Raw genomic sequence first — 144,179 nt, forward strand, 5'->3', positions numbered from 1 at the left:
AGCTAATTCACATTCAGCTGAGACTTTTTTTTTTTCAGCCGTAAATGGAGTATGGAACTGATAACATGTTAACAAATAACTGATAACAAATAGGAAACTCAACAGAACCCGAAAGCTCTTGAAAATAGTCACAAACCTTGCTTTTGTCTGGCTGATGCTCAAATTGCAGAATTTCAGACACTAACTTGTTAGTCTTGGCTTTGTAAACTGGTCTGGCGACCTAGAACAGTTTAAAAAAAAAGATGCACAAGATTAATTATTTCACTAAATCACAAAAAGCGCTCAGATAGGCTGGACCACCAAAGCCATGCAAAAGAGCTGTAACAAAGGCAGTTCTACAATTCTGCTAGAAAACCTACACAGTAGTAAATGTAAGAAGTAAATATATGAATTAGTGTTTTCAGTTTGAAATTGCCAAGCAAGAGGTTAGAGTCAAATTTGATTTAGTTATAGAGTTAATACATGAAAATAGACCTGTTATTTGAGGTGGGGCTGCTTGTTGAGGGACAAGGAAAGGATTTACATGCATTTTACCTCCACACTGAATTGTATTTTCAAATGTGTGTAATGCTCCTTGATCAATGATCTCTGAAGAACTGACACAAGCACTTACGCTACAAGCCGTATGATAAAAGCTAGTTATGGGTTCATCATGTTCAAAAGCAGGATTAATCCTTACAGCATTTTCCGAATTGCAGCTGTTGAAAGTAGGACTTCTACAATGCAGAACATTTTCGTTTATGTAAGTCTTTAAATTACAAAGAAAAAAAAGAACATTTCAAAATTTGAAGAAAAAGATCATGAGCCGCTTACTCCAAATTAGAGTTTCTTTTGCATTTTCTTCTTAACTTAATAATTAAAATGATGAAAAGAAAAACAAGGCTTAGTAAGCCAAGAATGACAGGTTTAAAAATGAAGGGTTGTATGGGTTCTGGAGCAAATTTTGCACAGCGCTCTCCTTGGTAAAACTTGTGTCTGCGTACAGGGCATCTAAAATATGGAGAGGAAGAGAGAAATATACAGAACTTCAGGGCAGAAAATACGGAGTACCTCAGTTGAAAATAACGGAAAATCTGTAAGTAAATACAACCACAGTATTACCAGTATAATTAATTGTAATGCGACTGTATGAAATGATATGATTGATAATAAAAGAAAGAAATTTTTTTTGGATTCATGAGAGTTACTGCTAAAACAACAGGACCCTAATATGTTCTTTCCCCACCTCCAAATTTTAAGGAAATTAGGTATTTGGAACGACTCTGACTAATTCCTAGCCCCGTAATGAAATTGAAATGATGCTTGTGTTCTAGCACCCTACAAGTTCAGAGGTGTTTTGGATTTATCTGTAAATGTAGTGTCTTTGACAGCTGTTCCGTTTCTGTTTAATCTGAAAAGCAAGGTCTAAAATACGAGTTCTACTAAGGACAGCTCCCCTTAAGGCAAGGGAGGAGATTGCCGTATTATGTATGAGGACAGGGGGTTTCAAATTAGTGAAAGTGAATGCTAGTGTAGTTCTGAACAAATTCACAAACAAAACAAGTGCTTGACTAAAGCAAATGCTTCCACTGCAGTATTTACTATGTGCAGATTGGACAAGTTTGCACAAGCTGTCAGGTTGAGACTGATGCCAAATTATTGTAATTTGGTATAATTCACAAAGTTTCATTTATTATTTTTAACACTTTTATCCTTGCTACGTCCATGGCCTGCCTATAGGATAAACCATTCTATAGGTGGCATTCCGGACGACCCAAATGATGGTCGTACATTGTCTAAGCCAGGCGTCTCTGAAATGGAAAGGTGTTATTTTTCCTTAATGTGTTGATCTTGAAACAGTAGTCTATACCCTTTGCTACACTAGTAACAAAGTTTTTAAAAGGCCCCCTTTTAGATCACAGACTAATTTCTAGCACAAAATACTGCTGCTACGTTACTGTGAGTCTAAAAGAAAAGGCATTCAACAGTAACTTTGGTGAATTCAGTATAATCTTCCAGTATCTTTTCTGTGATGCCTGCAGCAGAAAATGAATTATGGCAGTTATGTTGTTACAGCAAAATTATCATATGCAGAATTTGTTCAGTACTCTTATTTGATATCCCAAATACTTTAAAAGATGTGTTATTAATCTACTAAAGTTGGTATTAAGAGAGAACGAGCAAGTATAAGGACTACGTAACTTGTCTCTTGCTTACACAGGTGGCTGGTCAACTACCGTAGGCCAGTCTGGTATACAGAGTTCCACGTGGGTGGTGTTGTCTTACAGTGAGATGACTCTTGATGCTTTTATGGGAGAAGCAATGTGCTCAGGTACTATGGCAGTACTTATCATTGGCTTAATGTCACTCCATGTAAAAATCCTTATGGAATGTGTTTGCAGTTAGAAGCAGCTGCTAATCCTCAAGTCTTTCCTGGAAAGTTTGAAACCTGCAAGCAGTCTCGGCCTTTATGTGCTTTACTGGTTGGCCTGGAGTCATACAGTGGTATTCATAGCTGTGTTTGTAAGAATATATATTTCCTTTTTAACTGAATGCAGAAAAACTTAATTTCTTATAATTGTACTATTTAAGCAACAGCAAAAATGTGAAGGTGTTATAATTTTCTTTTTCCAAGATGTACTTGGGAATCTGAAAGGAATTAGGAATCTGAAAGGAATGCATAATTGCATGCTTGTCATCTCTACCAACGACACTGAATTTCTAACAGATCTCTAATGAATCTCTAGCAAATGACTAGATCACGATGGTCTATGTTTACTACTAGGCAAAAATTGATTTATCCATAGCAAATCTGCTTGTGCTGAGGCAGGGTATCATGATGTAGCCTAAACTGTCTGATTATAGAGTTCTTGGCTTGTTAGCAGATAGTTTGTGCTGTTTAAAAGTACACACTCAGTACTGCTTCTTCATGCAACAGGCATTTCAGGGGATCCACTAACAGAGTGCGTGTTAAATGATGTGTGTTTACCTGCAGACAGCTCCTCTTCCTGGAACTAACTCACATTTCCCACCATTGATGCAAAGATGCGGTTCCATCTCGCACAGGCTCCGACACGGCAGTCCGTCCCGGCTTGCGTAACCAGGCTTACAAAGGCAGTCCGCCTCTTTTGTCCACTCGTTCATTATGCATTCTGAAAACTCGTCACATGCCATGAATTTGCATGGGTCTGCCTGATCAGCTGTGAAGGATGGGCAAATCATTACTTGATGCATTGATGCATTAGCCCAAAGTATTTGGCAGGCTTTGTGGCAGCTAGAGCGAACAATACAAATTTACTGCCCTGCTACGTGTGCACGCTGATAGGAGCGTGTAGTCCAGCGAAAAAGGGCACGTTTTCCTTTCTCGGCATTACACAGGAAGCAGGAAAGCTCGTATTTTCTTGTACAGTAGTTTCCTCTGTTACTTTTAAGCTATGATTTTATGTCTGTCTCATTGACAAGGACTTTCGCTTTTGGATATTTTGATCCTTTTTTACTGTGAAGTGCTAGCTCTATATTCATTGGTGCTATACTACTCTCTTGCATATGTGTAAGAAATACAGCTCCTGCTGCAATCATCTTAATCTAATTTAGGACGTGACTAGGGAGGAAAGTAGATTATTGACTATTACACAATGCAATGACGACTGCAACCTAGAAATACTGGCACTATCTATAGAAAATAATATTTTCAGGGCTTTTTGGAAGTGATCTGGTAGCACTGGGAAAACTTGCTGATTTTTTTTGTTTTATTTTTTATTTTTTGATTAGTAAGGGGCTTATAGCTTGTTAGAAACAGACTTACTGCTATAAATCTCTTAGTCCCTTCTGTTTCATAAACTCTCTACAAGATTCAGGGAAAATGAATCTGCTGCTGTTCAGAGTAAGGCTAAAGTCAGAGACAGTTTCAAGTCCTATCTTCCCCTCTCAGACAAGTCCACTTTTCCTTTACCATCCCCTGCTTCTTACTAGAAATGAATGAAAGACCCAACAACAGTCATCGTAACACAGCTGCCAGCCCAGGTGCATGCTGAAGAGGCAGAATAAGGTAATACGGAGGAAGGCCGCATCCACCCATCTTGTCTTGTGGAGGCAGTTTCTTGCATGCCATGGGATAAAGCTCGTAGATAGAAGGCAAAGATAAGAACCAGAACAGGGGGTGCAAACTGTATTCTTACGAGCAGCAAACAGTTTGAATCAGATGTGTGAATCTAGAAAGGGGGGAAAAAAAAGAGTGCGCAAAGACGAGAAAGCAGAGCATGGAAAAGGAAATGAGAGCAGATGCACAGATATGAGCAAGGCTACACAGGACACCAAGTCCTGAGCTACCTGAACTGTTCAAGGAAAGTTTGCGCATGCAGTCTTAGCTGAACAGAGGAACTTCGGTTTGGGTCTGGTCTGTAGGAATTAAGGATTTATCAAAATCACTTAAAATATCAGTGTGGAAAAAAAGCAAACCTTTCTAGTTATGGAGGCTTAACATTTCTCTTTAAGAAGATTCATACTGGATATTGCAGCTAGTACCTATTTATCTGTGGCGGAGAATTTTTTTCCAGAGCCATTTCAGGGACCTAGATGCTCAGTTATATTAATTTCAGTGAAAAATGAGCATCACATTCTTTATAGCAGTGCTGGAAATCTCAGCCATGCACCAGGATATGCTAAACTGCTGGAAATGAATCCACCTGAGCTGTTCATTTTGAACTTCTCTATAATTCTATAGCAGATTTCTTTTTTGAATTTAAGACTAGTGCAAGCAATTTTAACATGCTTGTTCTCCCTTTGCTCTACGCCCTGTGCATGTTAATTTGAGATCTGCTTTACTCCTGGGTTATAAATGGATTTACAAATAAACCTTAAAACAATAACTGAGCGCTGCTGAATTACAATAAATTACAAGCTAACTTTACTGTCAGGCAAAGCCTTGCCTATATGTAAAAAAGGTAATTATTCCAAGTACTTCATTCTAGTCATTGAAATTACTGATGGGGAATCACAAAATGTAATTTCTAGTGGAACAAAAATCAGTGGCAAATCAAAAAGGGAACTTAGTTTCTCCACAGTCCTCACTTATCCCACAGAGATCTGCACTCCTAACGAATCCAAAACACTCACAAAAGAAAAATTATTAACAGAAGAGTTTGTACAACTTGATTAAAATATTAGTAGCTGCATTAACTGCACGTCTGCTGTAAGTCTCCCCTCAGTTTCGATGATCACAGTTTTACTTCATACTAGTGGAAATAAAGCTTGGTTGTGCTACCAAAGAAGAACAGGCTCTATCTATGCATGCATGGTCCATGGTTGTGGGCTACAGCTCTGCAGTTTTCAGAAGTTGAAAGGTATCAGTGTTTTTCTATTTGACAAGTAGAGTTAGGTAGGAGCATTTTGCTGAGTTAGAGGGTCGTTTTCTTTGTGATCGTGTTTCATTTTCCTTAACAGAGTTTTGGGCTACGTGCCTGCCCTCTTTTCTTTGCCCTCTTTTCTTTGTTTTCACTTTGTTTAGAGTGAGAAAAACTGCATGTAGATATTTTAAAAAGCCTGCTCCATTATTCTTTATGCCATAATTTACAACCAGTGCAATCAGCCCCTGGCAGCTTCTGCTTATAAAAGGCTAAGTCTTGTAGCAATAAAGTTTGGACCGTCAGTTCCCTTGAACTTTTTAAATGTTTGAATGTGTTGTAGTATAACTTTGTTACCACTAGATGGCTCTTGTTTTCACACTAAGTAGGGATTTGCTTGACTTACCTTAATTTACTTAAGAGATTTTTTTTTTTTTTTTGAAGTAAAAAGACAGTGGGGCTTTGAAACACCTATATGGAAATACGGTGGGTTACTAAACCAAAAAAAAAAAAAATTGACATTTTGCTATTGCTCATGAATCTTGAAAACTATGTTCTGAGAACAATCATCTCATGCAAATTCATTGTGATAGCTCTTTTGTGAATTAACATTGAAATGCCGCATCAATAAAGCAGTAGATATGGAGGCAATTAAAAATTTTTGCATTTTTCTGTATTTGCACTTTAGCAACTTTTTTAATTTTAAACTTTTTTAATTTTTTAAATTTTTTATTTAATGAAATTTACTACCAGAGCAGAGAATGTGTGCTGGCCCAAAGTTCACTCTTCCTCAAACTCATTTATTACTTTATTCAGTAAATATCAATTTATCATGACAATATTTAAAAGTTAAAATACTGCAGTTTTTAAACTTTCTTTACAACGCACCTCCAATTCTTTAATAAAGGAGATACGTAAAATGAAGCTAGATTAGAAAATGTTGTATGAATTTTATATATGTTTTGTTCTGGAGTCGCCCAAGATCTTTACATAAAAAGACACCTTAACCAAAACTGATAAAGGCATCTCAGTCTTAAGGTAATGGCATTTTTCTTCTCCATTTCAATTAAACTAAGTTCACAACAGAAATAAGAGTAAAAACTAAAAACCAAAAACGGATCCAGGCTTCAATTTTGTAAAATAGTATAAAGAAAAGTCATGACTGAAAACTGTAAGCCTCCTACAGTAAAGTAGTGTCCAGATGTAATGTTACTAAGTTCATACTGTTTAACAAAGACTGCAGACATATGATATTTGAACGGTATTAAAGCAGCAGGAATTCTGAAATTAGAAACCTATGGAGTGCAATAATGTTGCCGGTCAGTGAATTTCTGTATAATATAATTATTCCTAGAAATTATCCCTCCTTTCTTGAACTCTATAGCACTTTAATGATAGTGTAATGATGCTATGACTTAATGCAATGCTTACAGCATTGCAAAAAGTAATCAAAACCAATTTTTTATATTCTCAAATGCAAGATTTGGATCAGCCACTAATGTAAACTGCATAAGCACTTTTTACCCTGTCTTCACCCAGCACTTACACTAGAAAGTTTTAATTCCCTCTATTTAGCTCTTCTTTTCAAAAGCACATGTATATGCAGAGACCAACGCTACCACCCATCATTTCCTTATACTGGAATCTCATCCTCTTGAGGTAGTTTCTATTGTTTTTCACCAAAAAAATATTACTTGTATTTCTTTTAATTCCATATCCTTGCTATTTTTATTTCCTGATGATAGCAGGAAAAACTTATGTGCAGAAGTGGAAAAGGGAGCTTTAAACCACAAAAAAAAAAACAAACCTCAGAACGAGCAATAGCCCTTACAATCTTCTCCTGAGTCCCGTTTTCCTGAAAAGAGTTGTCTGTATAGACCAAGACATCATTGCACGTCTCTACCAACGTGCCAGAATGACTGAGAGATTTCTGATCTGAGAGAAGAACAATTCGCATCATGTCTGTTCTGCTTTTGGCTTTGCTGCCTATTAACAAAACAATGATGTAATTTGTTCATGAGATACTACAGTAAGCAAAAATGTCTGCTGATAGCTGAACCTGCGAGATCTTGGTTTTCCATATTTCTCCCGATTGCTGGGAAACTATTGCTAACATCATTCTTTCCAAAAGAGACAGTAATCTTTTTGAAGTTGTAGGTATATAGAAAAGGTTATTTTGTCTGGTTTTGGTTTTGCACATACATCAATAACGTATTCTTACCTGGCTCAATATCCAGGGAATAGCTGTCAATCTCCAAATTGAGGCGTTGGGCTGCAGCCTCACAGAAATCTTCCAAAACACAGTGTACCGCTTCTGTGATATTGTATGGCACTGTTCTGGCAAATTTCATTTTACTATTGACAATTACACTTCCATTCCTGAAGTTAAGTATTTCAAGTTGTTTAAAACCTGTAAGGTTGGACTGAAGGTACGGAAGTAACTGCAAAACAGAAAGTTGTTTTAACTTACTGTTAATGCCTAGCTGCTATTACTTTCTCTTATAGTCACTTTTCATTATCGAGTACAGATACCGTGCACTTATTTCTCTGAATTTAATTTTAAGTGTTAAAACTCCACCACGAAATTCACTTTTCTGTTTATTGCTATATTCCGCTGGACCTTTGCACCTTTCTGAATGATGTATTGAGATGGATGGGCAGTAATTTCCCCAGTAATAAAGTGCACAGCAGTTGGGGAGTTTATTCATCTGGAAGAAAAAAATCACCTCTCTCAAAAGCCAACTTTAATTATTTTCAAATGTTCAATTCAGGTGGGTTAGAGCACAGCGTAGTAGGCGTGTTACTGAAGTGACCTGTTGCCCTACTGTACCCATGGAGAAAATCCATATCTAATCACATTCCCTTTGCTAAGCTATGATATATTTTTAAAGGCTTATTTTTAAATCTAGCATAAAGACAAGAGCCTTAGATGTAATCAGCATTACCATACTGTTGACACGAATATAAGAAAAAATCAAACTACATTACATGTCAGGCATGTATCCAGAGCCTCTTGAATAAGTAAACACTTTCATATGTCTCTTGATACATGAAAGCAACTTCATAAACTGCTTCTTCATACCCTTAGAGCATTCCAGGCTCGTGTGTCCTCCCACCCCTCAAGAAACCATTAAAAACACAGCTTATCAGACTGAACGGTAGTAGGGTCTGATACTACTAACATATTGTGCTTTTCAGTGTTTAGTTAGCTGACTAAGCCAATTGGAATGAAGCATAATTTTCCAGCCAAAATCTCAAGGTACAGTAGTCATAGAAGCTTATTGTTGCCCCTCCTGACTTACGGAGCAAAAATTAATGTAACTTATTGGTGGGGACTATGTATGTTGTTAAACTGTGCCTGACTACTGTGTATAATGTTCAAGTGTTTCAATGTTCAAGGTGTATAATGTTCAAGGATTTTCACCTACCAATTGCATGAACTGTTGTTCTAGTGCTTTGTATTCTGGAGAACTCCTATTGAAGAGGTCATCGGAAAAGTGCATGTTGGTTACCCGCAGGCTGAAGAAAACCACTAGCTCTTTGCCTTTGGCTGCAGTTGTCATAGAGCTGGTAGTTACATACTTCAGTGTAGGAGCTGGGGTGGTTTCTGCAGGCTGAGTTCTTAGCACGGAGAAATAGCCGCTGCCGTGCTCTACTTCATCCAGTGCTGCTGTGCTCATCTCACTGATGCCATCTAGCTCAGCAGCAATATCCTGCACTCCTGTCCCAGTGCCCATAGGAGCAATGCTGCCAGCTGCTCGTACTGAGGAATCTGTTACTTCAAGAGACTGATCGATGATAACAGACTGGCTGTGGGATGGGCTAGTCGCAGCAGGCAGCACTGCTGCTTGGCCTGATGGCAGCGCATCTGCAATAACATCTTCAGGCTGTGTGGCAGAGAGATCACCAATAAAGAAAGGCAACGTTTTTGTTTGAAGGTAAGTGCTGGCTGTAACCAAAATGTCATCGCCTGATGATTCCGGTTGATCCATGATCTTAACTGCTGCAGAAAAACAGGAGAAAAGCAAATAGCTATTTCAAAGAGCAGATCTATCAGACATCACGCAGGGGAACTACAGGTACATTGAATTTCCACTGAAGCATTTTTTTAAAAACAAGTACTAACATATTGAAACATGAACATGTTATTGCCATCACCTAGGAAGAATTACTGGAATAAAAACACCCAATCCATGTGTTTGAGTGACGAGATTTCTGTGGGTGCTATGTTTAAATAATAATTACACTTGGTAAGTATTTCCTGAGCTATTCCTAAATGCACTCTGGTTTTGAAGGTACATAATCACACTGTCAGTTTATATTGACTAAAAGAGTAGATTGCAGCTTTGAGTTGTCTGCTTGGATCAGTACAACGCCTGAATAATTTTGGTTCCTTCCTCCTCTGTGAGAGGTTATAGCTGCTACTAGTGAATAATCATAAAATGTGGTTATGCAACATGGTACAGCACCTTTGGAGGCAAACTGTGTCAATTCACCTAGAAGACAACAAGTGTCAACGAAAAAAAAGTCACACCATAAGAAAACATCGTTGCACTTAAAATTTGTGACATTTGACCCAGAAAGATACCAAACTTTTGTGAGATCCCCATTTGAGCTTGGCAGGTGTCTAGGAGGTATGATAAATGTAGTTGAAATTCCAATCTAGAGCGTGATGATTGAGGCTGTTTGAATTTGGCTGGCAGCTAACTAACTTCAACAGCTTCGCAGAAATGATGGCCTTTAAGTGATATCTGCCCAAACTGAAAACTTTCTACTTTTCCAACTTTCTGCTTTTTCATGTGGTCTCCTCGTGTGGGACTTTTAGCAGTACTTTGCAGGCAAAATCACTAACCCCAGCTAATAAAAAAGGAAAGTTTTTGTCCAATTGACAAACTTTTCTCCATCTCTAAACGTTAATCTCAGCTTAGAGGCAATAAAAGTTCTAAGAGGACCTTCTTTTTTTTTTTTTTTTTTTTTTTTGCATCTGCAATAACCCAGACTGAAAGCAATAACAACTATTCTATCCATTTAATAGGAGTTATCCATTGATGTTCTTCATTTCCCTTTCTGCTTTCTTACTTCTAAAGCAATGTGGTCCAAAGTTCTGCTTATTGTATTACTGTTTTTAGGAACAAACAAACATTTCCAACAAAGAAAAGCTTAATGTAAAATAGCCGTCTACTTTCTTGACACCAGTAATTTAATGAAAGGAACTAGTTCCTGACTTCCTTACTGTGGAAGTGATGCCTTATTCAAAGGATTAATCTGTCTAATGTGGACTTTTTGTCTATATAGCCATTGTAAAAGCACTATTTTCGTGCTTCTGTTCTTTTCCTTATTGATGTGCCATATACTTGCACACACTGGCTAAAGCTAACACGTGTGTACGAATGCATAGTCATGTTCCCCTTCAGTTAAGTTGACCACACCTCTCAAAGCAGATATTTTCTTCCTCAATTGCTCTGAAACACCGCACATAGTTTTACTACAATTAGATCCTTAGAAACATCTTTTTTCCCATCCAGTTACCACTTTGCAAAAAAGTTTGCTAACATGTTACATTTTTCTTCCTTTAGTCATTTGTTTTCTTATATATGTTGATATAGTGATTTAGTGAGAGTAGTCTGTTTAGCTGAAACACATAGTAGACTGGTTAGTGATTAAACTATTGGAGTAGGATATGGGAGTTCTACTTTTTGGTTCTGCTTCAAACTTCCTAATGGATCTTGAGAATACACCTTTATGTGGTACTGATCTTAATTGTAGTAGCCATTTAAAAGTTAGCTGCGTCCTCTAAACCAGTCACCTTTGCTCTCTTTTTAGACAATGGAGAGACATTCACCTCAGATGAAGATAACCATGGTAATTTATGCCGGATCTTTGGAAGTGCCTGTATCGCTCTGTGGACCTCAGAGTGCATACAACTCATTTGTGTAAGATGCCCAATTTTCACCTTACATAGTTTTTGTTATCTAAATTATAATCTCTTCAGCACCTTGTAGCATCTTTGAGCCTCACTAATTTCTTAGTGAGATGGTCAAATTTTAGAGCCATAACGATCATGAGAGTTTCTTGAGAAGCAAAACACCTTACATTGTGTTATAGTTTGACACTACCAGCAGGCCAGTGTAGTTCTTCTGGTATTGTTGAAGGTTAATGAGTTTTGGTCTAGAATACCACTAAAAAGCCATTATATGTCAAGTGTTCCTCTTCCCACTCAGTTCTACGTTATTTCGGTTTGTTATCGATGTTGTATATGCTTTGGGTTAAGGGATGAACTCACTTTTTATGTCTGTTCTGCAGGAAAGTGAACTTCTAGAAACAATTTCCAAAAAAAGAAAAATGGACACTCCGAAGCGGAACTCATCAGATAAGGCAGCCTTGTAAGACCATTATGGCATCTGCTTCCATTTACACACTTGCTACATCAGTAACTAGTGCAAATGTTATTCCACTGCAAAAATACACACCTCAAAGCACAATATATTTTAAAACTTTTAAAATAGGTATTGAGTAAGAGATGCTACTATTGTATTTCAGTAAATTGCTGATAAATACTGGGTAACTTCTTGTTAGAACAGTGTTTATCACAGCAGTAGGGTATTTTCTCATAGCTTAGTGTGAAAAAGCACTCTAGAAACAAGGAACTGCGCATTACTTAGGGGTAAGCAGGGAAAGAACACCTTTCACATTCGCTGCTTTCTCTACGCACAAATTATTACAAGGTTGTAGGCCACTGCCTGCAAGCTGCTCTCCCTCTTTTGAAGACCAGGTTAGTAGCTACTGCTACATGTTCTTTCAGGGTTCCCCTGTTATCCTGTAGCTGAAAGGAGTGCAATCACCAAAGATATTTTTTCCAAACAGTTCCTAAACTGGCCTGTTTGGCTCGATGCATTGGAACAAATCAGCAGATGATGGCTGCTGCAAAAGTTTTCCAGAGACCAGATTTTAGGTACTGCAACTGTAAATTAGTGCAGTGTCAGAGAGGCTGACAATTTTGCCCTTTAACACTACATGGCTTGCAGTAGATTAATCTACAAAATATTAAGTCAAATACCAAGACTGTACAGTTTATGTAAATGTGTGAATAGAAGTGAAAAACCAGCTTAGAAATACCTTATACTGTTTTTTTTTTTTTCCTGAAGTGTTCCCCACCTTATAGATATCAGCAGAAGAATGTTTTACAGACTTTGCTGAGGATCTGTTTCTGAAGTATTCTAACATTTTCTGACTGCATTCAGGGAACAGGATTTGAGGTCCTTATTCTGTTGTATAACCCAAATCCAACTTCATAGGATTTTAGAATCAACATCATTATTATTTCTCTTCTTTCCTCTTTTCCCTTAATTTCTTGTTTCTTAATTCAGCCAGGAAAGAGATTCAGTCTTCCTCTTTCCAAATTTCATCTGCTATACTCAGTTCTTTTGGGTAATTATAGGCTTAACATAAACTGATCCTTAAATTTTCAGTGATTCTGTTGTAGCTGCATACCACAGTGGTGAACTCTCAAAGACTATTTTGCTTACAATGAGTGGAGGGTACTGAAGTTCATTCATCTCTTTCAGTATTTAGTATCCCTCTCCCATATTGGACAAGGCAAACTTTTATAGTAAATTTTGTTGCCTTCATCTGCATGCATGAAGATGTCTCCCCCCGAAGTGCATTATTTCAAGTGGCAGCATATTGGAAACCAGAATGATTTAAATAAGAAAACTTTCCACTGAATAGGAGGCTATTTCACCTATTTTTCGTTTGATATTTAGGGCTGAGTTTTAATCCCATTTATATCAGCAGTGAACTCACTGAAATCAGTGGAACTGTGGTAGCATAAAACCTGAGCAAGTGAGATAAGAATATTTGGATATGCCTTGAGAATCAGGAGTGCTCAATCCTATGGCCCTTGGACAAAAAGCATTTTGCCAGATTATGAAAAAGGTGCTTACTTTTCACATGACGAGCTCCTCCCACCTCCCCTACACATTACTAGTGGCTGTTCCTGGTTGGTGTGCGTACAAAATAAATAATGATGTCGAAGCATTAGTGATTCATTAAAAGACTCTGAAGTGCACTGCTAATAAGCAACGTCCATATCGGATGGAATTTTAGAAAGAGACCAAGTGCTGCATCCTCATTTGTTATAAGGCCAAACTGGGTTCATCTGGAAACACAAAAGGACCATGAAGTGGGTGCAGTAAATTCCCATTTAAACTAGCACAGTTTTGCAGTCTCCTTCTATTTGTTGTGATGTGTAATTTGCACTGATGCCAATATTATACAAGAGCTACAGCGCTAGTCTTACAGTCTGAGACAATGGAGCCAAAGCGAATAGCAGAGTACTGCATGGGACAGGGGTTGTGCACGCAGTGTGTAACAACAAATGCTGCACCACAGCTTGGTGCCCTAACACTACATCAGGACCCTCAGGTGCTTTTCTCTTGTCGCGTCCTCATGTTTGTTGTATTATCAAGGACAAGGCCAGATTAGGAAAGCAAATTAAAATAGCACAAGTGATGTTCTCTGTTTAACAAAACTCTTGCTGTTGTTCGTTACACTGATAAAGAGTAAGACACATTGGTTAAGGGTCTTAAGAAAAGATTTCTTAGAGTTAGTACTTGAGACTTCAGTGCAGGATGATCTACTGGCGGGATGAAGCTGCAGCACCCTGGAGCAACCTTCTGTCAGCATGACAACATACACCTGAATGTTTTGAGGTCTGGCGGATGTACAGTCGTGATGGGGTTTGTTATGTTGATTACATTTTAGAAATAGGCAACTATATGGGAAAGAAGTACTGAAATGGCTTTGAAATTGCAGCAAATATGAAGCAGACTAATCATACATACACCATAGATTTGGAATATAGCTATATAAATAGCCTATATAGGCTATATATAAACTATAAACGCCTTCTGGCATTCTCTTATACATAAGCAAAGTAACCTAGAAGGCCTTGAGGGCACATCAAGATAGTGCACATATCACCTGTTTTAATAAGATGCCAATCCTTATCTATCAGTCACTGCCCCTCCACCTGAGACAGTCACTGACCACAGAGGTGGTGTTTGTCACCTGCAAAGTGAAAGAAAATGGGCTCTCCAAAAGACTGCTGAGTGCTTACTGCAACACAGCACCAGTCCCAAACCTAAGGTTACTGACCCCCTTTTCTTCGTCCCAATTTGGCTAATGTGTGTCATATTACATGCCTACACAAGCCACCCTTTAAAATCAGGACTAAAACGATTTTCAATTTATGTTCAATTTATGTTTCAATTTATGCCAAGTTTTTTCACTGTCTATATGAGGCTCTGTAATCAAATCAGTCCTTATGAACTGAAAACTACGGATGAATTTGGAATCCGAAACACTCCTTCAATTTTGCATTTAAAATGTTGGTTTTATATTACTTTGAAATAACTTGGAATACAAACCGTACTTAAACTACCTACTCATAAAGCAACTATTTGCAACACTTTTCCATGGTTTGCCTTTTAGATAGGATTTTTACAGTAGAAAGATTAAAAAAAAATAGCCAATTATTTTATGAAACCTTTAACTGCATAAACACTGAAGACATTCTTAGACATTCTTAGTTTCCGCATATTTCATTTCAGCATGCAGTTTGATCTACAACACTGCCATTTAAGTGTAGAGAACCTGCAGAGAGCAGGAACAAACAAAAATATGCCCCCAGAGTAACAGTACCAAAGGTTGAACAATGGCATGGGATTAAAAACTGTTGTCAACAATAAACAACTCAACTCTAACTCTCAGCCACCTCTTACCCTCCCACAAAGATGTTCACTGAAATCTCCAGATATTTTTATATACATGGATGAGGTAGGACAGGCTTGTACCGAGGAGAGTTTTATATCTGAAACTAAATTGCTGCAGGCAAATATGTGTAAATACTAAATTAAGAGGCAATTTCCTGTGCACACTGCTATATTAAATCTTCGTAAAAGAAGTGCTACATGCAGGCATTTATTCCCAGCTGAAAGAGTAGAATACATAGGTCTGATTTATCAGAAAAAAATTGCAGTTTCAACAGCTTTATTTTAGGTAGCTAATTGGTTTGTCCTCTTATATTTTTTTAAGTGAGGAAAACCCTTCTAATTCACTGTGAATAAGGAATTACTGTTTGTGAAAGGTCAAATTGACGTGGAATGTTTTTCTAGAGGCTTTACATTTATAAGCAGGCAAAGAAGGTTATACATAAGAGAGCCTGGTATTTCATTTCATTCATGAGCTTAATAAGCACTGACATTTCCTACAGGCAATGAGACAAATTTTCCAGTTCCACTGACACATATTGTTCTCTATATGAAGACTGGCACATTACGCTCTATATGCATGTTTTTGTATATATGACGACCAAAGAAAATAACTAACCAAGGAATAAATATGCGCTTAAAAGACTGGTCCATAAAGAAGGATAAGAAACTCCTTATGTACAGTTCTGTTGACATAAGTCCCAGAAGGAATGGTACAGCAGGTAACTGAATTCAAATTTATATATTTTGTTGGTGTCTGAAATGTCACGTAAATGTTGGATGCCGGACTTTTGTATAAAAACAAATAGATAAAAAGTGGTGAATTTGTGTTTGAGGTCTTCCGTTTTTAACTAGGGTACAAGTAAGATGAGGAGTAAGAGAACGACAGGGAAGAGGACAACTAAACTAACACGTCACAGCAAATGTCTCATCACACTGAATTATTGATTAGGTTTGCCTTTTAACTGTAAGAACAAACCAGAAGAGCCTTACCGCTGGCTGTCATTCTATCGGCCTAAATAAACTCTCCAGAACCTGGGTTTAGTGTCCAGTGAAACCAGAACTCCCTCTCCACTAAATTCAGTGAACCCCTGTTCACTGGAGGCAAACCTTATCCCTTCTTCCTCTTTAGTCCTAAAAAATTTTGTATCTCTTGATGTTCTTCTTTAGAAGCCTGGCTGAAACTTTTTCTGTAGTCTTATTTTTCCTATAACAGCCTGATAGCTGCAGCTCTAGCTCTGACACCGTTTAGTGCTCTACGTAACTTATTTTAAAAGCCTTCAGTTTATTCTGAAAGTCTTCATACCCCACAGTTATGCTTTATCATCATGTCGTGTCACCACCAAAGATGTAAATAAATGTCTTTCTGATTTATGATGTCACAAGATGAGTACTTTGTATCCCAAGAAAATGATACTTAGTAATGATAATCATCTCTCATTATTCTAAGAACATTTCACTTCTACCTTACACTCAGAAAACTAAGAGCATAACATTAAATTTGCAAAATCAAGCTCTGAAATGCTAAAACTGCAGAATTCAGAGTACTGAACCGTAGCGTGCTATTCTTGTGTGCTTTTATGAAAGAACCTTTGATTACATAAGTATATTTCTCCATAAGTACCTCTGCTTCATGGAGGACAGAAGGTGGTGATTCTCCATGAGTGAGCAGCAATGCAGCATATCCTCATTGTTTCATGGGTAGTTATGGTATTTGATGTTTGAAATCTGCCCCTCATTCTAATTTTGGATGTCTCTAGCTAGTTATGCAAGTCTAAACTAGTCACCTGAGGCTTCTTTTATAGTAACTGAAGGCAAAAATGACTCTGACAATTCATTTCACTTCAATTTAAGATGACTGCATCGCTCTCTAGGCTTCTTTCCATTGACAATAAGGGGTCTTAAAGTGGGAACCTCAGACTTCAGTGACTGGCTTTTGCACATTTAAATTATGTGCTCTAAGCAGAGCTTGCATCGCAGATGTGAACACTCAGCATTCCTGCACACTGGCTCCAATATATTAGGTTGTAGAATGAGGAATGCAACATTACCCATGAAATTCAGCTCATGGGATTGCTGAGCATCAGAAAGCAACCAGAGTAAGAGGAACAGCCCTGTTCCCTGCAACAGTTAGATCTGATTTTGATCATCAGATCATTCCCTCTCTTCATGGAAACCTATTCTTTGCTATGTGTTTCCTCGTTTCTGAGTCCTATTTGCAATAGTTTCCTCTGTTTGGACAGAACTGGCATATTCAGAGCAGGTCCATCTTGCAACTGTGGGAAAAAAATGGCATGTGCCCATGTATTTTAAAACTCTGTCAAATTTATACGCACCTGGAAGACGAGTTAGTTTTATATAGGCAACCCTAATACTGGTGGCTGTGGGACCTGGGGCTGCTGACTCTGCTGCACTGAAATCCAGTCTGGTGAAGCACTTCAGGAGCCTCTTCATAAAGCCAAGGCTGAGAGAACTTATTTAGCTGGGCTCTATATTTTGACAGCAAGGCCTACCTTCTGTTTGGAAGCAACTGGACAAGCCTGTTTTACTGCCTTTTTTGCTTAGCTGGATAATTTGATCAAGACAATAGACTGTCCCCTTGGTTTGTGACACATTTGATCCCAATCGCAGTTATGACATGGCCCTCATCTCACTTAGGCATATCAGTAGCAGTATATACTTCTGCAGGGACTGAAAAAATAACTTAAAAGCAAAGAATTGTACATTTGTTCCTTAAAGATGCAAAACATTTAGAGTAAATGATTAAAAACAAAACCAAGTCCAAACCACACATCTATCGTCTGATTACTCTTACCCGCCTGAAGCTTCCCCTCAGTTCAGTTATTTTTGCCTGTGACTGAAAGAAATAGAGTGATCATAGCATTTGTGTTTTCACTAACATAAATTAGCTAGTCTTCTTCAAATCACCCAAAGTCTTCACCACAGAGAAGGAATTCCCTTTAGTGAATCTCTGAGGGTTAATATTCTTTGATCCAGCTCTCCTTGGGAAATGCTAGCTCCCTTAGCCTTTATAGAAGTCAGTTAACTGCGACTATAAGAGAATCATATCCACTTTAGCAATTTCATGTGTTTTGTTGTACCTGTGAGAGTCCACTGAAGTATCAGTTTCCTGTGATCTCTGTTACAAATGCATTTTTACTTTGATTTACATTTCCACATGTGTTGGCCAATGCATGATCTAAAAATACTAATTCAGCTTGTCTTTTTGCGTCTTATTAAGGACCTTATGTACTCCAGTCAGCTAGCTGCTAATAGTTTTCTCATCAAAGGCTTTCTGCATGCTTTGTTGAATAAGCTCATTGCTTTGAAGTTTTGAAATACTGTAATAATTACATTAAATATGTGAATTTTATAATTTTCTCAGCTACAAAACAGTCATTTAACTACAAAAGGTGGGAATAAAATAGATACACATAATCAGGCTAGCTTACTTTATAGACCTGTGTCAAATTCATATACTCAGAGACTTGACAGTCAAATTGTAATGGCTGTCTTTGGCACTGTCACGTTTCCGCAGTTCAAAAGGGTTAATCATTTTGGAAACACAGAAATACTTTGAAAAATACAGGAATAGGTGGTGTTTAAAGTGTCCCAAAACCTCTGAGTAGTCATGTTTGACTTCATTCTGCAATGAATTTCTTCAATAAAAATATCTGTGGGAAAGACAGTGAAGAGCAGAAAATGATAATCTACTAACTCACGGTCTCATGCATCATTCCACTGCAGTCTCTCCATTGACTTCAAGAGCTACTGCAACCGTTTGTGGTGAATATGTTGCCTCTTTAAGCAAAGACTCAGAACAGATGCAGAAACATCCACTTGCCTGAGGACCCTTCTGACTACAGCAACAGAAAAGTCAGTACTTCCGTATTAGTTGCTTTAGGCAGTTAAGAGTATTCACACTCCTAATTAAAGTATGATAAAGAAAGTGGAATGCTGAGTCAATATTTCTGCATTTTGTAAGAATATTAAACAGACAGGAGTATAATTAGACACCTTGTACGGACAGTAGGTCACTGGTAGGTTATGTTCCATGACAAGTCACCTTTATCCTTTACTGAACCCTTACCCCTATCTCTTATCGAGCTTGCCAAATAAAATGACATTCTAGAGTTCAAGTGCTGGAAAAGTCAGTTTTCTGATTAAAGTCCTTGATAAATGATTCAACTGAAATTAGAATAACATTGTGAAATAGAGGAATTAGTAATGTAGTTGTTATTAAATTTGTAAGTAAGTAAATTTCATTTACAATGAAAATATGTTAAAATTGTTAATGGCTGCTGTGACTATCTTCTACCGTAACTTCTTTTGTAGTAAAATGATGCACTATTTACCGCTTGTATTTGACAGTATTAAAATGTATCTTAAAAAGGTAAGGTACCATGTCAAACCAAGATGTCTGGATGTGATCAGTATTCAAATCAATGAATTAAATAGAGACAAAAAATTGAGAAGCAGTGATTTTGCAAATACGAATACACTCTTACAAAGGAATGGCGTCAAAGTTGAATAATAAGCAGCCTGCTGAGAACTACAACTTCAGAGGATTAACAGCTTTTATTCCCATTGCTGACTGGTCTAAAATCAAAACTGAAAAATGTATTCAATGAATTTAAAATAACAACGTCCATATGAAAATAACCTAAAGCTTTATAAACACCTGAAAACACAAAAAAAACATCTATCTATGTATGCCAACATCCTGTATGCTACTGTAATGATTATGGAGCTCCCTAAACAGAGAAACTTGAACCTGGCATATGGCTTTCAGATTTTTTATTTGGAATGATTAGAAATAAATTCTGAGAAGTTACATTACATGTCCTTCAGAATTGAGTGCATGCTCCAAATCCCCGGACGCTTTCTGTGTTTTTCTCTACCAATAGGAAAAATAAAAGCAAATCTTTGTAGGTGATGGGATCATCAGATAGTTTTGTAGCATTGGAGTTTATTAGTTTGTGGAATGATAAAAACAAAATAGAAGTCACTCAGTATATAAATTCAAGTAATATTGTTGATCCAAGGACCTAAAAATAAAAGATAAACATCAAATTAGAAAGATAAAACTCATGAGTATCTTCAAATCTTGTCATCATATGAGCACTTCTAGACTTGCAAAGAAAAATGATAACACTAAATACACAGAAATTTTTCATAGTATATGATCAACTGTGCTTGAAAAATATGGAATTCAGAGAATGAAGATTATTTTATTCTCCTAAACAATGCCTTGGAAATGATGCAAGTAATCTGATTTTTTTCATAGCTGTGAAAGCAAATGAGTGACTATATGTATATGCCAATGTGATAGAGAGAGATGGAAGGAAATACTTAACCATGACGGTCCTGTTGGTTTTATAGTATGTTGTACTGTAAGTATGCATTTCGATGTAAGTGCTACTGATAGCGATTTTGGACCAGATGCCTTAGTGCTGACTTGGCGTGTTAAAATATCACCGTGGTCAGATTCTGAATCTGAGCAGCTCGTAACAGAGCACTGTTATCTGAGTGTTGGCAGTATAAATATTAAGAAGAACAATAACTACATGGTACAGCAAAATGGATCCAAACAGCCTGTAACTGTTTGTTCTGAAATTCCCTGAGACTTTCATATAACACTGGAATGTGGAAGTCCTAAGACCCTTGCTAGTTTCTTTCAAAAATAACATTAAAAAAAAATATTTATGACCTTCCTTGCCTAAAACCTTTGGATTAAATTACATGGATTTCATTTAACTTTTCTTAACTGTTGTTTTGCAGAGGTGATGATGCAAAGAGGAGCCATTACTACAGCTGTTACTGTAACAAGATTGACTGGTCACAGAACTTACTATTACAATGTGAATCCAAAGCAAGGAAAAAATAACCAGCTAGCTGTTTCTAAACTCCATCCACATGAAGGAAATTTTCGGTGTAACTAATACTAACTTTACAATACTTTAAAAAGAACTTGTCAGTAAAAGGGGAACAACTAAACTGCAACAAATGTGAGCGGACAACGAGAAACTATTTGCACACTGGAATTTTTGTATGCCTATTTTTAAAAAATTAGTTCCAACTTCTGTTTGAAGATACTGTACATTTTTATTGGGAAGGTCACTAATGAGGTCACTGATACTATTTGTTTTCGCAGTTAACTCCTTTGCTGGCAGGTTTTGCTATGCCCACAATGCTCTCCAACTCTGCTTGATATCTGCTGTCAGTACAAATTGCATGGCAAAAAGTATGGTTACTAAACGAATGCCTGGCCATATATAAAAAGTAAAATTTTTGACAGTACACTTAGTTATCTGTTATTTGCACCACTATTGTACAATAACAATATTTTTGAATTAAAAAAAACACATTTCCATCAACTGGGGAAGAACTAAAAAGAAACATAAACATATGAATATAATAAAATGAACAAGAACCTAATTCTTTTGCATCCAGGCTTGGTTTAATCAAGTGCTTACTGACACACATAATGATCTTATCACTCTTCAGAATGAAAATGAAACTTCTACCTGCTAAGAAAAAAAAAAAAAACTCTAAACCCCACCATACAGAGTGAATGACCACACCATTAGAAAGCGAAAGCCCTCTTTCCATTTAGACCATGGGTATCCTTGCTTGAAATGCTGTTTAATCTTTTGCCCTATATACCTTTCTACAGAGTTGTATTGAAAAAGCAGTGTTAAGAACTTAATGGAAAAAATGCACGGTAACTTCAAGCAGAAGTCAGAACCAATTTAAAAAAAAAAAAAGCCATACAAAAATTCCAATACGCAAATACATGAAAACTCCTAGAAAACTAGTAGTTTCACACATTCTAGAGTTTCACAGATGCAAAAATCAAGAAACTTAGTATAAATCTTTTCTTAAATTTGGCTTCATTTAGGATTTTTTAAGTTCTTTTTTGTTTCAAATGTTTTGACATATTTCAGACTGAAGAATAAGCAGCTTAACGTTGATATAAGCATCAATGCCATCTGTGATAGGCATCTCAGGTATGGCTGACCAAACCAAAGTTGGAAGCTCAAGCTCTCTCCATAGCTAGTAGATCCAGAGATGTGATTCACAGTACACAAGTTACATGCCTAAAATATTCTAGTACAGATAGCATGAGTTACCCCCTAACAAGGAATTCACTGCTAAAATGCCAGGCTGAGCTTAAAATATACCTTCTTACACTGAAAGGATACTGAATCCTCCAAAGAAACAGCTGTAGTAATTTTAGAAAATCAAAATTTTAGTACCATTTGATCCTAATACATTATTTCTTGAAGCCAGCATTTCTAGCAAAATCAAGGATTTTTATTGAGTGAGGGAACTGTATTATTGAGGGCATGTTAGCCTCAGCAGTGCGACTTGGGCTGATATTTGTTAATATAGGACTATATGATGTGTAAACTTCAGTAGGTTCACATATTTATAACCTGGTAAAGGGTAATTTTACATTCTCAGCCTAAAAGTCTTTATCATTTCCTTGAAAACATTTTTCTTATTTTATTACTGCATTGGTAGCAAGTTTTTAAATAAATTTTTCAGGATGTTAATATCTTGAAGTTATTTGTGATGCTGGCCTTTAAACTTCTGAACTTATTTCTGCCTTTTTCTATATTCCTTTTTTATTAGAGGATTAGAACTAATGCAATCAGTGCCTGAAGAATGTAAACTTCCTCAAAGAAGTTTTTATCCCTTTCCTTTCAAAAAAAAAAAATTCATTAACTGGAACAGAATGCAATCAAAGATTCAGCTACCACAAGCTGAGTCATAGCAGCAGCAGCCACATAGCCCTTCAGGAGGGAAAGCCTCTATGCACACTGTAACAAAGAAGGTAAAGGACTATGGGGGCATTGTAGGTTTGTCAGATTTTTAAAATCATTTTCACGCAGCGGGTACTCCCTCCCTTCTCTCCTCTGACTCTCTGTAGCCTTTGTGGCTGCTGCTGTCAGCTTAGGGAGCAGGTGGGAAAATATTATTATTTTTTTCTGCCTCAAATCTCATGCCTGCATACAGACAGAAAGGTTATCGTATATTGGTTTTAACACAAGACAGGCTCTGAGACTGAGTTTGCCAAAGTCTGCATTACATACAGGACATCTCAGTCATAGCAGAAGGTTACCTGTAATCAGTGAAAACCTTGAGTTTTGGCTAGTGGGATCATTTTTAGGCAACAATATTATGGTGAATTTGGAGGGAAGAAGATTACTTTGGAGTAAAATAGCACTAACATGGAAGGGGGCAGCCAGGAGGGAAATGCTGATTATAGGAGTAATGATAGCATTTGGGGAACAGTAGTACTGAGGTAAGGTTAGTTTTGAGAGACAAAAAGGGCACACGCGAGGTGAATGAAAATTAGCTACGGGAGCTGAGTAATGAGGTTGACTAGTGCTGCACAAGGATGACTGTGTGAGACAGACTCCAACTATGAGCGTGGGAGATGAACAATGTGGTTCAGGTGAGCACATGTGGAAACTGTGAGAGAGCAATGTCTGTGGAAGGAAGTTAGACAAAAAAGTATAAATGAAGATGTGGCAGAGAATGGGGGTGCATCTCCCTGCATGTAGGTGGAGAACAAAGGGTTGTGCTTTTTCATTGTACAAGTGGCTCAGGAATTTTGCCTCTGGACAGGCAAATTTTCTCAACAGATATATAAATTGTTTTCTGTACTTTACACAGTAATGTCACTGAGTTAATGGAATCACCAGTTGTATATAAATTGCATAGTTTCACTTGCTTTTGTTAAAGTGCATTTATACTGCATATTTGGGGGGCATGAATAAGAAATCCTATTTGAAGGAACGAAAGCTTAACCTTAAGTTAAAATAAACATGAACTGGAGAAACTGGATAATTTGGGCAAGTGATGTGTTAAACTGGGAAAATAGCACTCTGTTTCTGTCATCCCTTTTTGCGCAGATTATTCATTTCAATTTAGCATTTTTAAGTATGTTTCGAGGATCTGATGCAAGTTTTGTTCTATTTAGGTTGTTTCTGCCATGTCCAGCATGGAGATGGTTGAACAGGAGGCTATCACGACATTTAGCTGCATGCTATTCACATAGTCTAGTATCTTTAGGACTCCAGGATACATATAGGACTGAATTCTAACTTGAGCACAACAGTGCTCTATGAACTTTTTCTTAAGCCTAATGTATCTTAACATGTGTCTGCTGAAACTTTTGCATTCAACCTCATCTTCAGTTTAAGGATTATTTTTAGGCTAATCAATCTCGTATATCATGCTTGAGAAAATTATGCAGCTAGACCTACCTTTTCACTCTTCCGAGCATCGGACTAAAGCAGCACCTTCACGAAAAGCATTCTTAGCACATCTGAAGCAGCCAGTGACAATCTGGGAGAGTGAAAGGGTACAGAGAGAATCTGATGGGGGAGAATATTGAGAGAAGCTTGTCAGTTTATGGTCAAAGGGAACATAAGGAAACCAGAAAAATGTGCAATGAAAACAGAAGAGTTCTTACCCTGTATAACCAGTGATGCAAAAAAAAAAACACCTGGCTGGCATGTCTGGCACAAAGAATGGGTGAATTCCAGTCCTGGGAACATCTAGAGTAGTTCTTGCAAGAAGTGGTGGGATTTTCTCTTCCATGACAATGCTGGTTATGCCAAATAAAAAGCGCACATGGCCCTCAGGCAGCTGGAGATGAACTAGAGGCAGAAAGAATCCCCCAAACATCCAGAAAATTCAGCTTTTCTAGAGACTGCTAGGAAATAGCAGTGAGTGAAGAGGAGTGTGCAACCGAATTAATTGTCGGGTAGGAGGAGGATGTCAGAGGGCTCCACTCAAAGCAAGACTGTGTCAATGACAGCAATTATGAAAATACAGCTCATGATTGAGGCTTTTACCAGTCACGCATACGGGGATGTGATCACCATCCACTCACCCTTGTTTTTCTTACGGGAAAAACACTGTGATACACTCTGCAGAGGCTTGCCATCTCAAAGAGTTTCTTGAGAGGTTGAGGATGATCCAGGCTGGTGAGATTGAGATGTACGAGTAGAACAGAATAGCAAAAGGCTTTATTTCCTCCTATATTTCTGGCGTGACATCCCTAGAAATATTGCTTCCTCTGTGATGGCGGGAATTTTGGGGTAGATGGAGGGTAACATCAGGAGCTATGGCTCAGAGGCTGCTCTGCCATCCGAGGCTGCTGCCTCACACACACCAGTTACCCCCACATCATAATTCTCTGCAGCGTCCAGCCCAGCTTTCCAGGCTGCTGGTGAAAGTGATGGAGGCAGCAGCCTTACCAATATTTTGCTGCTCCAGGGAAAAGCATGATTTGCTTGTGTCCTAAAGCTAATCTTAATATCTTCCTGCTGACTTTTTTCATCTGCAGGGTCAACACTATTCTGCTAGCTAAGTAAAACATGGCTATCTTTTCACTTCAGATTATACAAACTTTTCTCTACCCAGACTTATGTAGGTAATTGGTTTTTTGACTTATAATGTGCTTTTTCATATACAACTGCATGCCATAAAGCAAAGAACTACAGTATGGATAAATAAACATGGCAAAGAGTATTTTAAAAAAGTTTTTCACATTCATCAGACCTGTAGAATTGTAAATTTTTCTGAGCCATGGTACTTCTTACTTGGAGTAAATTATTGTATGATTCTTTTGTGGACGTTATCCAGACTTGTCTGTAGTATTCAAAGTAATTTACCTCCCATGTTTTAAGTAAGTACCAGAATTATCCTTGTTTGTGCTAGCCTGGGATTTCCTTTATTTTATTTTTTTCTGGTATGTCTTTTTGCTTTGGGTTTGTGAAATTTTACCATAAAACCTTGTACGAATCCTGCCTTATCTTTAGGTATGTGTTCTTTTTTGCTTTGCCAACCTCTAAGTCAATTGCAAAAGGATTTTCTAGAAGTGGGCATCAGAAATGCAAAGTGTATGTTCTACCTTCGATGGTCCAGAAATATTTCTGCGATGACTGAAAGCGAAAACTTGAAGGAATATTTACTGTACTTATCTGTGACTGTGTATGTGTAGTAACAACTGAATCTCTCCTACTTTTCCTAACAGAAACATGTTTTGCATCTTACCTTGTCCAGGCAGGCCATCTTGGCCAGCTTCCTTGAAAGGTGGTTCTATTATACCAGTCAGCTCTTTCTTCCTCTCTGCTTCACTCTTGTCATCATTGGCTTGCAGGAAATTCGGTGGGGTAATGCTACCTGTGGTATAAACTGCCAGCGTGATAGCCTGCTCTGTTGGAGATTCAAAGTCATCAGTGATTAATTCATTGCTGGTAAACTCATCTGCTGGAGGAGGCAAATAGGAGTCCTGTGGTTTTGAAGGACTGTGAGTGCTACCCAGAGTGTTGAAAGGCACTGTGAAACTTTGTTGGTCAGTAGTAGTGTCTTCTGTGTCTGGAGCAAAACTGCCTTGAGATAGTTCTCTGGAGGGTTTGGTAGCGAATGCAGTTTCAGATGAAATAAAATTATTAAAGTCTTCAGGGGCACTGATGTCTCCACTCAGCCGAGGGATTTCAGTTGCAAATTCATTGACCAAGACATCTCCTGTTTGGTCCACTGGTGCTGGGCTGGGATAAGCTAGTGGGAGTTCAACACTCATAGAGTCCTCCTGAAAAAGGGATTCAGAGGGAAAAAGATTTTACAAAGTCATTTGCACCGACTTACATCACTAGAAAGGCCAATAATCTTTAGTCACATTTAGCAACCCATCATGAAGTCAAGTGATGCATAAAATGTTTGATATATGCATGTGAAGCTAATCACATATTGCCTGTTATTTTAAAATCAGTCAGAGAAAGATGACTTTTGCTATTCCTGTCATTTGCTCTTCTTCCCTCATTGACATGTATTATTTTACTGGTGAGACAGGGTTTACCTTGTAATCAGATGCGGCAAAGGTAATCAAGCAGGCCTATTCATGTATAAATACTTTCAATAGTATCTCTTCTTTTGTTGTGGAACACTACAATATTTATCTTTGCAGAATTTATAAAAAGGTAGATATGTATTTTAGCGCTAGAGTATTTTTCTTTATATTTGTATATATCTTAGACTGTTTACATTCATTTCTTGTGGAAAAATGAATAAAAATCTCAACTTCAAATAACTTACCAGCTCAGGGACTGCTAGAGGAATAGTGACCATGGACTGGATATCATTATCAGAATCACTAGGTGGTTTAATAGATTCTGCAAAGAATAATTATATTTTTATATACACACACACACACACACACACACAGAACTGAATAGTTCAGAGATGATGTCACATTGAAAACTGATCAAAACTTATAAACTCAGTAAAAAACAGTATTAAAACAATTATTCTCCATCAAAAAGATGACTTTTAAAAATCAGTGTTAAGAAGAAAGAGGCATAAATTTCAATTTAAGTTGACAATTGTGAGGAAGGTAAGAATTTTATATCTACTACTTTTTGTACTCCTTATATAGTATAAATGGGATAGGTCTGCGGAAAGCCAAACTACACATAGCCGAATGCATGATTAAAATTAGCTGAAGTACAAATCACTCAGTGAAATCCACATGGCCTGTGATGACTCATTACATAGTGTTGTTCATTATGCTAAAACTCTTTTAACTTCTTTCCAGAGCCCACACCACTGTTACTCTCAGTAGTTTTGGCTTTAATGCCCAGTTGCTCCTTTAACCCTCTCTGAGGAGCTCTTTAAAACATACACGCATGGAAGCTGATTTCCTAAAACGAGTTATCAAAAATAGCTAGTGGGAAAAAAGTTGCTTAAAAATAGATATTATTAAAATGATCTGCATCCATTAATTTTTTTCTTGGTACTTTTAATCTCTATTAAATTAAACATTTTAATCATGCCAAAAATATTATCTAATATTATATAAATCTAGTATCTATACATTTTTTGGTAGAAGAAAATGCTACGGTTTGTAAATGAAATATTATAGCTAAAACTTGGTGAGTGTTTTAACATTGTTTTGATAAATATATACATATATATACACACACACACACACACATATATATATATATATATATATAAACCTTTTAAATTGTTTTCCCAATTTTTAACCTAGCTCTCCTAAACTAGGGCTATGCTAGCTTTGAAAAAATAACTGATGGACTAAAAGGAGATATTTATGAGCTGGATTACTTGACATAGTAGAGCCTCTGAACCTTCTGCTGGGGCTCTTCTTACTCATCTTTGGCTGTCGACTCTAAGCTTGTCATCTACACTCCATCTGTGCTTCAGAGAAAGAAATGCCCCCTCACAGTATGAGATTCACAGCACCCATTTTAGCTTGAAACTAAATGCTCTTTAAAGTGCTTGCCTCTCTCCTCTGACTCCATAGGAAGATTAGATAGCTTGCCTACAATGGGAGGCTTAGTTTTTAGATAGCTAAATCTAGGTTAGAGGAAATCCCCAAGTTTTTTCTTATTAAAAATAGGAGACTGTCCATACTGGCAAATCAAAATGATTTTGTAAATGTTCATACTATATTTCTTCTCCTCTTATTTGACTGAATCTACAAAATATCTAGCTTTTCTAAACAAATCACCTTTAAAAATAGATCCTCCAATGTGATTAGAAGTTAGACTCTAAAACTATAAGGTGCAATTTTGCTACTAAATTTAACTTAGATGTGAGCATCCTTTGGGTGCTATGAGAGGTATAGCAGAACGGGCTATGTCAAATGAAGATGATCTGTGAGGGAGGCAAAGACCACCTTACTCAAATTGCACATATTTGCAATGCAAGGTTTAGACCTGTGCCTGTACTGGCCTGCCTACTGACCATCAGTAAACTGAAGTGTTCCAAGGTCCATCGGCAGGGACTTGTCTTCGTGAAGTGCTGTGGCAACTAGTTGCTGAAGATCTGTCACTGTGAGTCTAGCTGCTGTTATCTCCTTCTCTTCCTTTGGAGAAAGTGGAGTTTTTTCATTTTCAACCTTATTAGAGCCAATAGTTGTGATGTCATCTGCTGCGCTTTTGATTTCTGAGCCATCTCTCTCAAAGTTTACCACATATCGTGCTATAGTGCTGCTTGATCTGCAATGGGAAGATACAATAATGCCCAGTGCAACAAAATCAGTTACTGGTTGAGGACTGAATTTAGAAAAAAACCCCAATCTATGCAGCTCAAACATATAAACACCTGTAAAAATAACAAAGATATACTTCTTTCTAGTCACACAGTCACCTCCAAATTACTTTTGCTATACCTAGGCCTTTTTTCTTCTATGCATAATTTTTAATAAAAATTCCAATTTTGAAGAACATCATTATAAAAATGTCCTAAGCTAATCTACTTAAAGGTGACTACTCAGAGACTTGTAGGACTGATAAAACAGCGTGAAGTTACTGGTTATTGGTTCACACAGTCACAAATGCATGCTGGAAGTTTCCAGAAGCCATAATCTCCTATTGATTATGCAGGAACCTATAAAAAGTGGTAAAGCACTCTTCAGTTTATAGAATCACATGTAACTAAAAATTCTATCACGTTTCAGACAATTTTTCACTCTTTTTGAAGAACAGCCGAGAAAATTAACTAATGCAGGAAGCAGATCACTTTCCACAATAGGAGTTAGCTTGTTCAAGTCCAACTGAGTGTATACAGCTTCTGCTTAGATGTACTTGTTTAACAGAAGACTTGGATCTTCTCAATTACTAATACATCACTTTTCATAAATGCTAAATACTCTTAACTAAATTGAAAAAATAACAAACATATTGTGAAACATTTGCATTGTTGCTTTCTACAATATCAAATAACTAGAGAGAGAGCAATTTCATCTTATCTAGTTTATGCTATGCATTTACATTTGTGGCATTACCAAAATCCAGGAAAGGCACTAGACAGCTATTCCTTTTAAAATATGGATAAAAGAGAAATTCTGAGAGTTGCTAGAAAAACTATTCCCCAGGAGCACCTTCAAGCAATAATAACAAAAGGTTCTGCAGTTATATGTAATACCAGTCAAAAGCTCCCTGCATTTTATCAGACTAGCAACCAGTCTCTTTGCTCTTTTATCCGTCCTGGTAATTGAGGTAGCAAATCAAATCCTACATACTTATTGAAGAGAAAGTATATATGGGACACAGCTAAGAAACAGCTGACCAAAAATGAAAATGTAAATATGAGGTTTCCCTATTTTTTTTACTTTAAGTTTATGGCTGACAGAAATCTCTAGTCATCTGAATGTGAATTTTCGTTGTTCAGACAACCGCTTTCCTTTCAGAGAGATTCTGACAAAATTTGATTATGTGAACCTTTCAGAATAAGCCAAATGCTGTCCCTGCCACTTTGTATCAGATCCTGTACCTGGACAGAACACAAATCAATTCACTTTGTCACATCAAGATAAAAAACATTTATGGATGTATCTATCTACATTTATTAGTTTATAAAGAGATTAATCTTATCAATTGCAGACAAATTACCCATCTTTTTCCTTCTTCTGTCTTCATTTCATCAAGAGAAGAAAGGGTGTGATAATGGATTGCAAAAGAAAGAGAAACAGAGATTCATGTATACTGGCAAACCAGGAAGTCGTACATCAAAAACATCATGACATTTTATTTTCTATCTATCCTCTCTAGTCTTTATCTCAGTGTGAAAATTACAGCCTACTCTCCATCATTACACTGTTTGTCTTCCAAACAATGGGAATCTTCAAGAGTAGGAACACGGGAATTTTACTTTTCCTTGATAGCTTGAAAGATTTGCTTTCATATTTCCACTGCAAATGATGCAATTTGAGGTACTGTCATTGCCATTCCATATTTTTACAGTGGTAATGACCACCTGCGATGGCAGTGGCCATTACTGTTACCATACTTGGTGCCTACTCAGATCCTAGTCACAGGGGTAACTTGACCTGCCTCTGGATTACACGCCTGCAGCGACCTTCTGCAATATAATGCTGCATAATACCCTGTTATTTTTATTTCCCTGATGAATTCTCTGGCACATCTCTAATATTGTCCTTCTGCATTGCCTCGTGGCAAATTCTGCTAACAAATGTAGCAAAATGGACAGCAACACATCTACGCCTACTTTTGCTGCTGAGAAGCAATCTTTGTCTTTGCATTGATGAATGTGCTTTCTCATTAGCATCTGAGAGTTAAGACCAAGATACTAAAGAAAAATGGATCCCAGATCTCTTGGAGTCACAACTGAAGGAGATTACTTAGCGTAATTTGTGATTACAAGGTGCCACCACAGACTTTCTCTGCTTGTTCTGTAGTAGGCAGCTTTTGCTTTTCTTCCCTTCACTGTCTTATCAAAATGTTAAACAATTTACTTTCACTTTTTGTTCTTATCTCTCCCTTTTCCTAGTAATTTTACAGAAAGAAAAGCTGGGAAAAGTAAGTTCTTATCTAAAACTATACTGTGATATCATTATTCTTCAATATGTACTGAATATTAATAGAAGAACTAAATCTTCTTCATGCTGTGACATAAGTCCACATGAATTTATGTCTCTTCTTGCTCTTTCTCCCCTTTCAGTTTCTGTTTTCTATTACTATTTGTAATTTTGTTTTCCCTGGACTTTTCACATATCACGCTCTCATCTATGGAATCGTAGCCATACGAAATACTCATTTTCTGAAAAAACTGTAGACTCTCTATTGAAACGATATGTAGTAGCTTGTATTAACAGCAAACATGAGGAAGTTAAAAATATAAGAAGGGCAACACAGAACAGGAATGTATTCAAAAGTAAAGTATCTGAATGTTTTGAAGTACCTGGAAGAAGCCTATTGCAAAAGTTTTGCATGTGCGAATGTATCCTATCATCTTCCTCAAACCTACTCTTGCCAAAGCACCTTCACTGTGCTCTACAAAGGGCACAGGATTCACACACAAAAAAGTACCCACCCAAACCGTTCCTATTCTTACCCCTCTTTGCCTTAAGTCATTTAACAAATGTCTCATTTCAATGCTGCCAGCAAAGAAGTTATTTGAAAACAATAATAAGTCACCTGAAACAGTATTGCTGATTTCTTGGGGGAACCAGAACTACTTCTCCTGCTTAATAATTCAAAGGCTTATAGCCTCACTTGGGATGTGTTTGCACTTCTCTCCATATTTTCTCTGTACTGTTCCCAGAGAACTAATTTCTATTTATAGCAATACACGCTCCACTACTAATAGGTCCCTTGATATTGGAAGAGAGAAGGGAGATGAGAATGCTAGCAGCTAATAGAAAAATGAGTCCCATTTTCTTACTTACTTAAATCCTAATACATGGATTTCTTTGAATCCTGGAAGTTTCTCAAATATTTTTTGCATCTACAAAAAAAATAAGCTCATTAATTCATATAAGTTCTACTACTAAATGATTTATTTCAATGCAAACATCTGCTGCCAAAAAGCAAAAGCACAGGTTAGTTACCCAGACCATATTTTTCATATTTCAGTAAAAGCTTTAGGAAACTGTGTCAACTGCCCTTTTTGTGGTATTATCATTGCTCAACTGAAACACGTTATTTGGCTTTGTATATGCTGTCTATATTACCTGTTAACAGGCAAAATGAAATACAAACTACAGCTTTTTTGGTATTATAATTATTTAAATTAGTGATAATCTAATTCATAATAGAGTAAGTGAAATTGTATTAATTGAATCAAATGTTTTTCTCATTTTCACAAGTTTTGTTCATGAATTACTTTATAATTCACTTTAACTGTAAATTATTAATTATTTAAAAATGTTAACCAAATGCAGATGGATTTAGATTACTTGTGAAATTATTTATGAATTAAACATTTTTTAATTGTCTTGTACAATCACTTCATATATTTTTAATTCTAATGTAAGTAATTGCACAGTTAAAACTTTTAAACAGAAAAGCCAATACAAAGCACAAATAATGAACAGAAAATGTGAATTTTGTATGCATTTTTCAGACTTTGGAGGATAAGTGTTTTTATTAGCATCTCTAGCACTAACAATGTATTGAGATCCAGTGGACTGATAGACACAAACTGATCTTTTCCAATTGTAGTAACATTTATACAGCTAAGTCAAATGAAATATTTTATGCACTTGTACTGTGTCAGAGGAAAGGTGTTTTTTTTTTTTTAAATGTACAGTTCCGCTCTGATTAAATTCCTAGCTAAGTACCAGGCAGCACATCCTCTAGGCCTTTCATCTGCTAGTAAAGTCTGTGGAATAGAGGGAAGTCAGCACTTGAAAAGAACTGAAAAGGCCTTTTGAGGAATCAGGTCCTTTTAATTCAGTATATCACTTAAAAAATATGAACCAATGTGTAGGTCTTTCCTCTTTCTTAGCTGTACGACTCTGTAAAAACGCAGCATAAATTTAAAAATCATTCATAAGTGAGAGTCTGTCAGAACTGGTAGGCAGTCAGAACCAGGATAGCTGTTTCAGTAGTACTGGAAATGGTTTGTAACTCCAAGGAAAGTGAGAAAGGAGTATCTATAAAGCCTTCTAGCGTGCAGAGATTTTTACTTTTTCCATTCCTCCTTTCTTGAGTCATTGAACAAACCAAGGTGCTATGTTTTGCTGGTTGTTGCTTAATGCTTGTTCTTTCCCGGGTTCCACCAATGGTTGAGAGAGCTTCAGATTTATTCTCCCTGTGTTAAAATGGCATCTTAAGGATTGAGTGTTACATACCCCTAAGAACACGGAAGATGTTCTTTGTTAGGTGTTGAAAAGATTGTTAGGTAACTTCCACAGCTTTCTTTGTGTCTCTAATACAAGCTAAGTGAAGTAGCACAGGATCAGTTTATTATCACAGTTCCAGATATCAGCTACACAGCATCTGCCTAGGTGTCTTTTTCTTCAGAGTAAGCAGTAGAGAGGCTAATGTAAAGGGCAGAAAATGGCGTACATCCATACTCCCTTTGCCCATCTCACAAGAGGAAAGTAGGAAAGGAACCAAGGTGATTGCTTCACTTTTGAGCTTGGTTTGAGTGAGTAAAAGTGGGGCAGAATTAATGATTAGACTGCAGGAAGATTTTTAACAGTATTCAGGTGATTAATACTGAAGGTAACAGAGGTTAAGGGCCTTAATATCAGTAAAATTTGTGTCAGTAGGATAAACTTTATTTTCCTGAACATAGGCCAGTAGCAGTATCCTAGATTCCCCAAAGTTTTCTGCTCAGCTGCTGCTCTCATATTTGAAAGTCCTGTGCAGATAGCTGGATACCCTCAGGCACCTAAAACGGCAACAGATGTTGATGGTGATGACACTGAATTTGTTTTTTAGATATATTCTGCCAGATGACTGTTGGTATGGGCTCTGTCAATTCCTGGTTCACTTTATATGATAATAAACAATGCTTTCTTTGAACTGTCTGCATATATGCAGCTTAATATTTCCTACTTTTGCCAAATGAAACTCGATTCACTGAGTTGCATAAGCAACTGAATACGTATTCCATTTTCCACGCGCTTTTAAATAAATCTGTAATATATACATGCCCTTCACTGTAAATGTCTGCTGTAACTCCTCTCTTTTGCCATGTCCTAGAACGAATCAGAAGCTGACAGGAGCTTGGAACCCCACAGTGCCAACCCCCATAAGGAGCTTTTTTTGGAATTTGTGCAGGAGTTCATACAGTTGGAATTTGTGCACGGGTTCATATAGTTGGATGAGTTTTACATTCTGATTCCAACCTCTTCACCCTCACCCCTTCAGTGTGCTTTGCAATGAAGGACACTGGCTGTATTTCATGGTCTTGGGTTACAGTTCATGGGTTACACAATTGGGTTACATCTATTCAAAATTGCATGTCCACAACAGCTTTGGACACTTTAAAGCGGACAGAAAAAATTTCATGAAAATGGAAAATAGTTTAACAGCAAGAAACTTTCCATCCTTTTTCCTCTTATGTTCCTCATATATGCTACGGGAACTTGTTAAAAATAGTGAAATAACTCTAAAGTCAGGTTGCTGAATTACAAAATTATACGTGTAGCAAACAAAGCCTGCAGGCAGTTCTGTGTGTGGATAATCCTGGAAAGCTCCAGGGAACCCACTTTTTATCAATCAATCAGCTCTACCAACACTTACATCATCATTTCTCTATGCACAGCTGAAACTGAACCAGGATAGTAAAATAGCTTGTACTAGGGAGTACCTGTGAAACTGATGAGTAGCTTTAGTAAAACTTACTAAGCAAACCTTTTGGGATCCTTAGCTTATTTACTGCTATCTATTAAATTAATAATTGAACATTCCGTTAACATTATTAATTATATAAAAACACCACTGATGTTAGAGGTCTTGAAGGAACTAGGGTAATGCACAACAAAGTGACTTGGAAATTGTTCTTCATTTTCAGATCTGATGGCTCCTTCCTTTGAAGAACAGTTCAGATAACTGTAGCCAATTTCTTTCATTTGTGTTACATTTCTCATTGGGTTTACTGCAGAAATTAAACAACATCAAAGTATTGTCCATTATCCCTGATTAGGCCCAAATGATGTTTCTAAAGTTACAGGGAGGCTAATACCCTGTTCACCAGTTATCTGAGGCTTTGCTATTGAAAAAGATGTCGGCTTGTTAGCTCGGTAGCTGAACAGATTGCCTAAACATGGGAAAAAGATAGCTATACCTGAAAGAAAACTGGAGATAATAGAATTATCTGGTTTAAATGAGGACAGTTATCTAGATTCTAGTTCTATTTTACGGTGGAAGTCCCAGTGATGGCAGGCACTATGCAATGAAATATGAAAGAGTACCCCAACTTTGTGCTCTTGAACAAAAAATACAAGGCTTTAGTACACATTGCAATAGTTATGTTATTCCTGTGGAACAATGATGATTTATGAACATCCAAAGATACATTCCATTGTGAGTTTATGAAGGTACATCATTTTGACCAGTACCCCTCTGCCCTGTGCTGCTCTGAATAAATAATACTCCTAATGCCTCCTTATGTAGTGTAATGGCTTATACTTTCTACTGCCATCTTGTTTTTAATCATTCTTGTAACCCTTATATCGTACTCGCCTGAAGTTCTAATAACATCTTGAATTAGTGCAGACAGGTAGCAATGTTAGAGAGGCTACTAACTTCTGTCAACGTCCCTCAGTGACCGACAATTCCCTAGAAACCTGCATAATAGCATTTTAAGAGGCCAACACGCTGCAGTGTGATACCCAGTTAAGGACAGTTGCCAAAGTGCCTTCATTACACTGTTGTGAGCATATATCTGTTGTTTCTTATTATGAGTCTGTCAAGGTGTACAAAGCATTTAGTCAGCCTCCTCACCTGTAGCTGAAATTTGGCAGCAAGCTGCCGGTACTGTGGGGAGTTGGGATCGTTGAGCTCAGCTGTATACTCCTGATCAGTGAGAGTAACGCTGAATTCGACCATTTGCTCCACAGGCAGTTCTGGAACTGTATTTGTTCCCAGCTCCTGCAAAAAAAAAAAAAAAAGGAGAAGAAATAAAGGGGAGAAATAAAACTAAAAGTGATTTTTTCCCCCACATTTCAAAACTTAACAGGCAGAAGGGCTCCTTTTTAAGCCCTTCCCCAAAATGACTTCCTGAACTCTATCCTGCAAAGGGCGAGGACTTCTAACCACATCTGTTGACTTAATTCTTCTGCCTTTATAAACAAGTTTTTATTACTGTGACTTGAGAGTTGCCTTTAATATGCATAAATGAGGGTGATAAAGAGAACCAAGCCATTTCTTGTAGAGTAAGTATTGCAATAAGTTCTCTTGTTTCCACCACCATTAAAGTGATACAGCTTTACTTGCTACTTTGGAGGAAGGTTTGTGGCATCAGAGAAGGACAAGAAAATGCTAAAAGCTGGTTGTTATCCTACACTCAGAACACCTTTAGTTGATCAGAGGAGACTGCCAGATTGTCTGATTCTGTTCCATGTTCAGACATTTGCAGTTCTATTTTATTTTGCTTTTTTTCTGGTAAAGTAGAATTGGTGCTACTTGTGTTACCCCTTCCCTGTGCAGTTGAATTTACTGTTATTAAAAGCACTATTCTTTTGTTTACTGCTTCCTAACACTATTTGCAATTTTGGCCTACAATTTCTAAGTTTTTCCCTCAATAATGTTAATCTCCAGAAGACACGTCATTTACAGGCTACTATGTGCTGCTCACAAGAAGGAAAACCGCTTTGGGTCCATTCACAAAGATTTCCTAACTCATCAGAATGTTATGCTTTGTTAGTTGCGAGATCAGGAGAACTCTCCTGCTCCTCATTCACAAGCAAATCTGAGCTTCAGATTTTAAGTCTTGGAATGCAAGTACCTGGAAGGGTGATGCAGAAGGGCTACATAGGAAACTCCTGCCTTCTGTCAAACTCTCAGTCCTTCTTTGTAACTCTTGTTACTAGTGGGAACACATATCATGCCTTCATTTCTTTGCCAAAATATTTTATTACGGAATAAAATCTTTCAGTATTTTCTGAATAAAACCTTTCAGCCTTCTATTATGCTTGCCCGTTAAAAATACAAAGGACTTAGAACAAGCTTTCCTTTACTGCATTCATTGCAGAAATATTGCACATTTATACTTATTAGTAATAATTAAATATTGCACGTTCTTTGAATACTTTTTCAGACATTTTTACTTGCTCAAGGGCAATTCTACTCTCAGCCAGGCTTTTTAACAAACAGCCTGGTTACCAACAAAAGCACCTCAATGGTAAAGAAGAAATTGGCCCAAAAGAGCAGCAAGCTCATCAACTTGAATCCCACACAATTGGGGTTTCCACTTCTGCTGTCAGGTGGGTTGGCGCTATGCTGCTTAGAGTCATCTGTCCCTTACCTAACACCGAGGTTTTGATAGCTTCCAAGAAAAAGCAGAACAAGAAATGTGTCCTATTATGAGACGGGGGATAAGAGATAAAATGTTAATGTAATAAAATAATGAGTAGAACAGGAAAGAATACTTTTTGCATCCATCCTTTCCGCATGCCTCAGCTGTGCTAAATCATTACTTAGGATGCCTCAGTTTTAGACAGATATGTCTTGTGCTGTACATAAAAAAATAACTTTCAGTGGCTCATCAGTCAGAGAAAGGGCGTGCTGTGCTGTTCTACAACAAAAACACGTGATCGAGGTATACATACTCTACATCGAGCTGCTATATGACTTTTGACATTCCTTTAGGAAGCTGACTGCCAAGGACTGGGCCAAGAAAGAACGAGAGGAGGAAAGGAGGAATGAATTAATGCCAGTCTCCTAGTCCATCTCAAACATCTCACAAACAAGAGACCTTAAACCCATTTTTTTCCTCATATTTGTATCTGCTGTTCCCCTCCCACAGCTATGATACAGGTAAATAATGTACAGGCAAGTACATTAAGATGATTCTGTTTCTTTAGATCCTGAGAACATAATTATTTGGGACACTCAATACAATATCTATCTGGAATTGGTCGTGCCAGCCCTGTGCTAGAGCTGAGAGGCTTGTAGAGATGAGATTGTGAAAAGTGGTGGTTTGCCAGTGGCGTGACAGATGCGGTTTTGGCTAGCATTTCCGCCTCTGAAATTCTTGGTGGCGACGGCAAGACCCCGAGTCCACCTGAGCTGGCTTGAAACTCTTGCTTGCGGTAGGTACCCGGACACAACACATGGGCTTCACAAAACCCAGAGGGAGCTTTCTGAGGATCGGCTTGAGCAGGACAAGCTTCGAGAAAGTGAAAAATCTCCGCACAAACGAGAAGGGCAATACAAGGCCTCGGCTCCCCTGCCTGGGGCTCCCCCAGCGGCGGCGGCAGGGCCCGCCGGCTCCCCTCTGCCCTGTCCTGGGGTGCGTGGACGGGGAAGGAGAGCGCGCCCTGGTTTATGCTGACACAGCAGACCACCTTCCAGCCCTTCCTTCAGCTATCCTCTCAGTTTGGAAAACTTTGGGTTGTGGAGGAAGGCGCGTGGCGCCGCGCAGCCAGTGCTGCCCCGAGGGCTTTCTGGAAGCTTCCGCTCTGAGGCGGGGCGAGGCCCCTGGTGCAGCAGCCGGGGCCGGGCAAATAACGGCCCCTTCCTCAAGCACTAACAGACATAACTGATGACACCTGGAAGCAGTAAACCTGCACGGAGAAGGGGTAGCCCCCAGGGCCCTGCTGCCTGAGGAGACTGGTGGAGATCCCACCTTTGGGGCTGGCTGATTAGACAGGAAGGAGGTGAGAAGGTCTGGTCCTCTCCGCTGTGTTGCGGGAAGCTCAAAAGGTATGCGTTTAATGAAGACTAAAGTTACCAGAAACATTACTGATGATTCCAGTGTAGAGCAGATGCTAATTAAAACCCTTGGATCCTATGCGCAGTAACAGAGCGGAGTGCTAATGGCTGTGAGCTGCAGAGTTTGTAAGGCTTCCCCCACCCTCCTCTTTTCCGAGGTCGAAAACCAGAAGTGAGCGACTGGTGGCAGGCCAATATAGGCTGTCCTCACCTTCACAGGAGTCTTTGTGTCGTTGACGATTTCGTTGAGCAGCGTACCATTAGGCACCGGTGCGTATGGAGACAGGGGTGCGCTGGGGGAACCTGGGAGAGTTTAAGATAAAATCAAGTAAGAGTGGGGATGCGCGTCAAAGACAGAGGAAAATCTTCCCTTTTCCTGTTGCTCAGCTGTCAGCTTGCAGGAGAAGCTTTCCTTAAGGAGGGTGTGTTTGGGTGCACGTCTGTGCCATTAGACGACTTATGGCACGAGTAGAGCCGCTACTTCTTATGCGGCCTTCCTTTCATGGTCAAAACATCAGTAGAGTTGCATGTTTGTGACTGAAAGCAAAATGCAACCCTCTCTGTGTGAGTGAAGTTACGTGAATTAAATATTATACATGAGCATTTCCAGTTACTCTGCAGCACATATAACTGAATGTGTCTGTTCGATGTTGCCAGCTGAGATGTTTGTCTCTATGATGGACACCCTTCTTTAGGGCTTCCATTTAAAGTAACAAGGGGCTTTGAGGAAGACGGCAAATTTTCCAGCTGGAGGCAAATACACCATGCTGGAAGTCACTGTCAGTACGGTTCTGTCATGTTCAGCCCTTAAAAATATGTAGGCAGGTTGTTTCCTCATTGAACCAAACTAGTCATATTTACAGGTTCTTATCACTGCATAATTTTATTGCATTATTTTAAAGAACTGTGGAATACAACAGTATTGATATATCTAAACTGAATAATCAACTCAAATTAATGTCTTGGCTTTAGTGTGACTTTCTGGCTATAGGTCATTCATTATTTGCATCTGTTTGCTTATTTGGGCTAACAAAATGCAGCAACTGACAATGAAGCAAAATTAGCTTTACTCAGCACATGAAACAAAGAAAACATAGCTCATAAGATGCATTTAAAGACTGTTAAACAAACCTGAATTGCATTTGTATGGCAGACATGCTATAGAGAAGTTAAAAAGAGCTCTTTATAGATCATTTTGTCAAAGCATTTTTATTTTACTGCACTGAACTTGTCATGCTTCTATCGCATTCATTACATTACAGCCTTCTAAGATCTACAAGTCACTGGCTTTAGCAAGTCTATTTAATGGGCAGACTCAGAGCAAGCAGTTTTGATTTTACCTGTAGAAATGGAAGAAATGTCTTCCAGCTTTTTGCCACCTGTTTTCTCTGTGGATATTTCATCTTTCCTATCAATCAAATAGAAATGAGTGATTTAATGATCAGCACCAATGCTTTACTGGCAATGGCAAAGATGTAACAAAATGTAGAAGTTATTCCTCTTTTAAATGTATTTTAAATGAGAGAACTTACTTCCAATGAAATATTTTGATAATCTGGTTAAATAGGGCAGTGAAACAGTAGATCCTGTTTTATATTATACAGTTTATAAAATACTTGCTTCTTTTCCTTCAGCATGGTACTTGTTCTTTCACTGAGAACAATACTGATTTGATACTGTCCTCCACCAAAGAGTTGTGTGACTATCACTCCTGTCAGTTCATGAGGTTTCGTGAGTGATTTTCTCTGAGCAATCAGACATCTGGGGTCACACAAATGAAATGTAATAGTACTATCAATGCACAGAATATACAGCAGGGCTTGCTTTTTCTCTCTTTCAAGTTAATAAATAGTTGACCACTGGCTAAAATGGGAGCAAGCTTTCTTGTAACTTTCTAAATCCAGTATTCTCTCCTTTGCAGTACCTCATGCTATTAGGATAGTTCAGTAAGGCCTTTGAGCTTCTTATCTTTTAATTTTGGAGCCTCTGGATTCTTCCAGGGCATTTCATGGTTTGATGTGAGGAGATAACAGGGAGACTTATTGTTCAGTTGTCAGTCCTACATGAGAATATTGTAGGGCCGGTTCTGACTAATGATAGTTTCAAATTAGATTTCCGGATCAAGATCATTATGAATTGTAGGAATGTTTAGATTTGGATCTGGATGTAATATTCATGGGCTAATGCCTACCATGGGCCCTATTTGAGAACTCTTATAGAGTATGGTAGGCGTGATACACAGATTTTCTCCCTTATGTCACAACATTAGTTTTTATATTACTATTAATTATTATTTCGGTTGTAAGTTTTACAGACATGTGCTGATGAATGAATTTTGGAAGTGAGAATGTTAACTTGCTGGATAAGCAGAGGTGGTGTATGTATGTATGCACATTTTATAATAAATGTGTTAAAGATTTCCATAAGACTATTGAATAATTTCTGCTGTAAAACCTAACTTTTATTCATTTATAGCTTTTGGAAACATTCAGATTCTTATAACTCAGAAAATCCTTATATATTTTCAGATCTTTCTTTCCTGAAAGTTAAGATGAAGGATTTCAGATGATCTGGATTGTAAGGGGAAAAAAAATTACGGCATAAAAATAAAAAAGCGCCATCACTGAAATAAATGAGGGTAGAATTTATTAAAATTTCTATAGAAATAGCTATTATTAAGGCAATGCATAAGATTGGGCTGTTTGTGAAGACTGATCTAAGTGAAAGAATTCATGGCACCGCAAACGCATAGCGTGGTGTTCTCATTTATCACCATGAAGCTCACGTAATATACACAGCAAAAGAGGGTTAGGCTGCATTTGTATACAGAACCAACCTTGCTGTTTAGTAACATATCTAAAGAATCAGGGCAACACCTGACTTTCCTCCTGCTCTAGATATCTTGTGTGCTTAGAACTAAATTACCATTTGTAATGTTTCCAAAATGTCAAGTAATGATGTGTAGCATCTTTAATTGTGGGACTGACCTCTTTACCTGACATCTACAGAAGATACAGGACAACTTGTTTTCCCAAACAATACAATAGTAATGACAAAGTCCAACAATGCATAATCATGGCTACGTAAATTTCCAGCTAAAATATGAATATAACTTACTTCATCCTCTGAATTGTGCCTAGGGAAAGCTGTACTGTTCACAAAGAGCTTAAAAATTTTGAAAACAATCACTTCGCTTACTGCCTTGCTGCTGCTGCTTGCACTAGACTGAGTGGAAAGACCTCTCTCTGGACTTCAGGGAGAGTTTAATTAGGCCCTACATTATTAAAAATGCATTTCTTAGGAAGAAGAACACTCCAAGCTGTGATCAATAAAGATACATAAGACCTCTGTGATCCTGAGAGAGTAGGTCACAAGAATGGAGAAAGTTGTTTGCTATATCTGAAAATCTAGGAAAATTTGAAGCAAAAATAACACATTAATCTGACATCTGTGGACAATGATCTGTCTGGTCGTACTGTGATCTTTACAAGCAGAAAGATAGAGTTCAGTCTTGTAACTTTCAGACTTTTGAGGACTGGGAGAAGCACAGTTTTGTTCTTGTTTTTTTTTTTTTTTGTTTTTTTTTTTTTTTCAAAGAGAATGTTTACAGAATAAAGCAGCACATTGATTAACACTAGCGTGACCTTTAAAAATACGGGGGAAAGCTGAAACGAAGATCTAGAGTTGTCATATTATTGGTCAGTGCAGCCTCCAAGATTAGCTTTTTCTTCACCTCTCTGACTTTCCTTTTGAGGAGAATTATGGTCTGTGGGTAAGCATTTGTCACACTCAGCATCAAAACTATTCTGCTGGCTAACAAGTGGTGGCTCTGCTGGAGACTCATGCTTACGTTCGTCTAAGAGGACGTTCTCAAAGTAGACAGGCAGCTCAGACATTTGGGCAACCTTCATTATTTGTGATTCAGTTGCTTTGTACTACAATATATGTGCAGTATACGCATCTCTCACGGCACACACCAAATACACCACAGTGCTATCTGTGTATATACTCACATCCACGCACATCTACACATAACTCTTTCAAAAAAGGCGGTAACATCAAGCAGCAAGATTTCTACTTTTGCTTTACTTACCTTTCCTGGAAGGTTCTATGTTTTACTCGCTGCAAAAAGATTAAGAAAAACAGCATTTTACTAGTGGATGTATCCAACAACAGAAGCCTGTTAGCCCTTTGTTTACAGTACTTTTATGTTTTCCTTCTAACACATGCCCCCTCCTCTTCCTGAGCAATACCTTGCCTTTATGTACACAGGCAGGGAGGGGCTTGGAAATCTTCCCGAGTTTCTAAACAAATGTCAGTAGTTCTTACCCGTTGGATTATTTCCAGATGCTCTTGGGAATTGCTGAAGTTTTTGCCAATGTCGAATATGCAGAAAGTTTCCCTCTGGCAGGCGGTAACCCAGTTCTGATACTCAGAAGTATCAGGAATCCGATCCAGAAAAATACGAAAGGCTTCCCATACAGCTTCCTGGCAGACTAAGTGAGAAAAAAGGGGCTAGGGATGGATACTTTGTACCAAAAAGTAAAACTTTAAAGCCATTTTAAAGTGATTTGGCATTTATACATTTTGCTGTAGCTAGTAAACAAATCCAACTTCTTTAAGTCTTTTAGGTATTTTTGAGTTAACAGTCATTTGCCTTTATGTTGAAGGTTTAGTCTTTGAGTTAAGGCTTGCTAACTTCCCTCATCTTAAAAGAGAGATTAATTTGGCTCATCATCGTCATTATTAGTGAGGAGCAAGCACAAGTCATGCTTTCGTCATCTCGAAGACACATTCACTGAACATTCTTGTAATGAGAGCAAACAGGGATGTCAAGAAAATCATCTAGCAGTTTTAATACTTGAATAATCATAATTTTAACTGTATATCAAGGTTTTATACATTAGAAAAGATTAACAAGGCATAGAACAAGCTAAACAGAACATACTTAAGATTTTGATGTTTCCCACTCATATAGCACAACACTTTTAATGGAAAATATTTTTTTAAAATGCAGCAGGCCAAAGTGCTTTGCTAATATTCTGAACTTGAAGTGTATTTAGTCTTTTAAAAGCCTAAAAGATTTTTTGCAGCAGCAGCAATTTGACATATAAAACTACATATTTTTTTCCTATTTCTTTAAGCACCTCTGGAAAAATTGAATGCCTTAGTATAGGTAAAATTGCTTTGGAAAGAACCCAGATTCCTTTCTCCCCTACAAGTGTACACATTCATTTATTCGATATTAAATATCTTCTCCACAGTGATGAGTCGCTCTGCTGAACGCCAGGCTACATCAAGCAAGATTAACAGGTACTGTAGCTACGGAGAGAACAGCAGTATTCTAAATCATTTGAGGCAATGAAAATGAACACATAGAGAGTATGACAGTGGGGGAGATTTGGAAAAGATGGTATTTGTGAATCGTTCTAAGCGATTTTCATTTAGTGGATGCAAACTGGCTCCAGCTGTTAATTACCTGAGATGACGTAAAACATACATACATAAAAGTCTATAATGGTTACTAGTACTCATACATATCCCACTGGCTCACTCCTTATGCAAGAAAGCTGTGAAGTTTAGCTGTAATACATTACAAGCATGTTATAATGCATATTTGGTCTTAGCCTTCATTTTTCTTATCTATTTTGTAGCAATCAGAAGTGTGTCAGGCATTTCAGAGAGAACTTGTAAAGAGTCCTGATGTAAAGAGCCTTGCTTCTACATGGTATGTAAGTGAATTTCATGACATAGATGAGTAAGTGAGGGAGGAGAGAAAGCAGCAGCAGCTAGGTTATAAAACAGCTGTTCAGGCATACTTTACAAGGCTTCTTCTCCTTTAATTTCTCTGAGAACCACAGCTTGTCGGTACCTCTGCAGAAGGGAGTTTTTGAAAGTCACAGAGGGAGATATAGAACAGGGCAGGTAGGGCTCCGCTTCTGAGTGCACTTTTACAAACATCTTGCTGAAGTTTCCTCTTTTTTGTAAATTTAAACCATTTCTAATTCTAAAAGACTCTGGAAGATAAACTGATCTAGGGATCTCCAGCCAGGTACTGCCTATCTGATTAATTATACTGATGTGTGTTCAGATCCATGTCCAGATACCAGCCCTTTCCTGCACCTAAAATGTTTGAGTTTCACATAATTTACTTTGCACAGCCTTATACTAAATGTAGAATGAATCCTGGCTGTACTTGGATTCTGTCTGAAATCACTGACTGCTGCAGAGATCCTCAGGCTAGCACAGACTCAAGCCAGGAAGTGCAGTTCTGTGTGAACTTTCCTGCTTATGCGCAGAAATACACACTTATGTGGCTTGTCCTCTGCAGGACCTGTAACTTTGGATGTTGTAGGATAACAAACGTGGCTCTGTGCCTGTTAGAACCCATCTGTTTTGAACAGAATCAGTTCAGTTTATCTGCAGCTACAAAACAGTTAGTCTTCAAGTCTGATGTGAAAGGATTTGTCTTTGCTAGTGATGGTTGTGACGGTTAAATATTAAAGGCTTCAATATCAGCTCTAATGTTACTTGAAATACAAACTAGTTCTTGGATTTATGAACTCAGCAGTTTGACATTGTTGTTTTTCCTTGCTGAAGTCTCTACCTCCCTGTTAATGGATGACTGCTTCTGCCATTACTTGTTGATTCCTCTGTTTGGTAGTTTTAGCGTCAACAAAGCTAGATGGAACTTAGGCTTTGTTAAAGGATAATCTTCACTCAAGCAAAATGAAAGAACAGACTTCAAACTGTTCTTTCACGTTAAGATACTTTTAGAGAAGGAGATTTTCAAACGTAATAGAAAAATAATTTTAGCAAAAAATTTCCCAGCAATTTAAAGGCTGTTGCCTTTAGAACTTTATTTTGCATAGTTAATTACTGTGAAGTGGAACATTTGTTTTCAGTACTGGATACCTGCTTTGACTTAGGATGATATAATTATCTACGTTATCTAAAATATCACTGCTTGAAATTAATGTAATCAGTGTTTAGGAATGGATATTCTCCAGACTTGCTGTAGGGATATACTCATACAATTGTGTCAGGGCCCCTCAAAACTAACTCAGGAGCCACCTGCCCTCCCAGTAGAGCAGCTCTTTGTGGAACAGAGGTGGCTAGAGTCTTAAAAAGGAACCGGCTGTCTTTTGGGAGAATTTGTTCATAATCAGCTAGCAGTTAGGACTACTTTCTGTCATCTTTCTGTCATTTATTACTTTCCTAGTATCTTGTTTTTCTGAACAGTAGCTACTGAGAAAAGATATAATATCTGATGAAAAGCAATCCAATTATTATGGTTTAGATAAACAAGACACATGGCCAGCTGAGGAGATGCTGTAGCTGACTCTGTACATGCTCTTAGGTTGCCCCACTTGAGAGACTGCCTTTATGGTGATATAAACCATGGTGTATTATTTCAGAGTTGGTATAGGGTCACAGTAGGCTCAGGTCATCCAATAGTAACTGGATAGGCTCATATTTCAGCTGCTTTATGTTGTGTACTCACTCCTGAAAGCATTTTAAGGTATATTAAGAATGGTGGAATATCAAAATTTTTGTGTAACTTCCCTTAGGAAGCAGTAAAATTCTATAGAGGACAAATGTGATCCATGGTGCCATTACAGTTATGAACGTCTGTCTCATGGGACTTGGAAAGGTGGAAGTGGTCTCCTAGCATTTAGATAAGGAAAAGAGAATGGATCTGAAGTTATGTCCATAAAACAAAATGAAGATAAGATTGTGCTACAGATATGCTATCTAGTGTAGGCCATAAGACTCCATCCAGTGTGGCTACCAGATTACCATTTTAATGAAGGTTTGTTTTGTGGTTACAAGGCCAGCTTCAAAGATAATGCTTATGTCGCCAAACTTTCACCTTCACTTTCTTTCTTTTTTTCTTTTTTTTTTTTTTTTTCTCTCATTTGTGAAGTAGTTTAGTGTGCTTAGCTGGGAGGACATAAGTCTTGGGTTCTGATCTTTCCTTGAAGAAAAGATTTTTTTTTTTTTTGAGTTTTTTTCTGAGGACGTTTTAATGAAAAATGTACAGCTATTCAAGGAAGCAGAAACTCTTGTTCCTGAATGAATATACAAATTATTCAGCTACCGTCATCTCTTCTCTTGCTTCCTCTTTGTGAAGTAGCTGAGCTTCAGTTGAAGAACTGGATGACAGCTATACAGAAAAGTCTGCATGTGTAGGTCACTACCGGAAAAGAGAAGCTCTAAGATTAAACCTGCTTGCACTAGAAGGGTTAGAGAACACACTCTCCCACTCTGAACCAATGTATTGCTCTCCAAAAAAGATAGTAGCAGCATCAGTATGAATTTTTTAATGAAAATGTCATAGTTGTGCTTTGATTTCAGGTTACATGGTACCACCCTAGGGGAGCTTGTTTTAGGGGTCTAATTAATGCTTAGGAAAGGCTCCTTTGACAGAATCAAATCAGCTTCTTTGACAGAAGTTTCTGAATTCTATCTAATGCCCAACTTAGTTGGAATTTAGTCCCTAACTGGAATCTGAATATGTTTGTATCCATGGGAATGGTTACAGACATTGGTGTAGTCTGCCTGTACAGGTTGCTTAACCGCCTATAGGAAGTGGCTGCTAGAGCAAACTTTTCCTAGCTTTACACACTGGTTTCATTTTGGAGGGAACTAGTTGGTTCCAATGAAAGAGAGCTCAGGAGCAGCAAAGTAACATAGATGTATGTGACTTGTTGGAGGCTAATACAGAGGAACAAATAGATAAACTACATTATTTAAGGGAGTAGCTGTAGACTACTTGCATCCCAGAAGTCCTGACTAGGTTTTAGAGTTAGCATTGGACTCCCTAGCTGCAGCCTAAAAATATGCAATTTTTTTAATACAAATTGGAACTGCTGCAGCATGATAGGCTGGGAGAAAGAGAGAGAGAAAGAGAAAGAGAGGAAATATGCGAGAGAGGGCTATTGTACTGTGCTCTCTAGGGGTCTAAAATTGCCGTGGCATCTCTTTTGGCTCTCTACAGCTCTGCAGGAGCTACTACAATTATCTCAATGTTTGGAGAGTGCTAACACTGCCACAGACTAAATACAACTGCAGATACACCAAAGGATTTATACAATGACAGCTGAATAGTTTCGTTACCTGACTTAAACTGGTGGGATTACCTCTGAGTAGCAAACATGGTACCCGCTTACACCTTTGGGAAAGGTGGTGCGTCTTTACACAACAGTGCAAACAAAAATTTGGTCTTCACGTTCTGCCATGGTAGCACATTCTGCACATGACATTTTACTGAACTCATTAGTCTCTTGAGTGCATTATTTTATTGTGTTCTGATAATCGCCTGTGTCTCGAACCACGCTGATGTACATGTAGCAATTAATCGGGTAAATAAAAACCAGGAATAAAGCAAATACCGTATCAACTGCCCAAAGTTAAAAACAAGCTTCTGAAAAAAATCTTATGTTTCCTCAATGAAAGGAAAGACCTTCAGGAAGGAAGCACATCTTACCTCGTAATCTATAGTATGCTTGGTGACTGGCTAAAATCTGCTTCACTGATTCTTGTGGGCAGACTTTCACACCGGTTGGGAAGAAGGATGACCTCTTTGTTCGGTGTTTTGCCATGTCAAATATCCGCCTTATGGTTGACACTCTGGATCTCTTTGTTGTTCTGTCTGTTTTTTCTGATCCTGAGTTATCTGCAAGATGTTTGACTTCACCACGATTTATTTTATTGGGGATTTCTGGAAAAGATAAAGTGTAAACATGTACATAAACATGATGGCAGTAGATGTGCACTGCAAGATCATGTCTTGAAAACGGGCATGAACCTGAGAGCTCTTTGTGTTACATTGTGTTGGTGTTGTCAATGTTCTGACTGAATTAATGTGCTGCGGAGAACCGTTCTGTGATCACTGTGGGGAGCTGAGGCTTGAGAGGTGGTATCTAGTTTTTTTCTAGCTCATCATACGACCTCCAGATCATACAGGGTAAAAGTTTTAAAAGCCAAAATCTTATTTTCAAGATTGGACTTTGGGTTAGAGCCACAAAGGACGCTCAGGTGCCTGAAATCAACAGCACTGCGGTAAGTAGCTATATGGAGCTTGGGAAAAGTGAAGGATATCTGTATCACCTGACAGTGTCAATTGGTGCCAGTGCTAGTCAACAGGTAATATGAATGATAGTTGTACCTTACATTAGCACCTTTTTTGGGTGTTCTGATCTTTGCTCTGGGCTTCAGGGTACCTCTCCCTTTGCTTAAGTTTCATAAGCTTCAACCCACCCCGGAAACTAAACGCTAATACTCTTTGAAAAGCTGAACAGGAGTTTGATCATCTTTGGGGAAAGAGTGGACTGTTCCTGGTTGTCCTCTTTTATTCTGCAGTGCACTCCTTTATTCATCCTTCACCCTAGCCTGAAGCGTTAATTAGAGTGACTGGAACACAGGTCTTCTCTTTCTCACTGTTGTGTTTCTTCACCACTGGACGACAGTGTCATGAACACTCTGGTTCTTTATATCTTAACAGATCTTTAACTATGCCTTGCAAAGCGGAACAGCTTCAGTAGAAAAGAATGACATCAGTGAGTGGGAGCTGAGGATCTAGGCTAAGTTTTGTTTATGCAGCTATTCAGTTATAAAAAACGGAAATGCTCCTAGGGTGTCAAAATAGCCTCAAGAACACAACCCCCCTATCTTAAAAAGCACACAAAAATTCAGGACTTGTTTGGTCCTACTTCCTAAATATTTATAATGCAGTAATATATGACATAGCAATTTAATTTCCTGTAAAAATGTTAACCAAAAAAAAGGTAAAGTATACATTTATATGAGCTGAAATATGGCATTTTGCAGGATCATTTGAATAAAGCAATTAGTATATTTTAGCTTATCTTCCAAATTTTTGTATCCGTTGTAATAATGATACTAAAGTTAATTTGTAAGGATCTTTTTGCTGCATTTTTCATAAAATAAATGGCTTATTGGAAAAACTGCTCTCAAAAAAAGGGGTAAAATCTGTATGTACTTGGAAAACTTTCTAAGGTAGAAAATGTGAGGAAGACAGTGTATGTGTAACCTCAGTGCTGATGAACTGACTAAAAAAAATTGCTTTGGAGAATGGTTTAAAAAATTTCTAAAAGGAGAATGGAAAAGAAATGGTATGATTCCAAAGGATCAAGTTTAGAGAGAGTACTAGTATTAGAAAAATTAAAAAAGATTAATTTGCTCAAGAAAGGGAAGAAATGGCGTGCAGTATATATTAAAAAAAAATCAAAAACAAAAAAAAACCCCACACCATAATAATTGGTGGGTTTTCTTAGACAAATCGGAGAAAAAGAAGGTGAAAACATATCATCTTTTGGACAATTTGGAACTGTGTTAATTAAACATTTAAAGAAAAATAGGCAGATAAAAGATAAGAGAAAAGTAATAGAAAAGCATAATGTTGCAAAAAGAAAGCTACTTCTAGTGAAGGATAGGAAAAGCTGTCCCGTGTATGTCAGTATTGTCTCAGTTCTTATTTAAGTTCAGAGTGAATATCCCATGTTTACTGAGTAGAAATGATAATAACAAATCTGTTATGAAATAGGTAGTACTCTGATAGGGAAAGAAGTTGACTGCTTGTTTGTGATAAATTTTTTACGGAAGTTAAGAATTTATACAATGAAGGCAACAGACGACTGTTACTGCTTTGTAAATTATGCTAGAGGCAGCTCAGCAGCAACCTGTAGACCTGGCAAATGGAACTGTCTAATAGTAGCAAGGTAAATGAAAATGATGATGCATGTGGTGTTTGTCATAAAATCCAGTGGAAGTAAATATTTTTCCATTGTAATGCCAGATCATGAACCATAAAGGTAACGCTGCGGAAAAGGAACTTGCACAGTGAAAACATGGCTCCAGGTCCATCAGAAACCACAGGGGGCCAAATACTGGATCATTTGAGACACTGAAAGATTTCAGTGGTACATAGGTAAAGCAGTGCTGTATTTATCACTGAGAAAAAATCCATTGCCTCTGAAATCTCAAAGCAGGCCTCTGAAATCCTCCAGAAGAAAATATGAAAAGTCTACATGGAGGGAAAGAAGCTGGTTGCCAGTCTATTACCATTTACAAGCTATATTAACTGCTATAGCCCAGCTTCCCAGGCAGTCTGACCAACTGCAGCAGAGGGCTTTGACACTAAACTCTCTGATAGTTTGCTTTTGTATGGAGCAGAGGCCTTTCCTGAAGGATTTGCTTCTTCCCCAGGATTTGCCCCCAAGTCATTAACTTGAATTAAGATTTATGCTATTCATAAGAGTGGCAAAGGAGATTCTTCTCAAATGATTGTTCTAATGACTTCACATTCTTTGTGTTAGGGTCAGTAGCTGGGCTTCTCAATCTGAGAAAGTGTCCATACATTATCTACTTTAAGTTATCCTTGTTCTCCTTACCTGTTTAGAGTAGGTGTAAAGTTTTTTTTTCTCGTTCCCTGTGATTCCCATCTTTTGCGGGAAGGAACTGTTGCCTGGGCATGCTTACTGTAATAGGTTTTACTCCACTTGTATCTTGTGGTTAGTTAACTTCCTTTGCTAGAGTAACTTCTATTATCATCAGTTATTGAAATCACTTTTTTTTTTTATATACTTAATTTCAGGAAAATTTGAATTTGGAGAAAGCATCACCACCCTCTCTCCACATGATTTCCCAGTACTTATTTACTAATATTAACCAAATGTGAATGAAAGAAAATCTGCCTTCTGGTACAAACTTTATTTGTTCACGGTTCTTCAAACCTGTGCCTTCCCCTTGTGTCCGTGGAAACTCAGAAATGAGAAATTTTCACCTAAGCCCCCCAGATGAACGTTATTGAAATGTGGATTATCAGAATCTTAGATGCTTTGTTTCAGTGACCTAGACTAAAAAAGAATCTAAAAAGGCCTATGCTGTTATCAAATTATATCCACATAATATAAGCTAAGCCCTCTTCTTCCTCCTGTGCAATGTAGTAATGGAGTAAACTGAAATGGTACAAATTTTATTGCACTTTTTGAATTGTTTGGTTGCTTAAAAAATCTCAATAATGCCAAGCTGTTTTACTATTCTTAAAGGAAGATATTTTTGTAATGCTTTGCATTCTCTTTCTCTTTTCTTCAGCAAACACGCTTAATTAATATATTTAGTGTTCTCCCTGCACAATTAGACATTTTTTGTTTAGTTGTATTAATTCATAAGGATGACAGTCCCAGTTTTACTTTCAGAAGGCATTTCTACACTTTTTAGTTTTCTCTGATGGTTTTAGGACAGCTGAGCAGCTAACGCTGAAATCTGGTAACTATTTACTATGTTTTAGCTTTTATTCTCCAGGTTGGTTTTCACAAAGCTGTAACTCACGTTCTTTATTCTGACATGAAGACTCTATATCATTGCCCCTAGTTTCCAGGTGGTGCATCTGAGGAAGAGTCAAGGTAGTTTTACCACAGTGCTCTACAGAGTTAGTGTTAGTCATTATTAAAATCTGGAGTTCCTAACTTTTAGTCCTGAACTTCGAGAAATATAACAAAGGTTCTCAAAATATGAGGAAGCACTCTTAGTTATATGGGACCTAATCAAAAGTGCGCTAATGTCAGTGCAGGCCTGTAGCACTAGTTCTTCATTTTTGTTTTCAGGCAGATAAACAATATTAAAAGATGATTAAAAATGCATAAAATGCTTTTACTGTTTCTTTTCCCTGTAAGCAACTGCTATAGTTACCACAGGAATGCTCTGTGATTAGTAAAGAAGAATTTCAAGTCAAGAATCTGAAATGCTCTGATTTAGACCAGATGTCCCCCACATCTCTCTTGAGAACTGCATTATCAAATTTATAGCCTCACTAAATAAGCCAGGCAGGTGAAATAGACTGATTTCAAAGGTGCAAGCATGTTTTTTTAATAATCTGCTTGATGGAAAAGGAAGAATACATATTTACTTAACTGGATTCTAGAAAAAAATAGTTGCAGGTCATTTATATAATAGGTTAGTGGCATTTTCTTTTATTCATTTTTATAAACACTGGGACAAAAAATTGGCATTCATACTTGTTTTGGCTGTAGTGGATGCTTTTCTATACAGCTTTATTACAGAATCACAGAATCGTTTAGGTTGGAAGGGACCTCTGGAGATCATCTAGTCCAACCTCCCTGTTCAAGCAGGGTCACCTAGAGTATATTGCCCAGGATCACATCCAGACGGCTTTTGAATATCTCCAGCGAAGGAGACTCCACCACCTCTCTGGGCAACCTGTTCCAATGCTCTGTCACCCTCACAGTGAAGAAGTTTTTTCTCAGGTTCAAATGGAACTTCCTGTGGTTCAGTTTCTGCCCATTGCCTCTTGTCCTGTTGCTGGGCACCATGGAGAAGAGATTGGCCTCATCCTCTTGACACTCCCCCTTCAGATACTTGTACACGTTGATGAGATCCCCTCTCAATCTTCTCTTCTCCAGGCTGAACAGGCCCAGCTCTTGCAATCTTTCTTCATAGGAGAGGTGCTCCAGCCCTCTAATCATCTTGGTAGCCCTCCGCTGGACTCTCTCCAGGAGTGCCATGTCTCTCTTGTACTGGGGAGCCCAGAACTGGACACAGTACTCCAGGTGAGGCCTCACCAGGGCTGAGTAGAGGGGCAGGATCACCTCCCTCGTCCTGCTGGCAACACTCTGCCTAATGCACCCCAGCAGACCGTTGGCCTTCTTGGCCACAAGGGCACACTGCTGGCTCATGCTTAACTTGTTGTCCACCAGCACTCCCAGGTCCTTCTTGGCAGAGCTACTTTCCAACAGGTCAACCCCCAGCCTGTACTGGTGCATGGGATTCTTCCTGCCTAGGTGCAGGACCCTGCACTTGCCTTTGTTGAACTTCATGAGGTTCCTCTCTGCCCAGCTCTCCAGCCTGTCCAGGTCCCTCTGAATGGCAGCATTTATTCATTTCTAGCTGTTAATAGTATCAGTTTTGTAAGGTCTTAATTATTTTTTCAGTACTGTAAGCTGTCTCTGTGTAAGAACATTTTTGGTTATGGCACTAATTCGGAATTAAACATATAGTTTGACTAGACCTTAGCAAATTAAGATGTGATTATGTACAAAGCGAAGAATTTAAAATATGGTAACTAAAGGTTTCAGCAGAAAAATACAATGTGACATCAGGACAAAGCTGTTAAAGGAGAAAAAGAAGGGAATTACTTAAAATCATCTCAAGGTTTGACATGCATGAAAAAGCAAATTAGTCTGAAAACTAGGTGGATGTTCTTCTAGGATAGATAGGAATACTTGGTTGATAAATAACACATTGCCTTCATAGTAAAGCAATTACTAATTAAAAAAGCAAGCCTTACTTAAGGAGATCTGAAATAGCTCAAGAAAAAAAACTTAGCAGAGGATGATTTCAGCAAAGACCCTGTTAATGTGTTTGTGATGCAATTAAGTGTACAGCAGGGCCAACAGCCGTGTTAGTAACACAAAACAAGGATGACTAATGATGCAAAGTAGATCTTGAGATCTCTGAAAGGGCTGGCTAGTGTAAATACCAGAGGGAGCGTGGAAAGGACGCATAAAGATAAGCTCCTGGACCCTTCACTTGGAGTCAGTCTTTTCCTTACATTGGAGTAGTGAGGACCCTAAATTCTAATGGCACTTGCCAGTGACAGATAAGGTGTCCGTGATGTATTCTCCCCTTACATTCCTTTCTATATCCTTATTATACCATACAGTCTGTGTCCCAGTTGCATGGGAAGACTCTGACCAGCTAAAAGGGGCTCAGATGCGGAGCGGCAGATGAAAATATGACATGGCTTTAATAATCAGATGCAGCCTAGGTCCTATATTTGAATATTAGGAGCCAGACTTACACTCCCAGAAAGGCATGCAAGAGCCTCCATCTTGCTATGCAGAAATCAAAGCAGAGGCCCTTACTTTTGCAGAGAAGCAGGAATAACAAGACCCTGTCCTCCTCCGTACTTAATCTGACAATCCAGATTTGTGTGCTGTGGTTGGTGGATGATACCTGTCACACTGTACTTGTTGTATCAGATTCCAACAAGTCCGCTAATGTGCTTTTTTACAAATTTTTCTTCAGAGCAGGGGTTTCGGGCATTGGCACCCAGCTGAGATGTGTAGTGCAATTTATACCTCTTGCTGCTGTTGGAGCTGCTTGCTACCAGTGCTTTGTCAGATACTGTGGCTCTGACTGTATGTGGGTAACATCTCCAAGCTTGTTTTCACAAACATGAGAGCTGATAACTTTAAAAACTTGACAGAATGGAATCCCATGTTACAAAAATTAATACCAAGAGTTCATCTGCTCAAGTGTTGTGTCTGCTAGCAGAGTGCCCTTAAACACAAGATTACTTGTCTTGTTTGTGCTTTTCTTTGGGTCCAATATATCCTTTAACTATTTTTAGTGCAGACAGTGAAAAAAATGGTGAGAGGAATTGCTGAGAGAACTCTGCCCAGCATTCGTTGTATCTTGGTGGGTAGTGCGTCTTATCTGGGAGCTAACTGGGGTAGCTGAGGCACAGGAGGGAACTCAATTTGGATCTCACTCCTCTAGGTTTAGGTTCACTCGGTCAGTGAACTGCTCAGTAAGAGAGCAGTACCCACTACTGCAGGTATGTATTGCTGAGGGATGAAGGTCAGACTTGGATGCCTAGTTTCAGAGGAAGCTGAACACGGACCAGAGAAGAACGCTTGTGTTCTGAAAGAGGGGAAGAGGGCTAAGGCAAATACTTCTCCTCAAAATTAATATTGGCTGTTGTGAGCTCTGCAATTGCTGATTGGCATGTTTGCCATTCTTAAGTGTCACTGAATAGTAACGTTAGCTGTGGAATGAAGCCTCGGTGTCTAATTGTGGCAAGGACCTGTGGGGTCCTGGCCCAGGCCTCCAGCTTGGAAGAGTCTGCATTGAATTGACTGAAGTCCGCTAGTAAACATCATATAGCTGATGTCTGCATCCTCAGCAGCACAGAACCTTTCATGTATCTGTTATTACCTAATCTTATGGTAGATTCAATGTTGCCTTACGTGTCAGGGAATCTCTGCGCCCTTCCTGTGCATGTGTGCAATGCACTGTGTACTGAAAGCACAGTAAATCCGATTCCTGTATCTCTTACTTGGATTCACTATAACAAAGAAGTCACCTGCACATATTCACAAGCTGTACTTATGCCCTCTGACACAAAGGAGAGGAGCCCTGGGCTCCTAGCATGGAGCTGTGATATTAAGTTGCTTAGAAGGTAGGTTCTGTAACGTTCAGCATTTTAAAGCTGAAGCTTTAAAGCATTTTTAAATGCTTTTTTTTTGAGATAGCTCTATATCAAGTGATTTTCATTCTTTACAGTTCAGGAAAGTGGTGGGTTTTCATAAATCATGCTACTTGGCAGGAACAAGTGACAGCGCTCCTCGTGCGTTCATGGAAGATGATCAATTTTTTTCATGGTAGCACAGTACTCGAATGAGACAAGGAAGAGGTGTCCACGAGTCCTTATATGATATATTCCTATTGTTTTCCTTTTGTGAAAGATGCTGTCTGATCATAGAGAAATCTGCACTTCAGAACATATATGGAAATAAATCTGGGGAAAAAATGTGGTAATTTATTCTAAAATACATAGCTTTTAGTAAGGACAGCAATATCATTTTAATTTTTTAAACATTTTCTTTTTGTTATTAATGGTGATGCATCCAAAGCTAGGATATGGAATTAAGTAGTTTATTCTTTTTAGGCACACACCTTTCATTAACCTGGATTGGCATTCCAGTACCAAAGATCACTACTTTCATTTGACTGAGGTGCTTTGGAATTTCATTAATTGTGAAGAAATTAATTTCTGAAAGTAGTTAACACTGAGAAACTAAACCAGATATAATAATCTCTCAGCTGTCCCGCTCCTCACGACCACTCGCACAGATCTGTGGGACGTTAAGTGCTAACTGGAAAAATACAGTTGTTAAATGAATCAGCATCAGAAAGCAAGCTCAGAAGAAGATCATTTGAAACATAATTTTTTTTTCAAAGTTATACTTAGGCCGTATTACAGACCAACAAAATTTCTTCTCACTCTTTAACAGGATAATTTGGTAAAAATTTTTGAATTATGCTAACTGTACAGTTCATGATAAATGAACTGTGGTGAATTATCTACCTATTATACTGGAAAGATAATATGCCACTGGTAATATTCTCTTGCTTTTGTGAATACAGTTGTCATATGCCGATCAATAACAAATCCACATTCATAATGAATGCAGTTGTACCAACCACAAATATCGAACATGTTGAAAACTTTTGTGACTCCATACATGTGATTCTGATCCATGACCTTCCTAGCTGAAAGAGCACTGTAAGAAACTCACGCTTTCCTTGACATCACATATCTCATTTAGCATAGAAATATAGTCTTTCACACGGAGACGTACAAATTCCAATGAAGAAGTCTCATTGATCTTCATCAGCTCTACTAACCACAGCTGCTGAAGTTCATGGAGTAGCTATCAAAGGCTCTTTAGCAGTTCATTACCAACACCTGAATCCTGTCTAGTTAAAAGTCCAGGAACCAGACTAGGAACAGCATTGAAGGATGATGGTTTTTGATGTTGATATGTGAAGCTTGTATTTCTATTTCCTTGGCCATATTAGAAGCATTTGGTCTGAAATGCTGTCCTATTATCGGATAAGGGTTGCATCAAAGTATGCAAGAGAATGTTCTCTTTGAGTGGCTCTTGGACAGAGTCATCCAAATCTGCAGTGTTGAAACACTCATTTGAGCACCTTTACTATTCATTTGCTAACCAGCCTTACTCAAGATGTACAACCATCCTCTAAGAAAGTCAGTGAGACTGCATAGGCTCAAGTGCTGGTCATATTTACCATGTATATCAACATTGCAGCAATTGCGATGTACAGGCCAAAGAGCAGAATTAGTACAGAATGGGCTTATTGAAGTAGCTGAATTCAAATATGGTCATGGTTAGAATGGTTGGTATATGAGAAGGCTTCCAGGAACCAGAAGCCACCATCCCATTCTGGTGCTTGACTGTGTGTAACTGGAACCGGTCAATTTTTCTCAGTTTAGGAGTGCTCATCCTGCAATATAATCTACAGGTTCTGGTTAATTGATTCCATCTCATTCTGACAGAGGGTGACTTGGTCTTAGCTGTACTTAACTAGTATTCCCCAAGTTAGGGTGCAGCAAAGTTTAAGAGTGAAGCTGCATAGAAAAAGTTAAGTTGGAAGGAACACGTGGAGGTCATGTAGTCTCATTGCTTGCTCTAAGCTGGGACAACTTCTAAGCTAGATTAAACTGATCTAGATTTGACGGGGAAGAGGGGAAGGAAAGTGACTCAATTAGAAGAACTGTCTCCATTAGTGCTGTAACAGCTAAGTCATAAAATGAATGGTGAGTACATCACTACTTCCTACCTAAAATTGCTAAGGCTTTCGTGATCTGTGCTGACATGAATACTCATATGTATGAAAGGTATGCCTGGAGCATACCAACTAAAACTGGCATTTCAGGCGACTTAGGTTTATGGATACCAAGGTTATTAATACGTGGTTGTTTGAGAGAGGTACTGAAAGGTTCAGAACGGTCAACAGGGAGCTAATTTTGGCTCTGTAGTGAAGTAGAAATTTAAGAGCCAGTAGAACCTCACTACTGAAAAGGCGGACACGCTGGCCTAAATATGATTGGGTATGTAGGCCCCTAATTTTCCTTTGATTTTTAAATTGAATCTAGGCCCTACTACCTTGCGGTCATCTATGTGATTAGATGGTTGCTTTGAAAATCAACTTGCTAACCTCTACCGTTGTTCTGCTTTATGACCCTAATATCTCTTACAGGTTAGGGCTTCAGTTCCTATGTTGTGCTTCAGGTTCCCTTTTGTGAAATGAGGTTGATGGTGCTGGTCTGTCTGACAGATGTATTGTAAGGTTAAAACTGGTAGTCCACTTGTATACTGTGATAATGAGTGCCAGTTACGTAAGGGAATATAAAAATACCTACTCTGTGGAAGATATCAGGGAACTCTCAGGTGGTTGTCAGTCCTGTGTTTTCCAGATATGCTGCTATTCTGAAGTATCTGCCCAGTAAATAGCAATTGGTAGTGACTAAGTGCCAGTAGAGTATGAAGGGCCCTCTTCACATCTATAGAGAGAGTAGGTCCTTTTTAATAATAATGTTGTTAAATAAGAATATAATAGCTCCTTGTTAAAAGGCAAAGCCAGAATAAACACCTTGCATGTCTGTCATTTGCTGATGTGAGGAACAATTTGAATAGGGAGCACGTGGGTTTTGGACTTGCAGGAAAATACAGGCAATGATCTGTACTTAGGAGGGAAAATTTATTGAGTAATTTAACTGCATTTACAGTTAAACTGCAGTACAACTGCATCCCATTTACAGGGAAAGCAATTTATTGATCAAATAGATCTGTTTTTATATTTTATTTCTATCTCTGTGTATATAGATAGACTGAGAGATATTTCTTTTTAAGAGGTGTATTGTTCAATACTGTACATTCCTAAAGGGAAGAAATTCATTGTTGGAAATGCAGCTAGGCTTGCAAGAGCGTGCAGGGTAGTGCACCTAATTCCTAACAAAGATGGAAGAGTTGTGTGGTAGAGAAGCAGAAGATGATTCTCACTTTAATCCTAGAGGGACTGGGAATGGGAAAGGGGCACCCAGGTAGAGGAGAAAACATGTATTTAAAAGATTTGAAACCCTCAAGATGCAACAGAATGCATATACAGTTTTCTTTCTGGGAAGAAGATAGAGTGTTTGCCACATATGATGAATTTTGGCCATGTCACTTAGTGTGCTACTGAAGCCACAAGGAAACCACAGTTAGCTGAGCAGTGTAGGATAGCATAAACACTAATCTGGATTTCTAGCAGATGAAGACTACCTCCAGGTAAAGTTATTTTGTTGTGGCCTATTAAATCATATCCTATCAAAGGAGAAAACATTTTATTATTAATAATAACCTTGTTTTCCACAGTTGCTTTCAGACAGAAAAGCCACACATCTAACTGTGCAGTTACATATAGTGCACTAATCACGACTGTATGGATGTGAGGAACATCTGGAATTAAAATTTAATATTGTTTATTCAATTTTGGCTCTTAGCCAGGAAATGACTAAGGTTAAAAAGCTATGCTAATCTATACTATCTAAAAATAATATGGCTCTCTTTTTGTTTGAAAAACAAACTTTTACTTTTCATATATTTCTAAGCACAACCAGGACAGCTAGTTTTAAGTTGGTAAATCTTATTTCGTGGGTTAAAGTAGAGAATAATCTTAGTGCAAAAAGCTAATGTCTTTTCTTTCTTTCTTTGAAGTTTTAAGTTCTTTCACTTCCCTCTCCCTTTGGTACAGATTTGTTTAACCCTTTTTTCAAGGGCAATTATAGTAATGAAGATCTGCAACAGTTATTGGTGAATAGGGACAGCTGAACAGCAAGGGGTAAGTCAGAATGAATTAAAATGATTTCACAGAGCACACAGAAAGCCTTTGTGTGTTAAAGAATGACTGAGTAAATAGAAGGTATTTGCTAACACTAAGCAGCCTTGAATGCTCTCTGGCTCCCTTACGTTCTCGGTGACCATCAACCGCTAGGACGTACCCAGCATCAATATACAGTTTTTAAGAGTTCAGAGCTTCTCTACATTTCACTAATTAGCCTGCTTTACAATGTTAACATTTACTCTAACATTATATTTTGCATGTATATCTTTTTGACATCAGAAAGATTTTATCCCCCTCACCTCCTCTTCTCGTTCTTAGAGACAGTTTGTATCAGTACCAGGGCAAATGTCTGAGTTCAGGTCCTGAAGTCAGTTCCTGGATTCTGGCACTATTCGTGGCCAAAGATGAACACCCCATCTCTGAAGGGTCTCTACATTACTCCCCACAGATTTCTGTTTACTTGCTAGGGAACTGGAGGTGCTCCTGGACAGCCTCTAAATGGCTGAGAGGAGGACTCTTTTAGTAAAATAAGGTGGGGAAGGAAGGACCAAAAGACACTACTGAGCCAGCCCCCTCGATATTTGCTCACCCTGCAATACGGATGTGAGTAAAACAGGAACTTAGGTTTAAGCTAGTTTTGTTATTGAGGGAAAAAGCAGCTTGTTAACCTTATACATGTGTGGAGATTGTTAGTTCTGTGTTTTTCTTTTAAGAGAGGAGTATTTTGTATCTTAGCCTCTTATTTCCTAGTCTGTTGTAGTTGACGTGTACTGTAAACTTAAATAGCCTTAAAAGCCTCAGATCATCTATTTTAGGATCGTTAATGAGTGACTAATATAAGCATTCAGACCCCTGGCAATGCCTGTGTACTTCTGCAAATATTTTCCCCAGCTATCTAACTCTAATGCTAAGTTGTAAAACAGCAGTTTTGGAACCATCCCTCCTCTGGTAAAGAAGTTTCTTCAGGCAGACATTAAGTTTCCTTAGAGATTTGTGTGCATATATTTGAGATACAGCAGAGTTATAAAATGTTTCATTTTATGGCATAACTACATGACAGTAAAAACTAATTCTTACCCATTTGTGCCTATCAAATGTACTTTATAAAACTGGTGGGAAGGAGTTTTTCCAATTATCATTCCCCTGAATATGTAGAAAGAATACCTTTGCCTTGAAAGCCATCAAAAATAAAAAAAATTCCAAGACTGCTATATAAACTTGTTACATACTGCAATGGCAAATGAGTTGTGTGTCATATCTGAAAGGTGGGAATACAAGAGAAAAAAAGATCATTTTGCTCTTAATGTAGTCTTTCTTTCCCCTAATGCAAGATGCTATACGGAGTTTATTATTCAGCATTAGTTCCTGAGTATTGATAAACATGCTAAGCGTTGAGTCTTCTACCACTTCTCTTGGGGAAAGGATATGCAGTTCTGTATTCCTCTCTGCCAAGATACTCTCACAGTATTTTACCAAAGTCTTTTATAGGAAATGTACTGTAACATACAAGCACAATTTACAATGGGTGAAAATATTTGACCCCACTTTTCACATTATTGCTTTCTCATTTCCTAATTACAGCTATGAACATAGATGATACCATCAGCCACACATTAATAACCTCAAATGCATTTTATCTCATTCCATCACAGAATATACAACTTCAATGCAGTACATGCTGATAAAACTCCTTTCTTGTCAGAGATGAACTATCTATCACTCATTCTCTCTTTTTTGCCACATGTCCAGGATATTATTAATGATTAAATGAGACTATTTACATGAAATAAGAAAGTAAAATCGTAAAGCACCAGCGTATAAATCTACTGTTAGTTGATGTATTATATTGTACCAAGGAGTTTTTCACTACTGCAGTTGTCCACTAGAGAAGATTTACGTAATTCCAGTGAGATATAAAAACTTTTTGTTCTTCATTTTTTGAAGAAAATCGGTGCAGAGAACAGCAAGACTGAAAAAATGATAAATGTGATGCGTAAACAAAGCTTTCCAAATAATATTGATGGCAGTGATTTGCTGTTTTCTGCTATCTTTTTTAACAAATATTTAAATACCGTTGTGGAGACCATCTCTTTTATCACTTTTAATTTTTTGCATTTAATTAACATGCCTAAGATTGCCAGAAAATAGGTGGTCATTCATGAATAATTTGGGCCAAGCATAGAGTGGTTTTTGATGTAGTTTTTTTATGCAATTATATAAATGTCAAAACATAGGCAGAAGTGATAGTAAGCAACCTACCCAAAAATTAAAGACCTCTCCCAAACCTCTAAATTTATTGAATATGGAAATGAGCAGGAAAAAATCACATCATCATCTTTTGTGTTTTGTTGTTGAAGCTTTAAAATTGCGGTACACTTTTTAATGTGTTTAAAATTAGCAACTGTTAGCTATTAAACTATGTACAGAGGAGTTAGCTGTCTGTATTTCTGTTTCTTTAGAAATAATTTTACAAATCAATGCTTCATTTTCTTTTCATTGAAATCTGTTCATCGTAGTGGATTTGAAAATTATATTACATATCAAAAAAGGTATATATTCTATCAAATTATCGTGATTATAGGGTGCTTTCTTTCTCTGTTTTTACTTCCCCAAATAAGTACTTATGTTGGCAGATGCGTCCTTTTTCATTTTCCTATTGTAAAATGTATATTTTTCTGTTTTTTCTGTTCTGCACAGTCTTTTACCCATATTGCCGTTTTTTGTTTATTTGGCAATATGTTTTATGCCTCCAGAATTTGTATATTGAAAGTATTTGAAGTTCTTTCCAAGAATGGCTAATAAATAGCAAAATATACTTTCTCTTCATTTCGATGATAGCAAACATCTTCAGCAATGACAGCACTTATATTCATTTCAGCTATTTTGCCCCTTTCATATAATTGTTTTAAAATTACGTTTTTCCATCAGGAAACATATGCAGGTATATCAAAACTAAATGGCATCTTTTGCAGAGACTCTAAAGCTCCTTTAAAATTTTACAGTGGAAAGAATGTAAAATGTAAAAATACATGCGATAAATCTGGTCAACTTTTCGTTTATCTAGCCTTTCAGTGGTGACAGCGTCACTAGCTGTAACATAACAACACCAAATTCCAAACAAATTCTATAACTGACAACCTGATCTTTCCAATTTTTTTCAACATATGCAATCTAAATTGTTATAATCTTGTAATATAGAAACTTACCTTTGCTTCCATGAACTTGGAGAGCAAGGCAAATGACCAAAAATATTAATCCAGTTTTCAAATGCATGCTGGCTATTGATCATTCACGATTTTCAAGAACAATCATGCAGGAAATATAAATATTTAGGTCAAGCAGAAAAAACCTTTTTCTTAAAGAACTAAAATCCCTAAACTTCTTCCTATTCCTTCTTTCTATTGTTTTTCAGGTGCTCCACCGCCTTGGACTGCTTTGAGTTGCAGCTAGGTGCAGAGTGCAACAGGTGCCAGAATGCAAGAGCAAGACAAACTCCTCAAATGCACGCACGCACTTAGCCTTGGGACCTGGAGTGCTAAGAGAAGAGTGACGAAGTTCAGGAAAAAAAAAAACCAGTGTCTGTTTCTGGAATAATCTGTTTATCTGCTGCTCAGACATAATCCCTCTTATGGTCCAGCTGGAAGAGCTGTCTTCATCTTATTAACCTTCTGGAACAGCATCTGTCAGCCCCAGAAGCCGTCAGTAGCACCACGATAAACAACGGAAGTCTCTTCTAGTGCCCGTTGCCTTCAAACGTTGGTCATTTGGGCATTCCAGAGGTATGGCATGTGAGCAGAGGTAAAATCATGAGGAGAGCTGATTGTGCAATTTCCAGACTTGTGATCATAAAAATAGGTAACTTGTTTTGAAGAGGAAGACTGCATTTTTCTGCAAGAACATACTATATTCAGCTTTTCCACTGCATTTGACTTGGAAGCCTTTCTCCCTCCTCACGCCAAAAGGTTGCTGTTGCAATACTCCTATCAGAGCAGTGATGATGATTTTCTGTGACAGTGGTGAAACAACGTGACTCAGCAGTAAACTGCAGCAGCGTTCAGGGCTGGCACAATCTAATCCCAAATTGGGTATGGGGGAGGGAGGATGCTGTATGGAGAGAGAATAAGAAACAGAAAGAGAGAAATGCCATTTCAAGCGAACAGCTATAACCAGGCCAAGAATTGTCTATGAGTGAACATGCTTTTCGAATAGATCTTTTGCAGCTTCCTGAATAACTATTCCTGTTACATAACTTTTGGCACATGCAGTTGCCCCAAACTTTTTTTTTTTTTTTATTTTAAAGAATGTTTTGTGGAGTTTCACTGCGCATAAAAAGCTACTAGGTGGGCATTTGTAATGATATGTCCTACTTAGAGATTTCTGTGCAACTGTGCTTCAGGACAGGAGCTATCTGCACTGGCAACAAGAATCTCTTTTCTGGCGCTGTAAGTACAAGTTGCTTTAAGAACAACCTTCATTTGAACCCAATCAGTATTCTATTTTTACCTAGGATTTAAACAATGGCAACCTTGCCCCCTTCCTGAGATTGCCTAATTTAAACTTCTTGGAGCAAATAGTACAGAGACTGAGTTTGGACCAGACATGATCTGCTTTTCTATTTTCCTACTCTTTTTCTTCTTTTGAATGCTCATTTTAATGTGTTATATATACTGCTTTATGTACATTGTTTTTAGAAAACTGTTCCAACAAAACAAATGAAGAGCTTGCCAACAACCCAATACAAGGTAACAGTGGAGGTGGTGAGGATTTCAACTGGAGAAAATTTGACTAGTATGTAAAGAGCATTCTTTAGTACTGCCACTATTTGTCTTATGTAAGTTATATACCATAATCATATGGTTTATAATATAGTCATATAAGGACTACCCCTTTGATCCAGGTAAGCTTTAGCAAGCATTTAGAAGCACATTATAGTTGAAAGATGAAGTTCCCCCAAAATGTCATCATGCTTTTAGTTGCTTCTGCTCTGGACCTGCAAATTTTGGAAACCTGGGAAATTTTTCTGAAATTAGTGGAATCCACTGTCCGTGTTGACATCATATGAAAATACAGGGTTGGTGTTTCAAAAAGGTCCTATGGAATTCAGTAGGAATTTGATCTTTCAGTTCCATTAGAGATCTAATTTAAGCATCAGAGAATGCTTTGAAAATGTGCAATAGACATTTGCTTCATTATTATGCAGAGAGTTGTTAATGAAGCCTGGCCCAAGAATCAAAAATCCTTGTAGCAAACCTTTCTCTGAAAACACTGATGAGTGAGCCCTTCACATGTTGGAGAATAACACTCATTTAATAAAACGTACTCTCTTCTTATCTTTCAAAGGACTTAAAATGTACATGCACAGACACAATCCTAGAGCACAACGGTGTTCTTTAGTGTCAAGGTATGACTTACGGAAAATACAGGGCTCCACAGGTAAAATGTGACTAAAAAATTGTAGGAAGGGAGCATACTTTGAGATGGTGTTTAAATCATGAATATTTCAGGCTGTTTTCTGTCAAGGCAGTTTCTTCTACATATTTCCATTTAATTAACAAATTTGATGAGTAACCTTGATGACTGCCACGATGGAAGCAAACAAGAATGATGAACACTCATTAAAGCTAAAGCAATATTATCTAGGGACCACTCCATCTCTAAGTACTGTTGTGTTTAATTATAGGTCACTGTTAATTAATCGAGAAGTGCTTCTTCTAGATGGCTTGCTGTCAACAATAATTATATATTCTTAAAGAGGCAATTTAAAAAAAATCTACTGAAATTCAATAATGCATTACAAATATACTACCAAGGCATGGGAGGCGCAATACTGCATACTAAAATATCCGTTCATCCAAGATAAGTGCACATAAATCGATAAATCATACCTGTTAATGGTCACCTCAGTGAATCTGAAATAATATAGTGATGTGCTGTTTAAAGGCAACAAAAGCTGTTTCCTTTGCATCCAGAAAGATGACAGTTTGGGCCATCAAGGACTCAGTTTAGAAAGCTTTTTATATAAATGATTGAAAGGTCTGGGATTCAAGGCGTTTGGCAGCGTAAAGATGATCTACAATTAGGTATGTATACTGCTGAATTTTAGGTACCTTACTTAGGTATGTAAGTTGGGATGCCAGCCAACTCAAGTTCTCCATAAAGGAGAAACTGATTTTCTCTTCGAAAGAGCAATCCATACCATATAAGTTAGGATTCTGATTTTAGTTGACCCAAGTCACTTCTCCTACCGGTTTAGCCAACTGTTTTCCGTGCTACATTTACTTCAGAGACCTGTTCCACCCTGAGCAAGGGGAGATCTATGATCAGGAACTACCATTTAGCAATAACCCCGAGTCTTTCTCCAGTGTTCATTACTTACATTAGAGCCAAGTTTGTACCTGGCAGCCAGTGCATGCCAGGCACAGCCTTAGGCCTCTGATTAAAACTGAGGAAACTTGGGGTTTTCTACTCCCTCTTTTGCTGTTGAGTCTGGCCAAGCCAAGTCCTGTCTTTCAGTCTCCCTATCTGCATATGGAAGGGATGACCCTGGAGAACTACAACACCCTCTTTAGGAGCAAACGAAAGAATAGGTATAAGCAAGAAGGGCTGATTTTTTTTTCTTTCTCCTCCTTGAAATTAAAATGATAATGAAATATTTCACAAACAAAATTATTTATTGAAATTAAAAAAAAATAACCTGTGATTTGAATTATTATTTTATTTTCAGATGAATTGTTTTACATAACAAAGTTAGCCATCAGCACTAGTCCTGTAGTAGATTTAATGAATTTGTTGTGAAGACCAAAATTTTTTTTCCTCTTCTTTAAATATTGCCCAGCTGGAAAAGCTTATATTTTGCCCTCTACTGTTGTCTAGTCATCAGGTTTTCTTTTTCTTACTGAAGTAATACAAGCCATAGTTAGTAAGAAAATAAAACAAAAAAGAAGTGTAAAACTTATCCCTCAATACAGTTTAACAGTGCCTATGTTATCTTTACTATCTTTGTTTATATTTCACAGACAACTCCTTTTTCTGATATCTCTCCTTAGTAGCAGGGAGCAAATAAGTCACGTCAAGAAAAACCAAATTTGGGACTAAGCAAAACTATTTTCTCCATGAAAGGACTGATCCATGTCTAGACACTTTGCTTGCAAAAATGCCCTGTTGTTTTTCAGACCAATTGTTCATTAAAACCAATTTCTTCTGAAAAATCCTTAAATTCTCCCTTCAATGCTGAACTTGGGCAGTATATCCTGCAGGGGTGCAACATAACTTTGTTGATGGCTATAGAGAGTGACAGCACTGGGATTATGGACTTAAATTCCCACCTACATTTCTATTGGGGTGTCAATAGAATAATAATAATGCAACAGCTACTATGGAAATGAAATGGAGTGTTAGTCTGAGTAACTGTCTAAAGTGGAGTAATAATTTACTTTAGAAAAAAATGGTAAATTTTATTAGTGATAAATAGCCAAAAGCAGGTATCACTTACCTGGAAGCTCAAAGGAAACTCAGACATTAAAGTTCTGAGTTGATGACCGTGCAACTGACTGTTTAAATCAGCCTCTGTCCCAAAGGAATGGGTTTTCAGAAAGATTTCATTAGAAATCTGGGGAACTACAGTTCAGCAAGTTTAACTTCTGTACTAGGCAAATTGATGGAAGTTATAATAAATGAGTGTGGTAACAAGAAGGATCTGGCTGATACAATGTCCATGGTTATCCAACAGCTTTTGATGAGAAGCTGTCATGGAATAAAAGGAAACATTTTCCTTTATATTAATAACTTGTTAAAAGATGAGAAATCAGGGAAAGAAAAAGGATTTCAACGGCAAGATGTGACCTCTGTGATTTATGCTGGAAGAGGGGGCAAATAATAAGGTGACAAAATTTGCTAATAGCGCAGACTTGTTCAAAAAGTTAAGGTTTAAACTAGCAGTGAAAAAATACAGACCTGTGTCCTGGTGCTGAGCATGGATAATAACGCTGCAGATGAAATATATCCAAAGAAAAAAAAAATCCTAGCAATGAATAGCTAATTATTGGCTCTAAATTAGGTATAGCCACTTGGAAAGCAGAGTTTGATACAGTAATTCTCTGATGATGGCAGCTCAATGTTTAGTCATGGTCAAAAGGACAAATAAAATATTAGTGCTTTATTGGGAAAGGTATAAAAACAAATTAAAAAAAAGTTATAAAACTTTGGTATATCCATATCATGAATATTTAATGATGTTTTGATCCTGCAATACCAATAACACGTGGTAAAACTAAAGATGTTAATGGAAGGGTGGCGAAGATGATCAAAGGAATAGAATGGCTTTCATGTAAGGAAACATTACACAGGCTAGAAGTCTTTGGCCAGAAGGGAGATGATCAGGGAGGTCGAACCTTGTTTTATAAAATTACAAAAGAATGGCAGAAAGGAAATGATTATTTACTTTTTCTTGTTATATGAAAACAGAAAAATGCCAATTTTAGTTTTCAAGCAGCAGATACATTGTCTATTTTCTTCCTGAACCTTCTGTATTTTTGGTCTCCGCAACTGGCTGGGGCAATACGTTCTCCGATATAATTATGCATTTTATGAAAACGTGCTTCCTCTGTATAAGAGTAAGAAGTGATTAGACAAATTAGTGAGGGTTAGGTCCATCAAGGAATGTGGTAAAGTTCCAGCTGCAACCTCTTCAATGTCCTTTAACTGATGATTGTCAAACGTTGTGAGGGAAAGCTAGGAACTCAATGACTTTATTCTTCTCTGTTCTTTCTATTCTTCTCCTGTGCATCTGCTGTGGGCCTTTAATGTAGATAAAATAGTAGATTAACAGGATCTTTGGTCAACATGGCTCCTGTTAGGCACTGAGCTGCGGTCTCTAGCTCAAGCGGACCCAAGCCTTATAACAACTCCTCCTAATATTGAGTGCTGCAACAAACTGGTCTGCTTTCTGTGATACCTCTCCTCCAAAACAAGGAGCCCGAAGTTCTGTTCTGCAGTTGCAGCAAACACAGTGGAATTCTAGTCTGAGCCCAAAACTGAAGTACAGATAATGCTTTAATGCAGTTCTGTGTTTCCGTTCGTGAACAACAGATTTTAAGTCTTTTGCAATCAAAATAATCTCAGAGATTCTCTGGCATCTATAAAAAGCTTTGGTATTTTGATTGCCGGCACAGTTATGTAATACTAGCACCTCTCAAGAAAATGTTGTCATGGTGTGTACATTTACATGAGGATTCCAGATGTGTCCCTGACAATGACTTCTTGACCTGTCATCTGTGTTTTCTTCTGGAACTTTTTATACTGTACATTGTTAAAAGAATTAATGATTTAGGTGCTGTTTAGTGTGACAGAAAGATAAGAGTATGGAAAAAGCATGGTATTAACTGAGCAATTCTGCATCATTGTGGGAAAGATACCTCAGCCTGACTGCTATTTCAGGATGATCACTGATTAAAAAAAAAAAAAAAAAAAAAAAAAAACTAATCTTGACAGTGTTAACGTTGACAGTCTAAATGGGATTAAAATGACTTTTTTCTAGTGGGCAGTGATACAGCAAGCTGGTCATTAGCTTCCAGTCAGTGGAGCTAAAGTCTACAGTACATCTGCCCAAACAGATTATCTTGTACTCTCCTGCTTACCCATACACAACTTTCTGTTATTCCCAGAGCTGCTTAAGCTTATATCATGGGGAGCTGTAATGAGCTGAAACATGTTCCTTCACCTACTTGACAAGTTATTTTCCCCTTGCTTCCCAGAAAGGATTTTTCTAGATTTAGCTGATAGAGTTAGCTGATGTTACTGTCCACAAAAGGGTCTTGGGTAGTGTAGCAAATTATGCTGAACATTGTAGTTATCAGTTATAAAAAAAACTAAAGCTACCAAATGTGTCCTTGTACGTGAGGCAAGGCATGCAAGGATTAGATCTTTTATAATATGTATTGTCTGATCGGAAGCAGAAAATATAGAGGTAGCTGGTAGCTCAATTTCTTTTTATAACGATGGATGAAGATGTTTAGTAGTGAGTGAGAAGAGAAGGGAAACATCTGAAGTGTTAGGTGTGCTTGTATCTTTACACTAGCTTATTTTCCCTCCATGAGGGATTTGGCATGATATAGTAGCTACCCTTTATTGCCAAGTCTAACGCTGTTCGTTTTTTTCCTTCATAGTTTTTCAGTTATTCCTCATTGTGAACAGTAACAGTGTTTTGTCATCATCACTGCTTTATTTTCTGGATTTACCAAATGAGAGTGAAACATGGAATGATCATGTTTCCTGTGCACAAGACTGACCCGGTAGACAAGAGTGTATGGCCCAAGAAATGTTCTTGCAAAAACCCAGGACGTGCACTGGTGTCATGAGATACTGAAGCTACTGAGAGGAGAGAAATTTACCTCATAAAAACCTACCCAGAAAAATAAAAATCTACATAAGATGTAGTTGAAAGTGCACGTCACTGGCAAGCAGTTAGTTGTTCACTAACCTTTCCTCCTCAGCCACAATGAAAACAAAATTACTATCCTTAAGGTTGCAGCTTTGATTTTTCAATACTTAACTGCTTTACTTGAAGTTTCTTTATTGCCCTTTTTTCAGGAAGGGTGCATGTGCCTCTGTGTTCTGGCAAGGGACAGGTGAACCTGGTACTTGCAAAGGCAATCAGCAGGACTCTCTTGGGCCTGACCAGACCTTGGAATTTCCTGATCTTTGCTTACTATAAGCGTGATAGTAACTGTCATTCAGTAACACTTAGTACTAACAAGAGTAAATGTCCAAACTTAACTACCAGAGTTTCTTAACAAACTCCAGGAAAATTGGAAGAGATAGTTTGAGGTTGCATTTAACTATGCCTGGCAGTGCTTGGAGAAGTATTTACACAATTTAAGCACTGCTGTTATCAGTATTATTGATCTTTCTACTTCAGTTCCTTTTAGCAATAAACTTATGGTGTGTGAACTCTGAGAAATTCTATGAAAAAGTCTTCTGTCAAAGATATTTGAAAGGTTGTTTATATACTAACTTTACAAGTACTGTCCTCTCATCTGTGTAGCTTGTTTTATGCTTTTGATTGATTCATATCTCTTTTCTACCCAGCCTACACCGTCACACTTACTGTTTTTTGGATATAGGAGTCTATGTATGTGCAGAAGTTCCTTTTTTACCTTCTGCTGCTGCTGTATCCCTCCATGGAATCTCACAGTTAACTTTTTTATTTTGGTTACCACCAATAAACCCCTCTATGGTTTATTCAGTATAACATTGTCATAGTACAGCTCATGCTCTGTTCCTGGTAATTAATCACTTTATCTTAGTTTGTTAAATCAAATTTTATTATTATTATTTTACTTTTGCATTGTCTCCAAAGGGCTCTATACTGGTTGGTCCCAATTCTGCATCTCATATCTACTTTTTTGGAAAGGGAGCTAATGCAGCCTAGTGACATGGAGATATTTATGCTAGTTCTTTCAAATGATGTGATAGCTATTCATTGTATTGCTCACTTGCCCTTTCTCATTTTGATATTTTGTTACTGATAACCTTTATGAGAAATATGAAGTAGATGAATTGTTATTCTGTGTCCATTCCTAACAGAAAACCTTCTGAACGAATTATGGCTATTTCTTATGAAGACACGTATATTTTTATTGTTTCCAAAAGTTGTAATTTGAAGTCATACTCATGTTTAAGAATTTATTTTTAGCTTTCTTTAAGCAACTTGGAAAGCTGGCGTATGTTATTTAGCAAGGATATTACCTGTGCTTTTCTGTAAAGATGCAGATTGCCTCTCACTTCCATTTATTTTTCTTTTCTGCAGATTTGTATTTCTGAAAGTGTTTGCAGTTTCAGTGTACTGTTCTACAGGGCCAAATGTGTTTTACATGCATTACTCTTCGTGCTGAGTAGAGCTTGGTTTGTTTAGCTTTGAGAAGAGCAGGCTCCAGAGGGATCTATCAATGTGTACAAATATCTGATGGGGAAGTACAGAGGATGGAGCCAGACTCTTCTCAGTGGTGCCAGATAGGAGGCAATGGGAACAAATTGAAATACAGTAAATTCCATTCAAACGCAGAACACTTCTTCACTGTAAGGGTGATTAAACACTTTAAAAGGTTGTCTGGAGAGGTTGTGGAGTCTCCATCGCTGGAGATATTCAGCGCCTGACTGGGCATGGCCCTAAACAACCTGCTCTAGGTGACCCTGCTTTGAGCAGAGGGGTTGGGCTAGATGATCTGCAGACACCCCTTCCTACCTCGACTGTTCTGTGGTACTCTTATAGTGAATGAACAGAAGCAACTCCCCATAAAAAGGCAAACAACTATTTCTCAGATTTCTTTGTGCACCACTTAGGCCTACCATAGCGCCTCCATAAGGCACGTTAAGCTCCGAACTGTGTTTCAATGAGATTCTTTAATGTGGCCGATATAGTTACATGCAAACATTTAAAAGCATAACCCATACAGAAGGTGAGGAATTATTTGATACACAGTTAGGTGGGCATCAAGTGTAGAAAGCTGAAATTACATTTTAAAGAAAGGAGACTTTAGACTGAGTAAAAAGAAAAACTTCTGGAATTTGTTCATGCCTGAAACAGAATTGCAGGGTGTGGCAGAAGTTCTGTTACGTGCATTGTTGGAAATGGTGTTAGTATAATGTTCAGGCTTTTATGTGTTAATCATAATTCATATAGTAATTCAGAAGTAGGTTTCAGCTGTTCAGGCACACTCTACTAATGCTCAGTTAAAGATCATCCATTCCCAACAAAAGAACGTACAGGATTGATCAAAGTTATAGGACAGGAGTTCAGAAATGTTCCACAGTGTAAGTGGGATCAATTGTGGTGAAGTTACTTCCAGTTTGTAATGTGCATCCTTCAGTTAGGGTACAGTTGCCCTCTGCATAGCATTGATGGTGCATATGCATGGCAGGAAGGGAGAAGCTGGATCAGGAAATCTGTTGTGGACAAATCCTCTTGTTCCTTCTTCTTTACTCCAGGATTAACACTAAACCTTCAATCCTTCCCTATTCCCTATATTTCTATTTTTTCTTATCACCTTCCCCACAAAGATATTGTTTACCCAGCCACATCTGATAATCTTCTGCCCTGGTGACCATCTACCCTCCCATCTGATTTTCTTTCCCCAGGTTTACGTCATCCCCATTTCTGCTTTCCCTCCTTTCTGACCTCCCCATTTCAGTCCACCCCCTAATTTCATTCTACTCCTTTCTGCAGTTTTTTCATCTTCTCCATGTCCTTGGCCTGAAGGCGCTTGCCAGCCCACTACTGTATGTTGTTTTGAAAGCTAATAATGGAGTGGAAGATGGTGGTGGGGTCTATTATCTACCCCTGATTGGTGAACCCAAGATAAGAAGGGAAAAGCATTTTTTTTTTTTATTTAATACAATACCACCCTCCTCTGGCAGTTCCTCCTTCCTTCTTTCTACATTTTACTGAAGCCTAGTGCAATGTATAGCAAACTCCTGCTATCAAAATTAACAAGAGACGTAATAACCTGGAAAGGCTGAATATCTTTTTATTAGAAAAAGAAATTCCAGCACTGTTCCGTTCTTCTCATCTCCTGTATTGCAGTGTGTTAGCATGTGAGTTTATTTAGCTCCTTTTTTGTCTGACCTATTTTTCATCCCGACTCCTCTTTCTTAATTGCTATCTTGTGATTTCCCACAGCTTCCCATGAGACACTACAATAAGAGTCCTTTTCCCCCCTCCCAAGGAAACTCCAGAAACTGTTTTCAGCTAGACTTGGTGTTTTGCTCAGTGCGGCTGAAAGAGGATGTTTGGTGTGGCTTACTCTCACCTCAGTCCTGAGGTGGCTGGGGAGCAAAAGAACTCTGGTTTGCTGGGGCTCCTTAGCTCTCTGATCTGGAACAGCAAAGGAAAGATGCCTTCTGGGATCTGTCAAGTTTGCTTTTCACCACATTTCAACTCACCTCAGCCATGCAGAAGCTTCACATGCAGGAACGAGCCACAGGCTGATTTTTGGCACTGAAGAAATTAAAGCAAATAGCATCTTATATACCAGATATTCCCCCGTAAATATGACAAGACACACTGTGTATTTCTCATTCAGGGCTGCCTGCTTGCTACGAACCCCTTAGCAGCAACACAGAATAGCGGCTCTTTTCTTTTACAACTAACAACACACACATGAGGCTGCTTTTTACAACTTTTTTAATGAATACCTCTCCCCACTGCCATACAGCCACCTTCTGCAACCCCTTAAGCTTTCTTCCTTACAGCCTCTTTCAGCTCAGCCTCACTCCAATCACTTTTCACGCTCCTCTCCTCCTTACGTCCTTTGCTCTGGCCATTGCCCTGTCTCTCTCATTCCTCTCTTTAACATCCCCTATCTTCTGTCTTTCTGTTAGCCAGTCCTCTACTAATATAAATTCTGCCCAAAGCACAAATAAACAAAAGTAGCTGAACTAACGTGAAACTTGCAAGCTGCTACCCTCCTTGCGCTGTTTGCATATTTAATCCTTTTCTCTAGCTGTTATCTACTTGTCTATTTAGACAATTAGCTCTTGTGGAGCAGGGATGCTATGCTTATGTTGTGCCAGCCCCACTTTCCTAAGCATTGTGGTAGCAAATATAATAAATGCTAATATCATACGTCATGTGAAGGTCATCAGAGGCCACTGTTGCCCTGTCTTGAGGGTGCTAGTAGCAGCTATTTTACTGCTGTCTTCTTGGGATCTGTTTGGGATCCTGCTTCTGCAAACAGGTCCAGCCTGTGAAACTAATCCACCTTCACTAGTGCCATCTAATCATGCTGGAAGTTTTTTGGGAAATGGATGCCAGGTGCCAGCTTACATGAAGATGTTCCAGGAGTGTTTTTTTAGTATTGCACCCAAAACAAATAGGTCTCTTTGACCCTTTGTGTGTGAGGATGTGGGGAGCTGTGGCACTAGGTGGAGGCTGTACCTTCCTGATTCATGCAAGTTGAATAACCTGGGGTGAAGGAAAGGGAACGCTGTCTCTTGAAGGATGCCACTGCCTTGTATTTCTCCCGTTTACCACAGAGGCCTCCATTTTCAGTTTGAACGTGTAGTGTTGAGACATTCTGCAACTTGGGTAGCGATACGTGAAGTCCGTCCATGTCTTAGGTGCAGCTAGTGATGGAGACGCAGCAGCACATGGCTCAGCATTGTCAATGAAAGTGAGTCAAGAAGAAAAGTATTAAAGCAGTTACCCAGACCAAAGCTCCATGTTGCTTTTCTAGCATGACTGAAGTATATAGTTTAAAACAAGCTTTGTCATTCTTATCTGAGGCACAGAACTTGTGAGATCCTGGGTTAAGGTCTGTGGTAGCACCTCGCATGGGAAATTCATGCAGGGATTTAACACCTGTGTTGTCTTATCCTACAGTCTCCAGCTGGGTGGATGTACTGACCATATGTTGGTGGGCCTTCCTTAGGGGCCACTTACTCAGATACTTTTGGAGTGTTCATTAGTCAAATGGCCCTACTTTATAGGAATTCTGTCTAAAGGGAGTCTGATTTATCCTAGGAAAGTGATAAGCATACTAGAACACAAGGACAAATTGAAAGCAACGTTCTGTCCTACTTTCATGTTGAAGACAATGTCAAATTCCCATTTTTCTTAATTTTTCTGTCCATATATTTTTCTCTGGGTCTCATTTTTACCCAGGGCAAGCATGTCTCCATGCTTGAGTTGAAATTGGCTATCTCTTTTCTAGCTAGAAAAGATTAAATCTTTTAGGAAATCTAACACCTTTTTGGGAACAAAGCAAAGGAATGCCTCACTAAGCCGAAATTCCTGAACTAGCATTGCTATGCCTTGTCAGTAGCAACACAATTGGGACACCTGATTTTAAAACAGAAAACAGTACTTAGTAATAAGCAACTTTTCTTTTTGCCAAGGGCTTTTGTGGAATGTCTGTGGATGATCTGGACTGCAGGCTGGTTATGTGGGGTAGGGTGAAGTACCGATTGTTAAAACTCAAAATTTTCTGGCTGTCAGCTGGGGCAGCTTCCCACAGTGATATCGTCAAGACTGGAGGTTAGTGCTGTTTGAATTTGGGGTTAGACACTGTGTTGTATAATATGGAGAGCTCAGTAGCCACTTCTGAGAAATACTACATGTATTTTTAAACTCTGTGCTATAAAATTACTTAAGTCATCAAAAAGCTACAAATGATTTAGGCAATATGACATACAGACAGCAGAGAAATGAACTTAATTTGCATAGCTTAAAAAAGTGAGTTCTTGGTATTATGGAAACGATTAGCAAAAATCCTGCTGTGATTAGCAAAAATCCCTCATGGTGACCAGAATTTTATCCAGAAGCATAATGCATAGGTGAATGTAAAACCACAACAAACCTACTCAGTAAAAAGAGACTGGAACGAAGCTGTCGTAATGAAATAAAATGGGTCATAATGAAGAAACAGAGAGCGGAAACATGAGACCCAATAACAGCAAACACTTAATAATAATAATGTGAGGAGTAGCAATGATAGAAAGCAATTAAATAATGTGCTATGTATTCATTAAACACTTGGGAAACAGCAGATTGTTTTTGCCCACATATCCTAGAACTTTGCTAAGGCAGGCAAGAAGAAGGGAGAGATGGACTGAGATCCTACCCTAATATCTTACAAATGTGTGAATGGCACCACTGTCAGTATTCCTGTATCAGCTGTGGAAATGAGGTGCAGTGTGCTCTATGTTTGGTCTTAATGCAATTTTTTCAACACAAAAACAGCCCTCTGTTCTGCTACAATATGACAGTCTGATCAAATTTTCATCATTTGTAATAGTCTCTGATATAGCATTCATTTTTGCTAACACAGTCAAAAAGTCTTATCCCATCTATGACACAAAGATTCATACTAACAAATGTAACATAGATTAAATAACATGGTAAAATATTTTCAAATGCATTAGAATCCCCTCAGCAACGCCTTTGACATTGGTTGCCTGGTGTGCCTCAGAAACACTGCTTACCCAGCAAATTCTACAGGAAAACTAAATAAGTAAGCACAACTGATGAGTAAAAACATCTTACTATTCAATTTATAGAAGCTATATTGAACCTATGTGTGTTACGTGTCTCATGGGAACAGTCTAGATAAAAATGGAATTCGCTATGAGGATGAATGCTGATTGCATATACCTGATGTAGAGGTATAAGAAGGGATTTACCTGGCACAACTAACACTTGTCTGTAAAGCGTACTATCAGCTACCTCCATTAGGATCATGAGAATCATAAAACAAAGATACATAGCTGCTCATTCAGTATTACAAAGCCTACCATAAAAGTGTAGAAGGGTTTCTGTAATACATCATCATTATTTCAAAATTGGGTCTTCATTGACAATAGAGGAGAAATGTTTTCAAATTGTATTTTGCTTTACTGCAGAAAAGCAGTTAATGTCACATAAATGTAAATTACCATATATTATTCTACATGCTTACTTGTATTACTTTGGTTAAATTATATTACTTTCTGCAGAGAATTGTGTGCTATAAAATAGTTGTCAGTTTAAGTGCTTTGTAAGAGTAACTGAAAAGTCCCACATGGGACTTAATCATTTGCTTCTAATTCAGATGTGAATGCAGAATGTTCTACTGAAAACTTGCAGAGACTGAAGCTAGGGCTTCTGCTGAACAGGAAGATAGCTTCTTCTTCCAGAAAATTACACAGAGCCAGCAATATCAGATAAGTATCTTATATTTGCATTACTGATTCTTCTTATTGTAACCCTCTTAGTAGACTGGATTTGTGCTTTTTTAGTGAAAGTGCATTGCCTTTCAGCACATAAATTAGCTTTATTCTGATTCCTATTAACGCACGACAGATGGAGAGCTATAATCTGAAACGTCCTGTAACTAAATGTCCCAAGTGTTATCTTAATACAGCACTTGATTCCATCATCTTTTTGACTTGAGTTCTGCAGGAAGGTACATAGTTGATTTAGAGTACATAATTAGTCTCATCAAAAAATTCCTCTCACGTAAGCGGTGTAGCACACAGGTATGTGTTGGTATGATTGTAGCCTTGGATACCAACTTTATTAAGTTATGTTAATAATTTTCTAATTCAATGTAATAAATGTATTAGTCATGTTCCCAGATTGTCAGCTACAATTTACAGAAAGAAAAATCTTAAAAAGATAAATAAGTGGCTAAAACATCTTATAAATAATAAAATAAGCCATATTAGCTATATGTTTTGTAGTGATTGAATTCTAAAAGTAGGCTGTAGTTTCATAGAGATCTTAAAATCTATTACACAAGAAATTAAATGAATCTGGCCTTTACAAAGATTGGTATAAATGCAAGATGGGAATATTTTTTCATGACACTTAACACATTTTATTAGAGCCTCTTTAAAAATACGATTCCTTTGTGCCATTTTATACAGAATGTAAAAATACTGAAGAGAACAATAAGTAAAAGGATCCCTAAAAATCTTTTTACCGAGATGTGTGTTTAGGGCAGGGAAACCTACACAGTCTGCATAACACGTGAATCAGTATAAGGGAAATAAAACAAATATACATCTTTGTTAAATTGCAGAGATAAAATTTCCGTTAAAGAATCATCATCTGAGTGAGACAGGAAAGTAATTAGAATTGTTGCTACAGTAGTTACGTTTGTTACATCTACAGAGACGACATTATAGAGAGAAAATATTTAATATCAGGGTCTTCTGATACTTCTGTATACATTTCCCACTTCATAATATAGAAGAGCTTTGTGAAATTCATAAGATAGCTATTGAAGCATTAAGGGATATGAAAATATTGTGTGGCATTAGTTTGGCTTCCCAAGAGATAGGACAGAAAAGCACTTTTTCTCCCCTTTGCTTTTGCAAGTTATTTCATATCCACCCACACAGAATGGGTATTTTGATACTGATTGTCAGTACTGGGAATTTTACCATTTGTTGAGTGCAATGTGAAAAAGCATTGCTCCAGCTGATGCAGCAGGTAATAATCATTCTTTTGGTATAATACAAACTGGATTATTCTGCTTTAATTGTGCTGTCAGTACTCCTGTTGAAACTGTTTATGGTCTCAGGGGAACTAGTATGAAATATTTGATATTATGCTTGTATTTTATAATTTCATGGGTCACTTTTTTTAGGCTTTGTAACTAATTTGCTGTGAATATAAATTGGAATGGTTATTATATCGGTGAGTCCAAAATTCAATCATCTCATGAAAAACTGCAAGCTTATGGGAAAATCACCAGGTTGTCATCCCCACAGAATCTACTCCATTGTTCAGGCAACTTCTTGTGCATGTTACACAAGAAGTATAGATAGAGAGCGAAAGCCAAAGAGTTGGTGAAAGGCATGGGCTGAAGTGAGGAAGGAAAGAAAAAAAGAAAGATGCGCATCGAAAGTGATCACTGCAAGCCAATGATCTTTAGTTCTCATTGTTTAGTTTTAATCTAACGCTGGAGAAACTAAAGGGACCACCTTGGCAGTTAACAGCATCTTGTCCTACTGAATAAAAGGAGCAATGCTATTTAACTATGAGTAACTGATTAAAGTTTCCAGGTATGTAACCACTTGGATTCTGCAAGGTAATGTACAACAGGCCTTCTTAAAGAGAGGGCACTTATTTAACAAAAGAGTAACAAGTATGAATGCAACAAGCAGACTCCTCAGAACCAGTCTAGTTTGGCTTTATGTTGTTTACCAGGGACTACACCTTGCACAGAATCCTTCACAGTGCGCAGAGACATCTAATGACTGAATCAGAGACTGCAACTAAACACGTTCCTCTGGTTAACTCAGCACACAGGAGATAACAAGTGTGCACAGGAGTGGCTGGGGTGGAGTGGAAACAAAGCAGGTTATTCAGAAAATTACATCACATATATGCAAACATTGCCTTACAAAATACAAATGAGATGATTGAATATTATGACCTCGAATGAGATTGTCAAGTGAATAAGGAACTGAGTAATCCTGACCTATGCAAAATTAAAGCTAATGAAAACAATTTGAAACTAACAACCCCCAGATATTTTGCAACTGAACAATGCATAGCTTTACAATGACAGTATCTATCTACCTTGAAAAGAATTGCTAAGTATTGCTAACATATAAAAACTATCTATCTCAGCAATCTCCTTAAGGCATAGGGATTCAAGGAAGTGTAATTAGGATAATGTTCTGGGAATTTAGAGAGATGGATTGAATTCTCTGTTCTTCTACAGACATCCTGTGTGACCTTCAGAACAGCCCTTCGGTCAGATCCCCAAGGCTGCAGTCTGTGGGAGTTAGGGGCTTAATCGCCTTTGATGATCCTGGGGCTTTGTCTGTCAGTCTAATTCATTTCCATAATACTTTTCTATCTATCTCACGTAATACTGTGAGGTTGAACATGGAAAAAAGGATGGTTTTATGATAGTGAGGGAAGTACCGCACACATTTAGAAATCGGAAGCACTGACTTATGTGCAGTTGCTGACTTTTCCTGTACCTTCAAAAGGCGCATGCTGATGATTTGTTCAGATTTTTGGTTCACAGGTAAGTTATATGCTTGCACAGATATCTTGTTTGTGATATCATAAAAAGGTCTGTCTGTGCAGATTGGATGATTAATTTCTATACATTTTGCTCTCATTCTTGGGGTCATGTTACTCTAATGATTCTATCATGCATCTATGCTATTCCTATATTCCTGCATTTGAAATATAGTCATTAACAGCAGTTGCTATAAAAGTTTTTCTTTAAATGAAGTTATTAGCTATACCTGACTGTTTAAATCGTAATAATACAGCTTTCCTTTTTTGCATTGTAGAAAAAGTTGTCTTGATTTTTTCAAATACTAGACAACTTCAAGTCAAGGTTGATCATCTGAATAAGAGCAGTAGCAAAGAAACTTCTAGCTGGGCAATTCTGTTTTCTTCTGGAGGTGACTCTTCAGTTAGTGGGAACTGTTAAAAAAAAGTCATCGAACTCTGATATTATTAAGGCAAAGATACACTGCCTGTCATTGCCTGCTTAACTTTAATATCTTCCTAGAATTTATTTAACTCCCATTGGCTATCAAAAAAAAAAATCCCTGACAGATTTTCTCCATGTTGGAAATGTCAGTGGACTCTGGGGACACCTTCTCATACTTTATAGGCCTCCGCATCGCTTTTAAATCATTGATATAATGTTTCTTCATACAATTTCTCTTCCCTTATAAAAACCTATTTGAAAATTTCTCTCCTGAGGAATAAAAACAAAATCCTACCTTTGAACATTGTTTCTCAGTTTGTATCTCTCTCTTGTAAGATGGATTTTCAGGTATCATCTTCTCAGCAGTTCTTGGGGCATGAGTGATAGATCATTTGTAGAAAAGATAAGGATTATTAAGTTTCTTTACATAAGACTATAATAGCAACTTTACTTTTGGATTCAGAGAGATTGTTCGAATTTTCCTGCCCTGATGAAATTTGTGCATTTTTTTAGACACCCCGCATATCAGTCTCATATATTTGCCGAAGGCTATAGAAATAATGGAACCTTTGCAAACACAGAGCTGTAGTCACAGGAAATGCTATGAAAATAGTTTTGTGCTCTCTCTCAAAACTATCTATCAGTATGTCTGCAAGTTTAATTATTAAAAGACAAGAATGAATGTAGAAAAACAAAAGGAAGATATCCAATATATTAGTAATGATTCTTGCCTGGTGAGAGGGCATGAATTGATGGCAGCCATGGTGTACTCTTTCCCTGATTAAATTTTCAAAAGCTTAGTTTTACAGAGTTGTAAATCTGTTCATCTTACATTGGAAAAGAATTTGTCCTAATGTATTTATATAAAAGTACATGCAGATATATTCGCTGCTTGAAAGCAATATGATTAGTCAGATCTATTACACTTTTATTGATTCAATAAATAACCTTTAGAGGAACTCCAGAGGGTACTAGGAAATTCAGCAGCATGATGGCAAACAAAATTCATGGCTGATGTATGCAACCTAATCAGCGGTAGAAGAAATAACTGGAACTACTCCTATCTATCACTGAGATCTGAATACAGAGCCACTCAGGTACAAAGACCTAACCATCACTGTTGACACCTCAGTGAAAACTAAGACGTGGTTAGGGAATGCCCAAAATGGAAGACAAATGATCCCGAATTTAACTCAGTGGGATGTACTCACCTGGAATATTGTTTTTGGTTCTGTCATCTTTCCTCTATAACATTTCTTACGTTACCTCCAGCAAGACAGGGAACCATTCTTTGCCTGCTCCCCTTCCTGCAAAATAGCTATGATACTTATGTAACAATTATTTTCGGAGGCTTAATTTAAGGATGCCTTATAACTATCCTGGGACCCCTCGATGAAAGGTAATATAATAGTGCAGAATATTATTATTACATCACATTAGCATTTAAGATGGCAAAGATTTTTAATGCTCAGATACCATGGATATTGATTGATTCAAAATGTTATCACAGTCCAAATATTCCTATAAAACCCCTTTTCTGCTCATCCTACACCTATTGTACCTCCTAAATGAGATAAATCATTCACAAAAACCTAGCATCTCTGATGAGGCACCTGCTGAAAATAAATTCAAGGAAGTACATTTGTCTGTGCATATAAATGCATTTTCATTCCCATTTTTATGTGAGTGATTAGCCTCTTTCATTTCCAAGAGCCAGTAGAGCACTGAAGACTACGGTTATGAAAATTTAGGAGGAAGTCTGATATTGTTATCTTTCCTGGATAAACTTTCTGAGAATTACTTTGAGAGTTTCAGCCCCCTTATTCTTGTGCTTTTTTATACAGCTTGTTCTAGTACCACTTGCAAATAGCATCTATTACTATTACTAATTTATATGTTATGTGAGGGAGACTGTACTGTGTAAGTGGAAGAAACTGGTTAGTCTTGGGTGTTTCTTTTAACTTTTTCTTAAAGAAAGACAGCTCAGTACTTTAAGTCAAATTTCTAAAGAAAAGTTATATCCAAGATTCCGGTTTAAAAGCAGGCATTTGATTAGATTTTAAAACTAACACATTCAAGTTAGAATACTTGGCATATAAATACATTTTCCTCCGTTTTAAATATTTTCTTCATCAAAAAAAACCCAAAAAAACAAGAAAGATAAAGATGGCCATACTGGATCAGGCCAAATATTTGTCCTGATTTGTTTACCTCTCACTACTGTAGCCAGTGGCAAATACCTAGGGAAAAGTGAAATAATTAGTTGTAGTGGTAGCAGAAGTAGTAATAGAAGTAGTAGTAGTAATAGTAATTCTCCACATAAATTTCTGAGCCTCTCATCGTTTATGTTCATAGGCTTCCACTTTTTTTTTTCTTTTTTAGCAAGTAGCTAAGGCTACTCTCATACTTCAGCAAAGGATCCATATTGAGAGTAAGACACCTAAATTCAGGCTTCTGAATGTAGGGATCTGGATCTATGCAGGAGTTAAGTATATATTGTCAGTGTAGATGCAGTCAACGCGGAAAAATTCAGCTAGCGCTTAAGAAACTTCCTAGGACTTGATTCAATGGTCCCCATATGTGTCTTGTGTTATCTGAGGTGCCCAAAGGTGTACAGGGCTGACATATCTAAGAGTGCCTCTGCTAGACCTGTGTCCACCTGGATCAGCACCTGGAGGCCAGATAAGTAATCCTGGGTCATTTCAGGCTTAAGACCTCGAACTGTGAGGTGGCAGAAGTACTCTATATACAAACTCTATTGATTAAGTGCTCCATTCAGTTTCAGAAGAAAGTTCTAGGAATAACTTTTATATATCTTTTCAGAGGCCGACAAGGAGCTATGTTGATGCCCAACACTGCTTATTCAGCACTGGTCCTGGTCAGCATTGAAAAGGGTAGCGTTCATGACAAAAAACTCTTGACTTCAAATAGGTTCAATCCTAAGAAGGTTTTAGAATTCAGGGGCTTATGGGTGTCTCATTCAACTATGTATTGATTTATTATATTTGTTATATAAATCACTTCAGCACCAAGAGCCCAGCTGCAACCACCATATAGCTTTGTGGATTTCCTGCTGCTGTATGTTGGGATACATGTCTTAGAACAATTATGTAGGATATACTGAAGGAAATGCTTGGGTTCTTCTGCAATATGTTTGCATAGGGGTATTTGGGAATTTGGAATCACTTGGTAGCTACCCATTCATACATGGGCCTGGGGACTGCTAAACAGGTTTCAGTTTGTAGCAGTGATGAAATGAGGTTACGGGCCTGAACACTGGTAATTTTACTGTTCATTCCTTAAGAACAGGAACAGCCACTTTTACTTCAGCTATGAGGTTGAAGCATGGATAGTCTACAGGGCAATATGCCCCTTTGGAAGGGTGCACAGTCTGCAGGGCAACATAGCATTACTCTGTAACCTACGCTTGCCATGTACAAGGTTGTTCTGTTGTGACTTCTGTAGTACAGATGCAGCCATGTCCTTTTTCTTGGGTAAAGAAGCTTGAGAAAATAAGGTGGCCCGCTCTAGGTATGTATGAATCATGCTCCTCACTCTGTGTCCAGTAAGACCTGAAATTGGATCTAGGGACCTCAGTATTCCTGTACAGGGTACAACATTACTGTGCACTAGACAGGATTGATGCCTGGAGGCATCTGTATATACAATGGGAATAAAATTGGGAAGTGCTGTTTAATTTCATTTCTTTATTTGCGTCATGCTTCCATTTATGACCAATAGCTTGGGGGCAGGAAAGTCTGCACCAGTAAAGTAAGAAGAAAGCTCTCCTATCTAAAATATTGCTGTTTTACTCTAAATACTGCTAGCCTGTTGGCCTTTGCTGCTACCATCCACACTGGGAGATGCTTCCTAAGAATCCTTTGAACTACTATACATTGGAGAACTCTCATATACTCCTCTGTTACTGTTGGGAATTGTTGCTACCTCCTTTGTTAGAAATATATTCCAAGTTCGCTAGAGGAAATTTTAGTGCTGATATGACTTTAGAGGTGACTGCTTGATTCACTGATGTTTTAGTTTATTGTTTTGAATTTTATGAAATTTCATAAGATTGAACATTATGAAATTTAGTTTATGATAGCTTCTGCTTCTGCTAGCCAGCTTCTGCAAGCACTTATTAAATAAACTACTAGAAACCCTGTTCTTTTTCAGTGAAAGAAGTGCAATCAGTTACAGACATCTTTATCATTTTAAGCTCTTTATGGCTGTCCAAACCATATTAACCTCCCTAGTTAGTCAAATTAGATATGGCTGTAAGGAAAGAGTTATAATACATCACTTGAGCTCTGTTCAAATATTTTTCACAGAATCACAGCATCACGGAATGGTTGAGGTTGGAAGGGACATCTGGAGATCTTCTAGTCCAATCCTTCTGCTCAAGTAGGGTCATCTAGAGCAGATTACTCAGGATTGTGTCCAGACAGCCTTTGAATATCTCCAAGGAAGGAGACTCCACCACCTCTCTGGGCAACCTGTTCCAGTGCTCAGTCACCCTCACAGGAAAAAAGTTTTTCCTCATGTTCAGATGGAATTTCCAGTGTTTCAGTTTGTGCCTGTTGCCTCATGTCACTGGGCACCACTAAGCAGAATCTGGCCCCATCCTCTTGACACCCTCCCTTCAGATATTTCAACACATTGATGAGATCCCCCCTCAGTCTTCTCTTCTCCAGGCTGAACGATCTCAGCTTTCTCAGCCTTTCCTCATAGGAGAAATGCTCCAGGCCCCTCATCATCTTAGCAGCCCTTCACTGGACTCGCTCCAGGAGCTCCATGTCTCTCTTGTATGGAGGAGCCCTGGACACAGTACTGCAGGTGAGGCCTCACCAGGGCTGAGGAGAGGGGCAGGATCACCTCCCTCGTCCTGCTGGCAACACTCTGCCTCATGCACCCCAGCAGACCGTTGGCCTTCTTGGCCACAAGGGCACACTGCTGCCTCATGCTCAACTTGTTGTCCACCAGCACTCCCAGGTCCTTCTCTGCAGAGCTGCTTTCCAGTAGGTCAACCCCCAGCCTGTACTGGTGCATGGGGTTCTTCCTCCCTAGGCGCGGGACCCTGCACTTGCCTTGGTTGAACTTCATGAGGTTCCTCTCCGCCCACCTCTCCAGCCTGTCCAGGTCCCTCTGAAGGGCAGCACAGTCTTCTGGTGTGTTAGCCTCTCCCCCCAGTTTTGTATCATCTGTGAACTTGCTGAGGGGGCACTCTGTCCCTTCCTCCAGGTTAACGAAGATGTTAAAAAATACTGGACCCAGGACTGACCCCTGGGGGACACTGCTAGGTACAGACCTCCAACTAAACTCTGTTGCAGTGACCACAACCCTCTGAGCTCGGCCATCCTGCCAGTTCTCAGTCCACCTCATGGTCCACTCATCCAACCTACACTTCCTGAGCTTACCTAGGAGGATGTGATGGGAGACAGTGTCAGAAGCCTTGCTGAAGTCCAGGTAGACAACCTCCACGGCTCTCCCCTCATCCACCCAGCCAGTCATTCCATCAGAGAAGGCTATCAGATTGGTTAAGTATGATTTCCCCTTTGTGAATGCATGCTGACTACTCCTGATCACCTTCTTGTCCTTCACATGCTTAGAGAGGGCCTCCAGGATGAGCTGTTCCATCCCCTTTCCAGGGATGGAGGTGAGGCTGACTGGCCTACAGTTCCCTGGCTCCTCCTTCTTGCCCTTTTTGAAAACTGGAGTGATGTTTGCTTTCTTCCAGTCCTCAGGCACCTCTCCTGATCTCCAGGACCTTTCCAAGATGATGGAGAGTGGCCTCGCAATAATGTCCGCCAGCTCCCTCAGCACTCGTGGGTGCATCCCGTCAGGGCCCATTGACCTTGTGGGTGTCAGGTTTGCCTAAATGATCTCTAACCCAGTCCTCCTCGACCAAGGGAAAGCCTTTCTCCAGACTTTCTCCCTGGTCTCCAGAATCTGAAATTCCTGAGAGCTGGTCTTAGCAGTAAAGACTGAGGCAAAGAAGGCATTCAGTATCTCTGTCTTCTCTGTATCATTCGTCACCAGGGCCCCTGCCCTATTCAAAGAGTGGCTTTGTAAGTTACTTTTCACGCAAAATTTAAAGCTGTTTTAGATCCTCATAGCAATTATCTTATTGGATATTCCCTTTCTGCAACTTCTGTCTGTTGCCTCTCATCCTTCACTGTTAAATCCTGAGAAAATTCTGACTGTCCTCTCTATACCCTCCTCCTAGGTAGCTGTAGACAGCAACAAGATTACCCTTCAATCTTCTCTTCTCTGTTGAATTAATAGGTACAAGTAATTGCATGAAACTTTTTTTGCAGTAAAATGTGTTCAGTGGATTTTGTTGATGTCACTATTATTGTTTTAAACTGAATCTCTTCTGGTCTAATTGGTCTAGAGATCTTCGTAGTCATATCTAAGATCTGATTCATTGCCTTTGTGCAGGCGCTTGGTAACACAGCGCTATTTTCATTCCACTGTTCGTCTTGTGGATTGGTAACCTCCCTTGAAAATACCTGGGAACAAGCACCACAACACTGTATGTTTTTTGGAGGATTAGTGTTGGTTTAATTAAATTTGTTTGCTCATAGGCCACATCCTGGGAGGCACTAAGTGTCTACTGTGCTTTGTGGCTTCACTTGAATTTCCCAAAGGGCTTTAACCCGCTGGAGCCATATTTCACCTGGGTCATATCTATCGCTTTAAGAAATTACTGGTTTTACGGTCTACAGTAACAGGGAAGTAATTATAGGAAATACTAAAGCTTTGAAGATGTACTTAGACACTGATCTCAGCTGGGATGCTTGTTACCTGCTAGGGAGTGGTTTAGACTGTACTGCTGGAATGTTTAAGCAATAATTTGACTTGAAAGTAATTTTTCTTGGTATGTTGGGTAAACCTCTCATCTGTTAGCTTTTTAAAAAAGCCAGCATATTTTTCTTGTAATTAGAGTTTCTCAATAGTATATAAGCAGATTATACATTAGCCACCATTTTAATGCCATAGATAGAAAATTCGTTGTGCAAATTTTCCTATTCTAGTACAGGTGGATGTGATTTTAATAATTTCTTGAGATTGTTTCCAGCCCTTGCAGAAATCTTGGCTTCAGGCTGTTTATTTTCTTGCATTATATTTTCCCGAGTGATTAAAGGCAAGTGAAGATATCTCCGTGCATGGGAAAACTAGGATTTTGAAGCGCTACTTATCCCCTTTTTTTTGGTTTTAAAATTGTATTTTGCAAACTTTTTTTGATCGTTTTTTCAGTAAATGTCTGTAAGTAAAGTTTCTTCATGCAATTGTTTATGAAAAGTGGAGTTTTGTTTAATGAAATTAGTTTGTTTAACCAAGCAAGTAAATTCTAACCCTCTATGAAGGTTAAAAAAAAGGCACAATTGGAATCATACCTTTTAATATTAAAGATAATGTTATATTGAGGGTCCCTATGAGATGTCGATGACATGGAAAAAATTGGTCAAATTAAGTACATGTTTCTTTTGTGTTCTTGTTTTCCTCTTTCTTGATCTCTGTTCAGGGACAACACTTTTAAAACCTCGGCTACATAACTGAACACTCAAATATCTCCCTTGTTTAGCACTTCTTGCATTGTTCTACTGTGAAAGACTGAGGTGGGCAGACATTCCTCTGGAATGTGGCAAGGACTATCTCTGTGAGATTCCATATTGTTTTAGGTGATCATTTGAAAACTACTGTTCTTTTCCTGAACTGAGTTCATGAGACAGATGAAAAGGACATGGAGACTGTCATATCTAAATGTGACAGACTTTTAGCAGTACGCAGTTGTCTCACAAGAAAAAATCATTTAACTTTAATGCTACTTTTTTTGCTCCACGGACTAAATTTAACATGGGTTTGTAGTTATAGATGGAGCACAAATTATTTTCAAACACATAGAGACACACCTGTAGCAGGCTGTTCAATATAGAGCTTTTTCCCAAAGTTATGGTGGTGCTCAATAGATAGGTTGGGAAAATAAATGAAGGGCTATGGAACTAAAAACTATTGCCCAGTATCTTTCTCAATATACAGGGTCTTTTTTCTGAACAGCATGATCACATAAACATGACCACTTAAAATTTACTTTAAATAACTTGCTACTCTTCAGCCTAAGTTTTAAAACTGTGAGGAATAACCTTTTCTCAGAAGCATTTCCAAGAAATAATGTAATAGGCAGGAGTGAGCTGAATCCAAAACACTGGGTGACTGGCTTGCTGAAACTTCATTAAATGCCAACATCAGTCCAGCTTTGCTGCATTTGTGTTCCTAGCTAGCTATTAAAACTGAATTTTTTCTTTTTTTTTAGTCATTCATCAGCGGCTGACGTTTTATTTTTCACAAGGTCCTTGTCACTCTGCAGTACTGAAATGTATAGGAAATAGTGCAAACACTGGAAAGAAATATTCAACATGGCCCAGTGTTTAAAAATACTGGTTATCTTGCCCAACCTGTCCTTTTTCATTGGCTTTAATTTATGATTATTTGAGTTACTGTTTTAATAAGTTTTTTCTACCCTTAATATTAATTATTAAGTCCTTACAGTTTACTTAATCTTACATATTACATGCAGTGAGCATGTGGCTAACAGGCAGTACAAGAAACATAATATACAGCCTAAGGGTCATTTCCTTAAAAGAAAAAAATATTCATTGGATTTCTAATATTCAATATTCTTGCACCAAAATGGTTTTTAGTTTGAACATGAGTTTTGGGAGACTTCTTATGGCACTAAATCATCCATCTCAAGTCATTCTGTTACAAGGTTAGAATATAAAATTCTGAAGAATGCCTGCAGAACCCATGTAGTAATTCTGCTTTGTTTCCTAAGGATTTATATTAGGCTTTTTTTTTTTCTGCAGCGCTGCAGATTATATATACATAATGTGTGACTCGTTGCATCAGACCCTATGTGTTCTCAGCCATGTTATTTAAATAAATTCTCAAATTTCAATAAACTTGGTAGCTATAGAGATGCCTGTTAGTGCTGATGCAAATGAGAGCAGAATCAGGACCATTATTTGCCTTAAAGACTGCAGAACAGATGTATACATTTATTTCATGATTAATATGTATTAAAAGCTGCAGCAGTTGAACTATGGAACTAGCTCATATTCTCAAATGACAGGAGGGGCAAAGTGCTTTGTTATGTCTACGGAGCTGGAACAGCATTTAGATAAATGCTGAAGTTATTCTTATGCTTTTCAAAAGTTAAAGGTTTTTCATCTTTCTGAATGTGAAATACAAATTTAATGATGTTCTCCCACATACAAAGTACAAACTACTTTAAAGTATGAACAGTGGACATTGTTGCAGTATTTTCAGAGGGGAGATACGATGAGTAGTCTGTAACACATATTACTAATTCAGTGCTTTATTTAAATATTTTAGAATTTAAGTATATAAAGAGCCCTTTTACCTTGGTTTAGATGCAGATACATGAAGTCAAATCTAATAATCTGTATTTTTAAATGCACTATGATGAGCTGTATACATTAAAACACCCGTGAAATTAGGGAATTGAGTGAATGTCAGAGAACCTTGCCTGATCTATTTCATCCTTCCACATGAAAATAAACTATTTAGTACACAATGACAGAGCCAAATGGTTATTAAAATATCTGTATTTACCAGAGTACCTGTAGGAAGATTTTCAAAGTATGATATTTTATATATTACTCAATTGCTGTGAGGAAACATCCAATGTGTTCTTAAAGAACTATTAAATTAGATCAGCAGTACAGTGATTAATAAGGAATTTAGGGCATATGCTATGTGGAACTGTCAAGAGACAGCTTTTTTATTCTTCTAAGCCTAGCATATCTCTGCTAATGTTGAAGGAGGTGCTGGGGGGGTTATTGAATGTTGTATTGTTATTGATGGGCATATCTGAAGACAAAGCACGTAACCTCTTTGATGTTAGAAAACTTCCTTTACGCTTCCTAGGAGGAACATGAACCAAGGTGGTAGGCTAAACTAGGGGAATAGCTGACTGCATCAAATCATCAGCTGAAGAGCTCCATGAGACAAACTGAAAGATCCCACAAGGACTGCAGAATTTCAGCTGCATTGGCTTCTGCACAAGTTGAAATACGTGATAGAGATTGTAGTTTCTTGAAATGTTAATGACTGTTTGCCAGGCTTGCTACCTCCACTTAGCTAAACCAAAATGACAGCAGCAAACTACAACAACAATGTTTGTAGCGGAGTCAGCTGACAATTTATACTGATGTCATTCATACTGTGAAGCCAATTAACATTTTTCTTATGAGATTTTAAATCTCAAATTCAGATATTTTAAAATCAGATTCCCTTAACTGATATGGGAAAGCTTTTGTATTACTCAGGGAGGCCAAATATATGACTGGCATTTCAGAAATCTCCTCTGATATGCATACTCTATTGATTACATTGGAATAACAGTTTAAGCTCTCTAACTGAATCAATGAAGATTTGGCTGACTGATATAAGCTGCAGCTAAAGGATTGAACAGTTTTGCACCTGGACTACAAACCCACTTTAACCTTAAAGTAGAACAATGAGGTTAAAAGTAAGCCCTCTGTGCTTGCAGGAAAACTCTGTGTAATGGCTCAAAATTGTATTTCATTTCTCTCCTCACTTATAATACCTGACAAATGATTTTGTTTTAAACTGTCATTTCATCTCCAGGGTCAATGGCATGTGACTATGGTGCACTACATAAAGGCCCATGTTGTATTTCTAATGCAGCCATAGATAGCAATGTTAACGACAGAGCACACTGTGGGAAAATTTACCCTATTTCCAAGGAATGTTTTTCAGCCTTCACTAAGCTATGTCTGCATTAGCAAAGTAGTACATCACAGGAAGAACTGTTAAGCTCTGAGAAGCGTCTGGCTCTCTGTTCTGTCTATACCCTCTCATTACATAGCTGAAGACAGCAATAAGCTTAGTCTTCTCTTAAGGCTGAATAAGCCCATTTCTCTCAGTCTTTCTCACTTCAGAGCGTCAATGTTTTTCTTGTACCCTGGGAGTCCAGAAATGGACACAGTACTCGGTATGTGGTCACACAAATACTGAATGCAAAAAGAACTTCTGCCACATCTCGTAACAGAATGAGCTTATGTTTGTGTATGCAGGTAAGTAAATATGCTTAGAGATGAACAGATCCTACACTTCACGTTGTTCACCCTATCAAGGCGAAATACTTGATCAGCATTCAGCCTGTATCCATAAGTATATTAACCCCAAGATGTTTTGGAAGATATTCTTAAATGTAATAATTATTTTTCTTTTTCCCTTTGCACTGTATCTGACTTGCACAAACAGAGGGCTCCAGCCAAGTCACCCTCTAGTGAAAGGCCTTTTCTGTAGTTCGTGTGACACAATGATGGTGAAAAGTGTTCCCTGCTTTGCTAAACCAGTCTATGGGCTGGGCCCAACTGCTTATGTAAGGGAGATAACTAGACTAGCTCCAAACAACTCTGTAAAAAAATCTGTAAGACCAATTTAATTTTATCCTCTAAATTGAGACTATTATATGTGATACTGATGGTTGCATTTTTATAGAAACATTATTCATAGAATAAGCTTTACAGTTTTTATCTCATATTTGCATAGCACTATTGACCACTGGATTTCATATGTAAGTGTCCTATAGCTCCCATTTCTTATGTAATTTTGAATTAGTCATTGTATGTCTTCTGACTTAGGCTTCCTGTGGCCATCTTTGCAAAACTAACAGAGAAGCTATACATAGAGGAATTGTTCTGGGATATAGCTACTTCTGAAAGAAATGGGATAGGATGTACCCTGTAAATTTGCCAGCACAAGGACAGTACTGTAGATATCCTGTTTTTCATTAGGATTCGTGTTTTATTACTTGGCAATAATAGTGCTGTACTAGATGCGAAGGAATGATTTTGAAATAGTTAATGAATGGCATAACTATAAAAAATGTTTGACTGATATAAGCATGTAGTTTGTTAGAAGACATTCATGTTGAAATTGCATGCAGTAAGATATGATTGAAGCTACAGTGTAGGTAGCTATCTTTGTATTTGCATAATCACAGAAGCTTTTTGGAACAGAAAATAAATTTATTGCTCTCAGTCACTTAATCATACCCTGGGGATTGGCAGAATCCCACTGTTTTCCTCTCAAGATGTTAAAAACATAGGCAAATTTCTCTACAACAGCTATTTGTATCCAAAGATGTTAAAAGGTTTTAAGAGGCAGGGAGGTTCTTAAAGGATTATTATTAAGCTAGCATTGTGTCATATTTTATTTTCAAGTCCTTACACACAGAATAACTTACAAATTGTGAACGCTAGATAAAAAAAAAAAAAAACCTGAAGTGGTTTTTGCTTTCATGTGTAAACTGTTCTGTGTCAGTGTGCACAGTATAAGCACTGATGTTATTGTCTGCTAGATATAAATGAATTCTGAACTTCAGTGAACCTGCCTGAAAGGAATAGGCATTCCACATGGCATTTGTACAATACTTTTTGAGAGCACTCTCCTGAAGATGTTTAACTTTGTCCAGAAAACACACAAAAGCACGTACCATACTCATCTCATAAAATATCAAACATCTTCTACTTTGTTTATATAAATAGATTGCTTTTAAAGCTTTGTTAAAGTTGTTCAGTGAAGCAATTACTTAGTATGGGTAGTGCAGAGATTGGTAGCTAATTTACATATTTATGTTGAAGGTCAAGTGCTTAACATGCTGTTTAGGATTAGAAACCTTTTTTTGGGTGAAGTTTATCTATAGAAGAAGGAGGACTTTCACTAGAAGAAAAAAGAACTGACAGAAAAAGCAATTAACTTTGTGTTGTGTACCACTTGTGATTACTGAAGAAATGTATACTTGAGTGAGAAATTTCTTCCTCCTAGATACAACTTAATACAACTTCTCATTTTTCTTGCTCTTATTTTAAAGACATAATCTTCTGTTTATGACGTCATGGTCTAATGTTTTGACAAAGATTGTAATTTCTCAAATATACTATTCTTGAAATAACTGGGTACATTGTAGGATTAATTAGAAAAAGATGTTTACTTAATAAGCAAACACCAAAGCCTTGTTCAAAAATTAATGATTAAAGCAAGAACCATAAAAAATCCTAAGAAGTGTGATTCTATAACTTAGAGGTAGGGAGGTAACTGAAGCACTTCGTATGTGAAATACATATGCTAGCTCAGCTGTGGTAAAGGCTAGAAGTCTGAAAACTGCTTCTTAGTGGGCTGAAACCACAGTTTTGCCATCTTGCGCATGCTACAACAGGGTATATGTCGTGTGTTGAATGAAGCTCTGCTCATGCCAGGCACAGAAGAAAAGGAACAATGAAGCATAACAAAGATGATCAGAAGCACGGAATAATTTCCGTACAGGAAGACACTAAACATTATGATCTCACAACTTGTAAAAGAAATACCTGGGAATGCACTATTATGTGTTTATGTAACACAAGCAGGAAAAAGAAGGGCTTCTGGTCAGATATAGCTAAACTGGTATTTATTGCCTTGGATATTACACAGGCCTATAGAGGTTTTCATAGGAGTTAGATGAATTCACCAAGCAGCTATTAAACATGGATACATAGTTGTCTGGATACAACTGCTTGAAGAAGCCTCTCACCTGCTTTTTTTCAAGAAGGTGAAAGAATGCACTAGGGAAAGGATCAATCTTTAGTCATCTTATATCTTGTATTCTTTCCCTAAATATGTTCACTGTCTTCTGGACAAACATAGTCTGTTGGGCTAAACAGCCTTTTCTCAGTTCTGTGTTCAAATATGTGGATCTTTTACCTAACCAGTAACCCTTGTTGCTTTGTTAGCTGATAATAAAATCTATTTAGCATATGCCTTCCATACATTACCTTCTTTCAAACATTTATTCTCTGGAAGATGTCAGCAGAACTGAGGGTTGCAGTATTTCAGTCCTAATTTATTGTGGATTAGAGTTATGTCTAGAAGTAACATTAGTTCATGAGGACGATATAGGAAATAGGACTGTTCTGCATGATAGCTTCTTAGATCTTATGGGTGGAGTTTTTAACGACAATTTTAAAGGCTGTCAACCAGTGAAGAAAAGTTGTATGCCATATCTTGTATAACTGAAAGCAAAAGAAAATCAGAAAAGAAAACTATTACTGGTTTCTATTAAATTTTTCCGTATGTGAAAGTTCCTCTTAAATATTAGAACTTTTGAACTATAATGTATGACTTTGAAGTCATACACAGAACTGATTGTCTCGCTATGGAGAATAAGCAAAGATGATTTGGGATAAGCATTAGAAGGTTTTTCTCCCCCACAATTTTACCTTATCAATGTTAAAAAAAAAAAAAAAAGAAGGAAAAGATCTGAATTTTTTTGCTCAAAGTGTTCTTTGCACATTTTTGGGAATCATTGTCCATTTCTATCAATGCCTGATTAGACAAACAGAAAACAAAGAGAAATAATTTCCAATGAACAAAAGAATTTTGTTTTTTAATATAATAAAGTTTACAGTTTGAACTCTAGCTATTTGTCTAGGTGTTTTTAACATGCCATAACTGCAGAATTTTAGCAACTGCTATATGTACACTTAAGGAGAAGCAAAAATAAAGAACAAAAGTAAGATGCAGAGAGAAAGAGAAAGACTGAAAAATTAGAAGTCAGAGAGGGGGAGTGATTGCATTTAAGGATTCCCTTTAGAATTATTTGAGATGGAGAGGAACAAGTAACCAACACCTCTTGCTATCTCGCAGTCTTAAGATTCAAAAAGAATATCTCTGAGGAGTACAAATTTCAGTACTGCTTCCACCCACTCTTTATAGGACTCATTAGTCAGTACTCTTATCAGAAAGAGTAATCTTCTGGCCCCATTGCACTAAATGTCCTCCTTCAGCAAGATCCTACTAAGAAAATATGCCTTTAGTGACTCCCCTAAGCTCAGATTTTCTGCCCTCTTCATGAGTTAACTCATTGAATTAAATAAGCAAGAGCTATTTTAAGTCAGGTTTATTACATGGATACAATTCCATTGCCTGTGATGCCGCTGACAATGCTCACAGGTTGCCCTTAAACATCTAGTCCCTGCTTCCCTATCTCCTACAGAGATTTGTGATTCACTGAGTTATAATTGGACATATAGATTGTGGTTCTAGAATTTATTATTTGCTAAATGATGACATTCTTTTTAGCACAGTGCAAAACAGGAGGTTCTTCAAGGCTGTGCACAGGATGTCAATGTCTGATTCCATTAACATTCATCTCACTAAATCTCGTCACCTGGGCCCATTGCAGACTGATGACAAACTCCATCCTTAAGTCTAAATAGGACAGATAATGCGGGTTTGCAATAAATGAAGTTTATCTTTTCCTGTCTTCCTAACTCAGTCTTACAAATTGATAGCACAGGTTCAGTATGTACACAGGGTCTCAGGAACCCATTAAATATGTTACTCAGAAGTACTATTGACATAAGTAGGGGTTTCTTTGACATGTGATCCTAGTGGAGCAATGGCATTAATCACAGAATCACAGAATCACAGAATGGTTTAGGTTGGAAGGGACCTCTGGAGATCATCTAGTCCAACCTCCCTGTTCAAGCAGGGTCACCTAGAGTATATTGCCCAGGATCACATCCAGACGGGTTTTGAATATCTCCAGCGAAGGAGACTCCACCACCTCTCTGGGAAACCTGTTCCAATGCTCTGTCACCCTCACAGTGAAGAAGTTTTTTCTCAGGTTCAAATGGAACTTCCTGTGGTTCAGTTTCTGCCCATTGCCTCTTGTCCTGTTGCTGGGCACCACGGAGAAGAGGCTGGCCTCATCCTCTTGACACTCCCCCTTCAGATACTTGTACACGTTGATGAGATCCCCTCTCAGTCTTCTCTTCTCCAGGCTGAACAGGCCCAGCTCTTGCAGTCTTTCTTCCTAGGAGAGGTGCTCCAGCCCTCTAATCATCTTGGTAGCCCTCCGCTGGACTCTCTCCAGGAGTGCCATGTCTCTACTAATCTGTGCTGTTGGAGGGTAGAACATAGTAAAAAGAGCTGAGAACGGAAAGATTCCTCATAGTGCTTTATTGGTAATGCCCACTGCAGTTTATCTGGCCGAAGTTTAGGAAGGAAATTTCTGATGTGCAGAAATATTTTGATACTATGAAATATTTTCTTCACTACAAGGACTTATAGGCTTTTTTTCACTACCGTTTTGTGCAACTTAAATAAAGTCTTTGCACAGAGACTGACAAACACTGTTTTCCTACGGAGAATGTCACAAAGACCTGCCTTTTTTTGTAAATGGGCCTTTATCCATGTTTTTCCTAACAGTCATTTTACAGTGTATTTAGTGCCTGGATGGAGCATCGTTGCCATCGTCACAGTCACTTCACTCCTTTACTATCTGTGCCCCATTCTTGTATTCTCTTCTCTTCTCCTCTATTTTATTTTTCTGTCTTCTGAAGCTTCTTTTTTTTTCATTTATTCTTTCTTTTCATTGATTTACACTCTAACAAAATCCCACACAAAGAAACGGAAGGAAAATCCCCACCAGCATCTATCATCCCTTTCCCAAAAAAGCACCAAAGTGATAACACGATACTTGTAGATTACTGGTGCCTTTAGTGAACCTTTTGTGAGTGTCAATTACTTAAGATATTTCTATTCTGTTCTGTGTGGCAGCCTCCATATGGCTTTTGTAATTTGTATGTGTAAAAAAGATATTTTAATGGGAACACAATCACATGTTATATTCATGAGATATTTGTTTAGACTTTTTCTTGGTTACACAATTAATAATATAAGGTAAATAACGAGTTTATAGATTAAACATATATGTAACTTTTTAAGGTATGTATGTAATTATTTAATTTGTACATGTATGCTTTTATCGTTCCAGTGAAACTATTATAATTAATGCTATTTTAAGAGCAAATGAGTGTAAAATTGCAGATGTCTTTGAAGGAATAGAGACTTATTTAGGCAGGAGGTGGTAATTGAAATAATTGAACCTCACATTGTGGTTAAATTTGCCTCCTGCTTCTTTCATGTAACAGTCACAAAAGAATATGGAATTAAGTCCTTTAAACTTTGAGATGAGATTAATTTCATGTCAGTATATCCTAGGCAAAGACAAAAGATGGAAGAGAGCTTAAAATGATGTTCTTTCTCACAGAACAACTACTTTTAGAACTACTCTTTCTGACAGTATTTTCTTTTTGGATATGTAAAAAAGGGCAGTTGCAGAGCGTCAGAAACTGCCTCCATAGGGGCCTGGCAGGCCCCTACATGTCACAGGTTGGGCTTTTCCAAACAGTTCAAAATGGTTATATCCCTGTAAGGCCTTTTCCTTGGAATAGAAGGGTTGTGGCTGCTCAGAAAGCCAAACATCTCTGCTGTGAACAGCCCATCACAAAACTGAGCTGACATGGCTATGTGTGAGGAGGAGGAAGAGTTTCGAGTCTCCTGCACATGTGTGAAGTTAGGCACCAAGGTGGGAATCTCGTCTTCTCTGATATGCCTGCCCCACTGTCCAGGACAATAGTAAGCAGGTTAAGGATGTAATTAAATTAGTCTCTGGCAGCAAAACTAGTTTAGGAAACTTAGATCTTACCTTTTTTCCTTATTCAATCCCACTCTTGTGCCATAACTCTCAACCCCACTGATTTGGCAATGCAACGGTGCTGTAATAGTCTGTGCTAAAGAAATTGTTTAAAAAAGAGGTGTTTTATTTTCTCTTCATACCATACAGGGCAGACCACAGCTGAGGTGGTTGTGGCCAGGCAATGAAAACAGAAAGGCTGAGGGAGGGTGAGGGGGAGCCTCATGCCTCGCCCGTGGTCTTCTCTGCTGAAGAAAACAAGTTGAAAAAAATTCTCAGGTCAAGAACCTGAAATTATGAGTTTTACAGTCTTATGAGCTTATACCTCTGTAAACCTGGCAGTTTTAGATAATAAAAACAATTCATTCATTTAGACTCACTTCTGTGAGGTTGAGAGGTGTGCAAGAATCTCTTAGTTCAGTACAACTTACCCGCCTTTCCTTTGTGCTGCTCTGGTATCTAATCACTGGGAGGTACCTTTTCTTTAGTTCAATATGTGACTCCTTGATCCCTCAGAACTGTGTTTTCAAATCAGAAGTTCACAAGCTGCTGCAAGGCTGTGGTTTAGAGTCTGCTGATCACAGGCAACAAGATTCTTCCTCCTTGCAGAGGCAAGGTTTTCCTAAACAACAGAGGTAGATTTACCAGGAGGCTCCTTAAGCACACCGGCAGCACTCTTTGCTGACTGGAAACAGTTGATTCAGTGGTTCAGTTTCCTGCCAATGGGCTGCAGGCTGGTAGCGTGTGGTTGTCCTCTCCTGCAGAAGGAACAGAAGAATAAGCAATTTAAGGTCGCTAATGATTGCGCAGTCACAGCAGGCCCTCAGCTGAAAGTGTGTAGCTGACCATGAACTAGTACAGCTGTGGAGTGGAAAGGGGAGCATAGGTAGGCTGTGGGTCCACAAAGGAGGTTAGGAGAAAATGAATTATGGAATGAGATGGGGGTTGTGGAGGTTATAGCAAAAATAGAATGAAAAGTGGAACCATGGGATCTCACATGGGGGTAGGTCCGAGAACCTACAGACTGATTTAGTGAGAATTGTTAACATATTTGTGCTTATTGCACAGATTCTCTTGTAGAATCACAGAATCACAGAATGGTTTAGGTTGGAAGGGACCTCTGGAGATCATCTAGTCCAACCTCCCTGTTCAAGCAGGGTCACCTAGAGCATATTGCCCAGGATCACATCCAGACGGGTTTTGAATATCTCCAGCGAAGGAGACTCCACCACCTCTCTGGGCAACCTGTGCCAGTGCTCTGTCACCCTCACAGTCAAGAAGTTTTTCCTCATGTTCAGACGGAACTTCCTGTGGTTCAGTTTCTGCCCATTGCCTCTTGTCCTGTTGCTGGGCACCACGGAGAAGAGACTGGCCTCATCCTCTTGACACTCCCCCTTCAGATACTTGTACACGTTGATGAGATCCCCTCTCAGTCTTCTCTTCTCCAGGCTGAACAGGCCCAGCTCTTGCAGTCTTTCTTCCTAGGAGAGGTGCTCCAGCCCTCTAATCATCTTTGTAGTCCTCCGCTGGACTCTCTCCAGCAGTGCCATGTCTCCCTTGTCCTGGGGAGCCCAGAACTGGACACAATACTCCAGGTGAGGCCTCACCAGGGCTGAGGAGAGGGGCAGGATCACCTCCCTCCACCTGCTGGTGACACTCTGCCTCATGCACCCCAGGAGACCGTTGGCCTTCTTGGCCACAAGGGCACACTGCTGCCTCATGCTCAACTTGTTGTCCACCAGCACTCCCAGGTCCTTCTCGGCAGAGCTACTTTCCAGCAGGTCAACCCCCAGCCTGTACTGGTGCATGGGATTATTCCTGCCTAGGTGCAGGACCTTGCACTTGCCTTTGTGTTCATGAGGTTCCTCTCTGCCCAGCTCTCCAGCCTGTCCAGGTCCCTCTCCATGGCAGCACAGTCTTCTGGTGTGTCAGCCTCTCCCCCCAGTTTGGTATCATCAGCAAACTTGCTGAGGGTGCACTCTGTCCCTTCCTCCAGGTCATCGATGAATGCATCAAACAAGACTGGACCCAGGACTGACCCCTGGGGGACACCACTAGCCACAGGCCTCCAACTAGACTCTGCACCACTGACCACAACCTTCTGAGCTCGGCCATCCAGCCAGTTCTCAAGCCACCTCACTGTCCACTCATCTAGCCCACACTTCCTGAGCTTACCTAGGAGGATGTGATGGGAGACAGTGTCAAAAGCCTTGCTCAAGTCCAGGTAGACACCATCCACTGCTCTGCCCTCATCTACCCAGCCAGTCATTCCAGCAGAGAAGGCTATCAGATTGGTCAAGCATGATTTCCCTTTGGTGAATCCATGCTGACTACTCCTGATGACCTTCTTGTCCTCCAGATGCTTAGTGAGGACCTTCAGGAGGAGCTGTTCCATCCCCTTTCCCGGGATGGAGGTGAGGCTGACAGGCCTGTAGTTCCCTGGCTCCTCCTTCTTGCCCTTTTGGAAGACTGGCGTGACATAGGCTTTCTTCCAGTCCTCAGGCACCTCTCCTGATCTCCAGGACCTTTCAAAGATGATGGAGAGTGGCCTAGCGATAACATCCGCCAGCTCCCTCAGCCCTCGTGGGTGCATCCCATCGGGGCCCATGGATTTCTGGATGTCAAGTCTGGACAAAAGATCTCTAACCTGATCCTCCTCCACCAAGGGAGAGTCTTCCTTTCTCCAGAATTCCTCTCTTGCCTCCAAGGTCTGGAATTCCTGAGGACTGGCCTTAGCAGTGAGGACGGAAGCAAAGGCGGCATTCAATAACTGCCTTCTCTCTATCCTTTGTCACCAGGGCACCTGCCCCATTCAGCAGCGGGCCCACGTTTTCCCTAGTCTTCCTTTTGCTATTAATGTATTTGAAGAAGGCCTTCTTGTTGTCCTGGACATCCCTTGCCAGATTTAATTCCAAATGGGCCTTAGCCTTCCTTGTTGCATCCCTGCACGCTCTGACAACGTCCCTGTATTCCTCCCAAGTGGCCTGTCCCCTTTTCCACATTCTGTGGACTTCCTTCTTCTGCTGGAGTTTTGCCAGGAGTTCCTTGCTCATCCATGCAGGTCTCCTGCCTGCTTTGCTGGACTTCTTCCTCAGAGGGATGCACTGATCCTGAGCCTGGAGGAAGTGAAGCTTGAATATTAACCAGCTCTCTTGGACCCCTCTTCCTTCTAGGGCCCTACCCCAGGAGATTCCCCTAAGTAGGTCCCTGAAGAGGCCAAAGTTAGCTCTCCTGAAGTCCAGCGTTGCAATCCTACTCATTGCCCTGCTCCCTCCTCGTAGGATCCTGAACTCCACCATCTCATGGTCACTGCAGCCAAGGCTGCCCCCAACCTTCACCTCTCCAACTAGACCTTCTTTGTTCGTTAGTACAAGGTCTAGCATTGCACCTCTCCTCGTTGGCCTCTCCACCACCTGGGTCAAGAAATTACCATGAGTGCTCTGCAGGAACCTCTTTGACTGTTTGTGCCTAGCTGTGCTGTCTTGCCAACAGATGTCAGGGTGGTTGAAGTCTCCCATGAGAACCAGGGCCTGTGATCGTGAGGCTACTTCCAGCTGTCGGTAGAAGGCCTCATCGACGACTTCCTCCTGGTCAGGTGGCCTGTAGTAGACCCCCACAACAGTGTCACCCATGTTAGCCTGCCCTTTAATCCTTACCCATAGGCTCTCCACTTGCTCTTCATCCACCCCGAGGCAGAGCTCCATACATTCGAGTTGCTCCCTCACATAAAGGGCAACTCCACCACCTCGCCTTCCTGGCCTGTCTTTCCTAAAAAGCACATAGCCATCCATGACAGCATCCCAGTCATGTGAACTATCCCACCATGTCTCTGTCACTGCAATGAGATCATGGCCCTGCGACCGCACACAGATCTCTAACTCTTCCTGCTTATTCCCCATGCTGCGCGCATTGGTATACAGGCATTTCAGAGAGCCAGTCAAGCACGCAGGCTTCCCAGAAGAGGTGCAAGAGGATCCTCCATAGCCATGTCCCATGCTGTCTCCCCTGGCTGTATGCACCCGCTGGAGGCATCCTGACTTGAGCGGTGTTTTACTGACTCCCCTGCCACTATACCACTCCCCTTCCCCCATCTTGCCTAGTTTAAAGCCCTCCTCACCAGGCTGGCCAATCTGTTGGCAAAGACACGCGTGCCCCTCTGGCTCTTATGAGAGCATGAATCCATTTTTCTATCCCAAGGCAAGAATGGCTACATACGAATCATCCTTGACAAATATTTGTTGAACCTGGGAAAATAGAGTTTCTAGGTTTAGAATCTAAGATGTAAACATAGTATGAAAAATGTTATAAATCTGAACTAATAAATAATTTAATTTCCACAGAAGCACAGGAGTTAAAAGATACATGAGTTTAGTTGTATAAAACCTTTTACAGTATATCCTTGCAGTATTTGGAGCAATTGCAGAAACTGTTCTGAGCAGGATACCTGTGAGGGTATGTAGCTTTTTAACTCTCACCATCTGGACTGAATTTTTGCATGTTTGAATTTTTTGGAGAAAATTTCAGCCAAAACGATGCTGCCATTTCTTCAGCGGCCTTTTTTAAAATCACTTTCCTTCCCTCCTCACACACACACACATAATACGAGAGGAAAGTTATTTTATTTTGCCTATACTATAATGTTCTGAGGTTATCTCTTTAAAATTCTCTAGTCTTCCTGGACATTTGAAAAAAAGGTTCTCTTTTAGTGAGGGGGAAACTTTTTTGCCATCTCTATGAAAACAGATGGACAAATACTCAATATTTCTTGAATTTCAGCAGTTAAAAAGGCCAAAAAAATTCTATCCTGCTGTTGTGCTCACACTGATTCTCCTCAGACAGAGCTCAAAATGCTGCTCAAACTACATCCATATCATCCCTGTAGAAAAACTGAACATGATCCATTTTCTCCTAGCTCAGAAATGACCATGCTAAATAACCAATATGCCTACAAAATAACGGAGCATTCTGGAGTTTCAGAATCCTTTCCCCTTAATTGATTTCTGGAGAGCCTTGCACACTGAAGGAGAGCAAATAATCTGCTCTTATTATGGGGAATAGGGTAGGCTCAGAAGGAGGAAATGGGATAAATTCAAAGTGTGGTGAGACAGAGATTGGAGGAAGGTTAGGAAAGAAAATGTGAGAAAGAACTAAAGAAAGGAACTGGTAGTAAATTAGAGCAAGGAGACAAGATGCTGGATTTTGGTGTGATAGTTTGGGTGAGGAATTACAGAGGAGATCCTGCAATTAGGAGTGGGAAAGGGGGAAGAAATGGGAAACTAGGAGTCAGCTGTTTGAAAGCAATATGATGAGAACAAGCAACAATTAGAGGGGAAGAGTTGGAGAAGAGCTGAGGTGACAAAATATACTAGGAACCAATTTGTAGAACAGTGTAACTGAGAAGTAAAACAGACCTGTTAGGATCTTTTTATTGAAGCAGGTGAGGCAAACTACCTAGATTGAGCACCTGGGAATGATGTGAGGAAAACTATGACTGGATGAGGAGCCTGGAGGGTGACTGGGGATGAAAGCCAGGGCAGGGGAGGAAAGGAAAATTGAGATGGGTAGAAGGGAACTGAGACTTCATGAAAAAAGAACTTAGGGAGAAGTAATATGAAGAGGAGTTGAATCTATTTCTCAGGGGGTAGCTATGAAGCTGGGACTGATTTACAGCTAAGTAATCACTGATGAACTCAGCTAGAGACCTCTATATAAAGTTTTGTTTAATAGAAAGTAATCTGGAAAATTAGATTCTATGCGTTTCAGATTGGACAATCAAAGTTGGTGAAAGCTCCTACTTCTTTCTCATCAGCTTTAGATTCTGTCAAATAAGGTTGAGCCCCTTTCACAGATGTATTTTGGGAAGATGGTTGAGTGCCTGTGAAGTCTTCCAATGAGTACCACTGAAGGAAAAGCCATAAATAAATTAGTCATTCTGCCTATATAGCAAGGCCTGAAGAATGTGCAGGAGACAGGCCCAAAGGAAAAACTTTGAAAATGAAGAAGATGGCCACCCATTAGCTGAGCACAGATCGTCTTGCACATGGAATAAGACTGCAGTTTTCTGGTTAAAAAAAAAAAAGATGCATGCCTCTATTTCTTTCCTCCCAGTGTACTACTTCCTGTACATTTGGCCATTATAATGGGAAGAGGTTCACAGTGGTAGGTTTCCAGAGCAAGCTTCTCAGTTTCTTAAAGCACTAGGTAGCATGTTCCCCACCAGGCACAACTCCTCTCCCACTGCTTCATCCACAGACTTGCTCACACCATGCAATTGGGGAAGTCTGATGTGAAGTCCCAGGATAACAGCAAGGTCCCGTGTTGTACTGTGAAAGCAAGGGGTATAGGGTTTGCTGTGGGGTAAAATGGGGTGCAAGCCTGTTGTGTGAGTCTGACTCTTGGTCTGTGAAATTTGGTAGGTCTGCACTCAGGGCGTGATTATACAACAAAACATTGCTTTAGGTTACGTATTCCTGGAGTGATCTGAGGTGAATGACATCTGAACAGACAGTTCTGTCATTTCCACAGTCTGAATTCTAGCATTTGAAAGACAACTTTAATAATGTTCTTTTAACATAGACTCTTTTGTGTATCATTAATTTTTGATTTTGTAGTCTAGCTGCAGTCTCAGACAATGTATTTGCTTCGTTTGCTTCAAGGAGATGGGAACCTGCTTGTGATTAATTTGGTGTCTCTTGTCTTATTCATTCAGTGAGCAGTGTAATTTGCCCCAACTCTTTGTTTCTCTCTCCAGTGGTTCTGATACATTGCTGGTTTTCCAGATCTATGTGACATGAGAAGCAGCCCTGTCACAACCCTCCTCCCTGCACCTTCTCATTCAGAGTAGGCTCAGACAATACTCATAGCTAAAATAGCATATTCCTCTCTGTAAAAATACATCAAAGGCTTTGAGGCAGTCCAGGAAAGCATATCTCAGAATCCTTTATGACTCTTTGTGTAACTTGCTCTTTCCTCAAGCATGTGTCCATTAGGTGTGGGAAGGAAATAAGGAAGGAGATTAGGTTACACTTGACCCTGAAAAAAAATTCTGTTAAACTTACAAGTTAGCACTGCATTTTCCAATTCTTCTCTAGACCTGGAGATTCTGAAGGGCAGAAAATGTCAAAATCTCATTAAAAATGTGAAGAAATTGTAAGCAAACAGTTTGAGCCAGTCCAGAATGCTGTCCTCTCCAAAGAGATAAATGTTGAGAACTTCAGTTTCAGAGTAACAACTCTGGATATGAAAATTTCAGACTAAGCCATGGAAGAAATTTCATTAGGTACAATAGAAAAAATAAGATCATGGGATGAGGTGATTCTGTGATTTAATTGTGGATTAAATTCAGATCACAAAGTCACCTTGGATCCAATTTAAGCAGGATATAGTCTCCACACTACAAAGATAAAGGCTTGAACATCCAGTACGTATTTGTTTACATCATAAAACTAACACAGTAGTTAGTATGATTTACAGGCTGCATGCTGCACTGGAGAGGGGATACAGGGAATGCTGAAGTTTAGGAGGGAAGTGTCTTTGTAGCGTCCCATGAAGGAGCTTGTTAAAGACCTGGTTAAAGTAGTATTGTCAGGGACAACTGCTATTCAAGGAAATTCTGATCATTTTTAGTCTCAATTACACAAAGTTGTTCTTTTTACTCTTCATCCTCTTTGTATCACTATACTGAAGAGTCTTGTGCCCTACCCTTGCTGCACATGCAAGCGCTTGTGAGGTTAAGTGAGCATCTGCTGAATTGTCTTTAAATAAATTTTGAGAATCGCTTTCAGTGTGTTGCCAGCCAATGAAGGGTGGGATTTTTAATGAAAGCTTTGGAAAAGAGGTGTTCTCGTCTAATGTTCCTGTCAAACTCTCATATAGTGATTTTGTTGAAGACATCACTGTTTTAGCTAACTTCCTTACTTGGTACCTGATCATAGCCTTTTAAATAGAATTGGCATCACAGGACTCATGTGGCCATTCAGATATGATAACACTGACAAACAGGATTGGTGTTTTACAGTATTTCTGTTTTCTTTTCCTCAGTATTCCTCCTAGAAGCTTAGAAAGCCAAGTGAACCACTGAAATTCTTAAATTACTGCAAAAAACAATGGCTGGTATACATAGTATAGTTCACTATATATCATTGATACTGTGCAGATATGCCATGGAGAGAAAAAGTGTTTGTTGAGGGGCCATGGTCTCACCTCTCATCCATTTTTCCTTTGTAAAAAATTGTGCAAGTCAGTGGCCATGAGCCAATGCTGAGTTTAGGGATTTCATTTTAGAACAATATACCCAGATCATGAGTTCCTACCTTTCATTCACGGCCTCGCCTTCAGCAGTGGCAGTGGCCTTGCCACAGGAAGCAATAGTTTAAATTGTGGCTTGGGAGTTAGTGTAAGAGCTGCTTTTATCGTGGGATTTCTGACTTAAAGCACCCAGTTCCAAGCTATCTCATAATGAGGTTTCAAGCCCTTGGGCTTCCAAGGACTGATCCTGTCCAGTCCAGTGTTTGATTTTGAATTTATAATCTGATCTGCACAGGTGGGCTCCCATATCCCATGCCTGAAAACAGTTATGCAGAGCTGTATGTGGGAATACTGTACAAGGCTTTTCTGTGCAAGAGATGGTATGCTTGAAGGTTCAAGTTTGTTCATATACTGTATCCCTTGAGAAGTATATGATAAACTGGCATTGGCAGCCATTCATGTTTCAGATGCCTGTGCACTCCTAAAATATGGAGTGTAGCTTTGCCATTTAAATGTCAAATATATAATTTTACCTCTACATTTCTTCTTCACACTAGTTTTCCATTGCATAAACTATTTTTGTGAACAAAAAGGGTGTTTTAGATAGCAGCGGAGTTACGTGCAAATATCTAGAGAAGATATCTCCTCAGCCACAACATCTGCTGCATAGTCTGTTCTGGCAGGTTAGCTGGAAATACTGTGGACTTGTCTTGACACTACCCCCCTCAAACCCCCATAACATTCTCATCATCACCTACACAAGGCGATGAAGTATGGGCTACATGAGTGGACAGTGAGGTAGATTGAAAACTGACTGAACTGCTGGGCTCAGAGGGTTGTGATTAGCGGTACAAAGTTCACCTGGAGGCCAGTCACAGATGGTGTTTCCCAGGGGTTGATAGTGGGGCCAATGCTGTTTGTTTAACATCTTCATTAACAACATGGATGATGGGGCAGAGTGCCCCCTCAGCAAGCTTGTGGAACATGCAAAACTGGGAGGAGTGGCTGCTACAGCAGAGGGTTGTGCTGCCATTGAGAGGGACCTCAGCAGGCTGGAGAAATGGGCACAAAGGAGTCTCATGAAGCTGAAGAAAAGCAGCCACGGGAGAGGAATAACCCCATGCACCAGCACAGGCTGGTGGCCGGCAGGCCGGAGAGCAGTTTTGCAGAGAGGGGTCTGGGAGCGCTGTTGGACAACAAGTTGGGCATGAGCCAGCAACGTGCCTTGGAGGCAAAGAAGGCCAACAGCATCCTGGGCTGCATTAGGGAGAGAGTTGCCCACGGGTCAAGAGGCACCCTTCCCCTCTGCTCAGCACTGGTGAGGCCACATCTGGAGTGTTGTGTCCAGTTCTGAGCTCCCCAGTACAAGAGAGACGTGGACCTACGAGTCCAGCCGAGGGCCATAAAGATGGCTAAGGGACTGCAACACTTGACATGTGAGGAGAGGCTGAGCGAGGTGGGGCAGTTTAGCCTGGAAAAAAGCTTGCTCCGGGGAGATCTTTTCAATGTCTATAAATACCTGATGTGAGGGTGTAAAGAAGGCAGAATCAGACTCTTCTCAGTGATGCCCAGGGTTAGGATGAGAGGCAACAGATACGAGCTGAGATACAGGAAATTCCGCTTGAACATAAGAAGAAACATTTTTACTGTGAGGGTGTTTAAACACTGGAACAGGTTGCCCAGAGAGGTTATGGATTCTCTGTTCTCGGCAATATTCAAAGCTGTTGGAGATATTCAAAGGAAATGGTCCTGGGCAACCTGCTGTAGCTAACCCTGCCTGAGCAGTGGGGTTAGAGCGGAAAGCTCCAGAGGTTCCTTTCAACCCCAACTATTCTGTGATTCTACGGCTCTGTCAGCTGGCTGTGTTACTAGGGACTTTGTGAGTCACCTTGCCTTTTAGACACTCTTGTGTGGTCCCCTAACAAATTTCAACAGGTACTGTTTGCTATTTCTCTTTTTTAAAACTTATGTCAGCTCTTTGTGTTCCTAAGTTGCTCAGAGAATGTCCATGTCACACAGCGGAGCCTTGGAGAGGCAACTCTAAGCTAGTACATACCAGCCTGACTCCTTCTCACCAAACTGGAATTGGAAGCAATGTAGCCATCTTACAGCAGTGACTAAGTGCAGTTTATTTGTTTAATCACAGTGCCACCGGAATGCCCCTGTGCTCTTTTGGGACCAGTAGCTCAAATCATTTCACTGTGCCCTCCTGTGCCATTTTGCCATTCTAGGAGGCCTTAGGCTAGTTCAGGGATTGCACTACCTTGCATTATTCTGCATACACAGGCTGCTTTTGACAGTATCAGATATTTTATCATCTGAAGTTTATCATGTGATTGAACTGGGGTTCAGTTCAATAATTAAAATATCATCTACTAATTCATGTTAGCCATTATATCACTTCCTTCTGCACATCAACAGAAAAATAGAAGTGATTACCTTTCTCTAGCCTCTGTGGATCATACCATTGATTCAGAGCTGCACTACAATCATTTGTGAGTATGGTCTATTGATCAGGCTGTGGGAATCTTTCTTGTTTGTTTTGTTTTGGTTTAATAGGGCCCTACAAGGAAAAACAAGCAGAAAGAGAAATATTAGTTGAACATAAGACAGACATCTGCAAACACGTACAGATTGTTTCAAGTACAAACTTTTAACTAACCAACAAAATCATTTCAGATACCTGAGTCAGTCTCAAGCCAACTTGCCATTTGAGGACAGTGAAATAGATGCGTTGTTTTCAAATCCAGGTTTTAAGTGTTTTGCTCATAGAATCAAAATATCTCAATTGGCTATTGCATCCACTGTATAGATAATTTAAGGTGATTTTATTTATGCATGTAAGATATTTTTTTCTGGAAGACTTAGATTAATGCAAAACTGCCTGTGGTTTGAATTGCATTATTCTAGTTGTTTAAAGGAAGAAATATTTCATAAAAATGAGAAGCACACGGTACTTTCCAGCAGTTTTTTCACAATGTTCCTTTTTGTCCAAATTTTCCATGAGAAAATTCTGAGCTTGCTACCTGTAATGGTCTCTCCTTTGTGCTATTCCACAGGCACAAAACACATCTCAGTTTTTGAGACACTGACTAGCAATTGGGTGTTGTAATCAACTTATCTGCCAGCTATAACATAATTCTTACTTCTTTTCTAATGCAATACATATAATGCTATTTTCTACAAAATTTAGTGATGTGAAGGAGAATGATTGATTCTAGTGGTAGAGATACTCTCCTGGGATAAAAAAGCTTCAAATCCCACCTCCCCCCCCCCAAAAAAAAAAAAGTATGTATTTTAACACGAATCTTTCTCATCTGGCTGAACAGTCCTGCTTTTGGGCTCCTTGGAGAAAAAGAAAGTGCCACATCTCCCCCATTAATTTTGTGAATGGCTTCCAAGTCTATCATATTAAATGTTAAGATTTAGCTTTTTTTAAAAAAAAGATGGAAAAAATAAAAACAATACATTTTGTTACAGGACAAGAAAAACACTTTATCCATCCATCAAAAAAAAATTTGCTTTTTTTCTTTATTGAAGAAAACAAACAAAAATTTACATTTCTGATCTAAATGAATCATTTTTCCACCGGATTTTTTAATTCAGTCATTACAATGAAACATCATTTGTTTATAGAAATGGAATAATAGATTTACAAGCCCGCACGTGAAATGAATTTCCCGTTAGGAAGAGTCTATAGTGCAGCAGAGAGTCAAGAATAATCTTGATCTCAGAAGAAGCAAGACAGATCGCAGAACTCTGTCTCAGTATGAACTCAGGGGAGAGAGAGATGCACAGAGACAGAGATGCGGCTTAAAGGACCATGTTACTTTATTCATTCTGATTTGCATGTTCTCTAGGATAGACTGTGTAAGACAAGTGTTTCCCAGCAAGTCCATCTATGGTAAGAACTGGTAATTTAATAAAGTACATTTGCAGCTTGGGAAATCTGCTTTATAACTGCATTAACCAAAATACATATCTCTACCATAGTTATAAATAATGCAAATTTATTCCATTTTTAACTACCATTCTGGAGGATTTACAGCACTGAAACCCATTAAATAGCTTACATGGGAAATATGCTTAAACCTGTGTAGTACTGGAACCAAAGAGCTTTAATGAATTATATATAAAAGTAATTTTATCTTGACTATGCTTAATAGCAGAACTGTGCTTTGTCTTTGTTTGTCCCCCCCCACCATTCTCACCCCATTTCTTTCTTTTCACAGAACAGCTAATGTGATATAGTCTTAAAAAAGCAAATTTTAACTTTGTGCTATCATCAACTGATGAACATAATTGATGTGGGTATAAATAACAAGCTTTTGACTTTTAGTTTGTTGAATAAGATAGATATAGACACATTTGATGCCAGACCCCTGTTTCCTCAGTTACAGTGACTAAAAGCAAAATCTGTCTCCAGACTTCCATCTGGGCATAAACTTAAGGTCTGGATGGTGTCAATTCTCAAAATTTGGCAGTAAATCTCTTACCATAAATGAATTTATAAAACAAAGACCTAAGGAGACATAATGTCATTTTTAAATGTAGTATTTAGTGGAACACTATTATATGAATAATTTTGTCCTTGTTTACTTTAATTGAACTCAGATTGCTTTTCACCTATTCTCCCTAGATGGCCATGAATAAATAAGTTCCTTTTTTATTATATGTGCTATACTTTCATAGCACTAGCAAGATAATCGATCTAGATTTACATAAAGTTATTTGTTGTTGTGAAGAGTAGAGAGTTGTTCTCCATTGTAAGCTTCTACTTCCTTTCAGTTTAAATGAAGGAAAACTCTTTTCAGATAATTAGTCCCATCTTGCTGAATGCTTCACATGACAAATAAACAGGGAGCCCAAAGACCCACCTATTTTTGCATAACAGGACTGATGCTGGGCCACTTTTTTACTGTGCTTGATTAGTGCAGCTCTCCTGTGCAGCTTGTAGTTCTAAAAATGTGCTTATTGAGACCAAGTCTGGTTAAAACAAACATTAAAACAGAGAAGCACAGCTGTGTTAGTAATTGTTTAATCATCTGTAACTAAGATGCTAGTGTGAGTAGGAGGATGGCCAAGAGATGGAAGAAAAACAGGGAGATGTGAGGAGCTTACCCTGATTATTATCCATCAAAGTTACAGAACTGCCTAACTTGAAAAAGAGCTCTAAGAGCTCATGATTACCAAGGATGAATGCCATTGATAGTACACTTTATGAAAAACAAAGGATAAAAGGCGGATATCTAATCAGCAAAGCCCACTAGATATGTGTAAACTTATTGCTTCCCTCATGAGCATCTCAAGTGTAATTATACGTGCAGAAGCATAAATATGGATAAGGAATCATTTTATTTTTTGAAATGATAAGCTGTAAAGTATTGATACCAAAATACATTTGCATCCGTAGTGAATAACTTGTGATGCTCTGTGTCAGACTTCTTTCATTAATTTTGACAGTGCTTTTTAAAACATATATAAATAAAACTGAACAGAATAATATCTGTTGTATTTCAGGATGTATGGCCAATTGCAATTTTTAATGCAATTTCAGTTTGATTGTATTTTCATATTTGGGTTAGATTCCACTTCAACTTTGGCCTGACTGTTGAGCATAACAGCTGCCTTTTGCTGACACTGCAGCCGCGTATCTCTGTGCTAGATCAGTCTTATAAAATGAGGAAGCATGTGTGCACGAGTACATTATCGGAATAATATTTTGCATCACCAGTGGTTAATAGGCTTTTGGTATTAACCACCTAATCTCTCTGTCACTACCTCATTGTGCTTTCCTGTTGCAGTGAACTATCCAAATTCTTTTTTTCCTCTGAGATTAATGCTTTGCTTAAAGTGTTCCTTGTATTAGCAAGATTCTTCCCATATTATTCATACAAAATTTCCATTGCCAATATTAATTATTTATGCAGCAGTCAAAAGTTTGCACAGCATTTTAAAGAGTGAATAGAGATATCTGCATAGACTGAGTGTAATTTTGACATCCTACAACAAGTGAGAATAACAAATAATATGAGATACAAGGTAAGAATCAAAGGTAACAGGAACAATGCCACATGGTTATTTACATTGTATGTATACATGGTAGCACTCTTCAGTTTATAGGAAATCAGGAAACTATTTTTGGAGAAACTGTGGGGAAAAATTCTGGGTAGTGCAGATCACAGAGGGTAGTGGAAGTTTTGTGTGGATGCATATTTGCAAAACCAGTATTGCATATAGGGAGCAGATGACAAAAAACAGCGGAGGTATTTTGAGAGACAACAACAGGAGGAACACAGATGGGCATTGGCCTAGGAAAACAAGAGATTTGGAAAGAATGGTAGCAGGTGACTCAAGATAATGTAGGGGCAGTAACATAACTCTATAGAGTTTAGAAAATCAAGGAAATTAATATGAAGCAGATGCAGAAGGTGATGCCAGGTCAGAAAAGATACTTGTGAAAGGGGTGTCTGTGAAGCAAATGCGTTGATGGTTGCACTCAGCGAACTTAACAAAACTGTAGGGAAGTGAAAATGGAAATAGGGGAAACCCAGAAAAAAGCAATATATAAATAGCTAGATAAGGACAGGAAGTGTAGAATGGCAGCGGGGATTAGGTAAGTTTGTTTTGAATTGTTAAGTATGTTATTCACTGAATATTATTCCTTGTAGAAAACAAGGTATCTATTCCTTGATGGAGACAGTTAACAGTGTTAACCTTCCCGAAACAGCTTATGTTATAGTTGCCCTTAACTGAATTGACTTTCAAGAACTCAATTGAATCCTGAAACAGTCATATCTACACTGTGAGTGAAGGGAAACTGTTTAGCTCGGGACAGCAACAATGGTAAACGTATAAACATATAATACTAGTGAATTATACTTTCTATCTGCAGTTCACTGTGGATATCAAAATATTGTAAATTGCAGGGCTTTTGTCAGTTAACTACGTTTAATGCTTACTTATTGCCATCTGGTCCTGGACATGGCCTAGACCTATATGGAGCTGAGGCAAAAAGACAGTCCTTGTCCCAGAACAGATACGGTTTAACCACAGAATGGTAGAAGACTGATAGATGCAAAAAACCGGGATACAGTAAAACAATCATGACAAAACTGGTCACCTAAAAAGGAAGCTCTTTGTAGTGTATTAGCAGTCGAAATGTCCCCTAGCTTTTTGCAGGCATCACAGATGTGCAGGCGTGATTCAAAAGAAGATGGCAAGGTGGTTGTCTGCTGTTGGCAGCGTCTCCCCTATACAGGGCAAGCTTCATAAGAGCAAGCGCTAAGATTTAAAAAGCAAACCATGCGTAGCAGTGGAAGATTTTATTGTAGGCTGGGCAAAGCAAAGGTGTTGCTTGGGTTTCTTAAGACTTACGTAATAAGCAAGACTTTAATTAGAAAGTTTGTTGGAAGTCAGACTGCCTGTGAGTGTCTGTAGACAGTGCGCTCCAGGCCTCTGCTGTTTGTCTATGATGATCTTTGGTGATTCCTGATGCTTAGTTTATGTGCCTCTTGAAAAGTCCTTATGAGCTAATCTTTGAGTACTGAATGTGATAAATAGTTTCTGAATAGGCTGTGATGGACTTTGAAAGACAATTAGATTCTTTTCTAGATGACATTCACTTAAAAAACAAGAAAATAAACATATTTTTCCCACTGGACTCCCTTGCTTTTTTAAGATTTGCTTTTACCATGCACTTTGAGAAATATTCATAGCTTTATGAATTTTAGGAGTGGAGGAGACCATAATGTTCATTTAGTGGCAGTTCTTAGGCTGCACAAGACACTTTACGCCTGTAATTTTTGTGTAAACTATAGTATATGTTGAAAGAAATAGTATGATTTTAAAAAGACGAAAGTGCACGAGAATCTACCTCCCTTCTGATATTGTTCCACTAATTATTTAACATCACAGTTAAAATGTGAATCTTAGCCTGAACTTTATCCTTCATTGTTTTCCAACAATTGGATCTCATTATACTTTTTTTTTAGTGTTAGTATAAGGAGCTATAAATCAGGAATTGTTTCCTTATAGATACCTCAAGATTCTGATCAAGTCATATCTTAGCTTTCTAAATTAATAAATCGATTATAACTTTGTGACTCTTTCACAATTTCATGCATTTTCCAGATCATTGGTCATTCTTGAAGACCTTTAATGAATCCTTCCTACATTTTTAGTAAGTGATTTTTAAAGTCTGGACTACACAGCCTGACATAATATTCTAGCAATGGTCTCACTAATACACTTCACAGAGATAATACCAGCTCTTCAGTAACCTCAGTATTTGCTGCCTTAAGCATCCAGGAATCACAGTCATCTTCTTATCAGCATTGTGCTGAATCCTTATGTTTAATTAGATGTCTGCTCTGACCCCTGAATCTTCTCCAGTATAATTGTGTTTCAGGATATGGTCTCGCATTTTTCTCTTAGATCTTGTTTTTGTCTCTGCAAATTGCATGATCTTTAAAAAAATACATCTTCTAAAATGATCATATTATTTTCCATAGCAGCTCTAAACTAAAGTAACTTGCCACTCTGACGATTTTCATGTTATTTTCAGATTGCTTATGTACAGAATGCAGCATTTGTTCATATATCACACATGTTCATTGCTGTATATCCATTAGTGAGATATTAATGAAATGAAGATGAAAACCGATGGATAAAGGTTTTTTGTCTGAGGTAGTCGGTGTTTCCAGTTGTTTGCCTTTTAGCAGATCCTGCTGTTACAAAGGGGAGGACTAGCTGAAGCGCAGGTGAGCCATTTCCTGAGCTGAGGCATTTATAGTCAAGCATTCTCAGGTAACTTAGAACGTAGAGAAGTAGAGAAAACGAGTGTCAGTTTACGAGACTACGTTGGGCGATAAACTGCAGTGGGTCAGGAGCTATTCCACATTCCTGTCTAGCAACAGCGATCAAGGAACAGGCATGGGTGGATATCTTGTGGCAGGAGCATCTTTAGCCACTCAGTTGAATCACTGATATTCCCAAGTTCAGATCGCAAAATACGTAGGTGTAGTGTTTTAGGAACAGTAATTCAAGGCGCGTCATTTGCTAAGCATGTGTCTTTCACCCAGAAAATTTGCAGGAGAATAACTACAATTTAAAATGCTTTTGGTTTGGATCTTGTTGTTGCATTGTGATGCAGGATGGGGACTATTTCAGTGAGAAAATAGCTGAGGTACAGTGATAAAATGTGTGATAAGGGCATGGGGTTAGGTTCGTGCTCCGTAAATAAGGTGTTACTGGCAGTGCACCTGGCTTTGAACATTCTCTGTTTGCATAAGACTTTTTTCCATTTCATTTGAAGCAAAGAGGGTCCACGTCTGAAAAATAACGCATTATCTGGCAGGTGCAAAAATATGATTTCACTGGTCAAAACTGCTAAGTCAATTAAGTGCTAATGAAGTAGGCTTCCTGGTTTTATTCATTAGAGGCTGTTTTACTGCCAGAATGTGAAATGGTGGTGCATAAGAAAATCATAACTTCAGTAGGATGGCCAGGAAAACTATATCTTTGCCTGTGTCTGCATACCAAAGCTTCACACAGTCCATGTGACCTGTGGGCTGTGTGTACTTTCAGATCCTCTGTGCAGCAGGCATTTGGAATATCAGATGAATGTTAAAATGAGAAATTGAAGTTTTCAGCTGGTAGATAATATTTTGGAAATGTGCAGCTAGATAAAAGTTAAATTAGAACCTTGCTGGCTAACTGCAGTGATAATTGGTTGCAAATATATATGGACATATTAGATTAAGTTTAGAATGAATGAGCTATGTAAAACTGGATATGCTCAATGAATTCATTACAATAAAAAGTGGCATATGCTGCATACTTTTGAAAAAAGTAATTATTCATATAGAAACTTCCATTATCAATTTATGCATTGATATATATTCTTCTAAAAAACAGCAATGACCAAGTAATAACTAGCATTATTATCAATTACTGGAAATTATGTTAATTGCAAATCATTTTAAAGGTTCTTTTTAAAACCTATCTGAAGTAAGACCGATGTGGTACCCAGTTTGCAGCCATTTGCATAACATCTAAGTTTACATTGAAAATATTTTTCTTTGTACTGTTAACTAAATTATCACTATCTTGTCTGGGGATTCTTGGTATATGGGAACAGGCTGACATTTTCATTTTAGCTTTTGTATTTAATGAGGTGTTTTTTTCTATCACATTCGGCCTTCCGTTAAAAAAAAATGAAACAATTAGTGAAGTTATTTATGAAAAAGAAATTGTGGTTATTATTATTGGAAAGAGACACATCTGATTTTTTATGGTGCTATAGTCCTGTTCATATCGCCTTCTGACTGAAGGTGCACAGTGCCTCACAAAGCGTGCCAAGAACCACACAAGGTTTGACAGTGGATATGACTACACCGCTAAAGAGGCCTGGTACAAAGTAGCACCAAATGAGTAGCACAGTTGTGCCAATGCAGTGCTTGTATTTTGGCTAGTTATCCCTGCTGAGAGATGGAACTAATTAGGTTAAGCATAAGACAGCATTCGTAGGACTACTAGTACTCAAATTATCATCTTTGCATGATGTGTTACTCTGAGGAGCAGCTGTTCCAGCTGGGAGGTAGGTTTTATATCGTCTTATAGGATGTAGTCATCCTCTTAATCTAAACCTGAACTCCCCAGACCTGAGAGCAATTCAGCATAGTTTGTGCTTGCTGCCATCATCACAGTTACTTGCACAGGTATTACGAGACAGACAGGAAAATTTTGGGACCCACTATGCAAAGCATGGAGATAGTCCCCCAAAGACTTTACAATCTAAGCAGATGAAAGAGACAAAGGCAAGGAAATATGTTAATGCTGTTTTACATGCTGAAGAACTATCTGGCTGTGAATACGCAGAAAGTCTGCATCAGAGCTTTCAGGTTTCCAGGTCTGAATCTTTTCATCATAATTAGCAAGTGATACTTGGAGATAGGAGTTAAATTAAGTTATTTTAACCAGGTGCTATATGTATCTTCTTTTTATAGGATCTAGCCTCCTTGGAACCTTTTAACTTCCCTGAATTATTGAGACAGTATGTCAGAACTTGATATAAGGACTTTGATATAAGGCTGTATCTTCGAGAAAGATATGTAGGGAAAGATGAGACATATAGATAATATGAAGATATATCTTATGTTTTAGATATAAGGAAATAGTATTCAGTATCTATTATACCTGTATAGGAATGTAAGGATAATGTTAAAGTTAAAAATATATATATTTTGGGGGATATTATGCATTATAAATAAAACATAATGCTAAAAAGAAGCTAGACAAAGGTCTTTGGTTTTTTGCTTTTGTGAGACATTTCAGCAACATACAGACTTTTGTGGATAATAACTCTGCCGGGCACATTATGTCAACTGTCATGGAAAATCTATCTTCACCAAGTTGTTGCTATCTGCTGTATAATCTACTCACCTCACCCCCTGTCATGTGTCATCTGCCTGAGTATTAAAAAGGGTCAGGTAGAATGCTGATATATGCACAGGCTTCCCAAAGGAAAAAAGTGCTTCTAAAAGTCATCCAGTCTGCTAAATAACCCAGCTTGGACTAAAGTGAAAACAATACTCTTCCTTCACTAAAGCACTTGAGTTTTCAATGATTAAATTTATCTTATGCTTTCTCATTTAGAACTTTATTGTCCTCTCTGCAATTCCGTTTGTCAGATAGTGTCATGCTGATGGTTGCATGCACAGATGAAAGCCTCTCTTCGGTGGCTCAGAAGTGGAAACAGTAGAGCCAAGGGTTTGTCCTCTGGAGAGTATGTTTGTCTTGTGGTACCCTTGTTTAGTAACACTGCAATTTGGAGCACTTAAAAAAGGAGGATGGTGAAAAATAAAATTTTTATAATAGAAAAGTGTAAGCCTTAGGAGTGTCATTTAATCAGGCATCGTCCTTACATGTGAGAGTTGGCTGTACTTTGAAAAAGGAGAGCCAGATGAATCTAAGAGAGAAGTAGGAACTGAAGGTTGGAGATGCTATATAATATAATACTGGTATGTGTTGGTTTTATGAATAATTTGTGTAGCAAATGTGATAAGAAGCAAAATTATTGAACTTAGCTATTAAATTTTCCTTTATGAAATGTGTTAGTCTGTTCTAAGAAGAGCATACTGGAAAAAGAAGAGAAACAACATTATCTGAGAGTGCAAATAAAAGACAGTGCCTTACTTCAGCAGTCTAACCTGAAGTGAGTTTGGAGATTAGGAAATCTAAAAAGCTAAAAGCTCTCTATAGAAAAAGGAAATGGAAAGTTTTTCATGCACCTTTACAGACAGATGCAGTCTGTAGTGACAGTAAGTGTTACAGGAGCTAGTAAAGTTTAAGGAAATTAAAAATGCATAAAGACTGCATATCGTTTCATCACCTATTTTTCTCTTAAAAGTTGTGGCTCTTTACATGATAGTACTTAGCTTTAAGATGATTTTTCTAGAAATTTGTAGACTGCTGCTCAGTGAGATGAATACCTTTTAAAATGGTATGACAGTCTTGTGTCTTTTGCTGTTAGGACCCAAGCAAGCTAATGTTTTAGGCTGAGGACTGAAGCACTCGTGTAGCATGAGTTACAGTGATGACTGTCATGTGCAGAAATACACCATAAGCAAAAGCTGTTGGTTAATAAAAGATGTATCATCCCTGTAGCTGGAGCATATTTCAAGTGAATTGCGTTAGTGCAAACCACCACAGGTCTGACAGTCTGTGGACTGTGTCAGTCATCTCATTGCTGCCTTAGGGAAGTATCATGCATGTATTAAACATGCACATGAACAAATACTTAGATCACAGATTAAGAAACCCTCTTAAGCCATTTGTAAGTGGATATTTATTTTATTTCACATCTAATCCATTTCAAATCAATATCCAATAACAATAATAGTAATAATATGATGATTTGTAATTCTTCTTGAAGAACATAAGGGAGCCTGCAAGAAATGGATTATGGTATGTTGTATTGTTTGGAATATCAGTATGTTTCCTTCTTGTGTTAAATCAAAACATTAAATGTAAATCTGCTCAAAAGATCTGCATAGCAAGTATCCATTGATATTCTGCCTTGGAAGAAACCGCATACGGACAGACAGTAGAGTATAAGAATCAAAATCCTCTCAACAGATTTAAGCTTGAATTATGCCATACCTGTCAAAAGACATTGCTTTTGCTATAGAGTTCCTGAGGTCCTACAGCATGGATCTGATAGGAAAAATGGAGTTTTCAGGGAATTCCAGGCTCACTTCTGGCAAACAGAGTACTTATTTTCATAGTTTCTAGATTGTAGCTGCTCTGAATATGTAGCCTACATATTTTTAACCCTTACATGTTGTAGCAGGGTTTTCTGCTCCCGTGACTGACTCCTGTCCACTCTCTTCATTACCTCATCTCTTAGAGTCCTAGCAGCTCTTTGCCAGCGTAGTCTGTGGCACCAATTTGTTTCTCTCTTCCCAAGCTCTTTCCTCAAGGCTGTGTTTTTCTTCTTTACAAATCTGTTATGAGGCAAAAATGGCCATAGATGAATGGGAAGAGACTTTAGGCTGAATTATAGGCTTAAAATTATTGTAATTTAAATGAATAGTATAGAATTAGATGGAGCATGGTTTAAAGGCAGTTTTACAAAACCTGTTAGCTAGGTGTTGCCTTCTCCTCTTCATTTTTCCTGTTTTTTTTATTTGTTTTTTTCTTCTTCTTCTTTTTTTTTTTCCTGTTTTCTTCTCTTTCAAATACTGTATTCATTTTCCTTTCTTTTCCTGTTTTCTGGTTTCCTCCTGTCTTCTTTAGATCTCAGGACACTGTACCAACAGGAGGTGTCATTCTAGTGTTCCCACCGTTTCAGGAACTTAAGATCTTTGTTACCTTCTGTGGAGACAGTGTTAATCACTATGCTTTCTAGTGAGATATGTGATTGCCATTAGTGACAGTGTTGCCTTTTTTCTCTTTGTATTGCGTGGACCTTAGTGAAGGCCTCCAATCTGATTTGCACCTTTAAGCACTGCTGTAATGAAAGTTTATTATTCTTATATATAATGCAGATTCCAGTACAGCTCTTGGTCTAGGACTATGGCTACTAGGCACTAGACTGAGTGCGGTAGTAAATATATTTAATAAGACAGTGTAAGTATAAATATAATACACAGAACACATTCTCTAGTAGGTCATTTGAATTTATCAGAGAGGGTGACACACCTTATCCCTACTTTGGCTTCTGAATTGACAGAACAGACTGAATACACTGATATATTGGGAGAAGGTGACTAATGATTTGCCTGCAACTTGCTGATATCAAAACACTTCCAAATTTCTTGGCTTGTAGCATCCACATTGCTCAAACTTAAATTGACTCACTTAAACTCAGATTAACTCAATCCTTTTAGCTTTCTAGTGTCCTGGAATGGTTTTGAAATCTGAAACATCTGATCAGCATATAATCATTATGCTATTTACTAAGACTGTGAGATTTTCCATGTCTTTGTTTCAGCAGGAGAAAAGAAACTCAGTGTGTCTCCTTGAAATCCAGGTTTTGGACATTCCAGGTATGAATAGAAAGACTGGCTGTTCAGACTGGCTCTTCCCGTGCTGGAAAGGTTGTCTGATCTGTTCTCTTTTTAGTCTTGTCAGAAATACCTTTCTTACATTGTGGTTCATCCACTTTTTTGTCCCTGTCTTACAACTATCGGTCCATTAAAAATCATACCTGAATGCAGATTAATGGCTTGTTAGGATTTTAGCCTGTTCAGCTACTTATTTTTATTACAGAGACACTGGCTATTGGCAAGAGTAATAAACATATCATAAATAGCAGGATCAGATCATTAACTGCAATTGTTATGCCTCTGATATTTTATCTACTTATCACTCTTCTGTCCACAAACCTATTCAGCTAGGAGTATCTTTAATGCACTAATTCTCTTAGCAGCTTTAAATGGCTGCCCTATCTTTTAAAAATCAAACTTATTTCTCCCTCCTCTAAAGAATTTTATCTCCAGAACAGGCAGGTCTGAGTGCAGGAGGGTAATATTCAGTCATGCAAAAATGACTGTCGAAAGTCTTGAATCCATTACCCTTTCAGAGTAAAAAATGTAGACTTTATATAGCTTCAGAGTAGAAAATCCTAGATGCTCAGCAAGGCCATGTAATTTTTAGCTTCTGGTTCTATAAGAGTCTGAAAGATGTGACAGTAAGCTCATGGGTTTTTCTTTGTAATGAGAAAACATACGATTTTTTAAAGAAACATCTTAAATGTATCTTCTATATTTTCTTTCTCAAAGCTCTTAGTTAGAAAAGCCTAATAATTTTCATAAACCATTTTCTCTCCAAAATGTTCCCATGTTTTAGAACTCTTTATTTTTTCCTGAAACATACCCTATTCAAAATCCAAAATAGTGTATTAGAAGGATTTTTAATGCCTTTTGGGACAGTCTGCATAATTCCTATGTAATGCACCATTCACAAAATTATAGTGATGAGATCTTTAATTAAACTAAACAATTTTTTTTTCACCTTGAGATTACATATATGTGTGTATCATAACATATATGTAAATCATCCTGAATTAAGATTGGAAAAACATTTCCATATATCTGATTTTGCTTTTTGATAATGCCCACATATATATTGTATTATATATCATTTGCCGCACATTAATTACACTCTTCTCTGAAATAAATACTATTTTCTCAGTACTTTACAGTTCATCACATAAAATCTGAGTGCTTTACAAAGACACAGATTCACAGATTACAAAGATTCATAACACTGCAGAAGGTGAATATTTTATTTTATAGGATAGTGACTTAGTGCAAAAAATTGCATTCCATTAAATTTATCTCCTGATTTGAGGTTCCTAGGATCTGAATTTTGATGTCTTAGCTTATATTAAATTTCTTCACACTGAATTCAGGTGCTACCACAAGTGATAACAATTTTGAAAAATTGGGCCTGAGGGTCAATTTAGTTTAGAAACATTTCCAAAATGCAATAGGTTGTCTTGCTTCCTTTCCTGAACACTCTCTGTTGGTACACTGAGTGAAGCAGACATGCTATGGGAAGGAAGCTTTACCTTTCCAACCAACTTCTTTTTCCTAGAGACAAAGTAGATGGAAAAGCAGCAAAGAGTGAGAAAGCTGTTGTAAAGGGAAGTTTTTGGAAAATGGAGCAGATGGAGCTCAGATCTCTCTCTTTTATTTTACAAGGGAAGTAGGGAAAATAAAAGTAGATTCAGATGAAACTGGAGGTGCCTATTTGGGGAAGGAAATGGGGATGAGGGAGGATAGAATGGAAGATAAGATATAAGGCTGAGCTCTTCTACTGCATTTGAAAACTGAAACATTCTCCTAAGAATCATTCCCCTCATGATGAGGAAAGGTGAGCAAACTTTTGTCAGTCCACAGACTGAAGAGTCATAATATTTTGAAGATGTTGTACCTGAGAAAAAAATATACAAGCTCTGGGCATTTCACTGCCGGCTTAGATGTCCTATATTAATTTCCTTTTACAAACTTAGTATTCAAAAAGTGAGAGTTAAGTCTAAATGTGAAAAATGCGAAATCACCTTTTTTATCTTTTTTTTTTTTTTTTTTTAACTGAGAAAGGAGTCTTTTGTCTAAGCTGTCACTGCAGCTTAATTTATCCTGCATTTATTAGGATGCACATTCAGTCACTTTTCCTTTTTTATTTCCTAAGGCTAATTAGCATTTTAAACGCTTTTGTATACTTACTCTCCCACTGCTACATAATTACAGCTTATAATGAATTACTGCTTAGATTTGACTGGTTGCTGTGGCTCCTCATAGTTTAAAGGACAAACCTGGAAATAGGAAGTATGTGTTAGATAGGTGATAGACAGAATAGTTTGCCCTATCACTCTTACACCTCAGAGTGTGAAAGGAATATCTCTCCACTGACTAATAGAGGCATTCTAGAGAATTAGCTCTGAGTTGCTTTCCAAGCAAATGCTTGTTGTGATGGTCCACCTAGACACAATAGTTTCCACATGCATGGCATCACTGCTTTCTACTAAACTGCCTCAAAGAACTATCATGTCACTACATTATTATGTTGATAGTGTATATTTCTGCGATGACAACAGTTGCAGTAATATTCTTGATAGTCTTAATCTTTTAAAAAAGATTAAGCAACGTGAAATTTATTAACTTTAAGACCTTTTAGAAAACATTATCTTAATTCATAACTCTTCTCTACTCTCCTTTATACACAATAGTCATATTTTCCTTTGAGATTCAAATTCAGCTCTGAACCCAGAAACTTCCTTGTTATTTTTCTAAACTTTTCCTGGATTTTGGTCTTATGGATTTGAGTTGTCCATTGGAGAAAATGGCCAGACTTCTTCTGTGGCCAAATAGCTGTTTCAGTCTTCAATCATGCTGAAAAGAAAATTCAGTAAAACTCTTTTGCTCTTTGAGTGAATTTTCAAATAGGAAAGTGGGAAGCTACTTGTAAAAGAGGTACATCCTTGAGTTGAATTCACATTTTGGAAAAAGAAATCTCAATACTGAAAACATGATTTTCTGTAAGTCCTTTCTTATCTAAAAGAATTCCTCTTGCATTTTCACATTTCTTCTTTCTGCTTATGTACCACGTAGTATGTGTTACTTCCCTGCTTGCGTGTCAGGCAGATAAAATCATCCTCTGCTTGGACAATCATGAATAAGAAATCTGAATCCTCTTATCATTATCAAGAAATAGTAGAAAGCTACTTATAAAAAGAAAACAAGTGATTGATTCTACTGTAACAAGGATTTTTTTTATGTCCTTTTAATCAGTGGATCTTTAATGACTAGCAGAAGATTCTCTAACGGGTTAGGGAATCTTGTTATCCTGCCCGTGGAAGTTAAAAGGAGAAGAGTATAATTTAAACATTTTTCTGAGAACAGTGAGCATAAGAAAGCCTCACTGTAAATTAATTGCAAATTTGTCTTTGAATCAGAGTAAGTTACAGCAGTGGATGGTGCAAAAATATCATTATCTGCATCTTTTTTACAAGCTTTTTATGACTCCTTATATTCATCATTTGATTCACTCGTGCCTCACATGTCAACTACTTATCTTTCTGGAGAATTATTATAGACTTTGCTATATATTAGTCTCAGATGCCACTTCACTTTGCATGTCATTTGCAATGACATGCAAATAGGCTACATTTTCTCAATCAGAGTGAGAGTGAGGGCTCCTTTAAGGACTTCTGACCTACTTTGCACAATTTTCCTTTACTTACACTGGCTTCTGTTCAGACTAGCCAATAAGGAACTTTGTTCACACTCTGGGGTACAATACAAAAATATATTTACAATCTTGGGCTGCCCAGAGGCAGTATCTCAGCTGTACAATCCACAGAAATCAACTTGTAAGAGTTTAGTTAAGTTCTATTATGTTTGTTGAAGTTTTGCCCAGTCTATTGGCTTTGTTCACTTTAAACAGTCCTTAACAGAGTTTCTGTAGGGAGCTATGTTTGCTCAAAAAAACCCCAAACTAAATAAAAGGTATCACTCTTGTTGCTAAACTGAATTCAGTTCTAACAGTAAATATATTCATATTCAGAATCTGATATGACAGAAAAAAGATGAACCTTGTTCATTAAGTCATCATTTTGAGAAACAGCTCCAAAGAATCACTTTTTAACCTCTTTTTATATTCAACCTAGCAAATCTGTATATTTTTTAAACTATAACGTGTGGCCTTTATGACCCCGTAATGGTGCAGACATCACAGTCTGTTCTTTTAAGCATAGAGCCGCTTATATTTGCGTAAAAAATTAAATCTAATGTTAGCTTACTTCATTCTACTTAGTCAAATTATGTTTCAGTCCTAACAAATGACACATAACAGGTTCATTACTCTTCTGTTTAATGAACAAAAATGAACTGCTTTCAATGTCAAAGTTAAATCATTCTCATGCCATTCTACCCTGTAGTCTCTAGAAAAGCTTCTAACTTCCTAAAATCAGGTCTTGTTGACTTGAGCTCTAAGTCTTCTCTGTTTTATAAAAGCTACTGAAATCTTCAGTTCTCTCTGTATGTGTATCTTGAGCACCTACTTAAAGCTAAAACACCTTCCTAAACTAAGAACACGCAGGCATGTATTTTGAGTGCTTTTTTTAGATTCAGGGTGGAATTGACATGTATTTTGCAGGGCTGCTGCTCAAAAGTAGTCCACAAATTAATAATTTGGCCTAAAGACGATAACTCTGATTTAGGTAACGTCACAAAATAGAGTTACGTAGGTTGGAGTGTTTGGTGCAGTTCTTTGGGGGGAATTTCCCTAACAGATGTGTATGTTATTTATCATTCCAGTTTGTGTGAAGTAGATTTAGTTCTGGCCTGAGACTAGACAAGGCTTTCAGTGGTGTTTTGCCTTCCCTTAGTTCTGCTGTGTAGACCTTGACCATATCTGCAGATGGGGCCATTAGCATTAAAAAGAGTTCTGAAAGACTTTTTAAATAGCTTTAGACAAACCAATAGCAGTTTGTCTTCAATAACATCTGCTTTAAGGATATGAAGACCAAAGGTCTAATTTCGCAGTCCATTATTGTTTTTGTGTGAGCTGTAGTGCCCAATGAAGTTATCCCTAACTGACACGGATTTAAATGGAACCAGAATGGGCCCAGACAGGAATCTGAAGCTTGTTTCATAGTGAAGGTAATTAATCATTTGTTTAAAAAAAGCTATAATTAAATATTTTTTTTGTTGCTAAAAATGCTCAGGTTTGGGTGAAAACTGTTGATGCTTTTTCTGGAGAAAATCTTTAATTAAAACTATTTTTCTTGAAATACTTATTTGTAGGATTTTTTAAAAATCAGATTAAAAATTTAGAATCTAAATTTGTTTAAAAAGATCTAAAAAATCAGAGTGATACCCTTTCCTTAAACAGATATGTCATCATGCAAAGAGAATCAGCTACTTCCATCTTCCTTTTGGAGTTATTTTGTGACAGTCCAGTGTTGTGGAGGAGTTCCAACAGAGTTCATATCATGATCAGTTCATCTCTACTATAGAAAGACAATGAAGTTTTTCAATTGATGCTGTTTTTTTTTTTTAAATCATTTTAACGGGTGATCCTTTTGGACAAATTACTTTTGAAAAACAACTTAATAATGCTTATTGAACATTTGTATTTTATTTTTTATTAGTAAACTTTAATTTAAAAAGGTCAATATCATTTTATTATTATTTATAAATACATACTCAAAACTCAATTTTGTTGTGATGAAGACCTTAAGGAGGACCTGTATGCCTGAAAGATTTTTATTTTTCACAAATATATCAATTGGTGTTATAAAAGATATTACGTCCACCTTCAAACCTTGCTTTTCTTATCTCTCTAGACCATCATGTATACAAGAAGATTCTTCCCAAAATATTAGGTGGCAATATATGCTTGCATAGAGAAGGGATAATACTAAATGAAGAAAAGAGAAAATGATCATGAAGGTGTCTGCTCCTGTTGAAGCCAGAGATTAAACTGTTAATTTAAAAAAAGAAGGATATGGCCCTCTATTTCCAATACTTTAGGAAGTGCCTTTTAAACAGTAAATGTCCACACTGATTTTTAAGCAGGAATAGCAAAATATTCTGATGTTCTCAAAAATGCTAACCTGTAGATAGCAAGATCTTATAAGAATAGACTTGTAGACTCATATGGTAGATCACTCGCAAGGATACTGCATGTATTTCTCCCATGCACATTTATATTCCTCCTTAGATGAGAGCACAATGATATCACACGCTTATGAAATTTATTTTATTACATTTATATACCAATGATACAGTTCTTGTGTGAAACATTTTCTGATGTGACTTTTAAAAATGGTACACAAGAGCTTTTCCACTTACTGAAGATTAATCTCTTTGCATAATGAAAAGCAATTGCTGTCTTTTTAAAACAATGATCTCTTGTACTGAAGAAACTGTAACGAATATAGTTCTGACTTAATTGAAAGTAAGTAGCTATATTTTATTTCAGACTTATATCTCTAAAATGACTTTAGCCTCTGACCAAAAAAGTACATCCAGAATTTGCAAAGCAAAATTACCATTTTCAGTACCTCTCTTCCAGCACGTATATTGTCCTACCACATTTTGCAAGTCCATTGGATTTTATACCCACTTTTAAATCGTTATAGTTTCCATCTTCTGTGCTACTACACAGGAAAAAAAGTCATTTTCTTTGGCTCTAAAAATACACACAAATCTTTCTTATCAATTGGATTTCGAATAATGCAATTTGTGTTTGACCATGATCTCCACTTCGTCTTCTGCAAAGAAAGAGAGTAAGGATGCTTTTACACTGACAGACAACCTTTGAGGGCAGTCACTCTTCCAGACCACGGAAAATTTTAAGATCTGTGTACACAATGAAACAGTTTAACAAGGGCATTTTTAGAGAGACACTCTTCTACTGTAGGAAAGTAATGCAAAGAAACTCAATAGGAGATCTTTTGGAAAGGGAAGGTGATACTTACTGTAAACTAAAATGATTTAACTCATGCTTAATCTTCCATATGTTTCACTCGCTCATGCCCCTACACCCACATAACTCACAAGCAATGAGCTACGTGGACCCGTGTGGTCTAACCAAGCTTGCTTGTCTGTAACATAGAGGGCTAAGAAAGTCAGGTGTTGGGCCCTTGCATTTCTTGGTTATCTTTGGATGATAGCAGACTGCCTTTTGGATCCGTGTTTTATACCCCTTAGGAGTCACCAGTTATGGATTTATGCTTTAGCCTCCATAAATTTCAGGTAAGTCTGCTGCTTGTTTGCATTTCCTCATTTCTGGCACATTAGCACTACAGTCTGCCTTATTGGAGTAACAGAGAGAAATGGCAGACAGAAATGGTTGCTGTCACCTAGATGCCATGCTCCTGTTATCAGTGCAGGGTTTTCTATCGGCAGGTAACCTGTACTGGGGTCTCACCCCAGTGCCAGCCCTCTGGTCCTCATGTAACGACACGTTCTTCTGCGTTTTAGTAGTCAGCTGTGTGCTTGCTTATCAATTCAAGCCTTTCTGCTGTCTCTTCTGCTGTTTGCAGACATGTTTTTCTTCAAGCTTGATTCCTCCTTTAGGGCCCTGTGTACCCGGGGCCCCACAGTCTCTCCCTCCACCTTGGGCTGCCCCTGCTCAGGCAGCTCTGACACGGCACGGCCACAGGGTCACAAGGCTGGCTGCTGGGAAGAGATCTGATCCCTGAGACAGGGCTGTGAGATGCATGGGCATCCTGGCTTGACCCTGTCACTACAGACCAGGGAGGATGGCAGGGCTCTGGTTGGCCCTGTTACCACCCCCAGCCCGGCCCTGCTGGCCTTGCTTAGGGCAATGTGGCCAGGCTCTGCTGATGGGGCTTCACTACCGCTGGGCACCCTCGGCCCCTGGCCTGCATGGGGTGGCTGGCTCCTGGGGCAACCTGGCAGTGAGATGAGGTCTTCTTGAGCCTCGTGGTAAGCACTGTGGGGCCTGGCCTGGTGGCTGTGTGGGGACTTCCTGCAACTTCCCTTGAGCTAAGTGCCATGAGGCCTGGCTCTCAGGCTAAACTAGAGTTTGTCCCCACAGCTTCCCCACAGCTCATGGCTACCCATGGGTGCAGGCAGTGATGGGGAGGTTGCTGGGCCTGTTAGGGTATGCAGGGCCCTGTCGCATACTAGCCTCAATATTTCTGGTAAAAGTCTCTACACTACTTGCCTGGTTGCCTGAATATTAGGATTTTCATCCCTGACCTGGCATAGTGGGACTCACACCTCCTTGCCAAAACAGACAGCAAGAAGTTGAGTCTAATGTGGGTCTTCCATACCCCAACAGGTACCATAACCATGGTTCATTCCAGCAGAAAAGGTAGCAGTGGCTCTGTGAAAAGCAAAAGTAAAATTCAAATAATTTTGTATTTTAAGGAGTTGCCTGTTTCTTGCTGGAAGCTCTAAAAAGCCATGTAAGCAGGACGCTACTTTTCATTTCAGTCATGACTTAAACACAGTGGGTTGTATCATCTTTCTGTTAGCATAATTATGTGAATTTTGGAAGCTGCTGTTCTGGATTCCTCAGGAATGACATAGTGTTCCTTTGCCGCTACTTCTGGAAGAATACAATTATCAATTTCTATAGAAAATCAATTGTAACACTTAAGTCACTAGCAGACATCATGAAAAGCCTGTTACTTCTTCATTTTAAGGACCAAAATCTCTATACTGACAAAGGTATTTAAGATTCTTTTAACTTTGTATTTAGATAAATAATATTATTTTTGATAGGGAGAAGGGGAAAGAAACAGGTGCCCATTTTGTTTAAAATTTGTTCAATGGAAATAATTATTCATTATTACCAACCTTTTGTTCAGGTCTACTAGTCCAGCCCATCTGAGTGCATACTGCGTTGCAATCTTAAAATAACTACTAAAACTCTTGAGAACTGTGGTTTTCCAAAACAGATTCTAGAAGACTATTGTATCAAAGGCAAACATATAATTACATGAATCATTATTTCCTGCCTAGCACTCATTGTGGAGTTATTACATAATAAACCCATCTGAATGCAATGAGAGAAAACAAAATCCAGAGAGAAATCAAGTCAGTACACTTGAAATGACTAGAAGTCATTTGGATTAAAACAAAAACAAGAAAAATAGATGAGGGTGATCAATAACAGTGTTGAAAATTTTTTTTATACCTTTCTTTGCTGCTGCACTGCATTTCTACTTGAGCTTAATCCATGTTGCTTCTTAAAGCATAAATATATAACTTGTTTGCTGGTAGCTGGTGATTTGAGCCTGCACAAATCTATTTGCTGGACTATTCTGAGAGTTCATTTTCTTCTGCTCCTGCTGGTGAATTCCGTCTCCTACCTCAGGTTCAGAAGTGAGAGAGCAAGATGATGTAAGGAGTGAGTCAGATGAGGACTCACAGCAGCTGAATTATGAATCCTACTCCACTTGCTGTGGATCTTAAGGTAAATTTTTTGTTTTGCCAGTTCATACTAACAGGGTCAATCTGTGGAGTGGTGGAGTGGCCGTCACAGCTCTTACTGACTTCAGTTGGGTTGGGGTGCTTAACGTCTTGTAAACAAAGTTCACAGATGCTGCAATTAGAGGTTTCTGAGTGCAAGATGAGAAAGAGGCCTGGCTCCATAGTGGCATTATATTGTGCTGGCCATTGAGTAGAATGAGGTCTTAGTTCCAAGTTCTCTCAGTCAATCTAGTGGCTATAAAGCAAGGTAGGAAGAATCTTACAGCTGCTGCTGATTTTTGTTAGCTGGTTTAGTAGCAGATTTTTAGAGAACTTAAAGTCATTCCGTTTGCCTCTGTCCCACAATAGCCCCATCATGGTGGTCTTCTGTCCTCTCATCCCGTGCTTTCTCTCATGGGGCAAAGCTTCCTTCTTTAGAGCATATCTTTTGTTGCCTATTAGTTAGTGATCATTACTAGAGTTGTGTGCAAACAGGGTAAAAAGGGTCTCTAACTGTAGTATACCTCTGATCTGGTCACCAGTTGGGTGGGAGAATGAGTCTCACCAGGTGACGGAAGTGTTATCATTTCCATCAGGAGAGGCTGCCAATCCTTGCAGTAAGAGAGCGGCTAATACCAGCAACTTCTGGTAGGAGAGAAAGGGAAGAGAAGAACTGCATGAGGCCTGAAAATACCTAGTGGCACCAGTCTCTATTCTTGAAGCAAGAGTGGTCTTGCTTCACGTTAGGCTGAAAAATAGGAATTTTTAATTTATTATCCCTCAATTCATAATGGAAGAGGGGACACATCCTGTCCCGGTCTGACCCGGAAGGGTGGGCACCCCAACCAAAAGGCATGGTGGGAATGGCAGATAATGGACGGCAAACTAAACAGATTCGAGGTGGCGGTATGGATGTTTGTGTGTCGATGAATGGATATACAATACTGATAAGAAAACAACCCTTTAATGACAGTTTAACATTTAACAATAACAGGAACAATTATAACTAGAAACCTTGAAACTTTGATATCCAAATATATGTACAATATTTACAGCAGGGGTGGATACATAAAACAATATAAGGATACATGTATAGAGGGGACAACAAATCAGTTCAAAGGAAAAGTTGAGGTAAAAATATATATGTGTGTTTATATATATACATACATATATATATAAGAATAGGAAATGATAATACCAATACTACTACTACTACTACTACTACTACTACTACTACTACTACTATTACTACTATTACTACTACTACTACTACTAAGGGCGCCCGAGAGGTTGTGCGGGGCAAATACGCCTCTCCCCCATAACTCTGACTGTGCTGTGAATCCGGCCACACTGACGGGTGTACCTTCCCACTCAGGCCATGCCTCTGGGTGTGCAGTCCCGCTCAGGCCATGCTCTCAGGCGTGTTGTTCCCCGGTATTTGACCCATTTCGGCTCTTACACGTCCGCTGGGCCCTGATGTTGCGGCTCCTCCAGTCCGGCATCCCGGATCGGGATGGTGAGTGGTAACTCTCGCCTCTCCGTCCACCGTCCCGCGGCTTCTGATGAAGGCCTTGAAAAAGGCCGCTTAGTGCCTTCAAGCCTTCAACAGGGCTGCTAAGCTGCAGTGATTCAGCTCTCTTCTCGGCTCCGTCCGCCTTGGCCATCGTTACCACCACACCCTCCACACGAGGCTGCAGCCCTTTTTATAGGCAGCCAAATGGTGACCGCAGGCAGACCTATAGGCACGTGGCATGTGCTGGTTGGTCCGCTCATTTGAATGCAGACCTGTTTGAGGACTTGGATGTAAGGTCCTCCATAATAACAGAGCATCCGGGGTAGCCCCTTGGCCAATCAGGTTGGAGATACTGGCCCTGGGTTCACGTAAAGGCCAGCCTGATTGATGGCCACGATTACTGGAACCTTCTCTGGGCAGTGGGGGTTAAACGGCTACACATCCTGGCTGGACAGAGCTGAAATTCAGACTTTTAAACTAGTACATATAATAACAGCATGAAGATTTCTAGGCTGCGTCAGCAATGATACTTTATATTTCCATAATATCGTCCACCACCCAAGCATTTGTTGCAAACATTGGAAACCTGAATTAGTGCAATCACACAACAGCTATAATTTTCAACTGAAAAACTGCCTAAGCAGTGATTTTCTTTTGGAGGAAATTAAGACATGTATGTCTGAAATTTGCCTGATGTCAAGCAAAAGATTCTTATTCATATTTCCATTTTTTTTAAACAGAGTGGTACACAGTGACCTATCGAAACATGTATGCCTGTCTACTATATTGAGTTATAGATGGCATTTCTCAGTCTCGTAGCTGTCAAAACCATTGTCATCCATCCCTAAAGCTAGAAACATATTAGCTGTGTTTTGTCTTAGCTGTCCAAGAGAGGTAAGACACATTGTACAGCTCTGCTTGATTAGTGGACCAGCAGCAGTGTAGAGATACCATGTATCGCACTTGTCAATAAAAGGCAGCATTTATATATTTTGATGCACGTGACAAGAAAGGCCCAGGAAGTAACACTATGTGGTAGGAGGTAAAGAGCAGAAACAGTGTGAAATCAATTAACAGCATCATTATTTTGATCAGCCATGACATAATAAATATTTATTGCATAAGACAGATGAAGTCTGTTTTAGAAAGAAGATGTTTTGACACAAATACACATTGATGCCTTTCTTTTGTATTGACTGCTGTAATTTCACAGCATAAATATCTGTATAGTAAGAAGTAGTATAATATTCTGGATACTTCAATTGGAAAATAAGAGTCATTTCACCATATCATGCATGTAATAGAATCTTATATATTAAAAAAAATGCAGGAAACAAGAAAACAGAGGTTTGCCACATTATTTACCAGTAACTACCAGTGAGAGAATGAAAAGATTTTTGTGTAGAAAGAAAGTGAACCATTTCCAGCATGCTTCTGTACCAGATAAAGTCATATTAGACTCCCTTGAGTTTGACAAACGTATTTGAGCTGTCAGATTGTGTCTAAAGGCAGCCATGCACTTCTTTGTTTTTAGTCCCAAATTGCACTTGACATTTATTGTTAAACCTAAGGTGTTTCCATGCACAAACGATTCACTTTTAGCTACTATGCACTTTCTACTGACTGGTCAATAGATAAGCAATTTACATGGCCTGTGGCTTTTGGTTCAATCATTGGCTTTTTAATGGAAATCACTACCTTAGAAGCAAAAACAACTTTAAAAAAATTGAAATAGTCATACATAATTAAGATTTTCTACCTGTATGTTTATGCTCTGATACCAGCATACAGAAAAGAAATTAATATCTGAAGAAATTTTGTCTCTTTCATTTAAAAAATGTTGTTGTGTTTTCAGTTTATGTATTTTCATCGCTCCTGGACAGACAGTTTCTATGCAACTTGGCTGGTGAGAGCTAGGAAAAAGGAGAACAGTGGAATGCTTGTTACTAGTATGCCAGTTCCATAATACTTGGTTTACCTACTATAAGCTATTACTATGACATGATAAGATATTAGGAATGGAAGACACATTTTTATTTGATCTTGACTGCAAGTTAATGTGCTTTTGGCACACCGTTAGGATAAAGTATTTAAAATCATTTTGGGGTTTGAACAATGACTGCAATTTTTCCCCTTAAATTTTCAGAATATAGTTGCTCCCTGAAAATATGTACAGAGAGTACTAATCACCCTTAGTATTTCCCTAGGCAGCTATGAATTTACTCCTTACTGAAAGTTACTGCATTTTGGGATGCTGCATACTGGGATACTTGCTGTGGATTCATTGGCTGTGGACAGATGATAACTATGTCCCACTTCCCATTTGTGGCCTGTAGAAAATTGCAGTAGGACAGTGCTCAAAATCATAAAGATGTGTCTTTGATGATGTGAAGGTAGAGACAGAAAAGCATGATTCACATGCTCATGTCCACTATCTGGTACTTCCAATTGTTGACAAAACTCCAAAGAAAAAAATGTTGTGATGTTTGCTTTCTCAAGTGAAGTGTTACCCCAGTGATGGTAAAGAACAAAAAAAGCTCTTAGCCATGAAATGCCATGTGCATGTGCATGTTAGCTGATTTCAGTTCAAGTCTTTAAGCACCAGAATGAGCAGCAATTCATGACTGTAGGGTTTAGTGAGGTGTGAAGAACGCTGTATTGGTGGTAAATTATACTGTTACTTTAATAGTCTTTTCTCTTCAAATAGCAATACAACTTTTACAACAATGGAGTTAGGTAAAATGTCCACCTACAATGTATTAGATTTCTCCCAGAAACCATTTACGTCCCCTTTATTCATTAGCCTGATGATTAGAGCTTTCTGCACAAATTGTGGAGGAGCAACATTCAATCCTTTCCTTTCCCTGAGGTAGGGAATAGTTTCCGTGAGTCAGCAAATGGGTTTCCCCATGTTCTGACGGTAGTTGCACACTCTTGGGAGTCTGGAGATGCTTGATCAAGTCTAATTGAGATCAGTAGAGAACTGAAGCACTCACATGCCCTGGTTAAGTAAAAGCAGTTGGGTAAAGGGGGACACATTTTGACAGACCTGATCCTGTCCACTTTTTGAAGAAAGGACTTAGATAGCCTATTTCAGAAGAGAATTCAGATCTGGGAATCCTCAGGTGCCTAATGCCTGGAGAAAGCAAAGATTAAAGACATCCCCTTTTCTGCTGTGGTTAAAGTTAGGTAGTCACTGTGGCTCCCCTCCCGTGATGAATTTTAGAGAGCTTTTAATCACCTAAAGCAGATCTGCAGGTTATGCAAATCAAAATGCCTGGAAGTTGGACACTGCAATAATGAACTTTGCATAATGTGCAGACGTCCTTTTTGTGGACTGTGTCCTTTTTCACCATGGTTTTACATTGCTGTCCAGTCTCATTCAGGGCTCCATTTCAGGACCTCTTTCTTCATTAAAATCTTCAAAGATTTTTCTGCTTTTCAGTCTGTGGCCATGACATGTTAGATATAATATAACGAGCTCTGGGGGACCAAAGACTGTCATGCTCAATAAATCCTCTGAGACTTGTTACCATCTCTAAGTCACGAGCCTGATAAATCTTCCCACTCAAGGCAATTTAGAACTTTTCAATAGGCCGCTTGAGCTTACAGTATCTTTTAAAAAATTTCTTGAATGGAAAAAAGTTGATGAAAAGCATAAGACAAACAGCTCTCATTCCAGTGGGTGTTTTTAAAGTAGTTTATGTCTACCCCGGTTGCTACCAGGAAGCCAGTGGGCATATCCTTCGTTGCATTTATGTTGACTATTTAATGATTAACCTAGACTTTCTACAGCTGGACACTATGTTGTCAGCAGGGATGAAGGTGCCAAATTCTCCTCTGAGACTCCAGTCTAAAAAAAAATGTAAATGCTGTTTTAAGTTTGGGCAGCAAACCTAAAAGCCTCTTGGAAGGGATTTTGTATTATTGAAATAAAGCATCAAGTCTCTTTTGAGTCCCTTTTGAGTTAGGGAGAAACTAAGTCAAGTCAAATGAGTAATTAAGGGTACTTGGTTATCAAAGAATATTTTATCCTCATTACAGCCAGATGGTGAGATACTGGAAGTGACAGATAATCAGGCACATAATTTTTATGAGGGAAAACTATTAGGATATGGACACCTATGTGACTGCAAGACATATTTTCTCCATAATCATCAGAGATTTTGAGAAATCTGTAATCAGTTACTCGACTTGACTATTAGTTGCATAAGTTTTTAGACGTGCATTGGGCAAGAGTAAAAAATCAAGAAATATTTCTGCATTACGAAACTCATATTTGACTTATTCAAAATACTACAGCCATGATGCCAGTAAAATATATTCTAAAAGCTACATTCATTGAGAATACATAGTGAACAAATTCTGTATGAAGTGAATCCAGCAAATGACCCTGCTAAAACAAGACCCTAAGACAGCACAGCTTGTCATACTGCCACAGAAGAATTTAAAGTGTCAGACAGCAGAAGCAAATGGTTAAGCTCTGCTAAAGATGTTATGGTAAATTTTATGAATAAAATCGGATATAAAAGCTCAAGGTACCTGTGAGCTATAAGGGGATGAATAACATCACCTTAGCAGCATTAAACCGTCTATCACCTACTTATCTTACAATATGGTCTCCCGTATTTAACGTGAACAATGCGGTAGGGTGTTACAGTGCTTATCAAAGTGTCCCAGTTCCTGAGGGTATAGATTTGAAACAGCTCTGGATAAGAGAGGCCCTGTTATTTTCCAGTTACTTTGAAAACTGTCTTAAGGCAAGTTAAGATAAAATACAAATAAAAACTTTTCTTTAAAGTGCCCAAAAGCTATAACATAATTATAAATGTTTCTAAAAGATGTGGGTATCTTATTTACCCTAAAACTACTTGCACTAAGATTAAATCTTGAAGATATATCTATCTATCTCCCTTATCCATATGTCGTGTTGCAGACATTTTTCACAAGATAGTCATCAGAGTTTTCCTCTTCTTTTATATCGTATTCCTCAGGTTGCATCCACTTGCAATAATTTTTTCATGGTGTAATTTCTTAACCTTAATAACTAATCTTTCCTTTTAAAACCTTTCAGGAGAAATGGAAAAAAATTACCTTTCTCCCTGGAACAGACTTTATTTCTTCTTTGTCTTATTTAGGAGAAAGCATGGCCATTGCTGACTTAAAAAAAATGCTGCCTCACCAGCATGGAAATGCAACTATTTCTTTGTTAGATCAGGTATCCTTTCCTCTGCCTGATCAACTGACTGTTAACTCCCTGCCTGTGCAGGGGTAAAGCACACAGTTAGCCAATAAGCATGTTTCCACTGGAATTGGTTCCTCACTGAATGCTATAGTCTTTATCAATTTGTTTATCGTGTCAAGCACACTTGATAAAAACATCTAAATGGTCTGAATGCATGTAACTCACTCCTAGCTCTTGGTCAGAACTAGACAATTAAGCTGTTTGAGATGATGTTATATTTGGGGTGAGCTGAGTCATGATATCTTTCCTCTAAGCATGCTGTAACAATTAGGTGACTTACGTACAAGGACCTCAAAATTTGACATGGACATGGACCTCAAAACTACTTTAAATTTATCCATAAAATCACAGCATGGTGCCAAGCAGATAGTTGTATTAACACCCGTCTCCTGTTTTCATTAGTACTGATCGTTTCGCCTTTTGTTTATGCCCCTACTTCCTGGTATTCCCCCGTTTTGATATATTCCTGTTTACTTTCATACCATGTTCCTATGTATTAAAAAGGTATATCCCTGGCAGAGTTTGGAATTTGGCTTCCCTGGTTGAAGGAAACCTTTGATCACTGGGCAAAACCAGGTACAATAAGAGGCCAGGCTGCCATTGCTACTCACAAGCAGCACGTTGTCCCCTTAAAATCAGTGGACGTAGTCAAGGCTGTAACTGCTCAATCTCCTGTCAGAGGTAGCTGGATCCATCCCAGGAACTTTTGGCTCTAGTAAGCAAACTTCTTCAGTCAGGGTAATTTTTAAGTTTTATGAGTTCGCTTGAATCATTAGAGCACAGTGGCACACCTTCCTTTCACTGCATGCTGTGAGAATCAGTCAGACCACATTCAGTTGTTTACAGAATGGCCCTGTTCTTTTCTTTCCTCCTGGAAACACAGTCGTGCCTTGCCTGACTGGTTACAAGTGTCATGAGGTGAAAAACAAATGATAAAAAGAAAGAATTAAGAAAATAAAAGTCTTTTTTGCCACTTCTGTGGTTCAAATATATCTTAACTAATGACAGGAGAATGCTCTTCTTCTGAATTTCCACAAGAAAATAAATGACTTCTACTCGTCTGGGAGGTGGTTGAAGACGTGCATAGCAGCACATTAGCATACCTCCAAGACTTCAACATGACATCTGACAAGTTAGCAAGGATCTTCTCTGAGCTCAGGAAATCCTTGAAACTGATCAAAATTCTCTTGCTTTGGTAGAAAGTATACAAATATTTCTTTCTCTGCTGTAAATATTTTAGTCATTATTTTTAAGAAAGTAAAATCTCTACCAATAATTTATTTGAGTTTCAGGACTATTGAACATAGTTGCAATGATTCAGTGTGAGTCCTTTTGCTTTGCAAAAAACTTTTAGATACTACTTTGATTTGTTTGGTGTTATAAATTTGAACTTTGCAGAAGTATGTTGACGTGTTTAGCGTTGTAAACAGTTGTAATGATGCATGGCCTGGTTTTGACTTGGGAAATTACTTGACCAAAGAAGAAATAACTACAAATGGGTATGTGAAGCAGAAAGATCTGCAAGTTCTTTTAATTTTGTTAAAGGGATAAAGTAAGTCTTGTCAAGTTTTACACAGTTGTTTTTATTCTGAGTATTTTTTGGGCATTTTATAATTAAGCAGATATCTGTTTACAAGTCTTGTTGCACCAATTTTATACTAAGCATTGAAAATGAATGTGGGAGTTGGGTGCTCCCCTAGAAGTTGGGATAATGGGTAATATTGGGGAAGAATTCTGTTTTCAGTCCAATATTTATTATATCTTGCATTCCCTTTTTTCATAGAGAAAGAGTTGCACCATCTTTTTTCAGCTTCTTGTCTCAGCTGAGATGGCTAATCCTTTGTCATCCAGGTTCTGCCTATTCATATTTCCTTTCCCTCCTTTCCGATTCTCACCTTAGCTGTAATAGTGGGGGCATGTAAACCATTTGGTGATTTTGGACAGTGGTACCCTAATCTTCCAGCCACAGAGAAGGGAGTGTTCCATACTCTGTGGCTCCCTTCAAGCCCCGGATTTTCTTCCCAGACAGGGACTGAATCACACCCAGGTCTCAGCTGGATAGAAGTGTGACATGTGCACCTGAATTGGAGAGCTTGGAAGGCCCCGGATTTTCTTCCCAGACAGGGACTGAATCACACCCAGGTCTCAGCTGGGTATAAGAGTGACATGTGCACCTGAACTGGAGGGCTTGGAAGTGACTGTTGGATTCACAAAAGTAGATCTTGCCATTGGCACCAAGCCTAACCTTTTCAACAAACTGGTGTCTGTGCTCTGGTGTCTTGCTGTTGTTGCTGTTGACTGCGATTCTTAGACTTGTGTCTCAGCATGCATTATTTCTAGGAAATGTCACCAATAAGTACATGGCAAGCCATGCACTGTTTGTTTATGAAGTTGAGGTTTGGAAGGCATTCAGCCCAGTGTGCTAGAGGGCCCACATCATTCATCCTCATTGAGAATCTCTCCCTGTTTTATACATGTGAATAAAAACATCAAAACTTGATCCTTCTCCTGCTGCATGCTGATATTAACTGTTGTCAAGAAGAACCCAAATGTTAGATAGTGTTTTTGTCTGCTGTGCTGTATTGATCTTGTTCTTTATGTTGTTAAAGTAATTAAAACTGTCTGGGACAACAGTTTGTGAAGTCACTCAGATACAGAAATGAACAGTTTTACAAAAGACATAGTGAGAACAAATATCAAAGCCAGAGAGAGAATTAGATTTATTTCACAAATCAAATTATCTGAAATAATTGCTAGCAATTATACATAGCAGTTCTGCATTCCAAATGGCAGTAAAGGTACCGAGGTAAGCTTAGCTGTTTATCTTTTGGCTGACTATTTTGTCTAGTTATAAGTAAAGGATGTTTCACATGCTGGACCATGGTATCTTGCCATGTAGAAACCAGCAAAAAGGGAGCAGGGGCAGTCTAATTTCAGGAGTTCTTGTAACTAATCAGCTGCAGTGCTGAGATGGACCAAAAGATATAGCAGGTGTTTTTTATTTCCAGTGTATCTCTTAAACGATTAGCCAATAGTTTACCTAATATTATTACCCTTCAGAACTGACATAGAGTTTTACTTTTCTCTGAGAGTGACCAAGCCATATTTTCAGACACTTCTGCACTCAAAAAATAAATTTAGCTGAATAAAAAAACTATTTTAATTTATTACAAATGCATGTACTACCATGCGATTTGTCATGTTATATGCAAGATGTGTGCTACAGTTACTTCATGCAGAGTTACTGCAGTTGTTCATGAAACCTAATAAATAAATTCTGGTATTACCACGTTAATTGCAAAATCAAAAGCAATGCAATGTTCAGATTGCAAAATAAATAAGTAGAAATAAAAAATTCTACACTTTTTTCATTATGAGTTTGGATACCTTTCACATATATACATACAATATTTTCCAGTTCTGCTTTCCTTGCTTATGGTAAATTTGTGTATATTACTACTTTTTTCAAAAGGATATATTATGACTCAGTTAAAAATGTGGAAGACATTTTACTAACTATATGGCAGATTAACTTCTATTTTCTGAATTTAACAATTTTCTAGCCTAAAGATGTACTAATTTTATAATGAGGATGATTCTTTCTAATGTAGTTTTGACCTTGAAGCATGTAATTCAAACCTAGTCTTTCTAGAATGGTATCAACGTCTTTTTAAAGACATATATTTTCAGTCTTCTCCCTGTATGGTAAAAGTTTTAATTAAAAAACAAAAAAAAACACACACACGCACAGCATAGGCAGACTGAGTACAAACATTCTGATTAATAGGATACTAAGAAACAAACTGATTAGCAGGTAATCCCAGATGCTAGAAGAGTCTTCCCTTTCAATTTCTTTGTTTTTTTCTGCTTTCATTTAGTAAATAGATGCATTAATAAATGAAAGCATGAACTGACACAATAGAAACTGTAATTTCTCTTTATTACTGTTCTTTCCAAAATGTTCTTTATCATACTAATCAAAATAAATCAGTATCAAAATATTAAATATTTGGTAATACTATCGGAGAAAAGGGCTGTACTGGGACAGGAGGAAGATCTATCAAATCTAGGCAACTATATGAGCACAGAGGAAAAGTTAAATGAATCTGAAAAACACTGAAGACAGTCAAGAATACCTGGCTGTTACTAAGAGCATAGAATATGTCTGAGAGGCAAGGATTTGTCTGGAAGTATTCAGGAGCAGCAAAAATCACCAGAGAAAGGAGAAAAAGGTTTCAAATATTCATAGTTATCAAAAGGATTTGGAATTTGAATATTGTGATGGATGAAATGAAAGAATCTGATTAGTCTTTTTTTTTACAGAAAATCCTTAGTCAAGGAAGCAAATTTAACTGTAATTATCATTTTTTTCTCGTTTTGTCCTTCAGCTCCTAGATGCTCTTAAAAGCCAATGAGTTTTATTGTAACTATCTATCTTATTTCTTCAATACATGACAGTTATCTATTATTTTGTTGCTATGATTAAACTCATTCACACTACAAAAAAAAAAAAAAAGGGAGGAAAAAAAGATAGATGCCTTTTATTTTCAATGCTACTACTTTATGTTCCTGGGAAAATTCCTTCACTGTTACCTCTCTGTTTTTATCAAATCTCTTAATTTCCTTTCTTCTCCTGGGTGCTACAGTTTTCTTTTTAAAGAAGCCTGCTAACCGTATTAATGACTTTGCTATTTATAGAAAGGTACCGTTAAGCCATAAAATATAGTCTCTCCTGAAAATCCAGAGGCACACTGATTGTGCTAGGCTTTCTGGTGCAATGGGCTGTGCTTGGTGGTGCAGGGACGGTGGCTGCACCTCACCTCTGCTTTGGAGGGTACTTTGTATAGCTTGGAATAGACTTCTATTGTAACAGCTGTCCCTGGCTTTGAGGGGCATTCATCAGCAGGACCCTTTTCCTCTCCTAACACCGTGTACACTGTCATAGTGGATGAAATAAATGACAATTTGGACAGCTTTTTGCCATTTGTTGTCTTTGTATTGCCATCTTTGCAGCTTAAGGTCACCTATGAGCCCAACCTTCTTACCTGCATGTTAGTTTATAGACTGATTCAAAGCTAGAGCAAGCCACATAGCCTATAGATAGAGAAACCTGTGCTAGGCATGAGAATGAAGAGGGGGAACGGTGACAGGAGCAGTACTGACTTAAGCTTTAGCCTCACCCTGTTGGTGTAAGGGATACAAGGAATTCAAGCCGTGGAGGCTGCTGAATGTAAGCCTGCATTTAGGCACTACAGATAAAGGCAGGGAAAACAGCCCATTAAGGATGTTTACATTATAAACATCTCAATTTGGAAATTGTTCCTGTGTGTTTGTTCATAACAGCTTCAATAATGGAGCCTTTATCTTTGAACTTCTTGGCAAAAACTGAATGTAGATGGCAATTATGTCTTGTGGAAGGGTAAGTCCTTTGGTGAAGAGCAATCATTATCAGCTCCAGCCTACACTTGTGCAGTGTCAGGAAAGATACAAACATGCATTGCTGAGAACAAGAGAGACTCTGTGCCAGGGAACATTTCTTTAGTGATGGCTTGAAGTCCTTAGTACAAGTACTTTTAGTTCTGATTTATTATGAAATACAGTTTTAGGAATCGTGCTACTGTAATTCAGGATTTTTCTCCTCTGCAGTTCAGTATTTAGCATCATTCACCAATGTCTGTCTTGCTGACCAAAAGCACTATGGCAGGGTAAGCCAGTTTTCAAAAATTTTAGGTTATTAAAAAGCAAAGTTTTTAATCTGAGCTGTACTGAAATACTAGCTAAGGATCTATACAGTGTCACTGGACAACAAGAAGTTGATCTAATGTCAATAGAGAGACTCCTTAGTACTGTCCCATTTTCTGTACAATTTGTGATCTATTCTGTACTCTTGGATTTTCAAATCCTGGAATACTGCGGTAAAGGAAAAAAAGAGGCTGATGTTATTCATTTTCTTATTATAATTTTTTTT

At 38.3% G+C, this 144,179-nt stretch overlaps 1 protein-coding gene across 1 annotated transcript; it reads right to left on the bottom strand.

Moving 5' to 3' along the window:
• Window positions 1–316: 316 nt before the first annotated feature.
• On the bottom strand, window positions 317–75,836 carry IMPG1 (interphotoreceptor matrix proteoglycan 1). The gene is made up of 17 exons (XM_068936469.1): window positions 75,662–75,836; window positions 48,761–48,994; window positions 43,600–43,766; window positions 43,364–43,392; window positions 40,611–40,678; window positions 39,482–39,573; window positions 36,340–36,486; window positions 32,328–32,386; window positions 30,532–30,552; window positions 28,883–29,136; window positions 27,209–27,285; window positions 26,168–26,705; window positions 8,750–9,324; window positions 7,543–7,762; window positions 2,969–3,179; window positions 814–990; window positions 317–716 (listed from the first exon to the last, which is right to left on the bottom strand). Exons 1-17 carry the CDS (start codon window positions 75,834–75,836, stop codon window positions 401–403), a joined length of 3,360 nt encoding a protein of 1,119 aa, XP_068792570.1. The 3' UTR covers window positions 317–400.
• Window positions 75,837–144,179: the final 68,343 nt, after the last annotated feature.

The sequence above is a fragment of the Struthio camelus genome, chromosome 3 (genome assembly GCF_040807025.1).
Source record: "Struthio camelus isolate bStrCam1 chromosome 3, bStrCam1.hap1, whole genome shotgun sequence".
In the NCBI taxonomy this organism is placed as follows: domain Eukaryota; kingdom Metazoa; phylum Chordata; class Aves; order Struthioniformes; family Struthionidae; genus Struthio; species Struthio camelus.

Excerpts from the sequence above, each read along its gene's own strand:
- IMPG1 (XM_068936469.1), bottom strand. The coding sequence starts at position 75,836 with ATGGACGGACTTCACGTATCGCTACCCAAGTTGCAGAATGTCTCAACA. Across the intron at positions 43,767-48,760 it reads AGCATACTATAGATTACGAG|TCTGCCAGGAAGCTGTATGG; the intron begins GTAAGATGTGCT and ends TTTCTCACTTAG. Across the intron at positions 29,137-30,531 it reads CAGAAGAAGGAAAAAGATGG|ATCAAGCAGCACTATAGCAC; the intron begins GTAATTTGTCTG and ends TTCCCATTGCAG.